Source organism: Coturnix japonica, chromosome 9 (assembly GCF_001577835.2).
Source record: "Coturnix japonica isolate 7356 chromosome 9, Coturnix japonica 2.1, whole genome shotgun sequence".
NCBI lineage: Eukaryota > Metazoa > Chordata > Aves > Galliformes > Phasianidae > Coturnix > Coturnix japonica.
In genome coordinates, this window is record NC_029524.1 from 20,572,411 (window position 1) to 20,716,255 (window position 143,845).

At 44.7% G+C, this 143,845-nt stretch overlaps 3 protein-coding genes across 4 annotated transcripts; 2 read left to right on the top strand and 1 right to left on the bottom strand.

Annotated features, from left to right (window-relative positions):
• Window positions 1-715: 715 nt before the first annotated feature.
• GPR149 (G protein-coupled receptor 149) lies at window positions 716-47,724 on the top strand. 2 transcript variants are annotated; one of them, XM_032446454.1, is made up of 5 exons: window positions 716-785; window positions 12,159-12,237; window positions 29,496-29,688; window positions 31,111-31,508; window positions 45,278-47,724. In XM_032446454.1, exons 3-5 carry the CDS (start codon window positions 29,502-29,504, stop codon window positions 45,848-45,850), a joined length of 1,158 nt encoding a protein of 385 aa, XP_032302345.1. In that variant the 5' UTR covers window positions 716-785; window positions 12,159-12,237; window positions 29,496-29,501; the 3' UTR covers window positions 45,851-47,724. The 2 variants fall into 2 exon arrangements, with proteins under 2 accessions (XP_032302345.1, XP_015727728.1); XM_015872242.2 differs by lacking the exons at window positions 716-785; window positions 12,159-12,237 and adding an exon at window positions 26,946-28,448.
• A 2,357-nt stretch (window positions 47,725-50,081) lies between these two features.
• DHX36 (DEAH-box helicase 36) lies at window positions 50,082-67,650 on the top strand. Its single transcript, XM_015872182.2, has 25 exons — window positions 50,082-50,350; window positions 50,446-50,567; window positions 51,351-51,561; window positions 52,198-52,236; window positions 52,669-52,839; window positions 53,606-53,685; window positions 54,518-54,592; window positions 54,721-54,887; window positions 55,272-55,353; window positions 55,874-56,014; window positions 56,742-56,844; window positions 57,727-57,814; window positions 58,387-58,442; window positions 58,554-58,618; window positions 59,093-59,236; window positions 59,852-59,969; window positions 60,589-60,687; window positions 61,543-61,716; window positions 62,016-62,102; window positions 62,740-62,823; window positions 62,929-63,028; window positions 63,115-63,205; window positions 63,813-63,933; window positions 64,497-64,649; window positions 65,622-67,650. Exons 1-25 carry the CDS (start codon window positions 50,126-50,128, stop codon window positions 65,805-65,807), a joined length of 2,982 nt encoding a protein of 993 aa, XP_015727668.1. The 5' UTR covers window positions 50,082-50,125; the 3' UTR covers window positions 65,808-67,650.
• On the bottom strand, window positions 66,241-110,730 carry ARHGEF26 (Rho guanine nucleotide exchange factor 26). The gene is made up of 14 exons (XM_015872184.2): window positions 99,231-110,730; window positions 97,840-97,879; window positions 96,154-96,299; window positions 93,252-93,308; window positions 90,359-90,519; window positions 80,503-80,655; window positions 79,895-80,024; window positions 79,354-79,428; window positions 78,114-78,203; window positions 76,125-76,279; window positions 72,863-73,072; window positions 69,920-69,987; window positions 69,361-69,465; window positions 66,241-68,991 (listed from the first exon to the last, which is right to left on the bottom strand). The coding sequence occupies exons 1-14, from the start codon at window positions 100,542-100,544 to the stop codon at window positions 68,849-68,851; spliced, it is 2,847 nt and encodes a 948-aa protein (XP_015727670.1). The 5' UTR covers window positions 100,545-110,730; the 3' UTR covers window positions 66,241-68,848.
• Between the last annotated feature and the right edge of the window lie 33,115 nt (window positions 110,731-143,845).

The window sequence follows — 143,845 nt, forward strand, 5'->3', positions numbered from 1 at the left end:
TGTAGGAATATCCAGATTTCTTCTTGAACAAAAACATGTTTAATTCTATTTACTGGTGTGAGAAGAAGTCCTCTCACTGATGGCAGTCTGAAATCTCCTCGAGCACAAAGGCTGCTCAGCAGGCAGAAGTGTAATGGCCAGCATGAACTACAGCTGGTGTTCATCAGTGAGCATATGGAGGTGAGGTGATTGTCAGCAGTTACTGTGTGCAGTCATGGAAAAGTTGGGAAAAGCTCTGCTCTCTTCAAGGTGATGTTGAGAGGCAGAATATTCCAACTACCCTTAAAGTTCACATGCAACCGTGTCTTAACTTTGTAGTCTGCAACTGACACTTTAGTTAGGAAGAATGTTAATGTGACAGCATGTCCCCTCTGGTGAGGAAAGGGAGGTGACTTCAGGCAAACAGCTGTTAAATATTTTGACAGCAGTCAAGTTGGTAGATCAAAAATCTCACACCTGACTCCATCATCAAGCAAAAATTCAAGGCCAGGCAAGCCAGAAATGGTCTGCTTTTAGGCAGCATTTCTTTGCTGTTATCATTATATGCTTGTATGGGAAATTGGTGATCACAGCCTGAACCTTTGCTTAATCAGCTGAGGCAAGTGTCGGGTCAGCTGTGGGAGCACAGGTGAGAGTAATTTAGCTGTGCTCCCAGAAGGGGTGAAGCTCGACTCCACCTCCTCTAGACCCCATTTAAGGGCTGACCACCACTAAGGCAGTAGCTCTTGGAGACTGGTCCATGATGGAGATTGTATCAGCATTTCCCAGTGAAGGCATCCATATTGGTAAGTTTTTCCCTATAACTAACATTCTGAATATTTGTTACCATCTTTGTATCATTCCACCTTACAGTGCTCGACATTTGTTACTTGCTGCCTCCAACAAGTCCAATGTAAAAAAGTTGAATGTTATAAGAGAAGGAACTGTGACTCCTATTCCATCCTGGGATAAACCCAATCAGTTGATTCTACCCTCAGAGGGGTTTCTTTATAGTCCACAACTGGGTGAAGGTGTGTGTAAAAGCTCTTATTCCCTATACTTGTCATTATCATGAGAAATTCAGCTCAGGCTTGTGCCTGTAGCATGGAAAGCTTCTTAAAAGAAAGAAAGAGAGAAAGGAAAGGAAAGGAAAGGAAAGGAAAGGAAAGGAAAGGAAAGGAAGAAGGAAAGAAAGAAAGAAAAGTAGCAGATGTTGTGCCATGAGTAGGAGGCTCCATCAGCCAGGGATCAGTATGTTGCTGAGGAAAGGCCCAGGAAATCATTTCTCCCATCTTCTCATAACAAAAGAATGAAAACACACAGAAACAAAAAACACAGAGGAAAAGTTTTTGAACAGATTTCTGATACTTTACAGCCTTTGGTTCAGTCCTTGTGTATGTCTGACTGTGCCACAGAACAGTGTCTCACCTGGGATCCCAGGATGAGGCTGTCCACCTAGAAATTCCTACAGCTGTGCTCTGGAACAGAGGCACAAGGAGATGTCCTGGAGAGGACTCTTGAGACCTGCTTTGAGGCATCTCAAATCTCCAGCAGAGCTCTAAAGGCGATGAGAAGCTGCTTTCCTTTGTTAGAGCCTTTGGGGAGATCTTTGACATTCTCATTAAACAAAAGGGAGTGTATTAAAACAAACAGCTTTTTGTATTGCTAAACAACTCCAAATGCCTTCAGAACTTGCACAATACAGACATCTCTGATTTGACAGAGATGATTTTTGAAGAACTGACTTCACATACTGGTTTTGTTCTGCTCTTGCTGTGGGGTGAGCAGTACAAATGCCACAATGAAACAAAAGAAAAAGCTTTCAGCCAAATTCTCCACTCACAGCCCTGCAAACCCTCCCAAGCCAACTCGATAGCGGTATCAGTACTGAGGAAAAATATCTGAACCCCTCAGATCCCTGAAGTTTCTGTACCATTGGTAGAATTAGGGGGACATGGAGTGGTTCACTGGTCTCAGTACAGAGGGGCCAAGCACCACAATGAGTCTCGCTGTGCTTCTGGACTTGCATGTTGTGACACAAACAAGAGTTAGTAGGTTCTCCAGCAGAGCAACACAGCACCATGCTGTGCAGCCATGGACAGAGCTGGTCTGATCTATAAATAAGGTAAAATAAAGAGTGTTTCTTGACTCAAGGTGTTTGTAATCTAGGTAAGTATGTCACACTAAGCTTCTATGAAGCAAAATAAGCTCTTCTAAGGGACGGGATAGGAAGTAATCCAGCCTTTTTTTTTTTTTTCATTTCCTTTGGTGAGCCAGAACCCAAATAAATGATCTGCTTATCTGTGCATGTAGAGAACAAGTTGAGAGTCATATTTTAACTGATGAAGTTACTGGAAGGAAGAATGTAGGCACTGCATCTTTTGGTTACCCATCCCTGTTACAGTGAAGTGAAACCATGGCTGCTGTTAAGATTCCTCAGCACCTAAAAAAGCCTTAGAGGTGGTCCCTAATCTTCCCACTCCGTGTTGAATGGTTTTGCTGCAGCCCAGCTTTGTGTAAGGAGGCTTAGAGGAAATAGGTCAGTTGCCACATACCAACCTTGTCTAAGGTTTGGTTTTGTTGCTTTGGAAACTGAAGTACAGGGGTGAGAGTTTGGTGTATTTCTGAATGTCATCAGCACATCAGTGCACATACTGCGTGCATGCTGTGGAGTGGGCCCTGACCTCAGGGGCAGCCCACAGCTGGAGCCAGGCCTTGGGCTGCAGGTGTCACAAAGAGTGCAGTTGTTCTGGCTTTTGCAATGCATCTCAATTATGTTTGGAGGTCACAGCAGCATCTTGCCGGGCAGGGGAACTGCACCCTTTTAAAACACCATTAATAAAGCAGCAGCTGACAGTCTTGCTGCAGTTTCATTGTGTCTGTTTTGTTTGTTGCGGTGTGCTGTGATGGAGACGTTTCATTGCTGCCTGTGGAAAAAAACTGATCCACCCTCAGCTTCCTGGACTTCCTGCTGTAATAGAGATGGAGGGGATGTGGGTTTAAGTATGTTTTGTGTGTGTGAGAAGGGAAAATGTGACACGGAAGTATAAGCTCAGATTCAGAAAATAATGAGGAAGGTGTAGTTTAATGTAGTGACCTATGAATAATTAGCCAATTTCTTTCTTGTTTTTTGTCACCATGTACTGTTTCTTGTAGCATCTGAGCACAGCAAGTATTAGAAGAATCTCTGCTTGACAGGGAAGGGCAGACAAGCACGTTACATTGCTCGCTGCTAAACTAAACTAGCAGAACGGAGACGAAAAGAACCTATTTTTGCCTTCCTAAACTCTTCAAAATCAGTGAAAGTCAACCTTGTGTTGGGCCTGCGGGTTAACGGCAGCTGGGCTGGACCCGGTGCAGCAGACAGTGTGACTGCAATTTATGCAAAGATGGTCCCGTTTTTGTTTCAGGGTTCGCCTTTGGGTAGTAGAGTATTAATATGTGAAAGTAGCTCCCTCTAGTGATGAGAAACGGTCATAATTTCCATCTCTTTAAAGCCAACGCAGTGAATAACGGTAACTTTTATGTTATGCTGTCCGTTGTACAGACATGCTTATAGCTCATTCAGAGATACAGTAACTTGTGTGGGTGTCTTGCTTACACAGCTTGCCGAACTGAAGAGCTCACACTGCGGTTGATCAGCACAACACTACAGTGCTTGTGTTATCTGAAGAATAGCTTAGAGTAGAACTTCGAATGTATTAGCATTAGGGTGAATGTCTTCATGCCTTTTGTGTGTTTTCTGATGTTTTTGTGATCCCCTTGTTTTAGTCCTTCTCACTGCAGAAAATCCCCTGCAGCATTTCACTACTTTGCTCCTTTGGTTTGTTGCTGAGGTGAAAACTGCCTATAATTCCCATTCCTCTTTTTCCATGGGGCGCAGAGCCTGGTCTGTACTCTGAGAACTGCAAAACCTTTGGGGACTTTATGCTGGAAGGTGCTGGGTGTTGTGCTTGGATCCAGCAAAGCAGCGTGATTTTGTGGTGTGCTTAACTCCATGCACATGAAGAGTGTGGTTGTGATTAACAGTAACAGTCATGGGACAGCGGCTGGATCTTTTATAAATCTCTTTCACCTTATGCAGAAGATGTAATTATCCTTGAAAGGCCATTAATGTTGACATTTAAGGGGCATTTGTAAAAAAAAACATCTTTGAAGCTTAAAAAGTAATTTGCATGATAAATTTTAACCCTGAGTTTTTCAAGACTTGTAAGGAATACATAAACTCATGCATGACTCTTCCAGTTTTTGTTACAGCTTTTTTTTTTTCTTTTTCTTTGCTATTTGCTTCACTTTCCCCCACTCTAATTCACTGTCAGTGATTGCTTTTTAATAGAAGTCATAGCACTTTACATTAAATAGTCAGCTTTTTGTTTTCCAAATGCACAGATACACAAATGATGGTATGATTTCATGATGAATACTTGCATGCTCTGTCTCTCATACACATGACTTCAGGCAGTTGTTTCAAGCTGTGTCATGGGAAGGGGTATTTTTAACTGGAGAGACGGGGCTGTGATCGGGACGTCAGGTGATGGGTCAGTTGGAAATCTGCACTTGGAAAATAAAAATGTGCCCCAACTAGGAATATTAAATATATATATATAATCCTTACTTTTGCTCTTTTGTATTTCCTTATTCAGTTAATTTAAAGGTTAAAAGCCATTGCCTCTCTCATGTTCTGTTACAGTTCAAGAAGCTCACAGTGTTCCTGAGAGGAGCCCTTTCTTTGGCTTCAGGTGTCTTGGCCCTCTGAAGTTTTTTAGCAGTGTTTTTTCTCTTGACAGGACACATTCTAATTGATTGCTCTGTGCATTAGTATTGCAAGATAGCAAGTCTGAAAGCCATTTTCTGGCATTAGTATGTGTCCCGAGAAGCTCTCTGTGGAGACTGGATTCCTTGATTCCTGTGGCTGAACTTTCGCTGCAGAAGCTGTTTTGATGCTCTCCCTCTGCTTTTAGGGATGTTACTGTATATTTAAGGAGGTAGAAATAGAGCGAAGCTGCTGAGGCTGTTCAAGAAAACTGAACTTGAGTTATCATGACTGAAGGAAGCAAAAGCGAAATAGAATGTGCCATTTGCTGTCCTTGTCACCCTGTTTTCAGTCTGAATTCAGTGCAGACCACTACAATACAGGGAGTGGTGTATCCTCATTTCGAAGCTGCTGCTTGTGCTGCTGTGGCTGATCTGCTCCATGGTTTTGCACTCTGAACACTGGGGGACGCTGCTTGCTCACCTCTTTGTAGCTGTACTTTGGAACATGCAGTGCATGTTGTTCCAGTCAAACTCAAGGGCTTGAATTTATGTCCTATTCCTTCAGATGGCCCTCAGCTTCTAATGCTGTATTCAGAAGATACAGAATTCTGCACAGTAGGATTTTGTAGCTTATTCTTGTTAACTGAATAAATGGGTTAAGTTGAGCTAAGTAATGTTGCAGCAATGCTGGGGAGAAGCTTGCACTTAGCTTCCTGTAAGAGACTCTACTGGGTTAATAGTTGTATATGTGGATGTATATCTAGGTCAAATGCAGGAAGATGAGGCAGTGTCTTGTACTTTATGGCCTGATTTTACAAGAAGAAAGGACGCTTTCATATCCCTGCACAGTCTGTGTGAGGGTGATGTGTGACTGTCAGGAAAGCTGGGATTTCACCCTGCAAGAAGTGGGCAGTGAATGTCCATCCTCTCACTTGTGAGGTCTCACCAAAAGCAAAAAGGCCAAAACCTGATCACACAATTTAATGCCCTTAGTTAATAATATTGTGTTCTGATATATTGATGTTGCTTTATTTCTCTTTACAATTTATTAGTGGAAATTCAATTAGTATGGATGAGATATTAATCTCAGTGCCTGCCAGGTGATCTGTGGCTGCATTACTCATTGGCTTGTATTGATTTTGGAACTGTTGTGTCTTTTCGTGCATTGTCTGTTGATGCTGATTTTATTGTTTCATTCCAGAACGAGGGAACAGTGGCATAAATATGACCAATAAAAATTCTAGAGGGGAGCAGCTGTTAACACTCAGCTGATGTAGGAAATTCTACCTTTTGTCTTACAGTCACAAACGTAATGCCAGTTCCACAGCTGTTTGGCTCCGCCTGCATAAAAGGAATGCTGTCCTACTAACACAGACACTCAAGGTGTGTGTTTTCAGGTTGGAGCTTGTACTCTTACTGCCTTAAATCTGGCTTAAGGCTCCGTAGCTGTGTTTTTCTCAGTGAGAATAACACTTGCCTGCTTCCAGAAGATGGCTTTTGGCTGCGAAGGCCTGAATTTTTCCATAATGCTTGGAACAATTATGTTCAGAACCAGCTGATGAACTGCTCGTGAACTTCTGAACTCTTAGCAGGTGAAAGCTAAGTGACAGATTGAGGCTGCTGTGCTTAGTTCTTTGTGTAGGCACTTACAAAATGTGAGCCTGCTTTGTGAGAAAGTGCTGTGGTTGTTTTCAGAGCGCCCTGTCCTCGTGCTGCAGAGCCTCAGCTCCCAGCCCTGCAGCAGTGCTCTTTCTGGGAAGTGCATTCCCAGGCACAGTCACACTGTGCTCCATATGCTGAGAGCAGTGAGGGTGGTTTACAGCGTGAGCAAAGTGTGGCAGGTCTGGGTGCAAATACAGTGAGGGACCCGAGGGGGGCTCTCAGCATTTCGCCTTCCCATTCATGCGTCACATTTCTCTTGTATTTGAGATATGCTGTGCTCTGTGGATCCCTCTCATACATCAGGGTCACTGCGGGAGCTTTCAGGACAGCCCCCCACTGGCAGAACGGTGGTGGTGTCAGCAGTCAGAGTAGAATCAAAAAGCACATGCAGTAATTTTGTCCCAGCCTTGCAAAGCTGTACCAATAGTAATAGTTTGTGGTTTGGTTCTCCCTCCCAATAACCAGCGCTCTGCAAAGCCCAGGATTTCAAAACCTTGGGAAACTCTCTTGAGTCGTGCTTTTCTGAATGGTGTTACTGCATTACTGGAGTATTTGGGTTAAGGAGCACCCCAAAAGAAACAGCTGAGTTTAGAGTCCTGATTCCTCCTTTCCTTTTGATTAAATAGACAGTGTATGTGAGCTGGGCTCCTCTTCAGAGAAGTGTTTTCCTGGGATTTTGATATTCTGCTCTTGAAAGGAGTTGCATTGCAAGGAGCTGGAAACACTGGAGTTCAGGAGTGTCCTAGTGACCTGTTACTAAAAATAATAGAACAGTGGGGACAAACTGCAGCAGAAGTAAAAGCGTCCCCTCCCCTGTTTGGTGTCTGGGTACATTTAGGGTGAGGCTGCAGTTCGCTGTCACAAAGCTTGTGAACAGGAAAGGAAAAGCTGTCCATTACAGTTATGGTGCTCGGTGCTTTTTATCCATCAGATAAAGATTGTAAATTTCTTTGGGGGTTTTTAAAACATGTTTTTTATAAAGGCATTCTGTACTTTTTCTTTCCTCGGAGGACAGTAAATAACTGAAACATCTTCTTCTAAATCGCTATTAGCATGGGAAGGAGCATTTGATGTTTCTGGTTTACTTTTTGCTGCGTAGTGAGCTGAAGGGAAGAAGCTGGCAGTATGGGAGGAGTGGCTGTGCAGCCGTATCCTCACAGTGTGCAGATCTTAAGGCAGCTGCTGCCAGGGGAGCTGTGAATTTCCCACTGATGTCAATCCGTTACACACGCACATGAAGCTGACGCAGACGTCTCTGATTAAATGGGCAGGGTGGGCCCTTGCTCTTCTAGCAGGCACAGTCTTCTCTTTTAGCCCTTAAGATGAAGACAAGCGTTCATTCATTTTTACTGTAGATGTGTTATGTACAGTTCTGTCTGTTGTTCTGTTTGTAACTTGTTTAGTAAATTCCAGCTGTTGAGAGTAAATATGCCATTTTCTCTGATTTGGAAGAGAAGTTGGCTCTTGTCCTTTCACGCTGTTTCATCACTTGTACTAGGTTTTTGTTTCTTGTTTTCCCACTTGAATGTCTTGCTACCCTTAAATGTCCTCACAATATTGATATGGACCAGTATTTATCATATGCCTGCGACTGCATTACAGCACCGATATGAAACAGCAGGCACACAGCACAGTGAGTCGCTGCTCTGATCAGAAAGCGAAGCTGAATGTTGGACAAGAAACTGCACTAATATTGCAGTAAAAGTTTCCTTTTCTTTTATACTGGCAAACTTGTTTTAAGGTAATACAAGCTTGTTGTCAGTAAGCTCAGAAAGTATCTGTAATGATGATAGGAATTTGTTTAGGCTACACTCAAAATTCTACTTCTCCCCACGAATGGCACAGACAAGAGAAGTATGGCAGAATTGTACCCCTATAATCCTGGCTGGGAATGTTTGGAGTAAAGGAGTGATGCAGGATTTCTGACCTTCATACTCTGCTGTTACCTTAGCAAAACAACAACAGGTAATGACTCTTGTGGAAAGTTTCTGGTTTTAGGGTTTATTTGTTGTCATTGTAATTATTGAGTTGAGTCAACCTTTTTGATACATCTGCAGAGAGCTGAAAGGTTAAGTGTTTTGCACACTGTCTTGATGAAACCTTTTCATTGCATGCAAAATGCAGAATTTCCACGTGTCTTTGGACAGAATCTCCATGTATTTACATCGTTTGAAAATGCGTCCTTGAAGCTGCTTCATCCTTGCTACCCTGACATCCTATTCATGGGAAGTGCCTGTTAAATCCTCCCGTTACTTCAGGCTGTTTTTGTCTGTCTGTAAAGCATTTATTTCATACAAATGAAAATAGTAACCTTCCCTATTATTGTTATTCTCTTCTAGAAGGATAATTACTGATTCACATCTTTCCAAGAATGATGTTAAAAGAAAAGCCACTTCACCTGCTTAAAACTGTGTAGTAATCCCGTTCAAACGATTTGTAGATGTAAGACCATTAAGAGTGATATAAATACGCTGTTACCATGGGATTGACTGCATGTCATCCGTGGCTCACCTCTCCCCATGAGACGACTTTCCTCTCATTTCCTGCCTCTTCTTTCCAGAACACAGGACAGCAGGGGCGGTAATGGTGATATCTGCAGCTGTTGTTGCCAGAGAGAGAGGGCTTCCCATGTGTGTGCATGTCCACATGTGCTGTGCTGAGCCTTGGGGTTGTTGGTTTTTCAAAGCTATTGGTTTGGGTATTTATACCGGAGCTTCTGATGTGCCTCTGATCTTTTGAGGGTTAATTTTGCATACACAAAAACAAAAGATGAGCTGGAATGAGATCTCCTGAGATGTAATTTCCCAAATAGGATATTTTACAGCCCTATACATTCCAATCAAAAATGCAGAAGAGCTGCATTATTGACAGAGGTGGCACAATCCCAGCCCTGATTATTTCTTGCCTCTCCTTTTGTTAGAGGTGCACCATTGACTTGTAATATCTTTGACCTGCTAAGAACCATTTTCAGTATGTTGAGGTGTCACCTTGCTTGTACCAGCTGATGTTTTTGGAGGCTTCATTCCAGTGTCCAAACCCCTCACCTCTCACCCAGCACTACAGACATAATCTTAACGAAGGTACTTGCAGAAAGTGCTTTTGCACATTTGTCTGGGAGTTGCGTATGCAGTAGTACCTATTGCATGTTCATTTCTTGTGTGCTCAGTTTTTGCATGCTTGTGATTTGATGAGTCTTCACTTATTGAAGAGAGCTCAGACCCCACCAGTATGATGTTCACACCAGCATCGGTTGGTTTGTTATGTGTTGTAAGGCTGATATACACATGGCTGATTCACAGGGATACTCTGTATTTACTGATTGCTAAGAATGAAGTCGTTTCCAGTGGTGGGCCTTGAAGCCAGACTGCTGCCTGACACCTTAATGTTCCTACAGGACAGTGCAGCTTGATTTTGACCTCTGTGGCCTTGAATTACTATATAAGTAGAAATATTAAATAATGGACATGGAGTACCTGTTGCAGTGTATTATTTTGGTATCCCCAGTGTATTTGATGACTCATAATGATTTCAGTGGAATTGAGAAAATAAGGTTTGCATGGGCAGTGAGCTGCAGCCTGTTCAGGCTCCAGTAGTGCACAGCTCAGCACTGAGATTAAAGGAGGTAAGAGAAGGATGCCAGTTACTTCAGGTTGGGAAAGGCTGTACATCACCCTCTGAGATGCTTTAATCATCATCTTTTCAAGTTTATCATGGATTTTTATGTCAGAAAATCAACCATGATTCCTAGAGATGCAATTATTTTGAGTAACCAGTGGGCAGCGTGAACTCCAGTGATAGGACTTGAGCTACTGTCATCCATTAATTTTGCACTTCATTAGATTGTTCTGCCAAAAAAGGGACCAGTCCTGCCACATGTACTTCTGGGCGCTGTCTTAGTACTTTGCTGCACTGCAGATAGGCCGGAGCGTAGGTGCATTTTGCAGTGGCACAAACCTGAAATAACTCCGGCAGATTCTCCATAGCAGTTCTGGGTACGTGCCTGGTGTAGAAACTAGCCCTGTATTGCTGCTTTGTTCTGGGAAGGCTGCTCGGAGGCTGTTCTCAGAAGGCCGCAGAAGTTACTGAGCCCTTGCTGAAAATTTAATTTAATCCTGAATTCTTTTGAGGTCTTCAGTCTGACTAAAGACCTCAGAATTAGTCCTGACTTGCAGACCATCAGCACTGTGCATGAGCTGCGCTTTCATTGTGTTCGTTGTGTTCTTTTATTAAAGAATGGGCTTTGTGAAGAACAAAGGCAGTAGCTGAAACAAAGCAGATACCTGTGTGTATTATGCAGTGTTCAATTCTTACTGTCTCCTGCTGCTGTCCGAGCTCAGGGCTAAGCTGGTTTCACTGAAATGTCACCATAGCTGATGGGCATTTTCCCCCTGTTGCTAGTGCTAGTGAACAGATCTCTTCAGCTCTCAGCACCGTCCTCTCGTCCTTGATTTTAATCTGCAGAGGAGAAGATCTGAGAATTAACAAAACGATTCACTTCTCTTGGCATTAATTTCTTTGACCCCAGCACCAGCTCTTCCTCATGGCTCATTCTCCATACATCTCTGTGCCTAGGAGGAACAGCCAGGCATGGCATGTGTAAGTGAACTTCCAGCATGCTGAGCACATTGCAATTCCCAGCTCTTGTCCATTCTCTTTCTCACATAACATGTTGCTGGAGAAACAGAAACATTTAATATAGCCAGGAAAGCTTCAGGATTGGATTTACTTTCTCGTCTATTTACCTGTGATTTATGTGCCCCAATAATGAAGTGATTTTGCTTTTTACTTCATCTGTTTTAATCTTGAAATTAAAACTTATGGCATCATTTTTCATATGGAAGCTGTCATTTCCAAGCAGCGTTCCATCTCAGCTATGCTGGATGAGAAGGGCCAGTAGCACGCTTGTTTGAGTAGATGGGTAAATTACTTCAAAGTGGTGTCTGGTCTGAAATTGGTTTGTAAGAAGCCATTTAATGCTGGCTCAGAATCTGGGGCAGTGCTTTTCAGATTAAACTCCATCAAACTCACAGATAATTTCCAAGTTGCCTACCTTTAGAAACAATGAGCTTCTAAAGATGTTTTGTCTGGGGAAAAAAGAAATGCAAACCTGTCTGTGTAACAAGATCATTTGTACAGTTCATCTGTAAGAAGAGCATGTTCCCGTTCCCATTTTTACAGCCAGTTTGCGCCTGGCAGGCAGCACAGCTGCTGTTGAAACACACTTTTTGATTCTTCTGTTCATCATTTGCTCACCACACTTGGTTCCTTGTTTTTGCTTTTATGAAATTGAGACCTTGCTTGGGTTTAGGTTTTGTTTAGTTATCCTGATTGAGATCACAAATTATCTATCGAATGAGTGAGTGTATGAGAAGCTGCTGGTCAGTTACTTGCAAGGGTACATGCAATTATTAAGTTTGCCAGTTTTAATGTTCACTGTGGAGACTGTAGTTAAGTGCTACTGAGGAAGGAAGTTCAAGTTCCGTGGCTCTAACCAAGCAGTATATGTGCTTCATGTACAAAGGGTATCTGTGGAAGATAAAGAGCGTTACAGGCATAAATAAAGATCTGCTATAAATGTGCAGCACACCAGTCTTTCAGAACAAGATGCTGCTAAACAGTGTGTCTGATACAGACCACTGTTTTAAGCATTCTCCTGATGGTAAATCATTTTACTGTAATGTCTGACTCTGGGTTACGTAATCGAGCCTTTTTCCTTTGCAGCCATGAATGTTGGAAATGACTTTTTTTTTTCCTTTTAATAGATAATTAGATTGGAGGGCAGCCAGCACAGCCCGTCATCTGGACATCATCAAACAATTGTAACCACAACTTCTTCCTTCGGTGAGTGAGCACCCAGATGACACGTGGCTGCAGACTGCAGGGGATGGCTGTGCAGGTCGAGGTGCTTTCAGGGCTGTGCCTGTTTCAGGACTTTCATGGAGTCTCTGTATTCCTAACACTGATATGCAAAGGGAAGTTAAGATGTCCATTTCACTGAGTACTCCCTATGTCTTGCCACAACTATAAGTAAAAAGTGCAGATGTTCACAGGGGATTCCAAGTATCTCTTGGTGGTGGTCAACAGTTTTCTGCAGGTGGCTGTGAAGCTTCAGAGTCTTGTGGCAAATGGTACTTGGTGTGCAAGGAGGAGCCCAGAGCCTGAGGTCTCAGGTAAGGTTGTAGACTAATATGTGGGACATCTTTTTGTTCTTTGGAGCCCAGGTCTCATCCTTGTTGCTGTATATTTAACATCTATAATCAGATATAAAGTAATTCTTATTACAGCAGCTCTTACCACTTCATTTTGAACTTGCTGTATATTTTGTATTCAGGTACAGGCAACACATTCCAGGAAAAATAATTGGATCCTTGAAAATGGGAGTACGTAAGAAGTACAGAGTAAATGCATTTACTTTTGGCAGACATTCTGGGCAGTGTAGTACTTGATCTAGGGGAGTAAGAAGGCTATTATCATCCATTATCTTTCTGTGCTTAAAGCCACATTTTCCTGAGTGCTTTTCCCCTGTGTGAGTGCTGATACTTTCAGCATAAGGAAGGATCTGAGGTTCCCTTACAGTGATTACACTGCATCACCTCATGTTCTCGAATGTAAGATGCACTGCCAGTCGCTCATGGACAGTGACTTTCAACAGGCAGAACTATTTGAAGATCAGAGGTTGCTAGAAATAAACAAAGAGTTTATAATGAACAGAAAAATGAATTCATTAAAAGAAAGTGCTACGTCTGAGAGTTCAGGAAGACCAGGGAGATGGGAGAATTGCAGGCGTCCAGTGGAGTCGGGTCTGGCAAAGGAAATTTAAAAAGTGCTGCAAAACTCCTTAGTCACGTAAATGAGTAATTTTACAACATACAAATGTATGATTTGCATTTAACTTTCCACACTGGTGAATTTTTTGCTAAAGTCAATACAACAAATTAAAATACTGCATATCAAATTGTGGTTCCTCCTAGTGAATATTGGCAAGGTACTGTTGCTTGCCATGCCAAGCAGTGAGGAGTCATAACTGCTCCAACAGAACCCTATGTCTGGTTTTAACATTTTTTGCTTTAATGTCACATTTTTATGTGGTTCAGAATGTCGGGAAAGCAGCATTACAAACAGTCTCAGCTTGGTTTAAAAAACATTGTTTGGTAACGTGCTCCTACTACAGCTTTATTAGTCTGTGCATATTTAAGTGGTATTAAACGTATGATTACTTCGTGATTTGATGCTGGAATACTGATGTCAGTTTGAGTTTGCTCGCACAACAAATGCAGGTTGCTGGTACTGGAAAGGAATTGATTATAATTTTTGTTTCATATGAAGACCTGCATGTGTGTCACAAAAGACTTCTGATCTCACCATTTCCATTGAATGAATTTGAATGAAGGAGTACTTTACAAGGAACATGAATATGGTGAATGGCATCCTGAGCAAATGTCCGAATTACTGCCTTTCAGAATGCTGGGTATTGGGTACATTCATAATGGACAGATTCCCTGCTGGTGATGGGCACTGTATGAGAAATAAGGAATAAATTGCCAATGGAAATTTGCTTTATATACCATGCTGATCTTGATACATATCCTTACTCGGGGATCCTCACTGCGTACTTAGCTGGCATACCAAATGACATCCTAGAGCAGGCTGATCCTGGCTGTCAGTAACGCATTTCTTTTTCCTCCTCATCACACCTGTCATCTCCTCCATTTGCATGCTAGCCCACTGCCTGTGTTATTTAATCATGATTATTGAAATGACGAATGAGGTTCTGCAGAAGAGCTGTTTGTAAATATCATCTGAGAGCGTGGGGAACGTATATCTTTGCTCTGGCTTTGTGGAAGCAGTACCACCCATAGTGAATGCCAAGCACCACAAGTTTAGAAGGGAAAACAAGGACTGAATCTGTGTTTTGCTGGAGATGAGCCGTTGTGTACTGTGACAGGCACTCAGACCACATTATCCTTGTAGATGTATGACTAACAGAGGAGCCTTGGGACTTGGCAGAGCTAATTATGCTGAGAACTCAGTGTCCACATGTGGATTTCTGCCAGGCAGAAAGGAACGGCCACGCACGCTCAGCAGATGGCCCTTAGAGAGCCCCGAGCTCAGCAGGGCTGGTGCTGCCTCACAGCTGTGCTGCGTGCTGGGCACCGTGTGCCGGGAGACTATGGGCAGCCTTGCTGTTATTCATGCAGTCCATTTTCATTTGGGAGTACTGAAAACTTTCCTGATGTGATTTCTTCACCAGCACAACTTGCAGTTGCCTGTGTGCTCTCATGATTTCAGCTAGGCTGCCTCTTCCCCACCTGTTGTGCTTCTTTGCTGGGCTGTTACAGACGTGATGCATCATGCAGGCCTAGCAATGGTAGTGCTGCAATTACTTCGTACACAAATGTGTTTTTAACATGCTGGGTGGCAAACAGCAAACTCTCCAAGAGCAGGTTGTTTCTGACAGAAGCCAGGTTAGTCCATAAAGCACTCATTGTTTAATCCAGATTCTTGCATCTTTCTCTTACTTAGCAGAGTTAGGATTGTTAGAATGTAGGCTAATTACTAATGAAAGGAATTTGTTCAATACAGCCGGTATAACTTGGAAGACTGTTGTTGTGATACTCTGCGTTGGAGCAGAGGGCGACTTATTCACAGGTGCTGAGCTGCAGCAGAACGTGCTGCTAACCTACAGCTTTGTCTGGTTGAATTCCTGAATGCTTGTGCGATGTGCTAAGATGCCATGTTTAAACAAAAGCATTTGCACCCTTACATTTACTCACTGTTACCCATGGGGCCTGCAGACAGAAGTGTGCAGACACAAGAACACATGGCTGGCAGTGCCCATGGCACATGTTTGTGTGTGCATGTCTGCAGGGGGCTTTGCAGGGCATGTGGAGCCATTTCATGTTTGTGTTCAAATACTTTAGAGCAGTTTATGCAAAAACAAGTCTGATTGAAGTACTGATGAGGTCTCTGGGTTCACTGTCAGCATCGTCACAGTGACCTTCGCTGACTTATTAACTTAAATCTAGCAGTACATAAAGGCCATAACAACTCTGAAGAGGCTGGGAGAACAAAAAGGCTCATAATCATTTCATGGAAAAGTGGTGAAATGGAAACACACAGTTTACTCTCATGAATTTTCAGTACACAGAATAGAAGTATCAGCTACCACTGGATTCTTGAAGGCATGTGTTCGTACTTTCATTGCTTGTGCCATCACAATTACTGCACTACTCCATTTTAATCATGTAGAGGCTGCAGTCATTTTACTTTATACGCACAGCTAGAGAGATGTGGGAAAAACCAGGTCCCAGGAAAGCCAGCCTTAAAGCTGAGGTTTTCTACTCTGTGCATGATGGAGCAGTTAACAGGAAAGCAGATTTCTTACACTATTTTCAGTGAGTGCAGTAACTGGCTTTGCACTCAATTAAGAAAGTTGTGGAAAGTCTTCTGTACTAGGAGGTAGCTGAAAAAGCCATTGGCCGCATTGGCAAGCACAGGTATATGGTGCTGACTTGGAGTGTCAGACTGGGATGGGCAGATGTTTTCTAGTGAAAAAGAGTGAGGTGATGGTTTATTTGGATGGACTGTTCTGAAAAGACTTGCTTTCATTGAGCAGGGCAATGTAACACCAAAGTGGCTGCCTGTGCTCCCAGGTGCCCACTGCAGAAGGGTGGAGGGGCTCAGTGAGCAGTACCGAGCTGCTGTCCAGAGATTTTTGTTTGAGGTGGGGGGGATGAAGGGAAGGTGGACAGAATGTCACAGAAATACAGACTTGAATGTTGTCTCCCTGAGTTATACTTGGTGTCATGACATACATAGCAGAGGATGGACTACCAGGGGCTCCAGGGCAAGTGATAACTTTAGCCCTAAAAGGCCTTAAGTGGCCTTGAGGCACTGATGTATGCTGCCTTAAAATCATACCAGAACTGCTTCAGAAAGCAGCTAGGTTTGAGAACACAATGCACCAAATAAGCTTTATTTTTTTCTAGGCTGTGAGCAAAAGGCACTAACAAATCTACCATATACGTAAATGTGAGGGAAAAAGTGCTATTTTTGCAAACACGAAGCTCTTCATACACAGTCTTAGTGCTGCTCCCTGTCTCCGTTTTGCTCATTCTTCATCTGTCCCATTGGCTTCATGCTCTCTGTGGCTGTTAGCTCCTGTTTACCTCTCCGGCTAATAACTGTAGGCTGAAGAAAGTTACTGTTTTCACACATGTAGCACTGAAGTTAAATATACGGAATCTTATGCTTATTTTTTAAGCAAGACTATAAGCGTACAAATCAGGCTGTTTTTTGAAGCTCAGTAAACATAAAGGAAGCAGCATTTTAATCAAAATGAAGAAGTGCATCCTAGTCACATTTCAGCACATGTATATTTCATAAGTACATTTTCTGCAAAGCAAATACAGGGTGAGATTGCTGTTACATTTTCCTTGGCTTTTTCATCCCAAAGTAGACTGCCACTGCATAAACTAATGGTAATGTGATCCATATTTTCTAATTTATGTGGAAAGCAGACTAGTAATATAAAGCATTTTATGTCTTTGGTATTCTTGTCCCTTGCCATTTTTCAACAACTAGACTGATTCTCTTGTGTTCAGTTTGGTTTTGTGCGTTTGACTTTGTACCTTTAGTTACTAAAAATGCTGATTCTGAGGATTCAGTGAGATGGCACAATGAGACAGACACGTGGAAGAGTAAGACACAAGGCTTTGAACCCCCTGTAGTACAGGATAGTTGGGTAATGAAGATGTGGGCTCTCTCCCTTGAGCTGCACAGGGGCTGTGTGCATTGAGCACAACACTGACCTGAAGCTGATGTTTGAAATGGACCAATGAGAATCTTCACAAGGGCAGAAAAAGGGGCAACTGTCAGAGATGTTATAAAATCTCTGGAAGGGCCCAGCCGTTAAATGAATCCAAATGAGAGGTTACGGTGAGTCCTGCCTCACAGTGTGATGGAGCACTGGAACAGGCTGCCAGGCGGTTGAGGAGTCTCCTCTGGAGATATTCAAGACCTGCCTGGACGCCGAGCTGTGCGACCTGGTGTAGGGAACCTGCTGTGGCAGCGGGGTTGGATTCAATGATCTCTGGAGGTCCCTTCCAACCCCTACAATTCTGTGGCTCTGTGAAAACCTCCCATTTCCTCATATGTAGGTTTGTTTGAGACAGACACAGCTTGGAGGATTTTACTTCCAGGCAGGCAAAGAGCAGCCACCTGAGCAGCATGAAGCACAGTGAGTGGCCTTGCAGCAAACCCCTCACATCTCTACTGTTTGTCTGCTCTTTGCAACAGAAACTCAGCTGTCGACATTTATTTCTGCCTGAAATCTTCTTCAGAAATCTGCTATGAGTGTGTGATTATTTAGTGTTTAAAACGAGAAGTAAAATATTTTTCTTCCACGTATTTTTAACACATCGGGTAAGGGTCTGCTCAAACCTTTCAAGAAGCCCACATCAGACCTATGGGAGTAACAGTGTGTACTTCCTTGAGGGCTAGTGCTTGCTAGTTAATGGCCTCTGCTCTCCTCTTCTGGTGCTCTCCTCCCAGGGTTCGTGTTGTCTTTGTTCTAGGAATGGATTTTTCTTTAGAGACTTCTCCTTTGTACAGACTTTATTTACCTGTGGGCAAGGTACTGATTTCTTACACAGAGACATCATGGCGTTGCTGCATGAAGAAGGAACTTTGAGACACAGGGAATAATGGACTGCTGAAGGGAACCTGCCCACAGAACAACATGGCAGGAATCTGAAGTATGAAATGCTCATGTTTGAAAGCAGGCACTGTCTGGGAGTTCTTTCATCTCACACAGCCTGTTCAGAGCCCTCAGTTTCAGTTCTTGCTCCAGCAGAGGTTGGGTCATTACAGTTGTTTTCCTCTCACCCACACTCAGGTAGTTTTCCTTGGAAGAGTTCTTCTTCCCTCTGTTTCCCGCACTGCTGACAGGTACTTCTCATTTTTGGACACCTTGTGAATGAAAAACACTTTCCATTTGATAACAGTTGGGAAACTCTAAATCTCAGGCAGTACTTTTGTTGTTGCTTTGCATTCCATTGATTTTTTAATGATATCTTATTTACTGTGATTAGGGAGGATTTCCCCCTCATTAATTTGGCTTTCTCACCAAAAAGACTTCTGGCTGATGTAGAGGAGTGCATGTGGTGTGCATATAGTGCTGCCCGAGGCTGGGAGCTGCACAGGGCCAGTAGGAACATAAATAGAGGAACAGCACGTCGGTCCTGTGGCTCCCTGCATTACACAGCAGGACACTGTGCTTGTTCCTGGGTTTTCATGGACAACTCCTGTGATGATTTTGTTTCATGTTCTGTATTTAAGCACTGTGATTATGTAAGACCATCTGCTGAAATGTTTCGAGTTTAACAGTGAGGTGTTTGTGTCCCTTTGCCAGTGTAGTGTCATAATAACACTGAATCAGGGAAGTGTCTGAGTGAACTTAAAATTTGCAGGTCTAAGTTTCTCCAATAAGCTTGGATTTTTCTGGTTGGTCCTCTTAAGTAAATGATGTTTTTATGAAGCCTCAGTAATTAGAATCTTTTTCTTCTTTATCTGTGTTAGAACCTTATGTCTGCTAATGTCAGACATGCGCCTTTTCTTACACTGCATGTGAGCAGGTGCAGGGATTAGGAAAAGTGATTTCTGTTTTGTGGAATGGTTTATTTCTAATATGTTTGTATGGTTTAATTTTACCACTAAAAGATAACTGCATTCCTCCTTCCCGTTGCATATATGCGAAAGATGGACTCAGCTCTGCGATCCGTGCTGAAATGAGTAATCTTGGTTTGTTTTTTTGTGAAGTCTTGGCTCTTTGGGGGGGGTGACAACATGGTTCCTGGATCCAGACTTGCAAAATACAGCTATCCCAATTTCTTCTTGTAGAATTGTGTCTGATACATGATGTTGGGTTGTAGTTTTGTGACATTTTGTTGTAGGTGGGTCTGGCTGGAGAGTAATGTTACCAGCTGCTGGCAGAAGGTGGACTGCAGGATGTCCTTGTGCAGATGAGCGTGTTCAAATTACGGTGAGGTTGTTCAGGGTCATGAAGTACAGGTTATGGTGAAGTGGAACATGGAAAGCAGGATGAGAGAAGAAAAATAATACAGAGAGGCAAGGGAAAAATATGACATAAGGAAAAGAAAAGGCAAGAAGGTAATTGGAAGCAAAGATTTCAAGAAAAGAAAAATAGGCAATTAGGTGTGTGGGAGAATGAAATGGAGGAGTGAGATCAAAAGTCATTCTGAAGTGAGCAATGGAAGATCTGTGAGACAACCTCTGTAACAAAGTGAAAGTAAAAGAGTAGAATGATGGTCTGTTGGTAGATAGAGTTGAGAACACGATTTTTTTTTCTTCTTTTTGTTTCCTTTTCTGTTTCATTCTAAAGCTTCCTCTTACTACAATGCAATGTCTTCTGTTCCTTTTCCTGTATCTCTCCTATGTTTTCTTTTCTAAGAACATCAGAGACGTGTTTGATCATGACATACAGCTGACTGCAGCTTTTTCACTGCACAGTTGAGCTGGAAAGCAGCTGATTTTAAACCTGCTTTATTCCAGTTTGAAGACTGCATGGATTCACATAACAAATAGAGCTAGTATTGTCTGTCAATTAAGTCATGAGTCAGTAGGATCCCCACTCTATCCTCTGGGATGAAATGTTGGTGCATATCTTACTCTTTATGCTGCCAACTTAGATCTAAAGCTGAAAATGTTTTCATTGGAAACCATTGTGTGAGGAACTGATACTGCCCAGTTTGTTTCTGTGGTAGATGCTATCGCTGCATTAGATGCTCTTATTAATCCCTCTGACTGCTTATATGAAGTTATAAATTATACTTCAGCAGAGACCGGCTCCAGTGCCTTCTGGAGCTGAAGGATCATGTGGATGTAAGCAAGGAGCTGTGTGACGGAGGGAAAGGCCTGGGGAAATTGTAGCACTGCTCTTATTTTGAGACTTGAAAGAAAAAAAGGGCTCAAGAACACTGGTTTTGTTCTCAGACCATCACACATACCCTGGGCAGCATTAGAAGTGCTGCCAACAGCTTGCAGACAGTGATCCCTCTGCTCAGCACTGATGAGGCCACACCAGTGCTGGTCCATATGCAAGGGATGTGGGCACTCTGGGGAGAGCTCAGCAAGGGGCTACTGAGATGCTGCAGTGCCTGGAGCATTGCTGTGGTGAGGAGAGGCTGAGATCAGGGGCTGCGGGGCCTGGAGGAACCTTGGGGGCCCCAGCCATGCCCATCAGTCCTGCAGGAGCTTCGAGGGCCAGGAGCCAGCTCTGCTCAGCACAGCCCTCCCCTCAGGCAGCACTGCTGGACTGGAGCTCTACAGGGAGAGGGGTGGGCTGGGAGCAGCTTGGAGGTTGGGGGACAGGGCTGGGCTGCAGGGTGCCCTGGCCCAGGACTCTGTGATTCTTGGGAACAAATGTGTCATCTGCTGAGGCTTTAAGGAACAGGTGTTTTATGTTTTACTGATAATTCAAATCAAAAATTAATTAAGAAGCAGATGATGAGCCTGACCTTGAATCAGTTCTCAATGATGGCGTATTTTCTTTCTGTCTCAATGTAAAAACTCTGTTGTACTTCCTGAAGAGGCATGCTTTGAGTGGGCAGTGAAAGTCCTTCTTTTCCCTTATTAGGTCTGAATCAGTCTTTGCACATTAGACAGCTGAACTGCAGAAATTTTTCAGTATTCCTTCAGTTTTGTTTTAGTGACCCAAAATTAGCAATAAAATACATATGAGGAAAGCAAGCTGCCATGAATATATGAGGAGATTTTAAGTGCTTTCTTGCATTGCATTAACCCTCAGGCTGTGATGTTTGTAATAAATCAACCAAACCTCAACATACAAGGCATAATTGACTGAAAATCAGTCTGAGCCAGTCTGCATGGCCCAAGGGGCTTCTGGATGGATATATCCCTTCTGAGCACTGTATATTCAGATGAGAGTTTCCCCAGGTTGCTACTACCTTCCTGTCAATATTATAAGTTTCTCTTGAGTATTTTTTTACTTATTAGGGAAACACTAATGTAATGCATTCTGGATAAATAATTGCATAAAAATGAGTATGATTTTGAACAGGCAGACTTTTTTCTTTCCCTTTTACTACAATTTGTAAATATTTGCATGGTTTTACTTCACATTTGATAACTGTTTTTACCTGATAGGGTTTATATAAAGTCCCTTGAGAATATCTCTGTATTCACTGAGTGTTGGAGTGTTACAGTAATGCTTTGCCGGTCTGTGATGTTACAGTATTTGTCATGTTGCAAATAGGCAGAGAAAAGATATGTTGTTTCCTTTGATCTCTCAAACTTGAGTATGGTTATAAAGTAGGCTGACTGCTGTGCAGCCCCAGACAAAGCAGCCACAAGAACTGAACTGCTCAGAACTTTAAAAATGATGCTAGGCCTTACGTGGTATCAAATAGGTGCCTTTTGGCATTGAAAAGAATCACCATGGTGCTGACAGACTGAAACAATCTGTATTTCCTTCTACACCAGATGCAGTGGTCCAATAGCTAAAAATGATAGACTTAAGGGGATACACAAATGCTGTCTGGAGCTTTAAGCTATTGTTAATATTTTTTCTACCTTACGATACTCAGAAGAGTCAAGAAGCACACCCTGCAAGTGCATATAACCCACATGTTTTTCCAGTGAACTGAAATCTGTGAGTAGCTTTTAATAGCCAAACCCCCATCTAAGTGAGTCATTCATCAAGAAACAGGTGTGGCTGTATAAATACACTGAGAGGGCACCAGGAATAGAGTGAGGTGATTTATTTACTAACAACATAGAAGTGAATTGGTCTCAGTCCCTCTACAAACTTCCTTGCATTCTCATCATCTTCTCAGGTAGCAGTAGGTAGCTTTGATGGCACTGTTAATGGTTCGTGGTTCATATAGCTGTGGAAGCTGGCCCCAGCATCGCCCCTGGCCTGCCAACTTTTGGTGCTGCATGGAAGTTTTCAGAAGTGCTTTAAAACCAAAAATCCAATTGCGGATAAGGGAAGTTTGTTTAGAAAAATGTGAAGCTAAAAGCTGTCCTAAGCTGAAGCAAAGCTTTTCTTTTGCAAGTATGTACCGTCTAGTGAAACATAGTGGGAAGGTGCAACTGATTGCTTCTGGAGTCTGCAGTATCCCTTCCTTGCTTCCTTCAGATTCTATGGACATATTGTCCTTTTGAAGAGCTCATGCTTCAACTAAATCTTTCCATTAAAAATATTAAAAGTTCTTCTGTAAGAAGAATGGTCCATGTTCTTTGGATATCATTTATGATAATGTTTGTGGTTTCAAGATAAAGCAACACTGTCCTCTGTGCAAAAATTGCATCACTTCAAGAAACCCCAGTGCTAGAACAGTGGTGATTTTGTTGGTGTAAGTAAAAAGCAGCCATAACCAGAAAACGCAGTTTCTTAGCTCTCTAGAGGCATAACTGTGTTCCAAGCATTCAGTCTTCATTCATTAGAACTGGGTTTGATCCTGACTCCTGAGGGTGAATTTCCTGGTCTGCTCATTCTGCCTTCCTTGAAGGTTAATGGGAGAGAAAACAGTGAGAAAGTAACTACGAGAAGAGAAATGAAAAGGGAAGACAACCCACTGCGAAGCTTTTGAGATTGTGAGCGGGCAGTGAAATGTGCAAACAGAATTACAAATGGCTCCTGTGGTCATTAATTTTATTACTATTGGAAAAAGTTCAACGTGTGCAGCTGATTTTCTTGCTGCTTCCGGGTGGGTTCATAGCTGGGTCACTCCTTGCTTTCTTCCATTTTTTTTTCATCCTGTCAGAAGGGGATAATTGTTTCTTTCCAGCTGTTTGGATTCTCCATTTAACTCTCTCAGTGCTGTTTTCCACTGTCTAGCTTCTGCTAAAAGAGAAACATTTCCTTTTCTCCAACATGAGGAATATGTTTAGCAGTGTCTGTTGTTACATATACTGGATATGTGTAGTGATTAGGTAGGCTTGCACTACTGCAGCTGTGATACGGGTGTTCTACAGCTAGGAGAGCTGTGCAGCAAAATTAAAAGCATTCATATCATGCTGTTCCATGAATTATATTTGTGGCCTGCTGTGCTCTCTATTAGAAAGCAAACAGTTACTGTGAGGAGGTGTACTGAAGAATAGCATCCCTGCTAGCTGTCTGTCTCCTCCTATCAGTTCATTGAGCCAGTAGCTGCTCAAAGAAAGTGACGTGGTGAAGTGTCTTGTCTCGGGAGAGCTGTTACACCACAGCTAGGAGAATGTCTTGCTCTCCACACTATCCAGAACTGAGCTTCTCTCCACTTTAATAGCTGCAGATTTGGCTACTATCTCTGTCTTGCTATCGACTAGAAGAATTGCACCTTCCTGAATGCAACTGTCCCCTTCTATTCCTTGTAAACACTGCAGATTGCCTCTTCCTTAATAGCTTTTCCTTTTCACTGTTGCCTTCTTGGAAACATTATTACCGTAGAACTGCTTGTTTCTTTTCTTCCCGCCTTGCACGTTTCCTGAAGGACAGTACATGGTTATCTCTGGTAGTGTGCGTGCAGTGTAACCCAGTTGGGTTCGTTCTCATCTCAGCCATCCTGTCTGTTGCTGGCCATCCTGTTTTGACTGTGTTTTCATTTTTCACTACCATGCTGTTTATAGGGAGAGATGTACACATGAACCTTATAACCCACCCAGTGGAAACACTGGGGCTTACTCACTTTTAGCTTCATTCTTCTCTTATTACTAACACCACAGCCCACCAAAAATGTTCAGTTCACTGCAGTCTCAATCTACTATCTGTGTTTACAGCACAGAAGGGATTTATAGAAGTGGGCACTTATTGGAATTAGCACATCTGCTCAGAGAGGGTGCTGCTGCTCACAGGGACAACTTGTGATGTGTTACTGCACGGAGCAGAAATACACTAGCTTCAAAATGAGCATCTGCGCAGCATGATTCTGTTTTGCTTGAGTTAGAGACATTGCAGTCCAGCCTACAATGAGTATGTAAGTTAAATCACATTTTTAGATGTAATGGAATTATTTCTGATTTACACTGCTCTAATTGCTCAAATTCAGTAAGCACCCTTTTCCTACAGTGCAGCAATACAGCTGCAGAGGAAATGAATTAAGTAGAAGAGTGTCTGCCTTCTATTAGAAGCCACCATTGATGGAGTTCATCTGGAGCAAGTAAGCAGATGCAATAAGAAGCTGCAGTCTAAACACCTTATGTCCAAAAATGATGACTGAATCCAGTAGACCAAAAAACAATCATTTAGTTTGACATTTTTTGAAAGCCTGTTAAAAAAGAAATCTAAAAACAAGTGCTTTTGAGGAATAAATTACAAAGATATCTGTGGGGTTATATATGTTTATGCCAGCTTTTGACACAGTTTGATAGTGACAGGATGAGGGGAATGGCTTTACTCTACAAGAGAAGAAGTTAGGTTGGGTGTTGGGAAGAAACATTTCACTAGGAGGGTGGTGAGGTGCTGGCACAGCTGCCCAGAGAGCTGTGGGTGCCCCATCCCTGCAGGCATTCAGGACCAGGTTGGACGGGGCCCTGGGCATTGATCTGATGTTGGCAGGGCTTGGAACTAGAGGATCTTTGAGGCCCCCTCCAGCCTGAGCCATCCTGTGATATGATTTGATTCTGTGAATTTCTGCTTGCAGGGTGTCTCCTAGGAGTCCTTTCATAGACTGTCAAACACTGCTGACTCTTAGAAGAGATGCTGTTGTTCAGTGCTGTTTGAAGTGAGGCCAAGAGAGGAGGTTTTCACGCTTTACGTATTTTCTCTTTGTGATTGTTCTTCAGCACAGAAAATACATACCAGGAAAAAGAATGTGTATTGCACAGGACAGTGTTGTATTGGGAACCTCCTGTCATCCAGGAGTTTAAATGCAGAGAGTAAGGGGAATAGGTGGTAAGGATCTACAAATCTGTTCTTTCTTTGACACACTCTCAACCAAGGACCCAGTGGCAGATAAATGTGTCTTTCTTTCTCTTGGTTTCTGCAAGGTCATTATCCATTGTGGTTTTGACACTGCTGTACTCCTCCACTCTAGCACTGTTTGTTTAGAAAACGTGGGAGCTGAGGGGGACTGTGATGACACTGTCGACCTCTCTGCTTGCCTACCTGTCTTGCCTCCTTCAGTCTAATTGATTCTGAAAAAATTCAGTGAAATTTGAGAGTGAAATCGAAATTAGAAAGATAGTGTGCCTTTAAGTTCTGAAACGGTGCAATATGAACATGTCCTTTAGAGGTGAACAGTGAATCAAGCACAGATTCTTTTGCTCCAGCCGTAAGAGAGGTTTCAGATTCAGACTGTACTGGACACACATGTCAGATAGCACAAGGCACAGCTGATAAATCACAGTCAGTGAAGAAGTGTGCAAAGAAGATCATAATAGGGGAATTTTCAGAACATTTTTGGTTGGTGTCTACAGTCACAGCTGTTATACATCCAGTGCAGGTTTAATGGCTTGAGATACGTAGAGGAGCAGAAATTTCCATAGTAGGTAAAATATATTTCCCAGGCATTAACAACATTGTTCTGAACACCTCATGGTTATGTGACTAGAGCAAATGAAGACAACATAGGCAGTGGAAACACAGAATTCAAGAATGAAAGTAATTGATTGTGTGTCAGGAAGCACTAAGATACACTAGAGTGATTTAAGCTGGTTTTCCACAGTTTAGCATCTGGGTTAATTGATAGATGGGAAGGCATAGATCCCAGCTGATACTTTCTTTTATTGGGTTGGCTCTATGTTCCCTTACTAATGAGCGGAACAGAATGGGATTGGGTCCTAACAGATTTCTAACCAGGTGGATTTGCAGTTTTACACACATTACAGTGTAGCTGGACCAGCCTTACCATGTAATCCTTATTCAGAAAATGTTCCTGCATCTCTGTCGTGTATTTGAATGCAGAGTAGTGCTCAAAAGAAAAGAGAGGTGGAGCTCTCCAAGAAGACTGCATTGAACTTACCTGCTCACTTACTGTCCAAGTGCTGTAAGTTTTGTCAGCTTATGAGCTCTACTATTTTCTAAGAGAAAATGTTTGTAACGTACCAAAATGCACGTGGCTGTAGTTCTGCCTGTGTGTGGTTAGAGCAGGCAGTGAACATTTCAATCTTAATTGCACAGGGAATGTAAGTTTTATAAACCCTAGACTGACTTGAGATACCACATAGACCACAGAGATAGGCAGCACCTTGCTGAGGTGCATGGCTGTTGCCTGTCATTAACAAAGGGCTGTCACTAAGTAACTACAGTTAGCATCCATATGGTGTGCACACACATACACACACGCTTGCAGTGGGAGTAGGAATACAAAAAGGCAAGGCAGGCACACCCTTCTGTTTCATCTTCATAAAAGGCTCCCGCGGCTCTTACCATGCTAACCCCGGAGCACAGAAGTGCAAAAGAATAAAAGCAGCTCTCCAGCTGCTGAGGCACAGCCATGAAGCAGCCACGGGCTTTACGGGAATGACATTTATGGCTGACATCAGATCTGAGTATTTGCATTGGATTTCAGTGTCAGCATCGGAGGTGGGGCTTAGCAGGGACACTGATCCAGCTAAGAGGCAGCTCTGTCTGGGAAGATACTCACTCCCCATTTCTCTGCTATCCTGCTTGCTTCTGACTCCTCCCTCCTGCAGCTCAGATCAGCACAGGGTGAATCCAACAGACTCCCATTTCTACTGTGTTTCTCCCTGAGCGAACATACCTGGTACTCTGCCTTCGTTTCAGCTGAACTCGTGAGTAAGGCACATTGCCTGATATATGTCAAAAGTGAATGGCTTGCTATTACCTGAAGAGACTGAATTAATTATCTTCCAGTACTGAAAGGGTTATGAAGAACTGTATTTTTTCCAGCACCTTTGGTACTTCTTTGTTGCCAGATTTTTCAAGAGCATGAGTTATTCTGGTTATCAAGGGAGCTTAAACTGGAATATTTCTTCACTGGATGCTACAAAAAAAGAAAGGAAAACAAACTTACGATGTGGAGCTAACAGTTATGGTTTCAGCTTGTGAAAACTTGCAGAGTCAGTGAGAAGGCGAGGAACAGCATTTGCCAAGGACAATGTCGGTAATGCCTAGTAATTTGTCACTCAATGGGACAAGCTTCCTCGCTGAAAATCATAGCATTATGGATAAACCTAATGAGCGGAGAACTTTGAATGTCTTTCTATTTTGCTTGACTTTTATCATTGCATTCACAGTGCTTCTGGGCAGCATTTATTCACTGGTTTCCCTGCTGAGAATGCAGAATAAATCCACAATTTCAATGATTGTGACCTCTTTGTCAATAGATGATTTGATCAGCATTGTGCCAGTGATTATTTTTATGCTCACGCAGTGGTCAAGTGATGCCCTTCCTCAGCCTCTGTGCACCACCTCAGCACTTATATATTTATTCCAGGGCATTTCTAGCAATCTGAAAGGGTCTCTTATAGTTTCCTACAACTTCTATAGCATCAACAAAACTGAGACAATGAACTACAGTGCTTTCAAACGACGAGTGAGCATGGTATGGGCAATTGTTAGCATTTGGATCGTCAGTTTGCTGATCTGCATTTTGCCTCTCTGTGGCTGGGGCAAATACATCCCCACCTCCTGGGGTTGCTTCACAGACCATGCAAGTTCCTACATCTTGTTCTTATTTATTGTCTACTCACTGTGCTTTTGCCTCCTCACAGTGCTGTCTGTCCCTCTGACTTACCAGCTGTTGTGCTCAGATGAGCAACAGCTATTACACGTCGATTACCAGGAAATCTCTCGAGGCTACATCACCCCTGGGACACCTGCAGGCTGCAGTACTGCCACCCCATGTCTGTCACCTGTGGACCCTGTGGATAAAACCCTGAAGCATTTCCAAAATGCATGTCTAAGCTCAAAGGCAGGTTTTAGGAAAGGTGTGGCTGAGAGCAGTGGACTCGAGCCCCGATGTATGAACAATGCAAAGAGCAGGAGCTTCACAGTGGGCTTTGCCCAGAAACGATTCTCACTGATTCTGGCATTGACAAAAGTCATTCTCTGGCTTCCAATGATGGTAAATTGTCAGACTGATTTACTTTTTGTGATGTTTACTTATGTTTAAGTGGGTCAGGAGTTGATGTGCCATGAATTGAAATAGATGAACAATAGCTGTTACAGTTGTTCCTTGTAGCATACACCGTGTCAGCAAAAGTCCTTTTGAATATGTCTGCACCACTTTACATGAATTTAACTGTTTTTCAGCAGGTTTGATAGAGACTGATTTGTCAGAATGTTACTCTTATCATCACATCATTTGTGTCACCTGAGCACTGAGATGAATAAGGTCGACCTTTTTGTGTTTCCAGTTGCCTGATATACATTTTTTCAGCATTATGGGGTCTGTGAATATTAGTATGCTGGCTTTTATGACCTTTCTCATAGCAGTGAGTCACATCCTTTGCTAAACTGACTGAAAAATAAGAGTTTTTTAGAAAAATGAGATTTGTATGCATCTTTTTAATCTCTACACAAAGAGTATATGAGGTAGGGCAGGCGGTTATTAATGTGCATGCACTGGTGTATTTGGGAACAGATATATTTATTAATAATTTGGAAGGAGGAAGTTGAGGCTATAGGATGTGGGTTTGGGCTTGGGCTATCTCTGAGGCTGAAGTATGTATAGACACAGCATCAAAGCCTCCCTCAGCTGAAAGAGAGCATCACAGAGCATCTGCTGCACAGTCCTGGGTGGCACAAAGTTCTGTTTCCCATCAGGAGGTGGAGTTCCTCAGTACCAGGCAGAAACTGAGCCAGCAGTCTTTTCTAAGGTGCTTGGACTGTGAGTTGCCTGTATTAATAGTATTTGGGCATCTGTATTTGAGGTTTAGCTTAAGTAAGAGGTTTGCAAGAAATTGAGAATGAAGAGGAGAATCTTTGACAGTATGATTTCTCAGCCGTGTTTTAGGAAAAAAAAAAAACAAACAAAAAACTTGTTAGGCTGAACATACAACATCTGTGAAAACCTGTAGGTTTTACTTGTATCACATTCATGTTCTCTTTATTCCTGGAAGTCTATCATGTGCTTAAAGCAATTTAAATTTCAAAATGTTCTGCCTTTCAGATACAAATGGTTGTCCAGCACATCACTGGCTATCAAAGCCTTTCATTTGAGACACTTAGCTTCCTGCTGACATTGCTAGCTGCCACCGTCACCCCAGTTTTTGTCCTGTCAGAGCACTGGATCCACCTGCCCTGTGGCTGCATCATAAACTGCCGGAGGAATTCATATGCTGTGTCTTCAGAGGAACTCAAAAGTAAGGCTGGGGGGCTGACATACAGCTGGAATGTGGTTAGAAAGTTAGTAACAGTTCTTGGTGTTCCTTGAAATCATTTACCTGAAGTACCTGAATTACATAAGCATTATTTGGAGAAGAATAAGCAATGCATGGCATTCTTTCAAGTTCGCTGGAGAAAAGTAAGTTGGCTGGTACTGATGGATGGTGAGGCATAGAAGCTTGGTGAGGTTCCCAATTTGCTGACAGAGCTTTCAGCAGAGCTAGCAGACTCTGCATCCTAGTTCCCTGCTCCTCTCCAAGATGCATCTGCCAGAATCTAACTTGTACTGGTGGAATACATGGACCGTGCTAAATGTGGCATGGGGAAAAAGCAACTTATTAATTGCAAGCAGATCATAAAGAGGAGAACAGCTACTGTTTCTACACCTGCCCTATAGCTAGCAAATAGAAATCATACTGACACAAGAAAGAAAACCACAAGGGACAAGGAGGGTCATAATCCCAGTACAATGAAAACAGTTCAAAGCTGAGGACATACTCCACAGCTTTGGCCTCAATATTTTCATGTTCATTGCGTGTTTATAAATATTACCTGAAGGTAAACGAGAGTAGCAGACCTTTACTTGATAACCTCTTTAGAATTTTCTGAAGGCCTGTTTTTCCCTGTGCCTCCAGGTAAAACCAGCTGCAGGAGAATGTGCTCTCTGTGCCACAGCCTGTCTCTCTACATACTGCATGACTTTTGTCCTTTTTGTAATGAACTTGATCATGTGGTAACACTCAGAGAAGCAGTAAACAGAGAAATGCAACTGTCACTCTGTGAACTTACCTCTAGTGAAAAACACCTTTAGGTTTCTGTAAATGTGGGTAACATTGTGATATTTATGGCTCAAATTCTGCATAATACTTTCCCATAAATTTCCTGCTCACAGTTATTTGTGAAATAAATCTCCGGTGTTCATGTGTCTGTGCAGAGGGGTCGTATTTTGAATTACAAATGAAAATACAACCTTTCGGGTAATCTTAGGGGACTATTTGCATTGAAGGTTGATTTTCAGTACTCAGAAACATTTCATCAATTTGTATAATTTTTCATCTTTAGGACAGTGTCTCAAACAGGCTGTGGGGGGGGGGGGGGGAAAGGTACTACAAAATTCAAATACGATTTTAGGTGTAGACCATAAAACATGACGCACTATGGAAATGGCAGGAAACCTAGTAGTTTCCTGGAATCCTTGAACTTTGAAATGCAGCATTTCTGAGTTCATTGAGAAGGAACTGCTGTCTGAGACATAGCTTTGTAACAATTCTTTCTTTTTATGCACAGCAGTGACTAAATTCGTATTCCATCTTTTAGAATGTAAGTTTCATTGCATATGCAATCTCATTTTAATTCTTGGCTTTGACTCCTTCCAATTCATTTCACCCTTTTTTATTCAGCCAAGCACAGAGGCTTCGAATTCAACCTTTCTTTCCAGCACGGTTATGGAATCTACCGAATATCCCCCGAGAGCCACCACCACGATGGCGATGGTAAATCCACGTCGTGCCACAACCTGCTGGTTTGCGAGAAACCCTGCGAGCCGCCGAGGGGAGGTGGCGGCGCCGCGGCGCGGGCGGAACTCAGCACCGCGGACAGCGCCCGGCCAGGCCCGGCGGGGTTCAGCACCACGGACAGCGCCCAGCCCGGCACCGCTGGGGTGCGCGGGGAGGCGGCTCCGGGCCTCGGCAGGAGCGTGGAGGGACCCGAGAGGAGACTGTCACACGAAGAGGGTCATAAACCAGAGCTCACAGACTGGGAGTGGTGCAGGAGTAAATCGGAGAGGACCCCTCGACAGGTAAGGTGGATATTTGCGCTTATTTTTTTTTTCTGTCAATAAGAGTTACTGCACTTTTGCTTACACTGAAGTTTCTGTTAGTTCTGTTGATTGCATGTTTATTTTTAGTAGAAAACTTACTCAGTGTTGTATATTTTAGTAACTTCACACCTATTGCAGATTCTGGTCATGCAGTGCTCCCTCATTCGTCTCCTTAATCGTAGATCTTGAACTATAACCTTGTACATACCTACGTAATCTGTATATGGAGAGAATTCAGTACAACTTATGTTAATTCATCTTAATGAATAGGTTTTTTTCTCTCCAAGTCATTCCAAAAGCTTATATTTTTAAGAGTATTTCCTGGTGACATTTCAGTCATGCTTATGTTTTGTGCATGTAAAAAGGGAGAAATGAAAAAACAAACCTGAGTGGTGGAACTACAGACTAATGCAGGCTTCAGTCAAACCACGAGGACTCCTAGTAATTTTTCATCCATTTCCTTAAGAATGTAGATAATTATCAGGAAGAAGAAATTCTGAGTAATCTTTTAGCTCTGTGAGAGAAGGGATTGAAGACGGAGTCCAAACATGTCAATACTTCAATGGTTTCTTAAGGATGCCTGTGGACACAGCTGTAGTTTTTTGCACAGGGGTCCTGATTCTGCTCCTTTGTATTTGCTGTCTGCTTATAGAATCTGAAAGAGCTTTGCATAGCTTGAGAGAAATATCAAAACCCATGGTTTTTAAGGACATAACATCTACAACTAATACAGAGCTCCTTGCTACATGACTCTCTTACCTATACATGTATCTCGTTGAATGTACCCCCATTACCACAGAAGCTGGGGTTTGCTCTTGGTGATCAGATTGCATAGCCACTATTTGTTCCAAGTGCAGAGTCCTCATTCAAGGAATCCTATCCTTGTCAGTGATGTCCCCTATCAGCAGCAGCAGGATCAGGGATTTCCTCAGGTTGGAGGCACTTTTGTTCTGCCATGACAGTCCTTGTTGTTACTGCCCATGCTGAGAGTCCCTGCTTCAACTTCTGAGTTGGATTTAACAGTGAAGAGATGAGTTGCCCAGAACTGCCATTTGTGGAATGACAGGCTGAAAATGGATCCAGCAAGAGGACAGCTATTATCTCATGTAAGAACACAGTCTTAGAGAAGAACTGCCAAGTTTTGTTTTATATAGTTAGTATTTGTTTAAAAGCAAAAATGTCACAACAGTTATTGCAGGCTGAATGCTGAAAGATATTTAAACTCTTAATTTGAAAAGATAAGGACTGTTTGCGGTTCCCTTGTCAACTGTCTTTTAGACTGGCAGTAAGTGTGAGGTTTTCTGTCTCCTAAAAATCTGATGTAACCAACCAAAGGCCAGACATTGGCATAAGGTGCCAAGTGAGCCTGCAGTCTGACATCTGTAGCTAAAATAGAAATGTGTATCAGCTGCTTGTCCCTGTGGAGTTTACATGCTGCTCTCTTCACATACTGGGCTCTAGAAAGCCTCTCACAGTTGTCTAAGGACTGTAAAAGCATAATGGTGTATTGTGTTATCTGCACCTGCTGTGAGTGCTTTCCATAGGCATTGGTGTTTATGCTCCAGTTCAAAATTTTGGTCTGCATTATAAATGTATGTACTGATCTTCTGGCAGCGTAGATGTATACCCATTCTCTCAATAAACCAGTTTAGTTTTGTGTGCATATAAGTGCGTAATTTTAATGTTAAAACATTATGTGACATAGACACAGTTTTGTACTGTTGCTGTAAATTGGCTAAGACACCTGAAGAGTCAGTTCTGACTTTGGAAGTTTCTCTTGGTGGAGTTTAAAAGGAATTAGGTTCAGCTTTCAATTCATAATGTGTGAGCAGCCTGAAAACACATGTCCAAGGGTGAAAATGGAGGATGTTAAAACATTTAAAAATATTTTATAACTATTATGCTTTAAGAGATCCATATCTTCTGGAGGCAGTGCTGATGAGCTGGGTGAAACTCATTATTTTGTTGCCTTTCCTGCAAAACTGGAGCTTCTAATAATCTTCCCAACATGTCAATTCCATGAACTCCACAGTGGGTGCAGTCTCTCCTTGTATATTTGACTTGTGTTACCTGTTGCTACCTCAAACCTTCCCCACTAAAGCAGAACAAGAGGCAGGAAACTAGAGGCCAAAGCCAGAAGCCAGAAAACAAAGCCAGGCTGCCCAGGCAGGTGTTAGGTAGCTCTGAGTGTTCTGCTGTGCTCTGTAACATTCTGTAGATGTTTGGCATTACACTCTATATGAAAAAGATTGGATCCTGCATGAAGCCCACAGGACAGGAGCTGCAGAAGGCTTTAAACTGGAAGGGGCCTCTGGAAGTCAATTAATCCATCTGCTGCTCCAAGCAGGGCAGACCTGAAAGCTAGATCAGATTGCTTAGACCCTTGGGCATCTGTAGATAAGATGTATAAGTTGTTTTTCACATCTAAATAGCAGAATCTTCTCTCCTGATAAACACAACTTTATAAATTTATAAATTGAGCCAAAGTAGGAGTTTGATACTTCAGATTCGATTGATAATCCCTTTCATGAAAAATCAAATGTTCACTCCCTTGCAGTGTGAAGTGATGAACTACTGTTTGTGGGCAAAAGTAAATGATGACTGAACCTGTTTTTAATCTACTAGTTCTTGCTACCCTGCTGTGTGCCATTATCTCCCTTTGACTCTCCTTGCTGTAGTTTCTAGACAGGTTTCCTTTTCCCGTCTCCCATGTCTGCCATTTCAAATTACTAGACCTGTGACTTTGCTTAGAACAGTTACAAGCATCTTGTTGGGAAGTAGTTGGCAACGACTGTGTGTGGCTGGCTGTATTTGCCCCAGGGCTTTACATGTCACTTTTGGACAGACTTCTTGAGTACCTGCATTACAAGGAGTCCTAATTCATACTTTTCTGACATTTTCCAAGTTATAACCCAGTGTACAATTGCCAAGCATTAAGGCTCCTATAGTATAAAAGTTCAAGGCTTCTAAATTAGAGATCTCTCTAATTCTGACATTGAGCACAAGCTTCCAGAGCGTCACAGTGCTGGCATTTGCTTTGCTGGTGAAAAAGGACAGTGTATGAAATTCCTGCAAGCCTTCTAAAAAGAGCTTTAATGCACTTCTCAGATATGTGTTGAGTGAAAGATTGGTTTGAACCAAACATTAAATTAGGCAGAAGCCTTCCCTTTTGTTTAGTCTGCCTGGTAGTCCCTAAGTATCTAAGAAAAGTCACTTTCTCCTTGTCTCACCATTATTCACTGTTGTCTTTCTCTGGCATTTATTGATCACGTACTTCTGCTTACTTTGCCAATTAAGCTTGCCAACTGGGGAGAAGATAGCGTATCTTACCAGGAAATGGATGATTATCCTAACAGGATGAAAGTCCCTCATCTTCTGTAGCTTCAGACTATAAAATGCTTGATGACAGAAATAAGTATAGATGTTCTTATTAGAGTACTTCCAGCTTTCTGTTCAATAAGCAGAACTTGTAATAACTTAGAGTAGGAGGAAGAATAGCAATTATAGATAAATTTTCTGTATAGCTGCAAGTGGTGTGGAAACTGTGTTCTTATATGCTGAATTTCCACATAGCAGAGGGTACAGATAGTCAGCTCGAGAACTTAGTGAGAAAAACATATAATCATATAATCATAAAATCATTTAAATTGGAAAGGAACCTTAAAGTTCATCTAGTTCAACTTCCCTGCAATGAACAAAGACACCAGCAGCTCAGTCAGGTGCTCAAAGCCCTGTACAGCCTGACTATGAGTATCCAAGATCAGAGTATCCACCACCACTCTGGGCAACCTGTGTCAGTGCCTCACCACCACTATTGTAAAAAAAACTTCTTGATATCCAATCTAAATGTCTCCTTCTTTATTTTGAAACCATTTCCCCTTGTCCTGTCACAGCAGACTCTTCTAAAGTGTCTGTTTGTCTTACAGCCCCTTTAGGTACTGACAGGCTGCTCTCTGGTCTCATCTCCAGGCTGCGCAGCCCATCCTCTTAGCAGAGGTGTTCCATCCCTGGGATTATTTATCTGACCCTCCTCTGGATGCACTCCAGCAGGTCTGTGTATCTCCTTTGCTGAGGACTCCACATCTGGATGCAGTAAACCATGTGAGGTTTCACAGCCCAGAGCAGAGGGGCAGGATCACCTCCATCATTCTGCTGGCCACACTTCTTGTGATGCAGCCCAGGATACATAACCTCGGTCCCCTTGCACTTACTTGTTGAAAAAGGACAGTGATTTGTCTTACAGGAAATTAGAATGCATTTTTCTCACACAAAAATTGTCATTTCTGTTCTACGACCTGGTTTGAAAGCCTTGAAAAATAGATCACAGTAAGTACCAGCAAATTTAACAGAATCTAGTGTAGTTGCAGGGAAAAATACATTCCTTATAGCACTGATGTGCTTTTAGTTGATAAACTCTCCTTTATTTCAGATTTGGTGAAGTGTTTATGTTAGGAGCTGCCAAACTCCTAACACAAATACTTGAGAATATAAATAACAGGTGGCTAGGAGGGAAGAGGAGGAAGCAGCCACTCACCTCTGCTACTCCAGAAAATCCACCTTGGAACTCCTTCTATAAAGGTTTTTATCCATAGTGCAATTGTAAAGAAATGCGGCAGTTTCCTAGGCTTGTGTTCGACCTTTCTTCCAGATTTCTTTTATTTTCGTTGCCAGGGGCTCTGCTGTAGAAGTACTGCTCTCTGAGCATGCAGCAGGACCTTCATTTCAACAGAACAAAACCCAAGGGCAGCTGGAGGGGGACATAAGAACATAGTTCCCTGCTACTGAGAAGCATGTGGAAGGAGCAGCATGGCATTATATATGTAAAGTGCTGGAATGGAATGGAATGGAATGGAATGGAATGGAATGGAATGGAATGGAATGGAACAGGTTCCTTGAGTTGGGAGGGATCTATAAAGACCATAACCTCCACCTGCAATGAGGACATGTTTCTGTAATGCTGACTTAAATATCAGGTGACTTTGGATGATAGGCATGTCTTCTTGCATGTCGATACTTGAAGAGTTTGAATGTCACCTATTTCCTTTTCTCACCTCTACCCTTAAGCTCTTCCTTGCTTTGTCATATCCATTTTTTTCTTCCTTTCTTTAAAACTCTTCTGTAAATTTACTCAGTCCTTTCACCTAAAAGATGTCAATTTGCCTTTGTAGCAACGTGGGAAAGGTGAGTACAAAAGGAAAGCCTCCATAAATCTTGTCTTGCTGCAGAACTAGCACATGGCAATGACTGTGCTGACAAAATGAAGGCAGAGGTGGGAATACTGCGTGCAGCACTGTGCAGTAAATCACAGTGTTTATAGGCAAAAAAAATCCTCTTGGGCTGCGTTGTCAGGGTAGGGACATAGCTGGGTTTTCCCCATTATCACTAATGGAAGTCAAGAGGCCGAACCACACACAGTGTTCCGGAGATGTATCCCCTTACTTTCCTGTCCTGCAGAGCCATCTTGTATGTTTCCTCCCAGCTCTGTGTCTATAGCAGGAGATTTTCAGAGGTGTTAGATGGTTGTTATCATCATATGATGATTATATGTGGTGTTCTTTGCGTTACTGAATAAATGTTAGTCCTTAAATTTCCTATTCCTCCTTCCCCAAAGTAGGCATTACGTACTGGGTGGATTAGAGCAGTTTACCGGCCACTGCTCAGAACTCCAAAAAGCTTTGCAGTGACAGATTTGCCAAAATCTTGCTGACCTCTGACATGATGTCCATCATATTTAAATGCACCTTGTGCTACCAGGTGTAGGTAAGGGCCCATGTAAGGAGGGCATCTCTACCCAAGAGTGAGCTGAGCACAAAGCTCGAGGTGCTGCTCCATCAGCTTGGTGCAGGTACAGATGCAGAGCGGCTTGTGGTGCAGCAGAACTGAACCATTCAGCTACACTGTGTTCAAGGATTAATGTGTGCAAACCTGTGTGCTTGGCTGAAACTTAATCAGCTACTGTAACTGATTACTAAAAAGTAATTAGTTTCAGCCAAGTGGGAATTGGCCAGTATTGGGGACTCTGTGGTTCAAAATAGCACAAGCAGTGAATCTTTGTGAGGGACTTTACAGATTTAAAGTAGTTGCCTGATTCCCACAGGGAGGTAAAAGCATGACGATTTTCTGGTTACGCCCATCCCTGCAGTACTGTGGTGCTCATCTCCAGCCCAGCTGGACAAGGGGTGGGAGGAGCAGGACCAGGGAACATTAACCCAGGCAGCAACCCTGCTTGGCTTTGGAAGTGGGGAAGTCAGAAGAAGGTATGGATTGGTCCTTTGATTATTCAAACATTATCAAAACGGACCAGAAAACAAACAAACAAACAAAACAACAACAACCAACACCAAAAACCTGGCACATTTTACCAAAGTTTTTAAGTAGAAGAGTTGGTTAACAGGGAGGGCTGATCCAAAGCACCCAAAGTGCAAGCATTACAGCTTAAAGTTTGGTAAATACTCCATTACAACCAGCAGGACTTTGACATAGTCTTCACAAAGCTGTGAGCACAAACGCTGCTGGTATTTCAGATGTCCAATGCCAACAGCCACTCCAGTACTTCATGGGAAAGTAACTCTTAATGGGGCTGAATATTTATTAGTGCTGGATGCAGGGAAAGACACAGCAGCTGGCCGGCATCACTCGCTTGCCTGAGATGATTTGGGGAAACAAGGGATGAGAAGTGTTGCACCTGCTGACCTTTTTTTTCAGTCTCTGAGCAGCAGGTACCTTGCAGAAGGCTGCTCATTTTAATTCATGGTTTGAAAGCAGAATTTTTTGTCCTGTTATTTTCAGACCATAAAGAAGCAGTGAGAAAAGGGTATTCATCACTTTGATTTAGATTTTTGGACAGTAAAGTGACAGAAAATACATGTGATGCCTTTGATTTTATGTTGAAGCTGTGTGCTGCTTAGAAGATACTGTAGCTGGTTGTCTGCTCACCTTCAGTTCTGGGAGTAAAGTTTGGCTCCATAAGTGATTTCTCTGGAAGGAAAATTGCATGAAAGGAGAAAGTGGCAGTGTTTTTTATTCAGAACCTGTATGGGCCAGCTGTAATTGAGAGGGAAGCAAAAAATGGTCCTTGTCATTTCTAACTCTCTCTTGGCTGCATTGTTGAAGGATACCTTTAACATCTCATAAAATAGCAGTGTATCCCCCATTCCTAAAGACACTGTCTATAAATATGCCATGTATGTTTTTGCCTCTAGTTAGGAGCCTTCAGGCAATAGAAATCTGTCAGGCTTGCAATCTTTTATAGGCTGATTTTTTTCTTCCTTTGACTTGATTACCTCATCTGTGGTTTGCCTCAAGCAAACTCTTTCAAAAGGCTCTATGTATAGCATGTATTTATGTTGCTTGCAAAGAGAATGGGGAAGTCTGTGTGCATAATTTCACTTAAGAGAAGTCAGTGCTGTGTCTCTTTATGTCTGGAGTTTGAAGTTGTTTTAGCAGTGATAAATATACAGGATCTGTCTTGCTCCAAGTAGGCTGTAAACATTCCAGTAAACAATGAATGGACTTGAAGATTATATTTGCTTCCCACCAGCCGTACAACTGTATCTATGCTAATTTATGGTGATGTTCTCATCCTGTCTCTTCAAGTAGTGGTTGGAATCAGTGTGGCATTTCTCCGTCTTATGACTGCTGCAAAAAGCTGCCACTGGCTGATACCAGTGCTCTCTTCTCAAGGGATCCTAATGCCACCTAATGGAGAAGGAGTAACGAAAGCTGTTCCAATAAAGCCAGTACATTCTAGGCGAGCATGTTCTCCATTTATTAAGGACTCATGCTTTTCTTCACCAAATTTGTAGATTACTGTATTTTCCTAGAAAGCATAAACACCATTTACTTCAGAGTGCCTGCTGCTCAGCAGAAGGGCTCTTAGGGTAGTGCTTGCAAATGACCTCAGAACTTTTTCTTAGGGTGGCAGTATATAAATGAAATAAACTTCACCACGAGTGGAGAAAAAGGCAGGGCTTGGCTTTGCAGCTGCTACAGAAATGAGAATTAATGTGAGTGGATCATCTCCCATACAAAGTGCAATATTGAAGGACTGTCTTGAGCTCATTTGCTTCAGGCACAGACAACTGAGTACAGCAGTTCTGATACCTCAGTGCTGGTATTCTTACCTTGGGTGCCGCTGTTGTGTTTGGGTCCAAGGCCTGTCCAGATGGGGCAGACCAAATACAAATCCAGGCTTTCAGGTCATCTGAGGTGACCTTGTCTATTCTTGACACACCCTGTGTTGGGTCTAAATTTACTGCAGGCGGCCTCTCAAAGGGCAAGTCATTGTAGTAATTAATTTTGGGAAGAGGAAGACTAAGCCTCTGTTTTGAAATAAACAGAAAACACATTGTCTCTGAAAGGAAATGATGGAATATTTACTGGAAATGTTCTGAAATTAAACTTTCTTAACTGGGATCCATATTCCATCGAAGTCCCTAGGAATGGAAATTAATTCCAGCTTTATTCATAGTACTGATATTTCTGTTTGAAAAGCAGTGTGGTCCCGTGGAAGTGGTGTTGGACCAAGATGCAGCAAAACGTGCCTCCTGCTCATGGCCCTGCACTGCACTGCTCAGCAGCCCTGGGGGACGTTTCCTGCTCTGTGAGCTCACTTCAAAGGTCTCTTGCCGTTCCCAGAGTCAGATGTGCACTGACATAAGCTCTGCCTCCCTCTAAAGCTCATGTTACATTTGTCTTAGTATTCTAGTACTAGTCCATTCTGTGACTCATGGAGTGATGAGGGAGTCTACCAACTAACTTGTGCTGGAGACTGAAGCAGCTGAGAGGCTGCAGCAGTGTACCAACTGCCTTGTGCTCCAATGGCTGCAGCTCTCCCTCCAGTCCTGTGTTACACTTGGTAGTTTTCTGAGGACATCTCAGATCCTCCAAAGCTCCTCAGGTAGCACTAGGCAGCCAGGCCCAGGCAGCTACAGCAGCTCGTGTGTGTCCTTTCTGAGGATGCATCCTCTTCTCATAGTCAGAGAGGAAAGCTCCTATCTTAGGTGCACTGGAGTATCCTCCAGATGTGCTGCTTCCCTTGGATCATGTTGGATTTTCAGGCTGCTAACACGCTCCCTTTCTTCCCCCAGTTAACCTTTTGTCTCCACTGGCCTTTACAGTATTGCAACAGCAATTTGTTGTTATTAAAATCAAACTAAGCTGTGGATGACTCAAGCCACCACTCAGGTCATGTAAGTTGCTGAACAGTTTTTTACTTTTGATTTGAGTTGCTAGCAGGTTTCCTAGCTATGAGCCCACCTCTGGAACAGAGTCAGCTTTGGTCACAGGAAACAAAATACTGACTGATAACTGTCTGGAGAATGGAGCTGGGATGCTTTCCTTTACCTGCTCTGCAGGGATTTGCTTCATGAAACAAATCTTACCAAGAAATCCTGGCAAGTGTACACTTAATCCAGGTCAAAAACTTACTTTCTCTTCAGGGAAGGCTGTGGTTTTTCTGGACTCTGTAACTGGCCCAGTAGGGCCACGTGAAAGCTGTAAGTCAGGTGACTCTTGTGAGCCCTTTCTCACTGCCCTGCTCGGGCCAGTGGCTGTAAGGTGTGCTTCTGTCCCCTACGCTTTTGTCAGGGTGTGCTCACCTGGACCTGCTGGAATCAGCCAGAATGGGGAGAGGAGAGCCCAGCCTGAAACTACAGCGATGCTGTTGAAGGTTTGCCTCATAGCAACAACTGTTTTCTCTCTTCTGTGAAATCTGGGAGGTGGATGGTTTAATTTAATAATGAAAGCATTTGCTTTATCAATTATGTAGAGATTTCTCTGTTCAGAATGCGTCAGCACTCCTTAAGGAACAAGTACATTTGTGATTTACTTCATTGTAATTTTCTGTCTCGGCTTGTTAAAAAATGCATGTGCTGGTACACGTAGTCCTCCAGTGAGAGCTCTGTCCCAGATTCCAGCAGACAGAGCAGACAGCGGCCACCTCCAGCATGAGCAGCACAGGAGTGTGCCCTGTGATGAGACACCGTGGAGTGAACTCTGCACACAGAGTAACACCAGGCAGGGCAGCTCCTGTTGGCCTGGAGCTCAGGGTGAGCATCACAGCCTCAGAGATCCTGCAGTGCTCCTGAGTGCTGAAATACATGGGAAATAAACAGCCTCACAAATTACCAACTTGATGTTTCTGTGATGCAGACCTGCAGAAAAAAATCCTCTGGGGGCAGAGCTGGGGTTGAGTGCTAGTTTGTTACTTTCATGAGACTGGGCAAATCTTAGGAGATTCAATTAAAGCCAGTTTCAGCAGAGAGATGGCAGATCTGGCTTACTGAATGTTTTGGTTGGGGAATGCCATGATTTTGTAAATTGAAACATTCGAGCATTTCCAACTTGGAACCCTTCAGAACTATCAGAATTGAAGACCTGAATTGTAAAAATATATGTATTTCTATACATGTGTATGTGGACAGTAAGTAAATACTTCTATGTACATATAACTATGTGCATGTAAAGAACAAGTATCCTTAAGTAAGGATATCCTTAAGTAAGAACCAGAATAGGCTTAATTTTCTGCATGCTTTTAATTGTAGAACGAGTTAAAGGTGCCTGTAATTGGCTAATATTTCTACTGGAATTTTCCTAGTTGAAAGTATGCAGTTTCTGGGCTTCCTGGTTGGTGACCAGGACATGGCACATAAGACCTGGTATGTCCACTTCACTTCAAAAAGAAAAATATCCATTTCTCAACAGAGGACAGACAGAGAAAGAGCCATTAAATCTACTGTCATTGGAAAACGTCTTACTCTCCAGAACTGGAGTGCTCACTGCAGCAAGTGGGGGGTGTTTGTTGTCCCCCAGGTCCCTCCATCAGATCCTCCATCTTGACATTCACTCTGACAAATCTGTAGTGTTTTATAAAGCAGAATGTAACCTTGCACCAAAGTAATCAGTTCTTATTTAATCTATTTTTTTCATATTCTTTCAATGTCTTTCTGCATAATGTAAGTGCTTTTTTAGACAGTTCTTCAGACTCTGAGCTTGATTAACTACCAGAAATGCAGATGCACTTAACTGACCCTGCAAGGAGTTCCAGTGTTGATTGCTGAGGCCAGGAGGGCTGGAAGCAGAGCTACAGTTCTTGTGCCCAGCAGTATCTCGGTATCCAAGGAAAGCACCATTTTAAACGTGTGTTACCAAATCATTATATCCAGGCTCGGTGTGTTGCACTATCTAAGAAACTGAACTTGCCCCTCCATGAGCACTGCTCAGGACACTTAGCAGGCTGTGCCCACTTGATCTTACCCAGATCTGAATTTGCTGCTCTGTCCTCTGGTGTCATTAGTAAAGTATCTGGGGTGGAAGATAAGTGGTCTAGAGCTTCCTTGAGAGAAGACAGAGAAGAAAATAGTTCTGCTCACATATTTCCTGGAGGAGTGATCCTGATTACTGCAGAAAATACAACTGTGCTTTTTAAAACAGTGCCCTATTCCTTGCTTTAAAACAGGGGCCGCTGGTGCCTGCCCCAACAGAGCTGCTCTCCAGGAGCCCCAGTACCCCACCAGCAACTGGGAGCTATCAGTGAGATGCTGGATCTGACAGTCATGTGTGGCTTCTTTGATACCTCTGTGCACAGCACAGCCACTGTCTCCATAACCACACATGGGAAGAATGCTTGAGGACCATTTCTCTCTGACAGATGTATTGAAGAGAGTAATACAACTTTGATTTCCTTCCAGCAGGGCGAACCAGCTGCTATCACTTTGTCAGCTAGATTCCTTTGATGAAGGACTGTGTTAAGTCACAGTCTGGCAAGATTTTTCTATGCAATGAAACCTATTTTCTTTCTCATGCTCTTTAGTGAAGGTGAGGTAACGTGTCACTTGACTGAGCTGTGTGGTTGTAAGTTCTGCCTTGTTCTGTGGATGTCTCATCACAGCATTGCCCTTAATAATGAGCAAGTAATTGCCTTTCCCAGCTCCCTAAGAAAAATTACACCTTTCCAGTACCTGAAATGTCTCTTTCTACTCACTTTCTCAGTATTACTGGAAACACTGAACAGGACTGGTTCAAGTGGAAAGGCTCTGTTCAGTGCTTCCAAGGCTGAGCTCAGTGTTTCCCTGTAACTTAATAAGGAAAAATTGTTCCTGTTTGAAGAGTTTCTGTGGGCTGTCTTCTGTTTGCAGGTAGGTCTGTGCCAGACAGAGAGACATCCCTGCTCCCCTGGGCAGCTGTCTGTCTCATCTCAGCCCTGCCTTACACTGTACAGGAAGAAATTCGAGTGCTAGCCAAACTCTTCAGAGCTTTAGACTTCCACATCCTGATAAATCAACCATTTGTCTTCCTCTGGTTGCTCCACCCATGTCATGCTTTGCCATTTTTTTTGCTTTATCACCTTGCTGGCTGGTAGCTTTTCGGTGCCCTCAGTGCACACTTCTGGGTGGGAGCAGAGCTGGGTTTTGCTGCTTCTCCCACTTTCAGCAGTCTCTCTCTTGTACATTTCCATCTGACCAGTGCCACCCTTCCATGTGATCTTCCCTGTCCCGGACCAGTGCTTCCTGAAAAGGAATATGCCTTTGGCAAAGCTGAGGTTTGTTTTAGTAGTATTCTTTTAGTGGATAAGAACTTGGTTTGGGATGCAAATCCCTGCACCTCTTAGTAAGCAGTCCAACTGTAGCAGAGTAGGTGAGAATGAGCCTGTACATTTGTTCTCTCCAACATGAGTCATGGAATGGCTGGCCTCCACTGTCAGAAACGACAGTCTGTAAGGTGAGGAAGAGAGGCAGGATCTGTCCTGCAGCACTGTGAAGGGGAATACTTAACAACTCGCCTCTGGGTGAGCAGCCATGGTCCACGCAGCAGCAGATTGCTTCTGTTCTCCATGATGGCACACACGGTGACTGCTTTGAGTAATGCCTTCATTTATTTGCGGCCACTTGAAACACTTCTTTCATTGAAACTGCTAAGAATTCTTCATTTGAGGATGACCTTTAGGACTACAGAGCTGGAACTGAATTTTATCTCTATGCCTTCAAGTGTATGATTTTTTTTTCTGCTGATAAATTCAGCTTTGTACTACAGGGAAATCCATATTGGTGTCTCGGACTTGTGTGAAACGAGGGAGCAAGGGAGTGAGTCCCTGGATGGGCTGTCTGACCACTGCCATGGTGGCATTGTAAACTCTTACTATAGATTTCCTACTGATACTATTATTTATTTTCATAAAGCTATATCAGTAATTCTGGAATGGTATCTGTAAAGCTGTTCCAGTAATTGTAGCTCAGTTGGTAGGTGGCACCCGATTTAGTTAAGTGCCCAAGGGAGACAGATGCTGTCAGCATGGAGTCCAGTCTTTGTGAAGTTCTCTGCTGTTTTTTCTCTCCTTTGTTGACTGAATGGAGCCTCAGGACATCAGTACCTCCATTGGAATTAAGCAGAAATTAAGTGAAGACACTTGCAGAGGTCACTGCTATTACTGGCTAGAGAGATGCCTGCTAATGCTAGTTGTCTCATTGTGGACTGCCTGCAATGAAATGTTAACAGCAGACTGTTACCATAAAGAGTCCATGAGCTGTAGCTGAGTCACGGTCACTTCAGAATTCACTTTTTATACTGAAGTGCACGGTTATGAACACTTTTTTATACTCTATAACAAGCCATATAGTTAATTTAAATACCAGCTTCCTAAAATAGTGCAAGGAAAAGCCTTCAACAGTAAAATAAGTGAACTGGTTATCTGTCATAGATTCTAGCCTCAGAAGTTAGCATTAGGTAATGGTAATTCTTTCTCTTTTCAGCGGTCTGGTGGGGCCTTAGCTATTCCTCTGTGTGCGTTTCAAGGAACTGTGTCTCTTCAGGCACCCACAGGAAAAACTCTCTCTTTGTCTACATACGAGGTAAGCACTGAAGGACAGAAAATAACACCCACGTCAAAGAAGATCGAAGTTTATCGATCCAAAAGTGTTGGTCACGACCCCAACCCAGAGGAGTGTCCTAATACATTTGCTGACACCAGTGTTAAAATTCATTTAGAGGTTCTTGAAATTTGTGACAATGAAGAGGCTCTGGATACTGTTTCCATCATCAGTAATATCAGCCAGTCCTCTACACAGGTAAGGTCTCCGTCCTTGCGCTACTCACGGAAGGAGAACAGATTTGTCTCATGTGATTTAGGGGAAACTGCTTCCTACTCGCTCTTCATTCCATCCAACAATCCTGACAGCGATATTAACATCACAATTCCAGACACTGTGGAAGCTCACCGGCAGAACAGTAAAAAGCAGCACCTGGAAAGAGGTGGTTATCAGGAAGAAATACAGATGTTGAACAAAGCATATAGAAAGCGGGAAGAAGATGGCAGCAGCAATTAAAAGACATTTAATTTAAACATTTAAACTGACTCAGTGGACGTTGCTCCCCTTGACTCAAGTTACCCTAACAAACACAGTGCCAGCTGGTTTGGTTTGTTTGGTTTTTTTTTCTCCTAGCACATAAATGATTTTTATTTGGATACACTGTTACATAGTTAACACACATGGGAAAACAAATGCTTCAGTGCTTCGCAGCTTTGAGTAATGAAATTCAAGTTTTTATGTATCTCTTTATTTGAGGACAACTTGCATCTGAAAGGAACCCTAAACAAAGTCCTAAAAGCCACCCTTGCTTGCTTGTTGGCATTGGGTGGTCTATGGGAGGCCAGAAAATGGGAGAACAAGTCCACACCCATGAAGATGTTAGGGGTTTCAATGACTGTTGCAATTCCTCTGCTGATGTGGCAGACTTGAAACCTTTACTGAAAATTTGTAGCACAAGCCTAAGACTAAGCCATTTGGTTTGGGATTATATGTTACCTACATGGTTTAATTTTCTACTGCTCTGTACGTGACTGATATGTAATGTCTCTGTGTCTGTTGTATTGACCGTTGAATGTGGGTGGCTGACATGTAAGCATGCACAGTTTGTAAGTCCAACATTGTGAAAATGTGCTCTCATGGCTTGACATTTCTTTCATCGAGTGTGTCAAATGTTGGTTGAATTTATGCTGGTTACTATAAAGTGTGCCGTTTTCTGCCTCCTAGATCTCTAAGGAGAGGGGACAAGGCTGTTCTAGGAGGCCAAACGTAGAGACCCAGCTTAGCTGTTGACCTCAGCTTGAGGCTGATTGCCCAGATCAGCTTCCTGCCCTGGAGCACCCTCTGGAGGAGCCTATCCTTATGCTGCCTTACAGGAAACCTAGAGCCAAGTCTGAAATCAAGCTGAAACCCATGAATGGACTGTTTGTCCATTTGATTCCAACAAACCAAGGCTAAAGCAGTGAATGAAGTCCTCAAGTCTAATGCTTTTTGTCTGAGAGCTCGTCTTCTGAGATTTTGTCATTCATTTCATCTAGACAGAAGTAGATTTCAGCAGGACTTTCAGAGGTTTGACTAAAAGTTACACCATTTCTTCAGTTAATAGATCTAATTTTCTGTGAGTGACAACATAATAATTTAGGTGTCTGCGGTCACCTTCTTATCCTTTCAGTGGGAACATGCATGGGAAAGTAAGCACAGCCCTATTTAGGATTCCTTTATGGATTCTGAACAAGTAGAGCAGAAGGGCCAACTAGCTCAGGCTGTGTTGAGTATGGAGGCATGGAAAGAACAGGTGATTTACCTTCTCACTTCACCAACATAAATCAGGCCTGCCACCGCGTTCAGAGGGGCTGTGCTGGTGTGACAGTGATGTAGAGCTGAGGAGAATCGGGGTCAGAGACTGCAGGCCACTGTGATGGAGATGGATCGCTCTGTGCAAGATGTACTTTTCACATTCTGCTCTTCCAAGGTGAAAACAAAGGTTCTCATAGGATTGCCTCAAGGCTCTTTGTACCCCTGCAATGCTGTGTTACATTTCAGATTTAACAAGAAACTACAGTAGATGGCGCAATCATTGGTAAGTCTATTGAACAGGTAATATCTTTGTGCATGCAGCAGGGGGACACGTTCTGCTGTCTCTTAATGTATTGCTTTGCTTTGTGTTTGTAGGATGAGCTCAGAAAGCTGCTTTATAGCAACAGATATTCTCAGTCCAGAAAAAGGCTGTGAGGGAGGATGCAGTGCATCACTGCCCCAGTTTGGTCATGTTCTCTGATGGGTGCATTTAGACTGTGTTCAGGTTTGGAGGCATTAAAATTCTGACCCTGAGCTTGACCTAACTGTAGAATGTTGTCTTGCTGGTGTAATAAAAATACATTTTCTTTAATGAATCTGTAGATTTGGTCATGTCTGAATGTCTGACTATTTTATATTTTATTTTAGTGACTCACATCATTAAACACTGTGAAGTGTCTGGAAGCCCAGGCTGTAATTACTCAGTAGATAACAGCTCCTTGCACAAAGTACTAGAAAACTTTTTCTAAGAGAAAGCCTCTGACTCCTGTACTTGGGAACTGTCAGAGTGTCTTCATTTATCGTTTTATGAAATGTATTTAATTTTAAAGTACTTATTTTGAAATGGTTTTTAAGGAAAAGAAGTCTCCCTGCTCTGTTGTTTATCTTGCCTGACCTTTTAATGTATTTCAGTGACAGCTTGACATTGAGGGCAAAGTGTTTGTCAAGGACTGTTTGAAGGTGACTTGAAAGAGACCCCATCTCTGCTCAGACACCATAGCAACTGACTCAGAAAGTCCCTCAGAAAATTTTGACCTGCATCAGCCCCTGCACTTCTCCTGCTTGTGGGAGCTGGGCTGTTGAATAATACAAAGGGTAGAAAACAAGAAACTCAAAAGAATTTCTGAGATAATCTTAGGTAAGCAGCATATCCAGTGTGTTGGATTTTCCCTTTGGTGGCACACGTGCAATGACAAGAATGTTAAGCTGATAGAGTTACGGGAAAAGTAGATATGTAATAGGCAGAGCCAGGCCTCCAATCCCAAATGCCAAATGAAGGATTGGGCTTCTTGAAATAGACGATATGGCCCAGTACTGAAATGTATGTTTCTTATTCTGTTCGAATGACAGCATCATGCTACTTCATAAAGAGTAATAATTAAATTTTACTTACACGTTGTTTTATCTTTATAGGTTTGAGGTTGATACATATATTCTGGAACATGATTCCACTTCCTGCTATGTATCGCTATAATGATTTCCAAGATGAACTCTGACTGCTAGGTTTCTTTTCTCTCATGAATATTGCAGATTTAGGTGTCTCAGGGCAGAATAAGTTCTGCTTTTCTAGTCTTAAGCAGCAGCTGTTTTATCCATACACTCCTGTATGCTGAACCTTCAGTCCTTCCAGACAAATCTTTTCTCATAGAGGCAGCTCTCCTGAGTGCAGCAGTGCTGCTGTGCAGCAGCAAGGTTACTGCCTGGGGTCGGAGAGTAGCATGGGATCACTGCGGTGTGCCTCACCTCGGTGCTCACCTGACAAGTTTTGTGCTCTCATTGGAAACTGGACCTCAGGGAATCATTAGGAATTTGACTCGGAGGAATCTCAGTTTGGATTTCTGAAAGGAGAGCACTGAGTTCTGCCCTCTCTAAGAACACGCTGCTGCATAAAGAAATTGTTACGTATTTTGCATCTTGATAGTGTGCTGCTGAAATGGATGAAAAGTGAATGTGAGCAGTGGAAAAAGGGATCTGAAAAGGCCCAGTAAGTGGTAAAATACTGGGAGCATTTTAAGAAATACATTTTGGCATATATGTCAGAAGATGGTCTTTAAATGAATAGATGGACGATCCTTCCAGCGTCTCGACCTACAGATCTATTGCAGGTATTGGGATCTGTGACGTTTCCTTTAGGATGTGTATTCTTTTATCTTAGTGTTCAGAAGACATGGCTGAAATAGTGGTTACATGCACACAGAAGGGAATTCTGCCTGGCACTGAAATCTCATTTATGCACATCCCACATGTGTGCACTGGTTCGGTGCCCAAATACACTTCAACAGAGTAAATCTGTTCATGTCCTGTAAGTGATGCTCCTGCAAAGTGATGAGAAAGAAGAGAATCAGTTATGATTCTTGCTTTTTAATTTGATGATAATGTCTTATCAGTTAAATGCAATGGCCTTATGCATTATCTGTGTTGTGCTGGAGACAGCCTGCAGTTCCACTCCATGACTGGGGTGCCCAGATCTCCTGACCCCGTTATCTGTTCTGAACCAAAGCAGGTCCCTGCAGTCTCGTCCTCATCCCACGCTGCTGTTAAAGAGCAGCAAAGGGAGGATGCTTCTTCCCAAGAGTCAGGGGAGGAGCAGCTGATGTGCTGCTGTGTCCCAGTGCCGGGTTTGGCCTCCGCAGCCTCCCTGTGCTTCAGCTCCAGCTCTCCGTGATGGTTTTATCCCGACACTACGCCATTAACCCGACATTACGAGCAGTAGAATAAGGCTGCACGGACGTTATTTGTCCAGTCGGGTCTGACCCAAAGGCCAAAGTTGTTTTTCCTGAGGGTTTTTCTGTCAGTTCCCAGTTCCCAAATTAAAGGTAACCCGAGAACGTTTCACAGCCGGGTTTGGCGGCACAGCCGGTTCTTATTTAGCGGCGTTACCGACGGGCGGGACCGGGACTCGAACTCGCGGTGCTGGTGGGGGCGGGGCCTGCGGGAGCCGGAAGTGACCTGTGTGAGGAGGCGGGCGGGCCGGGTGCGGTTGGTGCCGTTGGTGCCATGAGCTACGAGCAGCGCCGCGACTGGGGCCGGGGCCGGGGCCGCGGCGGCGATGGCGGCTCCTCCGCTGCGTCCTCGGGCGGAGGGGGACACGGGGGACATGGGGGACATGGGGGCCGCGGCGGAGGAAGGGGCCGCCACCCCAGCCACCTCAAGGGCCGCGAGATCGGGCTGTGGTACGCGCGGAAGCAGGGCCAGAAGAGCAAGGAGACGGACCGGCAGCAGGTGGGGCCGCGCCTTCCGACCGGGCTCTGGGGCCGCCGCTCGCGTGATGCGGTGCCGCCGGGTCGGGTCGGTGCTGACGGGCGCGTTTCTCGCAGCGGGCCGTGGTGCGGATGGACGAGCGGCGGGAGGAGCAGATCGTGCAGCTGCTGAACGCCGTGCAGCCCAGGGCCGAGAAGGAGCAGGAAGCCATGTCATGGTGGTCCGGGGACGAGGAGGGGTAAGGAGCCGGCCGGGCTGGGGGGCTTTCCATAATGCAAACACTTTGCCCGGCCTCAAAGCGGTAGCGGGGCGCTGCACGGGCCGCCCGGGTGGGAGAGGTGACTGAGGGACGTGGGTGAGGTTGGAGGGGCTCTCCCGTTGTGCCACGCGTTGAGCCGTCCTGAAGGAGCTGGCAGCAGCCATCGCTGTAAAGGCCTCCTTCAGATTGAATTAGAGTCTGCGGTGCTAGATTTGCTCTTAGAGCCACAAAGCCCTGCCGTTGAACTTGAGGACAGCAGATGGTTGGAGCTTCTGAGCTCTGGGCCTCGGGCTCTCTCTTAGGGTTGGCATCAGGTTCATAGTCTCAGTGAGGCGGGGTTCATTCTTAACACTTTGTCTTGAAGGACTTCAAATCACAGCAGTGACACGAGGGGCGGCGTGTTGTGCTCCACACGCTGGTGTGATGCAGGTGTGTCCCTGCCTGGCTGAAAGATGCAGTGGTTCCAACAGTGCTTTGAGCAGCAGCTCTCTGGAGATGTTCTGTGGCCTCATTAGCTTCCTCTAGAGGAAAAGAACACGTTACACCTTAGATGCTGTTGGAGAATTTTTGTGGGTTGGTGGTTTTCATACTTAACTGTTTTCACTTGCCGTGTTCTCTTCAAGTTAGGACTCAAAAAGCTTGTCGGTGTAATATCTCAGAAGCAGATGTAAGGTTTGCCTGGCACAGCTCCCTGCACTTTCCTCAGAGGCCAAACATGCATTGGATAATCATTGAGGTTTCTGTTCCCTGCACTCATTTCAGACATACTCCAGAACAACCTCCAAAGGTGAAGCCAGGAGCTGAAAAAGGTGAAAAAGCTCCTGTGAAACGGCAGCCGGGCTTGGAGAAAACGTTTCTTGATCAGGATGTGGAATACCTCTTTGAAAGGAATGATCAAGATGCGGATTTAGATGAGCAGCTTAAAGAAGACTTAAGAAAGAAGAAATCTGATCCTAGATATATTGAAATGCAGGTACTTTCCCAAGTGTTGAGGAGAAAGCTTGTGGTTCTATTATTATGTGCATTAAACTACTGGAAGTGTGAATTCTTGTGTTTTATTTATTGGGAAGTTGTCAGGATATTTCTTTGTCAAAAGAAGTCAGTCAGCACTTACTGGATGTGTCAGTAGGGCAGGCATTAAAACAGCAGTTTTAATTTCTGGGTGCTTAAAATCCAACTCTTGACCTGTACGTGTTGTTTAGTTGGGTGGGCGTTCTGGCTTTCTTTCTTAAAGATTTCATCTGTGCATTTATTTATAAAACTAAAAGTTGGGCAATGGGCTCTGAGGGGACACCTCAGTTTATTCTGATGGTCCTACGTAATGCTGCCCACTGGATCACTTTTAGCATCAATCAGATGGGAGGATGGTTCAGGGTCTTTCAGCTGTGTGTGCCTCTGTATGCTGATCTGTTCTACATTTTTACTGAATGCAGTGACGTTGAAAATGTGCATGGAATTAAGTTCATTTCTAGTGTCCCAGTTCAACCTAAGCTGGGTGGTTTGTGCAGTTGTTTTTGAGTTTAGTCTGGGTCATAGTTGGGGTCTGCTGTATTAATTCAGTGTTTAAATGGTATTTTAAAACGTGTCCTGTTACTTTCTCTTTTCACAGAGATTTCGAGAGAAGCTCCCTTCGTATGGGATGAGACAGGCAAGTGTGTATTTCGTTTGTAAGGAGAGGGATTTCTTGTGCGAATTTTGTATAACTGGGAGCAGTGTGAAGGGAAGCTCTGTTGCCTTTTATGATGATACCAAGGCCTCTGGAGTTTTGAGTTGAATTTTAGTTCTTTCCAGAATGCACCTTAGGTTCATTGCTTCATAATATGCAGAAATTTATTCAACCTTATCAGTAACGGTGGCATTATTCACATAAATGAGCGTGTATGGCCAGCCTTACGCATGAGAAGTGTACAAGAATTACTTTTTGTGTGTCTTAAAGTAAACTTTAATAAGTGTTTGTGTCTTTAGTTATCAGTATGTTTTCTTCTAAGGTTGCATTACAGTAGTAGGGACTTACAGAACACTTCAGGCCTCTGTTATGGATCACAATACTTGAGAATGTTTTGTCTCTTTTTGGAAACAGGAACTTGTAAACCTTATAAACAATAATCGAGTGACTGTAATAAGTGGTGAAACTGGCTGTGGGAAGACAACCCAAGTGACACAGTTCATCCTGGATGATTACATAGAGCGAGGGAAAGGCTCCACGTGCAGAATTGTTTGTACTCAGCCCAGGAGGATCAGCGCTATCTCAGTAAGTGCCATGAGGCGGGACTGTTATTGCTGCTTGTGTCTGACCTCCCTCTGTAATTCTGAGAGGAAAATTACTGTCTCGTTCTGTTTGAATGAAGATATTTAGTACAGGGTATGAGGAGCCCGTGTAAGTTAATTAGCTGAGTGTACAGTCTGCTAGACTAATTATAACAGATCTGAAAGAGCTGCAAACGACCAGATAGATACTGCACACCTCTTACAGAAACAAATCTACTTTTGATGTCATCATGCTAAACTTAAAGCTGAAGGTTGGCATTCAGCCACTTGGTATTGCTTTCTGTGTATTCATTAGTCCTGACTCTATTGCAGATCACAACTTTGCTAATACACACTGATTTGGTGTTTCATACGTTTTGGTAGTAGTTAGAGTACAGGCACTGCACATCTCCTTCCCTGAAGCTGACCATTATTTATGATGGTGGTTTTAAAGGACCTGGGCAGTGCAATTGTGAATTGAAATGAACAGTAGTGTTGTTTCAGGCCTCTTAGAAGTCTATGAATAAGAATATGACATTTGTAATTCTCTAACGTGTATTTTTCGTTGCAAGCCTGTTTCTGTGTTGCCGACAGAGAACAAACAGTTGGCTTTCAGAAACTGTTTTTCAGGTTTTTTGCTGTCTATGTTCTGTCTTGGTTTTAGGCGTTTCCCACTGATGAGAAGTTAAATTGTAGCTCTGCCTTTTGGGCTTTTTGTGCACATATATTTAATGTGTAATGAATGCATTTGTTTTGTTTTTTTTTTTAAGGTGGCTGAGAGAGTTGCTGCTGAAAGGGCAGAAGCGTGCGGTAATGGCAAGAGTACAGGATACCAGATTCGTCTGCAGAGGTAAAAGAGGCTCTCTTGGCAATTTTTATTCCTTCTTGTGAAGTGGTGTCAATTGTTATTTAAGCAAGAAATAAATGAGAATAAATTCTTGCTGGAGACAAGTGCTTTTACTCCCCTACTTTCTCCAAAGGGAGTTTCTCTGAACAGCTGATATAGGTTTGAGGTTGAAAGTCAGCAACGAGTGTGGTGATTTCTTTCTCTGTTGTGCGTAAATGAGTGGTTTGAGGTCAATTTGTGAAATCAGTTCTGAATGTCAAGCTGTGTAGCAATGGTTAGCAATTTAATTGATAATAATAAGAGGCTTATTAACAAGAGTCCACTGAACTAAAGTTATGTGTTTGGAGTCACTGGTAATATGAAAAAAATACATGGGACATTTCCAGCAAATGATGACACCTCACTTAACGTTGATGGAAATACTGCTGGAGGGATACAACAGCTCAGTCCTTGTAGTGTTTGAGCTCGAGGCACTCGTTCATAGAATCTCATTGACATTTGTCATTAGTGTTTGATCAGGAGCGACCCCGTGCTGTATAATTTGGTCTCTAGCTGTTGTCTGTGTTGAGTTGACATAACTGCAAGAATTTGGATCAGCAGATCAATGTAATAATAGTGCCTGGGAAGTCAGAGGTTCTGTCAGTAGTTATTCTCCATACAGAACGGTTGCATTGCTGGCATATTCCTTGTTCCTCCAGCTGAACTGTGAGCAGGTTCAAATGTGAGGTGTGCTTCACAATGTCTATAATGACTGTCTGCGTTTTGATTTTAAGCTTCTTATGTAATTTGTAAAATAAGGAAGAGAACTGAAGAACTCTTAATGCATCTCTTCCAGTCGGTTACCAAGGAAACAAGGTTCAATTCTGTACTGTACCACAGGAATTGTCCTTCAGTGGCTCCAGTCAGATAAGTAAGTTTTCCTGTTTAATAAGAAACTGAATACGATTATCTAATGATTTGACTCATGAGCTGCTGCTGTCCATCTCTGTTTTCTGTTAGTGCAAAAAGTAAATGTTGATTGTTGTTGTTCTGTTTCAGGCATCTGTCCAGTATTAGTCACGTAGTTCTTGATGAAATTCATGAAAGGAATCTTCAATCAGATGTTTTAATGAGCATTATAAAAGATCTTTTGAATGTTCGTTTGGATCTGAAAGTAATACTAATGAGCGCCACTTTAAACGCAGAGAAGTTTTCGGAGTACTTTGGTAGGTGAAATGCTTCCTGTGAATGTTCCTCTTAAGTAATTTAGACGTCTGTAATCCAGTTGTCTAATTATAAGATGGATTTTTATCAAAAGAATTAATGATTTCATTTCTCTCAGATAGCCACCAGCTGCTGGAGATTCTTATTTCCTCAGTTCTGTTTCATAACGAGCAGATGTTTCTTCTGTGTGTGCTACTCAGATGTATTGCAGGAATTCTCTGCACAGAGTATTCTCGCAGTATGTCAGAAGCCACAAGTGAGCAAGCAGAGAGAAGCCTTCATTTCTGCATATGTCAGTGTTTATTCTCTAGCTGGAAAGAGGTGAATGTGCAGGAGAGTGCAGTCCTGCACTTACACCTTAGTACAACTTCCACCTTTCTCAACAGATAACTGCCCAATGATTCACATTCCTGGGTTCACGTTTCCTGTGGTGGAGTATCTTCTTGAAGATGTCATTGAGAAATTGAGGTGAGTGTATTTTCTGGACAGCAGTGCAGTTCACAGATTGGTTGTTTTTGGCATTTGATCGATGCTTATTTTCAATTAATACCGCAGTATAAATAACCTGTCAAAAAATCAGCTGTTTTAAGAAGGAAAATTGCACTGGAAAGCAGGCATCGTGTGCAGAAAAGCTTTCAAGAGCTGTTCAGTTGCTTTTAGTGTAGCAATCTGGAAATACTGGCTTGAAGAAGAAAAAAAGCCTGTTCTTTCTTTTGACTTCCTTTGGTGTGGTGAATTTTCAGGCTGATAAGCCAGTCTCTGTTTTATTTGTTCATTTTCAGCTGTTCTCATGCTTACTGGAGATGGCACCTGTTATTTATTCAAGAAAAATACATGAGCCTTTTCAGGAAAAGTGTATCCAATGATTGTATTATGTGGTATAGCTGAAATACTGGGCACTGTCCTCAGTTTAGAAGAAACAGCAATGCAGCTGGATCAAATGGCTGCAGGTTCAAAATGTAATTACATGTGTTATTTAACTTTAAAGATATACTCCCGAAAACACAGACCGTCGGCCACGGTGGAAGAAAGGTTTCATGCAAGGACATGTAAGCAGGCCAGAAAAAGAAGAAAAAGAAGAAATCTACAGGGAACGATGGCCAGAATATTTAAGGCAGCTGCGGGGCAGGTTGTTCTCAAGTTACTGTTTTGCATTGTTTGTGGTTTTTCTGTTTCTCAGCTGAGAACTGGAATTTTGTGCCAAATTTTAATACTGTGCTTTCATTAATAATGTAGTGCTTAATACTGTGGAAGGCAAGAATGATGGAGGTGCCAGAGCAGTTGGCTGGTGACTGCTGGAGTAATGTAGTCAGCCACAGAGGTCTACCTTCCTTTGTGTGTGCCAGGTTTAAGAGAGCTTACAGCTGTCAGGTTCGCTTGCTGTTGATATCATTATTGCCCATCAGAGTCTGCAGCACAGTGTTGGGCTTCTTCCACTTCGTTCCTGATTTCTTTTCTTGCCAGCTTTGCTGTTTGTCAGTCTCTTTTTATTTTTCAGAGATAGATCTCATAGTATGGCAGTCTTTTAATCAATAGATGAGATGCTTCCTGTTCTCACTGAGAGGGAGGGATGCATTGAAGGGTGAGCTCGGGCTATGGATCCAAGGTAATCTATGAAGAGGAGAGAAATACAGATCAGTCACAACAGGATTCTTTAACTTACCTGACTAAACTGGCAACAGTTGTACTAAACTGAGTCTTGAGAGTATGTTGTCTGTTCAAGTATGGTACCTCCAGAGGAAGAAAAAAGAAATTGCACAATAGCAGTGTACGTGGATGAGTAATTGTGGAGCTTTATAATGGATATGAGTGCACGACTGTGGGTGTACCGATACACTTGTTTTTGATGCCTGTAGGTATTCAGCGGGTACTATAGATGCCTTGGAAATGATGGACGATGACAAGGTTGACCTTGACCTAATAGCAGCACTTATCAGACACATTGTTCTGGAGGAAGAGGTACAGTTCTGTTTCATAGCATTGTATTTTCAAGATACAACTGAATTGTGGCCAGTGGCTGTTAATAAATAACTACCAACTTGGTTCTTCTCATCTATTCCACAGATGTGTGGTTTTTTTGAATGCTTGTAAAGCAATCTAATATCTTTAAATACCTAATTACAGTATTTATTTCAATTCTAGCCTTCTCTCTATTGTTTGTGTTAGAGGAAGCGGATTTTGAAATATTAAGACATCAGATTCTGAGTCTGAAAATCCTAATTAGAGTCTCAGTAAAAAGGACTTCCAATAATACTGTTAGGTACGTTATTGTCAGAGTGCTTCTGTGCCTGAAGCGGTGGTAAACTGGAAGAAAGAGTAACTCCTGTTATCTTAGATAACGTACACAGGTTACATATAACATAACCTGGAGTTACATATTCATTTCTGTGTTCAAAAACATCCACGGAAGGGCTGGTACTTCAGCTGAGTTCTTGAAAAGAATTTTGATTATTAAGAACATCAAATCATTTGAAATTTCAACTGGTAGAGCACTGAAGCTGGATGATGGGGGTGACTGGCTGTTTCTTATTTTGCCCTTCCTTGGAAAATCAAACATAGTTTTTTCTGTGTTTCATTGCAGCTCAGATTCTTCAACTGTTTATATGGCAGCATTTAAAATGCTGCGGGGAAAACATGTCTAAAAATGAATTTGGATTTCTTAAGCTTAGATAGGTGTGCGGTGCGTTCTTTTGTAGAAAATAACCTCTAAGTGTGGCTCCAAATGTGGAGGTTTCAGATATCACTTAACCAAAAGACATACATCAGTGGATGTTTTGTTTTCTGCACAGTATGTAATGCATTCTAACGTGTTCCTTTTCCCATTCATTTCCTCACCTACAGGATGGTGCAATCCTGGTGTTCCTTCCAGGGTGGGACAACATCAGCACTCTGCACGATCTCTTGATGTCACAAGTCATGTTTAAGTCAGGTAAAAAGAAGAAAAGGGTTTTTTTGATGGTTAATGTTGCATAGCTTAGTTTTGTTTTTAGAGGTTAATGCAAACTGCTTCAGTAGAATAGTGGAATGATTTCTTTATTGTGGGTAAATATTTAGGTAGCTCACGGAGTTGCATGTTTTGAAGAGAATGCATTTCAGAATCGTCCCTTTGTTTAAACGAGCAGCACTGAATGTTTGTTGTGGGTGACAGACTTGGTAAAAGACAAATTGTAAGCATGATATCTTGCGCTTAAAACACAGTTATCGTCCTTACAAAAAGATTCTATTTCCCCCTCCCTCCCAGGCCCACATTTTATTGTAACTGGTGTTTTAATTTGTTAAATTTACATCACTATTAGGATTTGTCACCTGTATTTAATGTTGATGTCTTGAACTGCTAGCAAAAAGCACACGTATACATATGCCATTATTCAGAATGAGATCTAGGAGCAGTCATTCATTTGCAGTATGGTTTCTCTGTTCTGCATTCTTGATTCTATTTTCTTCCCTGTATAATGGAAGTTTCTGTGCTTACACTGCATCTTTTCCTACTTTGATTTTCAGATAGATTTATTATCATCCCTTTGCATTCATTGATGCCTACAGTCAACCAGACTCAGGTATGCATTTCTGCTGTTACACAGTGTGGTAGCATTTCACAGCAATGAAAAAGAATAATTGTGCGTATGTTTGGTTTTGCAAACATATAAATGGGCTGTGGATAATTACAGGTGTTTAAGAAGACCCCCCCAGGAGTAAGGAAAATTGTGATTGCTACCAACATTGCAGAGACCAGGTAAATAGCAGCTACGTACACAAGTAGTACCTGTAATTTTGATGTAATAAGTAAAAGTATATGCCTGATTAATATTTCACAAGGTATGCTTTAAAGATCCTTATCATTCATTTATTGAATTACAAATGTGTCTTAAGGTGAAGTCTGGGCTGGAATTTTCCTCTGAGAACTGTCTAAAAAACTCAAAATGTGGATGATGACATGACCTGCAGTTGTTGTATGTGGTACCTGTGAGTTGGCTGTCCTCTGCAGGCTTAAAAACTGCATGTGGTGACTCATACCAGACCTGTCAGAATAAATCAAGCTTTCTATTGAACTGTTTAATTACGTGCTTATTAATGACATGCTCAATACCTGAATTTTTATTTCCTACCCATGTTTTGGGAAGGGATAAAGAATGCCTAAATTGGTAAAATTGCAGGTTAAGCTTGTAAAGACAGAGAATCATTTATTTTCCTCTTTATTTTTAAACAGCATTACAATAGATGACGTGGTGTTCGTTATAGATGGTGGAAAAATCAAGGAAACTCACTTTGATACACAGAACAACATCAGCACAATGGCTGCAGAGTGGGTTAGCAAAGCCAATGCCAAGCAGAGGAAAGGTCGAGCAGGAAGGTAAGGATGAGGCTGGTTAGGAACGTGGTGATGTTAACTTTCAGTTGGCCTTGAAGCATGTGTGTGCTGGAGGTTCTACCTGGTCAGTCCCATTTTCAGAAGCAGGCAGTAGTGCTCTGTCACTGTTATGAAAGAGTTATTCCATTATTTTCCTATCCACTGATATAACTTCTGCTGTGTTTTGGTCACGGGTTTCCTTCCTTCTCATAGAATAATAAATCTTGTGTTCTATCATTTACTTATATTAGCAGCATTTGCCCTCACTTTTGAGGCAACAAATATAATAAAGCTAAAATGGCCTACAGATTAACATTGCTCAACTGTGTACCAAATTATTTGAAGCTTCTGTATGTCTCAGAATTCCTTCTGGAGTGTTTTCTGTTTGTTCACACACGTACAGTTTTTCTCTGTTCTCTTCATTGTTCCTTTTGCGCAGTTACGAGGTCTGTTTTCTGTAGCTTTGTTTCCCTGTTGATGGGTGTGCATATCTTGCAATAACTATTGCAACTGAAGATAACTCTGTTTTCAATTTTCAAGGTGTCTTGGAAAACTGCTTACAAGTAAATGCAATCATGACATAGCAAAGCCCATACTTTTCCTTTAAATATATTCCAGAGTGCAGCCAGGCCACTGTTACCATCTGTACAATGGGCTGCGTGCCAGCCTTCTGGATGATTATCAGTTGCCAGAGATCTTGAGGACGCCTTTGGAAGAGCTCTGCTTACAGATCAAGGTAGGCACATGCATCGTCAGGTGTTTGCTTTTCTATTGGAATAAAAGGTTGAAAGTTTAAATTATTGCAGTTCTGAGCTTAGAGTTGTCCTGAAGTCTAAACTCTGTTACACCATCGGCACAACGTGTGTAGCTAATAATTGGAGCAGTTCTGGCAATGCACCATCAAACCCAGTGAAGTGATTGCTTAGGATTAATAGAAGCTGAAGTGTTGATTTCAGCAAATTTCAACTCTGCTTTTTTTTTTTTTTTTTAAAAATCATTTAATCCGAGCTGCTTCCATGAAAATGCTGGTGAGTGAAGAGAGGAATCCTTAAGGACGGCTCTTTTAAAGTAGACCTGAGTTTCCTTTTCACAGGTTTACACTGAATTCCAGTGCATGTGTAGAGCTGCCATGTGTGCACGTTCTGAATGAAATAGTGTAGATGGGATGACAGTTTCAACCAGAACGTTTCTGGTTTTGTCCGTACTTCTTAATTAGCGAAATCCTAATTTCAAACTGATTTATTCACACCTTTTGTGGTCAGCATGGTCGCTGTGTGCTGGTTTTAGGTAGGTAACCACCTTTCTTCAATTGCTGCAGGTTTGCTGTTTTATTTGTTCCTTTTACTTCCTTCCAGATTCTAAAGCTTGGTGGAATTGCTTATTTTCTGAGTAAACTGATGGACCCGCCATCTCGTGATGCTGTCATGCTGGCCATTAATCATCTAATGGAGCTGGTAAAGTACTAATTAACATACTGTTTCATGTGTGCAAGGAAAACTGCTTGCAGTCAGGTTGTTACTTTTGGTGCTTGCTAGAAAGGTTATTCTGACTGCACAAGTCTCAGCATTTGAAACACTCTGTTATGCAGACCCTTTGTATCTTCAGGCCGTACAGTGTTCTGACACCTTGACTGAACAGAGAAGGCAGTTTCATGTAATACTGGAAGCTTATGAGCTGCATAAAGTAGTTCCTGAATTGCTGAAAACACTTGGCACAGCTTTTATTTAGATTCCCTACAGGTTGTTATCTGTAAGACCTTGCTTGTGTCTGATTAATCAAGAGTTCCAGCCAGTTCAGTGAAGAGCTGGAGATGTGTTTTCTGTGGGCAGATAAGAGAAAGGTCTCGTCTGTCAATGCGCGTTTGGAAGATGGGGAGGGAGAGATGAATGACACATGCATACTGCTGACTTCTTGCCCTGTCAAAGCTGCGTGGTAGCAAAGAGCAAAGGGGATAAAAACCAGGAGTGATATTGACAGGAAGATGCAGATCTGAAAAAAATGCTTGGCCAGAAGAACAGTAAAGACCTCAAATGTTAATTAGTCTTAGTGCTTTCGTACAGCAGGACACTGAGCCCAGTAAACCACTTGAAACACAATTAAAGGTGGTTGCTCTTTTATTGTACCTCTTGAACCTTTCTATTTCTGCGTAACTTGCACTGTTGTTTTCCTACCTCCACCCCCTTGTTGTTAATACCAGCTGCCTTTTTTAGATGACAGAATTCCCTTTGCTTTCTAAATTGTGTGATTATTGTTTCAAGAAAATCCTCTGATTCCAAATACCACAAATGTTTTCTTTTTCCTCCTGACAGAACGCTTTGGACAGACAAGAGGAACTGACTCCGCTCGGTGTACATCTAGCACGATTACCAGTTGAACCACATATTGGAAAAATGATCCTCTTTGGAGCTTTGTTCTGTTGCTTGGATCCAGTACTTACAATTGCAGCAAGCCTGAGCTTCAAAGACCCTTTTGTCATTCCCCTGGTAACGTTTCTAAAGCAAGAGTTACAAATAGGATTTTAAGAATCTCAAAAGAATTTTAGGATGCCACTGAGGTTGTAGTGTAAAGGCACATCAATCTCACTTCTATATTAATAGCATTTTTTATTAGTACTGACTGCCTACTTATACTGTGACATACTGTACACATATACCTACAGAATAGGATTAATTCTTGTGCATGCTGCATACAGAGTATTGCTTTATATGTGTTCATTAAGCTGGGAAAGAGAACTGGGTGGAGGAATGGACCAGTCAAAAATATTTTCTGAATTTAAATTTAGGGCAAAGAGAAAGTGGCAGATGCAAGAAGAAAGGAGCTGTCAAAGAATACTAAAAGTGATCATCTAACAGTGGTGAATGCTTTCACAGTAAGGATGTTTTAATGTTTGTCTTTCAGAAACTTTTATTTGGGTTTTATGCTTTATTCTAAGGAAAAATCCAATGTCAATGTGTGCTCTTGATTATTTCTTAATTTGATTTTGTTTCAGTAGAAATGAATTTTCACCCTCCTAGCCTTGTTTTCTGTCTCAGTAGCCAGATTTCTTATGGATGTGCTGTTGGAAACATAACTTCACGGTTATCTGGGTGCTTTCTAAACATGTTTGACTAGAGATGAACTCAGTAGGCTGTGGCAGCCTTTCACAAGTCACTGAGTCAGTGCTGCTTGTACTCTGTGGTAGGCTGGGCCTGACCTCAGAAGTGTTGGAGACTTCACTGTGTGCATTGGGCAAGAAGACCACTGAATAAATGGTGTGAAAAAATGGTTGCTACTTTTAATATCAACAAATGAATTTTTGGCAAATTTGAGCAAATAAGAATGATTCTTACCATTTAAAAAGCTGCTTTCCTGCCCAAATGCTGTGTGTGTTGAAGAGGGGTCTGCTTTCTCTCTCACAGAGGGGGAAAACAAGGAACTTTTTTGGCCTCCAGTTTTTTTGCTCTGTCATTATTCATTTAATTTTTGTTAGTGTATGTTCTCTTAAAAGTGGTGGTTTGAATTTCTAGGGATGGGAAGAGACTCGTCGTCGTGGGTTCCGAACTGAGAAGGACTATTGCTGGGAATATTTCCTGTCTCCAAATACTCTCCAGGTAACATTCTGGCTATCAGGGCTGGGGTGGAGGGGAGGAGAAACATGTTGGTGGGGACTGGGGACTTTTGCACAGCATCATTCTGGGACTGTTGTTGTTTCCTAGATGCTGCATAATATGAAAGGACAGTTTGCTGAGCATCTGCTTGCAGCTGGATTTGTGAACAGCAGAGACCCCAAGGATCCCAAGTCTAATACCAACTCAGGTAAATAATGAGGGGAACTGGAAGCTTTTGATCAGTCACATTCATGGTTTGCAGAGCCACGTTACTTACTTTGCTGTCTTCTACAGATAATGAGAAGCTGCTCAAAGCTGTCATCTGTGCTGGCTTATATCCAAAAGTTGCAAAGATCCGGCCAAGCTTTAGCAAAAAGAGGAAAATGTAAGGATTTGGTGTGGTCTTTATTTGCAGTAGAGGTGGTTTCTGGAGGGGCAAGGCAGAGCAATGGCTAAAATGCAAGGATGAATCTCTTGAATCAATCGTGGGTATGGGTTACCTCATTTAAGAGCGACAGATGTGAGCATGGGATTGTTGATCTTTACTTACTGGAACAGAGGCACTGTCTGACTGTTTGGATAGTGGCTGATATGTGAAATAATTGGTGTGACATTATCATATGATTTGTGATGTAAAGTATTTTAACATCACGGCTGCTGGAGGAGACGCTGTCATTTTTCCACAGTAGATATAAGTGTAGGTGGTCAGTGTTCTGCCCAACTTAGTTCTGCCTGCAGCTGGCACTTCTAGTCAATTACTTCCCCATTTTATAATGAGATGGGTGTGCTTAAAATTATCTTAAGAATGCACCCAGCAAAGCCCTTACAGATCTGATGGAAGTTACTGTGTCTTTGCGTCTTAGCCACATGGTGGAGCTAGGCATAAGCCAGCCGCAAGGAAGATCTACCGAACACAAGGTGTGTTACACTCACAGCTTTGCTGGACAGGCTGGTTTTGCAAAGTTGTCAGTATCTCTTCTTTTTCTTTGAAGGGTGAAAGTTTGCACCAAGACAGATGGAACAGTGAATATTCATCCGAAATCGGTTAATGTGGAAGAAACAGAGTTCCATTATAACTGGCTTGTGTACCACTTGAAGATGAGAACTAGCAGTGTACGTGGAGGTTTATGTTTGTTATTTAATTTTGTAGCTCTTTAATAAGGTCGGATTGAGGTGCGGGGGGCATTGGGGATGTGAACAGTGCTTCCTACTGTGGCCCAGAAGGTAAGGAGCAGCTTTGTTTGAAGCTGTCCTCTTTTGGGTGCTGTGTTCTATGTGCCCACGTAGTTTCTTCTGTGCTCCTGGTGGGGTTCCATAAGTAACTCAAGGCCGAGCTTTTGATAGGTGCTTCTGTTCCAAAAAAAGAGTATTTTTCATTTCCAACCAGTGCAACGCTTCTAAATATGTGAAGAACCCAAATGTGTTGTGAATTTTCTTCCTGTTTGATTGCCAAAGGGACAGCTTAGTTTGATTCTCCCCTTTGTGTGAATGACTGCATTTGGGACCATTTCTGCTCGTGTTTCATTTGGTGTAACTTTTCCAACCAAGTTGCTTCAGGTTTGTTTTGCAATGAAGGACAGAAAAGGTGGTCTCAATTCTGCTTTGGGTTTTGTGAGTGGCTGTGATGTCAGTTGAGATGCTTTCAAGAGTGACCGGTCAGTTGTGTCTTCCTGCAGATCTACCTGTATGACTGTACAGAAGTTTCCCCGTACTGCCTGCTGTTCTTTGGAGGAGATATATCCATCCAGAAGGATAAGGATCAGGACACCATTGCTGTGGATGAATGGATTGTTTTCCAGTCTCCGGCAAGAATAGCACACTTAGTTAAGGTGATTATGTTTAATAATCGTGTATATGAAAGTCTCAGTATAGCTTTAGCTCTTCTTAGACCTTATCTTTGTATCCCCTTACATATCGCTGTAGGGGTATAGCAAATCACTGTTTTTCATGTTATTCCCAGAAAATATTGTAGGTATGATAGGTAAACCAAATTCATCTTCTGAAGGTGAGTGTATGAATGAGGACCAAACAGGGCTTGGAGATTCATGATCCCTGAGGTCCCTTCCAACCTGGGCCAGTCTGTAAACGGTGGTAAAAGGAGCATTCAGAGGAGTCTGATTCATGTGGTAAACTGGGCAGAAGTAAGCAGTAACGAGTTCTGTAGTGCTTGGCCTTAGGAGCAGGCACTCTAATAGCTGCACCAATGGAGTGAGGGTTGTGCTGCTATTGCAGCAGTAGGAAAAGGTGTTCAGCTGTGCAGCCAAACAGTTTTGGGGGGTGCTGAAAAAGCGTGGAAGTTTCAGAGAATTGTAGCAGGGCAGATGGGGAGGGTTTGTGAACACAGCTTACAGGCAGAGAGTTGGTGGAGTGGGATTGCTGTAGCTTCCTGTAGCTTTATTGTACCCATGGAGTGACCAGGTGGATGTGGAAACCAGAGGAAGGGACTCTTCAGCTGGCAGTGATGCTTTCCATTGGGAAGAGGAGCTGAATGGAGCTGTATATTAGATCCTATAAATGGCCTCTGATTTTCTGTCTTTTTTCTTAACCTGAATACTTTTAGACCTGAAATAGTGAGCAAATGGGTGAGAAAACCAGCAACGATCGTGTGATTAAAGGCCAAACTGCTGCTTTTTGGGAAGCTGCTTTTTGATCCTAAAGACAGCAGTGTTGAAATGAAAGCAATGGGAGTAACAGGGGTGAGGATGAGAAGAGAGGGCAGAGGGCTGCGGGTTTACTGGGGCAGTGCTGTGGGCTTCCTCACCATGGCCTCTCTCTCCTTCCAACAACTTTTCTGTCTGCAGAATTTAAGACGTGAACTCGATGATCTCCTCCAAGAAAAAATAGAGAACCCCCACCCTGTGGACTGGAATGACACCAAATGCAGGGACACGGCCGTACTGACAGCCATTATAGACTTAATCACCACCCAGGAGAACGAAAGTGCCAGGAATTACGCTCCACGGTTTCAGGGCGAACGCTGCAGCTGATGCCCTGCGGCTGTTGGTTGAACCCGTATCCCGTTCGGTTTGTTGTGGGTGGCAGTTACTGAGCGGGAGGAAAGGCTGAGGGGCAGCTCCTGCAGCAGCCACGGCCGTGTCTGTCTGTCTGTCTGCATGTCTCGTGTGTCGCCTTTTAAGTAACAGAGCAGCAGTGTTAGCAGCATTAGTTGGTGTTCGTTTGCTTTTGTCCCCCTCGGAGCCCTGTGATGCTGCAGTGTTCTTTCCTCCTCTGCTAAAAGCTGCTTATCGCATTGCGCTCCCTCAGCGGCCGCTGATGGGTGCAGTCTCAATGCAGTTTGGGGCCGGGGAGGGAATGCTGCAGTGCAGCCCTCTTCTGCTGCTTCCCTTCCCCCCGTGGCGCTGAGGGCGCTCCGTTACTGATCGTGGTGGAATCCACCTGCAGCCTTCGTTGTGTTACATGTTTTTTTTTACTCATTCTGTGTCTGGGCGCAGTGTCACATTAAAGGACTTCTCCCCCAGCCGTGTCTCTCCTGCTCTCCGCACGCGGTGCCGCTCAGCGCTGCGGGGATTTAAACGGGGCCGGGGCTGCCTGCATGGCGGCTGTAACAGCGGCGATGAGGTAGGTGCCCTGGGGCACGAACCTTTTCATCAGCCTTCTTGTCCAGCTGGGCGCACTGCTGCCTCATGTCCATCAGCACAGCGCGGTCCCTTTCCATCAGGCAGCTTTCCAGCCGCTCCTCCCCAACCCTGTAGGATTGCCTGGCATTGTGACCGAAATGCAGGACCCGACGCTTGGCCCAATTGAAACCCACACAGTTTGCCCTGGCCTATTGATCCAGTCTATCCAGGTCCCTCTGAAGTGCGTTTCTCCCCTCAGGCAGATCAGCACTCCCTCCCAACTTGGTGTCATCTGCAAATTTACTGAGGGTGCACTCAATCCCCTCATCAAGATCTTTAATAAAGATGCTAAATAGAAGTGGTCCCAGTACCGAGCCCTGGGGGCACCACTGGTGACCAGCCACCAAATGTGTTTAACTGCATTGTCCACAGCTCTTTGGGCCCGGCCATCCAGCCAGTGCTTCACCCAGCTCAGCATACACCCATCCAAATCATGGGCAGCCAGCTTCTGCACGAGGATAGGGGGCTACAGTGTCAAAGGCATTAATGAAGTCCAGGTAAACTAGATCAACATCCTTACCTTCATCAGCTCCTGTATCTTTAAAATAACTGCCTTAAAGTATTGCTAGCCTTTTTGGGCTCCCATGTCTTCCAAAACTACCTCCCATGGCCCCCCCCAACCATGGTCCTAAAGAGGTTAAACTTTGCCATCCAGGAGTCCGAGATGGCAGGTCTGCTGACTCCTGTCTGTGGAGTTCCTTTGGGTAAGGAACTGGCTGGAGGGCCGTGCCCAGCAGGTAGTGGTTAATGGAGTTAAGTCTGGCTGGTGACCTGTTACAAGTGGTGTCCCCTGGGGGTTGGTACAGAGGCCCGTCTTGTTTAACATCTTCATTGATGACCTAATGAGGACATTGAGTTACAGGGCAGTGCTGGTTCAGACACATCCAACTTCTCTGACAATGGTGTTAATGACCTGCAGCTCAGTGCTCCCTGAAGACAAACAGGCTGTATTTTAGTAAGGATTTTAAAGGATTTTATTGATTGTAGTCCTATAAAATCATAAAAGTCTTTAATTCCTGTGTCTGAAAATAAGAAAAAATGCTTTTAAAAAACATTACAGCACTTCTGGAAAAAATAGGTATGAAAAATATATACAGTGTATTAAAAATCTGAATAAAATTAATGCCTGGATTTATACATTCAGTTACGTGTTAAACACCTGTCTGTGTACAATAAAGCCTTTGTTACAATATTAGCAGTCCTTCTACTGTGTTAAATAAGATTCTGCTCAGTGTGCGGTCCGAATCATCGCCACTTCATCAGTTCACCTTCCATCAATGAATCTCAAAGGCTGAAGGCTGCTGTCAGGCTGTCATGGGAAGTGCTCTTGTACGAATGCCCTCCTGCCAGCCTGCCCTTTGTTACAGAGGTACACGTTTATAAACAAAGCTATTCACAACTCAGCACAGTTGATGTGAAGCAGCGTCCAGAACCTTTCACAAACTGCGGGGAAGGTGACGGCGTGCCTGGCTGCCACACGTCTTTCTCTCACTTAACACACACTGAAACCCGCTCTGCCATCAGCCGGGCCACAAAGAGATGGAGGTGGTTGTAATACAAACTGTCACATCTATATACAGAAAAGAGGCGCTGAAATTAACTTGATTCTGAGTGCATTCTGTTCACACGACATTAAGTAGTTCTTTTTTTCAGTGAAATTCCAAAGCTAAACCACAGATGCAAAAACAGAGGCGTTGTGTGAAGTGCAACCGTGACAGATCTCCAAAGCCAAGAACAGCACCACCACACGAGGTGTGTCAGCTCTATAACTGAGACTGGCAATCTCACTGTGTCCTACAGAGCTGCTGCTGGACAGGCAGTCCTTCATCAGTTACATGCTGGTTCGTGTAGCTCAGGTTAAACAAAGATTTTGACGACACGGGGAAGTAACTTTCAATGTGTTTTCGGGTTCTGAGAATGTAATACTGCAGTTCTTAGGAGCTGAACTCCCCTCCCCCAGTGTTGTGCTCCTGCTCTCCTTCCAGCTCAATGTATGTATTTATTTGGTGAGCTGCTGGTATTCAGCCTGCTACAGGGAGGTCTGAATTTGAAAGAAAGTAAGTAAAAATGATCAAGGAAACAGATGGAGAAAGATATAAATGGGGATGGGAGAAGCACAGCTGAAAGGGAAATCTCATGTTGAAAAAAAGTATGGCTGATCTGCACTGCCCAGGAACCTCATTCTCATAGAAACTGCTGTTCCTCAAGCCAAGCATCAGTTCAGAGCTCTCAGAATGTGAATCAAAATCTGAAGTATCGGTGCCGTCACTGTATTCAATGCATCTGTGCCTCATGTCTGCCATGCAAGAGCTGTAGTGTGTGCAGCTGTGCCTCTGCTGGCAGCAGTTTAGTGCAAATCCTGCAGCACAGTACGAGGATGCAGAAACCATCTATACGTTTGTTTCAAGTCCAAGCAGACGTCCCATGCGCTCCATGTTCTTGTCAATTGTAGCACGACACGTGATCTCCTTTGCACACTCCATAGGAAACCACCCTCTTTCACCATCCCGCAGTCGTTCCCCTTCATACCAACCTGCAAGTGTGAAAAAAGAGTGAGAACCCTTCCCAAGTTCTTTTAAAGGCACCTTGGCAGAACTTGTCAGCAATGCACTTGTGTAGGGACACCCCAGGTACCTGAGGAGATGCTCACGCTCTATGTTTTTGGGCAATTCCATTTCAGTGTCTGTTGGTATTTCACACGTCAGAACCACTCAACACGTACCTTCCCCAACTCTGTATCTATGTGGGCTATGACAGCTGATGAGTTACTACAAGTGCTGCTTAACCAGAGGCTGCCCTTTGGAAATCTGAACCAAAATACTCAAGTTTTTCCTTGAAAGCCAGTGAGGAAACAAACTCTAATCTGCAGAGCTGACAGGTGGTTACCACCATCAGTACTCACCGTCATTTACTTTCTGATAAACCAAAACAACATCAGCAACTTGAAGAGACAGCTCGTCTGACTGCTTTGCTGTGTAAGTTCTGATGATCTCCACCTGTGTCAAAGCTGTAGAAGAAAGCAAGCTGAGTCACACAGTTCCTGTAGCCCATCTCCTATGACGATGTGCACTCCTTAACTTAGAACATTCTTCCAACTCCAGAAAAACCCCAAACCCCCAAACCCAAAGGCAGCAGCAAATGGCTTCCCCATCACACACAATTACATCCCATTGAGCTCTGATTAAACACATGGGAGGGGGCTGTGCTCTTTTGTTAAGAGATTGGAACAGCTCACCAACATTAATGAACACAAATGGAAATCACAGAGCAAAACAGAACTCCTCAAAGAAGCTCCTCTGGACAAGGAAGAGTTGGCAGCTCTGCATGTACTGAAGTAATAGGGCCCAGCAAAAGCAGGGGTCCGTACAGCATATACATGTATGTGCTCAAGGCACCACTAAGGGGCAGTGCATTTCCAGTCCCACATCACAGTGCTCAGCACTGCTGGTAGCTGTACTTACTGGTTCTGTCTGTGCTCTGCCTGTCTCTGTCTTGTCCAAGCACTGTAATCCAGCGAGCTCTTTCACTCCTGCAAAGAGAAAACCAAGATTATGACTGTATCATAGACGTAATCCTCCTAACGTCTGAAGCATCTGAGAAACATAATAAAGCCATTTTAATACGCAGTATCAACAGGTTGCTTCTGAGTAAGGCTTAGCAGCAGAAAATTCTTAAAATGAAAAGCAAGAGTCAGAAAAATAAGTTCTCTATGCACCCAGAGGGCACGTTTATATTTCCAGATGTGCTGATGTGGGAAAACTGAGAGCCAGCACAAATCAAGGCCTGGACACATCAATGGGCTTCAGGTTGTCCAGGGCTGAATTTTCCTCTTCTGAAGGTTTTTTGTTGCTCCACTGGTTTTTAACTCAAAATAATGAACTTCTGCCTTCCCTATGAAGCCTGATCTTTTCACAGAACATCTGAGGATGCACTGAAGTTGTTTCAACCCAAATGTGACGGAGTACACAGTACACAGCATTCTGCGTGTGCTTACTTTTGTTCTTAGCCTTAGAAGCATGTTACTTACAGATTCACATCTTAACACAAGAATTGCATTTCCTAACACACAGCTGACAAAAATGGGGTAATTCCAGACTGCCCTCCAGTCCGAATATCCCTTTCTTCATACATCTGAGCAGCATTTATTTGGTGAATATCCTCCCACTGGAGGGGAGTATTAAAGCGTACAAAAAATCCAGTCAAGAAAACACCTCTTCCATCTTTCAGCCTCTCTAGGAAAGCCTCTACTTTTACACATAATCTTCTGTAGACTTAAATGCATTTTTACAAGAGAATCAATGTTTCATGCATAAAAAGGCAATCTGGAAAATAAAACTATGAAAACAGATGCCAGCACCACTGGATAATCTCATGCTAAATGACCACTCAGCTACAAGGAATGTCTGCAGAAGCGCTTGTATCTGTTTGGGAGAAGTACCACAAGGATGGATGTAGAACACAGGGTCTGAGCCAGCCCTGGGCTTGGCCACACTGCTGTCAACACCCATCCTGCACAGCTCCTGCCCAGAGCTCGTCCTTCCCTACAGGAGCCTCCAGCAACTCCAAGTGGCAGCACAGGATCACACAGTGCTACAGATCGGAGTCGACATCAGTGTTTAACTCCAATGTGCAAAGCTGTGTTCAGTGAGCACTGCGCCCCCCCTCAGCTCAGCCTCCAGCTGCACATCGCCTCCCTGTCCTCTTACAGCCAGGGGAAGGTTACGTTTGTCTACAACCCATGTATGCAGCTCACAATTATCTGTAATCTATTAAAAGGTGGCTTTCAAATCAAGTAATTATTGTTAGAGTTCTTCCTCTTGATGACAATCTGCCAGACAGCTAATTATACCACAAAGCACGTATAGCAAAGCAGTAACAGATCTGTAGAACAAAATCTCTTTTAATAAAAAGACCAGACAACTAAAAATGTGCCTCATTTTTCCCCAATAAAAATGCATTTCCAAACAAGTCTGAATCATCTGCTTACTTTATAATGAGATCTTTAATAGATATAATTAATGATCTGTGGCTTCTTTCAGGGTTATTCTAAACTCCGAAGACAAACCCAAAATGGAGCCGTTTCCAGGCTGGGCTCTGTCTGGAGCACTCTGTGCTCTGTGCCTTCCGTCCTGCCTCCAGCTCCCACCAAACAGACCAGATCTTTCACTTTTGTGCAGGCTGTGTGAAAGTTAATGGCACCACAGAGGAATGAGCGCCTCTTGGGGACGTGCGCCCCAAAGAACAAGATGCTTCTTGTTGTTCCCTTGCAAAGCAGGACACCCTCCAGAACTGCTTCAGAACAAGGCCCGCCTCTATCCCAGCACAGCCCCACAGCTTCCCCAGGGGGTGCCAAACTCCTCCTCCTGCGCTGTTGTGCTGTTCCCACTCCGGCACCATCCAACCATTGTTACAGTGATGCACAAACCGCAGCTGCAGGACAGCAGCACGCAGCATTCATGCCCCATGGCTGCTTGCTACCACCACGCCTCAGCATGCAGCTGTGCTCACTGCTACTACTGCACCGTGTTATAAATGCCACGCTGCCCAGATAACTATTAGGATAAGATGGTTGGCAGAAACCAGTACAGAAGAAGTATCAGACAGAGCAATCCTAAAGTGACATTTTTCAAGGTTTTCCTGTCAAGAAGGGAAATCTCCCTGCCCAGCACACAGAAGGCAGAACTTCCCAGCCAGCCAGCTGCTGTGCTGGCAGTGCAGTGCTGCAGGGTGAGATGGGAGCAGCCCTGGAGAGGGCTGGGAACTCAGCCCACCGCTGCAGTGCTCCTCATAGCGCTGTCAGGAATGCACCCTGTTGTCATGCAGCCCTGAGTGCTGTCCTCAGCTACCTGCAGACAGCTGTGCATGCAGACAGGCTGCAGAAGGCACATCTGTGTAGTGCTTTCAACTGCAATGCGAGAGCTGCTGCTCTGGTTTCCTGTAGGCACTTGCCCTCTGGACATAACTGTTATCACAGAAAGGTTCTGTGTTCACAGGCAACTTCCAGCTCTCAGAAGAACATTTGTCAGAGAAATGTTTGAACAAATGTACTTATGCTACAACAAACAAGTGGGAACTTGGATACCTCAGCCACATTTGCAGTTCAAACAGAATCAGAATATCTCAAGCTGGAACCACAAAGATTGTGGATGCCAGCACCCAGATCCACACAGGACCACCCAACTCCAGACAGAGCGGTGTCCCAATACTCCTTGAGCTCCAGCAGCTCATGGCCATGCCCACTGCCCTATAATGACAAACCTGCGGTGGCTACAAGCCATCACGAGGCCTTCCCTAAGGTTAGACAGACAGGTCAGCAAGTGGAAAGCTACTGCAGAGAAGCTCAGAGAGGTATATGGCTTCCTCCAATATTTCAACATTTCATTTTGCTATTTGCTGTTGCTTACTGAGTGTCTGTTCCCAGGAGCAGCTCCACCTTCTCTCCTGCGTGGTTACTGAGGACAGACAGTCTGAAGAGGTGAACTGGGGAGCTCTGCCGTGAGTACAGCATGGCTGAAGTGTTCTTCATGGGAGAAGAGGTCAGGTCCTCGCTGTCACACTGCTGTACCACCAGCTGCTCCCTCAGGGAATAATCGGTGACGTTGTAACTCTCATCACTGCAGAACCATTAAAAACAAAAGCCACAAGTTCAGTGTTACGGAATCTGCTTTACCTACACTGTAATACACCATCACTGATGAGAAATGTCACTGTTATCTTAAGAATGCTGTCACATAAATGAAAACATGCTTTGCCTCAAACAGCAGCTTTCAGTTTGTCATCAGGAGAGTCACTGCTGCTCATCAAAGTTTGCTTGACAGCTAAAGACACAGGAGAGGGGGAGAGAGAGGAGGGCAAACACTTGGACAAGGCACTGCAGGTGTGACAGTGCTGTATGACGGCAGTCACAAGTTACTGGAACCATCCTATCAGTCCATTACAGTACAGTTAGGACCTGTGCTTCTAAAGCAATACTGAAAACATAGTTTTCAAGTGGAAATTAATTGCACGCTTCACAGTTTTCAAAGCAGTGAAACTAATTGCCTCAAAAACGTAAGAAGCTTGAGTGACATTACAAGATTCATACTCTTGTTTTGTAAAATGTCAGCTCAGTGCTTAAAACCTCTTCCACGTGGCTGGCAATCCCTGCCCAGCCAAGGGCAGACCCAGCACACCCAGCTGCGAATGCTGCCCGAGGCAGTCGGGAGTCTTGAACTGCAAACTAAAGAAACGGAGTCTATACATTTGTATAGTAAATAATGAATGCACTCCCAATTAATTAATCAACTGAGATAAACTTGCACAGATCCATCTTACCTCCATTCAATAAAACATCTGATGTTAAACTATTAAGGAACCTTTATCTTTTTACCTCCTGCACTCCCTGAGAGGCCCCCACACAAACTGCTCCCTTCCAGCAGGACTAATTCCTTTATCCTATCTATAAAAAAGTGGTGAATCTCCTTCAGCAACATTTAACCATTTTTAGCATTATTACTTTAGTGACAAAATAATTCCTGGCAGCTTGGAAAAAAACATGTTTTTTCAGGCAGCTGTGAACAGGTAACACTGCCAGGCAGAATTTAACCCTCGGGTGATTTCCAGTGCATGAAGTCCAGCTGCATTCCTCTGTCCAGATACACTCAGAAGCTGACAAGCCATCGAGTGCTGAAAATTCACTTTGATAGAAATGCATACAAACATGGAGGTATTATCAGTAAAGTAAATATCCTCTATCCCAGCAAGGCACTGACGTCATCATACTCTGAGAAACTTGGGGTAACTTCTTCACTAGCTCAGAGAAAGCCATTTCCAAGATAGGACACCGGTATGAAGAACCACACTGCAGCCATCTGCATCACGGGGCAGGCTGAAAGAACTCAAGATGTGAATTACATTGCCGGCTACTCGCTGTGTTGGAATATCACTTTCAAAATCCAATGTCAACACACTGATGGTTTAATGGACACTGTAGTGGGAGCTGTGGCCACAGCAGTGGCCATTTGCAGTTCAGCAATGAGCTTAAGGAGATAGAAGAAAAGCTGAGAGCGGAGCTGTATGGAAATGCAGGATTTTATTCTCTAGATCAATGTGGCAGGTACCACAGCACCGGCCACATGTCCCTTCCTGTGCTTTTCTCAATGGTACTGAGTATTTCTCATCTGCTGTTCAATTGACTTGGTCGAAGTGTGATGGAACAACTGCCTGTCCCTGTGCTTCTGCATATATGGCAAACTGCTCACACAGGACAGCTGAACTTTGGGGAAAGGATGCAGCAGCATGACTGCAGCACTAAGTAATTAGTATTTTTAGCACAGTAGAGTGATTTTGTTGTACAATGCTAAGAATCTTTCAAGAAAGCAACTGCTCCACTAAAAATACAAACATCTGAACTCGGCTAGCAACAAATATTTCTGTCCATTGCTGCTGTGTCCATGGTAACGCTGGGGTAGGAGAACAGCTCACCAGAGCTCAGATGTTATTAATGACCATGTTGACTTGTTAAGTGCCTACTTTGTGCCCAGAGAATCTGGGAAGTTCACACAAACCATCTTCAATTCTGGTTTGCTCAGGGGGTGTTATTCAAGTGACCAGACCAAGCTGATTGTTAAGTTTGCTTTAGTTTTGGTTTCTGGGCCCATTTAGGATGTTTCAATTCCATCAGCTGGAAGGTGTTATAAATCAAAAGCACCAAAGCTTTAATAAGATGCATTGCTATAATAATCTGCATTATAATCTGGACAAGAAGCCAATAAACACCACAGATAATTAAACTTGTCACTGTTTTCCTAACTCAGTCATTTACTCAGCTACCAACACAGCCATAGAACAGCAGCGGGCCCATGAGAAAAACACAGCTTAAGAAGTGAGAGGGCTGTGGTGTGAGGCCAGAGATGTAACAAGGGGCCTTTAAGGGAACGTTCCAGCAGGGACCTCCATTAACACTCAATCTCAGAATCGTGGTTGCAGCATTAAGAGCTGGGGACAACTCTATTAATTTTTCCCCTTGCCCATTAACAGTATTTTGACTTAAATGTACTTCCCTCCATCTTGGAATATTCTACCTCATTCCTCATTACTTCTCATTAAAGTTACGACTGAAGTTTCACAGAGGAGGGTCTCTTACAAATAGCTGGAATTTGGCCCACCTGGTCAATGCAAAGGCAAAATCCTCCTTCCAAACAGTTTTCAGCCTCAGGAAGGTTTATGTATCAAATATTATTTAACAGCAACATCAGAGGATGCAAATTCCTTTAGATTATTCTAAGTCTCCCCTCAAATCTAGTGATAAAGATTTAAGCGGGGACTCCTGGCAGCAGCTTCCCATAAATCTCTCTCCAGGTAATTCCTGTGACTGCAGAAACAGCTCCACAAATTTCGACTAATTAACACATGTTTAATCCACATTTCCTCCTGTGTTACACTGCAAACGTACCAGGCCCCTTCAAACCTCATTTTTCCTTCCAATTAGCAAACAGCTAGAAAATACACAGAAGTTCTGTGCATGTGATCAAGCTTGCCCTTCCCAAGGCAGGAAATGCTGGTTTCCATTTCCCTTGGGGGAGGCACACACAGCAGTCACAACAATTCACAGGACAACTACAGGCTGGATGGTCTCTCTGTGCTGCAAGAGCCAAACACACCGTTCTGTACTGGCGAAGCTCTTACCTCTTCTTCTTGGTAATAATGAGGACATCATTGAAGAGGAAGAAGTACACCTGCTGCTTGCAAGTCCTTTTGGAGAAAAGTCCCGTGTCTTCTACATACGCTGTTAACTCGCCCCTTTTCACCAACCACCGCGAAGAAGAAACCAAAGGAAATGGCTAAAAAACAAGAAAATAACATTTCAATCCTTTAAAAGTAGCTTATTTCCCCTCCTTTTTCAAGATCAGGTAACAGTCTTAAATATTTGGAAAAACAAAACCCACTTGAAAAAACTCAAAGCACAGAAATTAGGAGTTCTAAAGCATCTTTATCATCCACACAGTCCACAAGTAACAGCCTGCAAATACTTGAGAAGTCTCATATTCATGACCTAATTGCTCATCTAGGGTAAAAATGAGCAGATTTGACTGCTCGCACTTCAGGGTGGAACTGATGCCCTAAGAAGAGGAGAACTGCTTGTTCAGCACTGGCAGCAGCTCCTTCCCTCACACAGTGAACACGGACATGGACAGGACGCAATTATGGCTGGCTGTCCCTGCCTGCTGGGCTGCCCATGGCACTCAGCTCCTCACAGTGCAGAGGGCTCCTCCAGCAGCCCTCAGTTAGACCAGCAGTGCAGCAGTCCTTTGGAACCCTTACAAATCATTACAAATTAAAGAAGCCTTCAACTTCAGTCTTGCCTCAGGCTGATTTGTATCCTCAGCCATGTACAGAAGTGATGTGGGTTTTAGCAGCTTCTCTCGTACTCCTATGTAATGCTCTACAGTCACACCAAAGAAAGTGAGAATTACAAAATGCTTCATGAGAAAAGAACAGAAATAGTCCACCTGGTTTATAATGGTTATAGAACGGAATCATCATCATTGTTCTTCAGATAAAAGCTACTCTGAAGATTTCTAGAGTATGAACTAAAAAAGCCCTCTAATCTCTATTCCAAATGAGTTCATCAGATTTTCCTGGCTGACTGTATTCCAGAGGCATCCTGTGTTTACTTTAATATTAATTTTCCCTTAATTGCCAAAAGACTACAATGCATATTTCACCTCCTTTCTATGTAAAATAAGCCATCAGAACTTAAAATGTGCTGAAACTTGGCCAAAACAATCCGGCAAGCATTCCAGCTGGCACCTGCTCCAACAAAAGAAGTCTAAACCACTCAGTGGTTGCATTTAAGAGGCACGGAGGGAAAAAAAACTTGCATAAAGAATACAGAAAAAGAAGATAAAGTTCTGTTATTGTCATGAAATCAGCAAGAGCTGCCAGTCCCAGCAAGCACACTGCAAGGATCACACAGGGCCTATAGCTCCTGCAAGGTCAGATCCATATCCCAACCCCTGCCAGCAGAAAAACAATTTAAAGGCATTTAAAACCTGCCACGTTCTTCTGCAGGTCAGAAAACTGGGAAGGAATGTGGGAAGCCAATGACACAATGCAGTCAAACTATTTAAAACTCTATTTTCAGTTATGCAACTACCTGAGACTATTATCCACCAGTGTTAGCAGATGCTGTGGTGTCACTTAGGAGATGTTTCCTTTATTCTTGTTAAGTAAATGTTATTCTCATTTTTAGTATGTAAATACTTTGGACAACTTGAGAAATATCCTTCTGGAGACAGGACTTACCCAGAACAAGACTGACCACTTAAACACACTTCCATCCACAGAGCTAAACCCAGAGTCTGGGCATTCATTCTTCAGTAATTAATGCTACTTCATTATTTTAAAAAAGCATGTTCTCATACCCTATTTCCTTAAAAGTCTCACCTTGAAGCTTAACAGACCTCGCTAAAGGAGCAGCAGTCCTCAGTTACTCTTCAAGTTTCCAAAGCTTCAGCTACCTTAGAATATGAATTTGACTTCCCATTAACTGAGAAGTTGCATCAGGTTTACTTTGCCCCAGTTTACTTTGTGCTGGCAATGAAGCTATCATAAGAACATGCAGTCAAAGCTCCTCCTATGGTAAATGGTTTTTGTTCCTTGATTTAATCATACCTTGATTTTAAATTCCAGCTGGGAGTTAATTGTGTACAACATTTCTGTCCTTTCCATTTTTCGAGCACCTTCGTTGCACAAACGCACCAACTGAAAAACAAGACATTTACCGAGTGTATTTCACGTCCCCACCATGTGTGATACCAGTAACCCCTGTTCCTTCACACAGTGCACTTCCGTGAAGTGTTTACAAAGGATCTGACATTTTCACATTCAGGGATGGTCACAGTGCTTTCAGCACCAGGCTGAATGCACCACGGAGTGACCTGGTCAGAGCTGAGAGATGGTTCTGCTCTGGGGCTGGACTGGACGACCTCCCGATGCCCCTTTCAACCCACACTAATAATACTATAATTACTACTTCTCTTACTCACTGATCCAAATGAGTGCCCTGCCCCACAGAAGCCATCTTTCCAGCCTGACAATCGGTGCTGCACACACATGCAACTCTTTCATAGACGAAAGTCACAGTACAAATACTCCAGTGCCACCTTGTTAAACTCAGGCAAACTGGTCTAGGGATTGGCAACCCTGCCCACAGCAGAGGCACTGAAATCAGTTGATCCTTAAGGTCCTTTTCCACCCAAGCCATTCTCTGACTCTATGAAACTACCCCAGGGATGGTTTCATCGTGGCTGACATTTAGAACACAATCTCAAAGCACACACCATAGCCTTACTGAAGCCTGCACATGGGAGAAGAGTCATGTGTGCTCACAGGTGCAGTCAGAAGGGCATCAAATCACATTCCCTTCAACTCCATAAATATCATGCAGGTCTTCCCACAGTTAATAAGCCTTGTCTCCTTTTAAAATCAAACACTTCACAAACCATTTACTGTTCCTATGGAAAAAAATAATTGTGTTGGCAACAGCACAGTGTTCCCGAGTGCAGGATATCTTCTTAAGTAAGAAAAAGACAGTAATTTAGCCAAGAGAAAGGCCACTGTGGATTGATTTCAATTAAGACAGTTCAAAGTTTTTATATCCTTCACTGCTCTCCCTTACACAGCAACGTTCAGCGCCCACGGCCACATCCAGCCCTCACAGGGAGAGGAAGTTCCCTTTCAATTATTCTTAGTTTCTAATGATGCTCAATACATCACACTTAATAACAGTCTGTGATGTGTTATGCTTTCTCAAACTGAGATCTTGAAGGCAAAAAACTGACAACCCTGAGATTCCTCCTTTTCTTTTCATACCACAATGCTCTGCTTGAAAGTCTTGTATTTCCAGACATACCTTGCTTACTTCTTTCAGGGCCTGCTTGCAGTTCTCATATTTTGGTGAATCTTTAGGAGTTTTCTGACAAATTGTCTGAAAGAAAACATCCACTACTTCAGAGAACTAAAAAGCACCAACTGTAGCAAATAGAGACATTTGCATAGCAATTAATGGTAATCAAAGAGCTGAAGCACCACCAGGGAACTTATGGACAAATGTGCTAAATGAGAGAACACCATGGACATACGGATGCATGAAATGATACTAATTAATTAATTTTTATCCTAACAGCCTGTGAAACTTCTGTGCCAGGTTTCTTCTTGGTTTCAGAAGCAATTCTACTGCAGATCCTTTTTGATTGGACTTCAGTAAGTATTAAATAAGTATTTAATTTTCCACTGCACAACCAAATAAACGCTTCTGCGCTTCATGCTAAGCCGAGCTGTCAGTACTTACAGCCCCGTACCTGGTACAGGCAGTGGGATCACCCAGGAATCAAACACAATGGAGAGCTAACGTTAAAAGAACACATGAAGGAAAAATAGAACAACATTCTCACATCCATCAGTAATGGAAGTCGAGTAACTCTCTGCATAGGGAGAATGAGGAAGGAGATCATCGGTAAATTCCTGCAGTCTTCATGGGACTCAATGCGTGCCAACGCCTCCTTAAATGCTGGATTTGTAGCTCTGGTGGGAAAAAGGGAGGAGAACGTAACAGAATGTTTTAAACAAGAGCTGTGAAAATTGGCAGATTTCAGAAATAGGGGAAGTGTGGTTGGAAAGATTTGTATCACAGCTTTCAGTGATGTTTACTTAGATAGGCACAACCAGTACTGACATTTAGAGAGCTCGTTTTCTCCCACAGGTGAACATGAGTGCACACAGACTCATAGGTAGCAAAGAAGCAAAGCACAGCTTTGGTAAATATGCAGACCTGTACTTATCAGCAGAAAGGCAACATGCCACGTGGCCACAAGCAGGACTGCGTGATGCAGCCCAGCATGTTTCCACTCTCAGAGACTTCAAAGGCACTTCAGTGTGCAGGGACACCAAGCATGTAAAGACATGCTTTGCTGTGAGCCACAGGCCTTGCACCAAATGCCACGGCCTTTGCCTCCTACTAAATGGGGTGATTTTGCAATTGTATTTTGAACTTAGCTCTTACAGCAATTTCTGAAGTGTCCGCTGCTGATAGACTTCATTAGTGCAGTATTTTACATAAGGATCAAACGTTGAAGAAGTGTGCTTCTCCACAATATCGCTGATATCATCGATGAAGATGTTGTTCTGATGTCTTGCTTCAAGTTCTTTGAAGAACCTGTGAAAAAAGGAAAGAAATCACTCATTTTACAAAACAAAACAAAAAAACAAACAAAAAAAACCCAAAAAAAAAACCCCAAAAACAAACAGCAGACTTCCTTGCAGCATTTTACACTTCAACTGACAGAACCCGCTGCTCTCATAACCTAATGACGATCTGGATGCTTTGTGAAGGGGTGAAGTCATCCCTCCTTTTGGCAGAGCAGCGTGGGAAGCCTTTCAATGATGCCGTCGGGGCGGTGGGTGTCAGCTGGCACAGCTCCCCCAGAAACACTTCCCACACTGCTGCCAAAACCAGGGCGGCCCACACGGTCGGCTGGACGGGAATTTCCAGAAATGGGGTTGAAAAAGAAGTGGAACAACTTCAAGCACAGCATTAAATCACCATTTCCTCCTGTAATAAGGGAAGTACAATACCAGAATAAGTTCAAGTAAATAAAGCGTGAATGGTTAAGCTAATAACAAAGAGAGCTGAGCTGTACGTGACTACCTTGTCTCATTTGCTTCAGTCTACCACCAACCCCAAGCACAGGTTGGAAACAGAGAAAGAGGAAACAGAACCCCAAATCATCTTCCCTGCTGCTCATCCTCTGTTCCAAACAGGAGCCTCTTTGACTTCTGAATGCTTTTCACTCCTTCTTGCCACTCTTGTAATTTTATTGGAAAACAAATGCCTTCATTTCAACAATGCTCATTAGGAATGTTTTGACCCTTTGGTGTATAAGGGCTCCAATGAATTGGTATTAGAGCTAATGTGGGTCATTAGAGCCATGTGACACCAGCGCGATGCAAAAAACCATCTAAAATTTACTAAAAATCCCTCTGGTTCTTTTCCTGCCTGCAATTGTTACAACCAGGTAACGTGCCAGGGTAAACCAGTTAACTAAACAACTGGCACGGAGCACAGCAAAGTAACACAAATACTTGGAACACATGGCCTGGTATCAAGCTAAAGCACTGGGAAGTCTAGTTCTGTTTTGTTTTGGCCCATTATCCCACTTTCTCCGTGCTAACCACTGGCTTGTCAAAGCCTGTCACCCTGAGGCATCTCATTTTGGTGCCCCAGTGCTCTGCACAGCCTGTTTTACGGATTTAAGAATGAGAGAGGACAAAGAGAAGCTCGTTATACAGGTGTGTTAACAGAGGTCACTGAAATGAACACACCTTGCTGTCTGACTGATGGTGCCCAGCTGCAGCGAGCTCTGCCATTCAGCAGAACCACAGCAGGCAGCTCTCAGCTGCTGACCACAACTGCCCAGGACTGGAATTCATTTCCACCCTGTTCAGACACACTGATGGCTGGGAGAACTTCGCAGTGCCCTGCCAGCCTCATTTCACTCAGCCCTCCTCCCTGCTCCATGTTACAGCACGCTGACCACACATTTGATCATGATGGGCTGGAACTGACACTTCTAAAGCTTATTTCATGCTTCATCAGGGACACCAACAGTCACAATAATGTTAGGAGTCAGTATAAATGTTGCTTGGTAGGAGATACTTTAAAAACAAAACAAAAAAGGAAAAAAGGGACAGAAAAAGTACTCCCACGTCCCATCACCCTCAGACTGCACTGAAAGAAACGTTACTGCTGGAAATCACATGCTGAAGATGGACTCAAAGTCACCTTCCCAGCAGTCACAGTGCAGCCACCAAACCATCCCGAGTCACTTTTACTTGTCATGAGGATCAGTACTGACTGACTCACTGCCAGTTTCACCAGCTACAAATTAGTTGCACTCTGCTCTGTGACTGTTTTTTCTTAGCAGCAGGAGGACCTAATAAAGCATTTATTGCCAGACCTTTCCAGCTTAAAGTGAGTTCCACTGAAGTGAAAGTCAACAGCATCCTAACAGAGAAACTGCTTTCCTTTGCCCTGTGCTGTTTCAGAGGAACATCCCATCCGAAATACGCTGAAACTCTCCCTCTCCTAAAGGCTGTGTGCCAGACTCAGCAGTGCAGATGTCATTAATTTCCTGTTTGTTCCCTCTTCCATCTCGGGATGGAGAAGCACTGCACTACACAGCAGCACTGGGGCTGTCCTGGCCCTACGGCAAGTTTCCCCCTTCCAGTTTTGGAACCTTACCTGAAGAGTTCTTCCCCCTACATACACCATTAGTAACACATCCATCATCATGTGCAACAACATCCCAGGATTTGCTCAGGCCTTTTTCTTAAGCAAATTCTCCCTTTTAACTGGCATTGCTTCAATCCCTACCTGCTACACACAGCTTCCTGCAAAGCCTGGGCTAAGCCAGCTGAGCACAGCAGCGCCAGCACAACGTGTTACATTGCAGGACTCAGCAATGCCTCCCTTAGCAGCACCAAGTTCCCATCGAACCCAGCACAAGTGTTACTTAAAGGGATGCAATGAACAAATCAGCCAAGTCAAGGTACTAATATCAACTATTTTGCTTGGTCTTTCTTTTCAACATTTGCTCTCCCTTCACCCCTAAATAAAGATAATAAGTGAGTTGGACTTACATTGTTACCAGTGCTGTCTTATTACCTGGTTATATCAAGATTAGGCTGTGCTGGGCTAAAATTGTCATTGGCCACGAGCTTCTAACCAGGCAGCCATAGAAGAGTTAGAAAGCCGTTACCTGATATCAGAGCCACTACCCAGGAGCAAGAAGTATCCCCCGCCATCAAGGCCACTCTGAACGTGGAAATGAACTGCGACCTGCCCTGCTGGTTATTTATTTCAAGTTACTGTTATTGGTTAAATCTGTGCAGTCACAACAACCCGTATTTCTGGCACAAGGGTTAAAAAGCAGATTTAACTTCACAGTGCTTTTGGTGCTGCCCAGCCCCTATAATTGTGTGGCTCTGTCACCTCTTTGTGAAGCTGATCCTGTCTAACACCCTTGATTGGTTACATGCCCAAATGTGTGAGCACGTCAATCTAAGGCCTGGCAGCACAGAGGAGAGGGGCCAGGAGCTGGGCTGCCCTGCAGCAAGCAGTGCGGCGGGGGAAAGCCTGCCCTGCAGCCACAGCCCCACATTGGTGAGTTTATCCGCCTGCTAGGAAAGCTTCCATCTCAGGGATTCATCGCTGTGTGTAGCTTTAAAATCTCATTTTAAAATAGCACATTGACCCAAGGATACAGGAGAGGAGCCAAAGGAACACACACAGCTCCTCCTGCTCTGACAAGTGTGCTAAACACAACCATTTCCAGGCAACGAACAATGTGGAGCCTTCCCAAAGCTGTGTGCTCCCCCTGCACACAGAGGGGCTGGCAGCGCTCACTGCCCTCACCAGCAGCCTCTGCTCCGTCCCACCAGGACTGCCCTCTGCTGCCCTCCCTGCAGCCTCACCATAAGGAAAGCACAGATAAAGAAGTCTGAATAATTGCTTGCATGGGAACTGCTGAGTCCCAGCCTGGACCACTGATGGAACACCTGGGGACAGGACCCAGTCAGCCCTGGCAGCACAGGTGAAGGCAATCCAATAGTGTGGCTGGAAGGGGTGGAGCCCGGCTGCACCTCTCTTAGACCCCATGTAAGGGCTGACTGCCATTGCAGTAGGATCTCTTTCTGGAGATCTGTCCTCTGTGGAGCTTTCCCCTGCAAACCTGGAATCTTCTGATACAGGTGAGCAATCTTCCCTTCCTTTATAGCACCTTTCTGTCATGCTGGTCCTTCCATCATTACACACTTGTTGTGAGGCCTTTCCCATCATACTGATTTAATTACTACACTGCTGAGCATCCATCAGCTTTACTGTCAAAAATATGCAGATGAATCCAGATTGCCTCTTTTATGCTCCCTGCAGCAACAACAAAGCTGAAAAGTGGTGCAAGGGCTGTAACCAGAACAATCCCTGTGGGACCCAGCACGAAAGCAGAGGAGGGTCCATGCAGGTCAGAGCTTCAGCTGAACAGCACTGGAGGAGCAGCCACACAGCACCTCCTGCAAAGCATCTGTTGGCATTAAACTGCAAGCACCACTGCTCTGCACAGCAACTGTCCTTAAATACAGACACACACATAACTCCCTGCACAGCTCAGGCTGCAGAAGAAGAGCCAGAGGTTGCAGGAATTCAGGAATGCTGCTGCTGGCAGCACTTTGTTAAACTGACAATACATTCAAGCAATGTAGCAATGGGTTTCAGCACAAATGAGTATTACAACAGCTGGGAGCTCTATGGCACAGCTCTGGTGACACTGGCTGCTACAGCAAACACAAACCACCATCACCACCCAATGGAAACCCCAGTGCTGACCATGCCAGTCCCGAAGCACAGCCATGGCTGGAGGACTCCTTGGGCTGTGCTCGGTCACTGGGCCATCACCTGCAGCACACTTGAAATCCCGGCTACAATCAGTATTTCAGCACAGAATGAGGTATCTGTATTTGATGCCAAAACTGTCCTAACGCACTGGCAGAGGGAAGGTTTGGGTGTTTCTTTGTTTCTTTCAACAAAACAGAGCTGTGGTGTTTATGTTAACAGCCATCATTACCAGAGATGTAGGTAAAGAAAGAATGATTCTTGCGCTGAGAACCACAGCTGGGAAAAAAAGGAACTGTTATAATTTTATCTAAGTACATACATGTATATAAGTGCATACGTGTGTGCAAACATTTCTGCCCACCTAAAAAAGTATTCTGTCTGAAATTCTGTTTGTCACCATCTCAGCTGAGGGAAATACGATTCCGTTCAGAATCCGAACTCAGAAACGTGATTCCCTGAACAGTGAAGTCCCACCTCTCATTGCACCCCAAGCAAGGAAGCCAACTTCTCACAGAAGAACCACCCGCTCAGGAATCTGAGCTCCAAAAGGGGATTATTCTTCAGGTTATTGTCTCCCAGAGCTGCACATTGTCTGCAGACAAACACGGTCAGGTCGGCCCAGGGAGTTTTCTCAGCTGCTGAAAGAACTCTCCAAACAAACAACCCCTCCACATCAGAGCTGAAGAGTTCAGCAATTAGTGCTGATGTCCAAACAAACCGTGAAGGAGGAAAGCTGACGGAACACCAAAGTGAACTTGCTGCCCCAAGTCATCAGTGAGATACAAATACCTGAACGTGTTCTGTCAGCACCTAAAATTCAGAGAAAAGACTGGTATTTGGACTCACAGCTCTTCAGTGCACCCTATGGGCTCCCTGCAGGCTCCCAGCAATCAAAAGTGATCCCTTCAGCAATAAAGCATTAAAAAAAAAGGCAGAAATCAGAGCAAACTCAGCAGTGCTCCACACACTGAGAACTGGAGCCTCGCACTGAGCCCAGTGATCAGCAGCACCGGCTGTGGGTCAGTGCCTGCCCTGCACCCAGCTGCACACAGGTACCTCACAGCACACAATTCCTGGGGGAGGCTTTTAATTCCTTGTCTGCCTTTTTCTGTTCACTGCACACAGCATTACCACTCAGCCTTACTGAAAAGGGAGGCATTTACCCACCTGGAAGCCTCCAGCACAAGCAGCCTTCCTTACAGGAGCAGAAAATTGCTCCTCAGACACAGTGCAGTGTCACCGAGCCGCCTGGGAACCAATGCTCAGTGGAACCAGCTTCCTTCACAGCTGGCTGTGGCAAGAACTGTGATAAATGCTGGACTGAGGCTGTCAGGCTACACAGGAACAGAGAATGGTACTGACTGTTACACCACTCGTACAGGGAAATCTAACTGGTCAGCTGCAGCCTGTGAGCAGTTCACTGTCATTACAGCTCACCTGAATCACCTGGGGTCTTCTCACAGTCCTGCAATTGTTATTATTATTATTATAGTACTTGGCTTTTTGGTTTTGTTTTGTTTTTTTGCCCTCAGCCTCCCAGATGAATTAACAAATCTCTGCATTCTCTAGAAGTAGTGCTTCTAATGGCTGTTAACTGATCCAATACAGGCATGTCCTCAACAAGGACTGACACCAAGTTATCCCACAGAGAAAGATGAAGGTATGCCATACATAAGGATACTGGAAAAAGATGAAGCACTGATCTAATTTATAGGAGAAGCAACTATAATAAGCTGACCTGGACCCAAGCTCATACTTACACATTAGAATTTAATTGAGGTACTCAGAGAAGATGCTGAGCTACCTCACAACCCACATAGTTTTCTCTGCTGAAGTCAACATGCAGAGTCAACAGTCTGAATCTGTCCTTGTAAGCTCTGTCAGTGCCCTTCTGTGCTAATGCTAACCTCTGCGTACCCATAAGCCTTCTATTGCCCAAATGGCAGAGAGAGAAACACACCAAAGCTCTCCACCTGCTCTGACACTGTGGGTTTCACCTTCAGAGCAACTGCTGCTTGAGATGTTTCCCCCACTGCTCCCTGCAGCAGCTCTTTCCCAAGAGCCCCTTCCTGGGAACCTGACCTCCCTGCACCACATACTGAGGCTGGAGGAGTTCTGACTGCTAAGACTGATTGCACAGCATTCTCACCCTGCACAAGCTTTTAGTTCCAAATAAGCTGAGCCACGGCACACCCATCAGGTTACATCTCAGCGTAACAGCTCTCGCTGACCCTGGATGCAACCCGTGTGATTTTGTGTCCTGCCAGCCAGGAGCAATCACATTACATACACAGCAAATACACCATTAAGGAGTTAGGATGTTTTAACAAACAGACACCAAGTAAGCTGCATGCACAGCTCAGACCAGCTCTTCTTTGTTAGGAGCACCCCAGTGACCTCCCAAAAGCAGAGACCATCTTTACTGCCTGCATTCATCTTCCAACAAAGGCAGTGTTGTTCAGTTACAACAGCCTCGTCATGCACAGGGGCCTCTCCTGGCACTCTGGAGAGCTCCCACTAAGTGTGTTCCAAGTCTAAGTTTCTACATATAACTGCTAAGCAATCCTGACTGAAGATCCCACTCCTACCCATCTGCACTCCTCAGCCTCACTAAAGGTCTGTCCCTGCAAAGCAAAGCACTGATAGCTGCACCCAGGCACTCACAGTTCTTTGGTCTTTTTTCAGAAAAGTAAGGACAGCCTAAAGCAGAGCACATCCAGCACAGATGCCTGATTTCATTACTTTTCTATAACAAAAGGATGTTTTTTGCTCCTGTGGAAGACCTTGGGAACACAGAGTGGCAATGCGAAGGCACTGAGAAAGAGGCTTTTTAAAGCCCCTTTGCATTATTTACACGGATGAGGCTGCAGAAAGCGAGCACATTTTGTTATAGTTTAACACTATTGCGTAACTCAGGAAACAAAATACGCTTTCGTTTAAGTTTAAAAAGGGGTTATGAATTCTGATTTCACTCCAAGTAGCACTAAATCAAGTTCTCAAGCTGTTACACTTTCCAGACCAAAAAGAATAAGAATATAATTTTAGGACAGTGTGGGGTTTTCCATTCTTTTTCCCCCCTCCCACTTCCTCTGAGGACTACAAACTAAAAGGGTTTTAAAGAATTCCCCTCCATACACTGCAATCCCCACCTCTGCTTTAAACATTGTAACTGAGAAACTCAGAAGTGGATTTAATGGTTTTGAAGACCCAGGCACTGAGAACAGGAAAAACAATCACAGCTCAGCTTTACTGCTACGTTCCACTGCTTCTTACAGAACCAATTCAAAGCAGCAGCAAAGTCCCCAGACTCGTTAACCTCTGATTTCTATTAAGCTACCTAAAAAAAGGCAGCAGTTACCCCCTCACAGATGATGTTTCTGCAGACTCTAGCAGAAAATCAGCTCATGATACTCTACTTTTACAAGTCCCATTGCAGACAAGCAGAAGTCTTTAAAAGTACTATTCCTAGAAAATAAGGGCTTGGATAACCTGCAGCTCTGACAACAGTGCTGCCAGATGGCTCTCCTCCCTGCAGTGGCTGTGGGATCGAGTAACAGCCAGCTTCCACCAGCAGACCTGGACTGTAAGTAAAGGAGATGAGCAAAAAGCAACAGGGAGATGCTGGAATATAACGGAGTTAAGTTCAAATGCATGCCGATCACATGGCTCCTAGCACAGCTTTTCACCTGACACGAGACCCTCTAACATATACGCTCCATGGAATAAAATCCTATTACTGCATAAACTTCAGAAGACATGAATTCAAATCTCTGCACAACCCATTTAAAATTCCACAGCACGTGTGGCTTTGGAGAAATGGGAGCCAAGAAAGGCTGTCACCAGGGCTTAGGACATGGAACTTGAGAAGTTCTACAAAGAGAAACAGGCCTGGTGGAAAGGAATTCAGAACAACATGATTTCTGCAAGAAGGAAGCAAAGGGGACAAAAGGAAAGGGACTAAAAGAAAGGTGGGTTGTGAAAAGGCTGATTCCAGAAATACCCCTGCCTGGCAGGGCCCCCTCCCACCCACTGCCCACCTCAGAAGTGAGGCAGATATTCTGTGTTCCACAAGGAAAGCAGGGGCACCGACAGTGCAGGAGATCAAACAGCATCTTATCCTTCAGCTTCAATTCAAACTGGAAATAAGGTGCCAGAAAAGCAGCAGACACGTTTCTCTTTTTCATTTACACAGGCAATAGCAATTGAACGACTGTTGCTGCTGTCGATCACACTCAGACAGCAAACAGATCACCATTAAGCAAAACCTCACAAAACAAATTTCTGAAGAAGAATCTGAAGTATTCCTAATTCTGGAACACACTGTGAGTGCACATGTATGTGCATAGGCAATATTAAGTGACAGTAATTATCAGCAATAATAAAACAGGCTTGAAAGTATTTGCACCTCAGAAGACCTGGCAGCACTTCCTCCTGTCAGGCTGTGTGTGTGCTGCATCCATCTTTCCATTGCTGACTTTGTAGGGAAGAAATTTAAAAATAAACTCAAAAAAGGAAAGAAAAAAGCAGAGCAGATCTGAGCAGCCTCTGCTGCCAGGTGCTGTGGATGCACAACGCTGCTCCCCTTGCCTCTGCTGTTTACATAGCAGATAGCAGAGCCGCACAGCATGCTGCACATTGAGTACCAAGCCGAAAGTAAACAGATTCAACTAATCTAGGACAACATTGGCAAGAGTCAGCTCCTAAGGGCATAAACTCCTGCTTAACTCTGAACAGTTTAATAAGGGCAATCTAAGTTTAATTTGATAGACTGCACAACTAAGTATGGCTGCTCAATGTTTCAAGATCCAGCCTAGGAACCATTCAGAAATGAACCATGCTTATTCATTTCTAGTTCAGTCTGCCTACAAGCTCTCCTTACTGAACCAATACAGCCAGAAAAGTAAACAGGTGTTCAGCTTTAAGAACAGACAATTCCACCAAGAAAGGATTTGATTTTTCCAAACAAGAGCAAGCTGCCTCTCGGGACAAGAGGGGTAGGTAAGGCACAGCCTGCAAATGCTACCACGTAAAACAAACAGTACTGATCAAAGCTCTCCTACCCAAGGAGCTGCCTGCCAGGTACAGCAAGAAAATACAAACCAACTGAGCCTTGGTTATATCACAAAGGCAGAAATCTGTGGTTGTTAAAATCAAAACTGCAGCTTCTGTATTATGCTAAGGCAAATCCTTAGCACTGCAGACTACAGACATCCCAGTGCAGAGAGAACCAAAGCCCATTCTAATTCAATTCCTGCTTTACAACAAGTGCAACATCTGACTGCACATCCTTACACCCCAGGCCTAAACCTTCCACAAAAGCTTCACCCCTGTGGCTGTTGCTCCCTTTTGTGCTAACAGTGAAGACGCTATTTTGTATGCTATGTTTCATTTCTTGCTTGAAAGACATTTTGATTATAGGCAGTCACCCTCAGCTACAACCCAAAAACAGTTCTTGCATTTGTACACTTACTTTTTACTTGCTTCATAAACGTCTGTTATATTGGAGAAAAGGTGGTGGCTCTCCGTTTTGGTCATGGTGAGGCTCAGCTCTCGGGAGTTTTTAAACATCCGGATCAGAATCTCCAAGCTCAGCAAGTACGAATGCTCAGAAGATATCACTTCAAATATGGCCTGCAAGGTGGAGGGGTGAAAGAGAAGGGTTACCACTGAGGAGGCTGGGTCCCTTCTGTTTGTGGAGAGAAGCAAAGAGAAGGTACTGGATGCGAGCTAAAAGCACAAGTTTTCATTGCCATGAGCTCCATGCCATTTACCCTTGGAAATCAGTCATTTCACTCTAGGACAAAAAGCCATATTAAGACTTTTAAACTTCACAGCAGCGGTGATCACTCAGAGGACACAGCCATGTCCCCTCCCCCTGCTGGCTGCACCCACAGCAAACCTCCAGTGGACTCTTGGACTCTGAAATCCTCATTCCACAGGACACGTCCATCTCTGACAGGGAAACCTATCCAGCCTTTAGACATCTTTTACCCCTCCAGGCTTTACTGGCTGTTAGTCTACCACTGTTTTTATACACATACGTACTGTGGAAAAACCATGAAAACATTTCCAAGAACACTTCTGTCACAAGATGCACCAAATGGCATTTGTCACCAGTGTGGCCCCCCATATAAAGCTAGCATGGGATAATACTATCAGCAGAGCTAACATAATTTTGTGTTATAACTGGTGTTCACACTTGCGTATACCACTTCGTTAGCTATTTGCAATTAACATCTCCCTTAAATGACAGGGGAGAGCCTAACTTGAAATGCAGCACCTCAGACTCTAGTATTTAGAAAGGACAATGACCACAGCTCCATAAACACATAGAGGGAGAGAAAGGGAGAGAAAGAGGGAGAGAAAGAAGGGGAGAAAGAGAAGGGTCTATGAGTGACAGCCTACAGAAGGCACTCCCTTAGGTGGTCTGATGCTCTAGAGAGGCTCTGCTCTTCCATGATCAGATATAAAAGCAAGAAAGACTGCAGACATGCTGAAGGCAGCTCTGCTGAATAATCCCAGCCTGCAGCTGAGACAAACAATGCTGGGTAAGAACCAGAAAGAAAACTAAGAGATTCCGCTGGGGACATTCTCTCTTAAGTTTGTTACAGTTTAAGTCTAGAGAATCCTTCTGCTTGCTGAGGTAGGCCTCTGATCAAATACGGCTTCTCCTGGATAACGTGAGATTCAGTGTTCCACACTGTACCTTCAAAACGTTCCCTACCCTTCTGAAAGTCTTCTTCAGAAAAAGCAGCAGTTTTTCCTCAAGCCCTTAAGGTTGATCAGGTTGGACTTGAGCCTTTAAAATTCATTGGCTTCACAGAAAACCTACAGGGACACTGCCCACACAAGGAAGGAAGCCCAGCCAACACTGCTCGGCAGCATCACTCCATCCTCCTGCCTACCTCAATAGCTGCTGGAATGCAGTCAGGGATGCAGCAGCAGAGAGGTAACAGCTACAGCACCCTATGTTATTCATGAGAGCAAACACTACTGTGCAAGAATATATGCAAAGGTGATGCTTACAATAATGTGAAATTGCCCACCAAGCGCACTCGCCTCAGCACCCAGAACAAAGGTGTACAGCCACCCTGGCAGCACATGGACCTACTCCCAGGGCTGACCGTGGGCACAAAGGAGCCTGAGAAGGGCGCAAATAAAAACCCTCAAGCTGAAACTATTTTGGTAACATTTTAAGACTCCGTACTTAAAAGACAGCTGAAGAACGTGTTATCTTTGAGAGGATGCAAACATGGCTCCAGGACATATGGACCACAGGCTCCTGGAGGACATGGGGACCAAAATAAAGGCCCCGTAACTCTGAGCTTCCAAGCAGGAGGGGCAGAAGAGCAGAACGCAGAACCTCAACTGCTCACAGTCTTTAGCCCAAAAAAGCAAAAGGAGATTGCCAAGGAAATGCAGGATTATTAAAAACAAACAAAAACTCCACGGTCTACATCACGTGGATGCCACAGAAGACAGTTCTGTGTCAGTACATGAACACCACAGCTGCAGGTCAGTGCTGAAGCAGGGTGTGGGGCTGGCTGCACACACCTGTGCACATTGAGGAAAGCCCCATGCAGATCTCACCCTGCTCTGCTCACCAAGGTGTGTCCTGAAGTAAAATGAAGGTTTAGGAGCAAATGACCACAGCTGGTAATTCTGCAGTGCTGCTATTTCAAGAACAGAACAGCAACAAAAAAAACACCCCAAACCAAACCAAGACAGAACACTGTTTGTTTTTTTCTTTCTCTTGTAGGACATACCTCAAGAACTGCAGGGATATAATAGCTGGCTAGGTCAGGCTATTCCTTTCAACACCTCTCATTCTTTTTGACATAGCCCCTGTAAGCAAGGAGAGAGGGGAAAGCAGATAAAGAGAACAAAAAGAGCAAAAAAGGAGAGAGGCAGAGGGACAGAGACAGAAAGGGACAGAGAGAAAAGAGAACTGCATCAGTGACTGCTGCTGCTTCCTGTACTGCTGACAGCATGGATGCTCCCACATTATTTCAGTAAATAATATTTCAGGAATGCTGAGGCAAGACCTCCCATTCAGAACTGTTCATAAGGTGAAATGCAGCTGAAGGGCAATGCAAGAAGTTGCCCTGCGCACTGCCTCCCACCTCTGTGAACATAAGGTTAATGTTACGCATTAGTTGCTCCCAGTGATCAGCACCAAGCAGGTGCCCTGCTGCACAGAGCACACTGCATGCAGCACAGCTCTGATCCATGGAGCAGGCATCCCGCAGGGCAGGGAGCAGAGTGCTGGGCTCCTCTCCTTCAGAACCAACACAGGCATTAAACCAGACATGCAGTGCACCCGAGTTACCAACATAAAAGAACATTTTCCTTTAAAAGAGTACCTCTTGTCTCTTTCTTTCTTCCTGGCTGATTGTTTCTGACAATCCATTCTTTTTCACCTAAAAAAAAAACACAACCAATTAATTCATTAACATATTTTGTAGAAAAACTTATGAAGAAACAATGTAAGTACTGCACTAAAGATTCATACGTACTTAATTCTACTGGAGAAATGCAACCTTGAGCCTTCAAAATAAGCATATAAAGACAATGTGTAACATTTGATAGCTCCAAAGAATAAGAAGTAATTAAAAGCCAGCACAGCTCTCCCATGGAAGGACTCCAGCACAACTGCGCAGGCACGAGAACTCTTCTCCCCTCTCCAGGACAAAGAAAATAGAAATACTCTATTTGTGTATTTGAGTAACTGCTCTTCTGAATACACCATAAGCATACAGTTCAAGTGCCACGTAAGAACCAGTTATCTGACTTCCTACTGACATAACTCTCCATCAACAACCTGCAAGCTTAGGAGGGCTCACTAGGAAATAAAATGACTGTTTTTTGGATGTCACAGAGGGCTTTTCTAAAAATATGCTGACACAGGAAATACCTATGGAGATATCCAAGAGATTACCGTGCTTCCTGTTAATAGAGCAACTGTAAATTTCCAGCAAGGACAATGCAGCAATGCTAACCTCACGTTCCAGAAACATAAGCTGTGTTTTGTGATTGTTGTTCTGGCAAACATGGGTTTGCACACAGCAAAGAGCACATCTGAATCAGCTGTAGAAGCAAATGGTCCAATCTCCTAATTAATCAATGGCAAAGCTTCCATCCCATCCTCTTCCAAGAAAGAGGTGCAAATATGGACACCAATTTCGTCATGCTCTGTGAAAAAAAATACCGTTCTTCTCTTTGAGGTGCCCAAAATGTTTAGCTTAAAGACTCTAAAAACCATATTTGTGGTGCTATGCCATTCACAAGGACACAATATAGGCTAAGAAGAAGGTACCAAGAAAGCTACAAGGGATGCCATACTGTCAGCACCACTGTGCTGCAGAGCTTCCTGCCCACAGCTCAGCTGTGATGGAGCCCACCAGACAGAAGGAGGAATGGAGGAGAATGAGGGGTTAATCCCACACTTAGGTACAGGATGCTCCTCTAAAGAAACAGCTACACAAGGGAAAGAGCTCATGAAAAATTTCTTTGAGGAATGGTGGCTACACCATAAACCAAAATGAACACAAGCCTTCTGATTCTGAAAGGGGAGCAAAGACAGAGATCAGCCCTGAGGCAGGCAGCTGCTGCTTGACACCAGAGGGAAGAGGCAGCCATGGAAGTTCATGCTGGATCCTGCAGCTCCTTGCACACCCAGCACCACGTTGGTATCATCCAGCACAGCTGACCACTGTGTCTGTGGGCAGTCCTACCTTCCACACAACACAGCAGGTAGTAGCACTGCATACGACTGCTGTGAGTTTTTAAAAAAGAGGTTTAAAGATGCTTTTGGAATAGATTTTAGAAAAATTGTTTACCCTCTTCAAATTAAAACTTTAAATTCACAGAGGAAGGCTGCAGAGAACAGGGAGCAGACAGGCAGGCTCAAACTGCCTCGGGTACCTGACAAGCAAGAGGGCTCAAGGGAGGAGTTTGAAAGGAGTTGCATTTAAACACCATCCCACTTCAGGGACTTTAAAAGCTCTTTGAAAAGTCTCCCTTACTTCTACATGTGTAAATGCTGCAAGAATACAGAAGCACCTTTTTATTACAGTCTAAAGGCCTTAACAACTGAATACACAAAGGTTTTACCTCCAAAAGCAGACCAACATCAGGTGTGAGGGCTTCATGGCCAGAGACACCTCGCAGGGATGACGGATTTGCTCTGCGGTCTTTCCCCTCCTCTCCCAGCACAGTCACAGCTAACAAGGGCCAGACACCTCCTACACCCCTCCTTTCCTAATGCATGTTGAAATCCAACGCTTCAGCATTTCCCAGCTGACTTCCTGCTGCAGTTCAGCACTTACTCTTTTTAATACTAAACGACAGCACATGCTTTTTCCAGAGAGTTGTAAACAGAGACACTGTGAGACTCACAGGTTCCCACCCTTGATTTTCATAGAGCACCTCTTCCCTTCTACTTCCCACTTCAAGCCTTGTAAATCAAGTACAGTCAGAAAACAAGTCTGCCGTGTTAGAAATGGTGAAGAACAAGTTTGGTTTATGTAACTGTAAGCACAACACACCACTGGTATTTACTGAGACAATTCTACTTTGGTCTCAAGGCAAATTAGCATTTTTGCAATCATCATTACCAAGTACCATTCCTTCTGAAATACCTCAGCTGTCAAGCACTTAACTGCTAGTTTGCCTAGAAGGCAAAAGAAAACCAATTTGTCCTCATTAGAAACAATGTTTTTGCAGTATTAAGCAAAATGAACTACATTTTAAGTACTCAATCTGTTGAAAGAAAATTCAAAGCAGATCTTTTTAAAACCACCTTGTCTTGGCTTCTTTATAATTAACGACTCAGAGAGGTGTTCATATTTCAATACCTTGAACCACAAGGTCGCCTATAGGACAGCCCTTCTAAGAAGAAAACCTTACTCAGCAATACTGGTTATTGGGGTAAACACAGCTAGTGGGCCCAATGGTCAAACATCCTCCATCATGGTGTGGTATGATAATAATCTTTCTCTATGTCATATATAAAGGTGAGGTTCTAAAAGTCAGAAAAAGACCTTACATGAGACCCAAATAAAATCTAAATCTGCACAACCACAACCTGGACTGGTAACAAATTTGTAGATAGATGTACCCACAGAAACTCAATATATATTGTGGAAGGGAAAGGAAGATGATGATAAAGCTCAGCTGAAGACTCCGCAGCAAGCAGATCTGCTTCAGTGCGGTCTGAGCAGCTCAGATAGCCTTTGTCTGGCTTTGCAGTGATTAAATACTCACAACTGATAGCTGACTCCATGTTGATCTCAGGGGTTTATAGGGAAAAACAACCTTTTCATCTGATTTCTGCTCTCGGGGCTCCGTCTCCTCGTCAGAATCGATGTCCAGAGCTTTTTCTTTGTAGTTCTGATACAATACAGCATTTTCTATAAAAAAGTAACAATATGCCATTAATTACATGAAATCATTTAGTTGCTTTTCATAAAAAATAAGTCACACTTAAACAATGAAAGAAATGAAAACGTCAACGTGCTGTTCACAAACTCCAACAGACAAAGATTGCATCTTACTTCGGATGGACAATGGAGCAGTACAGTAACAATGGATCACTGTAACGCTACCAAAAAAGATCCACACTGACTGCATTAAAGCACAGATGTGTCCTTTGTCAAGAAAAAAACAGAAAACAATTTTTCTGCCCTCCCTTTGCTGTATGACGTTTCATAATTAACCAGCAATTAAAAAACAGAACGAGCTGTCAGCAGAGCAGTGCCGATTTGGAGGTCTAACTAATTTCATCAGAAAGGCTGCTGTACATCCAACACCCATTCCCTTTTACTCCATCAGCTTTAAATACCGCCTTCCCACCTCACTAAGAGAAAGGAATGACCCAGGCTTCAGAGATCTCAAGGCAGAACTATTCCAAACAGAAACTTCAAAGAGTGCCTGACTAAGAATAAAGCTTATGAATTGCAGGCCGGGGGGCACCTGCAGCAATCAGCTCCCACCCCATGGGGTCTGCTCTGCCCCTCAGCCGGGCACCACACCGGGCTCAGCCTTCTGTACCCGCTCCTTGGAATGCATCTATGTAATCTGTATACTCCAAAGACAGGAAATCCCTTACAATAACTGCATTCTGAGAGGCACCACAGCATCTAGGGAAGTAATTAGGAGACAATGCATGAGAAGATGAAAACAAGAAACAGACAGAGAGATGCAAACAGGACACAGCATAAAGTTTGGAAGACAGAATAAAGAGGAAAGGGAAGGTAAGGCAGCAGCTGAGATGTCCTCAGGAAGCATTAAGGGCCAAGGGAAGCAGCAGCCGTTGTGTGACAGCAGTTCCACTGTGACAGCCACAGATTTGCTGCCAGGCAAAAAGTTCTTTGTTGAGTACTGGGAAAAGCAGCAAAACTCTGAGCTAATGAGTAACATGAGAGGGCAGACACACAGGCAGGTTTTCTCTGACACTGAAATCTGAAGCCCAGGTGGAAAAGAAAGTAAAGGATTTGCAAAGTCAAGGGATTCATGGCAGTGGAAGCAGCATTCTGCTCATCGTGAAAAGGGGGGAAAGCTGCAAAGCACTGAGCTTTCAGAATAATAATCCAGGCATTTGTTGCAAGTGCTGACCCTGAGGCTGACCCCCAGGAGCTGTGTCTGCCTCACCTGCACCTCCTCTGCAGGTCTGCTAGTGCTGACACACATCAACCAGTTCATCTTTTAAGGGGAACAGGAGCTTAAGGTGAAAAGAAATTCTTCAACCAGAAGGCATTTGTAACCCATCATCCCATATTCATTAAAATAACTGTTAAAGTACGGCTAGTGCCACAGCTATGGCTCCATATTACAACGCAGTTACTGACAAAGAAGGTATTTGGTGTAATCAAGTAATAAGGAACTGTGCAAAATGATGTTTAAGTACATTTCACTTGTCATTAAGCACCTCGTAATGTACAGAAGGCTTACCTTCCCCATCAAATGTCCCTTGTCCTCTCAGCGTTTTCTTCTAATAATTTTAACAGGAAAGAGACATAAACACATTAGAAGAAAGGAAAATAACCACCAGTAACAAGAACTTCATACTTAAGCACTGACTTAGCAAGACCTGCTCCAGAAGCCTCTTCTCTACATGAATACAGCTGTTTCATCACAGAAAGCAAAAGGCTGCTCTGGACTTTCCTACCCTCGCACACTGTTTACATACAATTGTCCCAAATGTTTTATTTTTCTTACACGTTCAAAGCATTACATGCATCAGCACCACAAGAGCTCCGGGAGCTCATAACTCAGCTCAGAGTCTCAGGGCTTCCCCAGGAGACACAAGGCTCAGTCTGAGCCGCACGGAGCTCTTCACACTCTGCAAAGAGTTTCATAAACAAAAATGTTGAGAACCAAAACAAAGCTCCAAAACAGAATGGCTGCTGTGGTGCTGTACGGCCCAGGAAGGCAGCTCTGATAGAAAAACGCTACTGACAAGAAGTCAGTGTGTGAAGCCAGGGAGTCACAGCATCCCGCCTCAAACTCTGCTCAAACCACTGCTGCAAATCTCCAGCCAGCCCCTCCTGCAGGAGCAGCTCTCATCTATCACGGCTTCACCGCTGCTCACACCTTCACAGAAGCCTCCAGAACCATCATCTTTAATTTAGCAAGGACTGTCACAAAGCTGCTAAGCATTTCAGCAGCTCCAAACCAGCCCTCTGCATGGATCTGCTCACGATTCCACAGTGCTGCAGAAATCTACCACATCTACCACTATGTTAAAAAAAAGTAGCAGATGGTATTAAAAAATGAACTAGATGAGAACAGCATGACATTTAAGAACTATTTCCAATAAGGCTTAATAATATATTTTCATGCATTAACATTCTACAGAAATGCATCATTCCTGGGGCTCACCAAGAAGGCTGGGCACTCTGCTCCATTCAAAGTCACACTCTGATATTTTCCAATGCTTTTAAAGCGATGTCTCTGAGCAGGGTGGAAGTCTGTTTTCCTGTCAGCCTATTTGTTCCCTCAATCAGAACCCAACAAATCCAGTGGGCCTCTTTTCTCCTGTTTACTGCTCTCTGGATGCAGATTCTGAAGCATTGAACTGCAACACAGAACCTTTGGGGCCGGGGCAGCCCATTGGCACCAGGCTGGCAGCACACGCCGGAGCTGCCCAGGGAGTCCCTACTGCTGCTTTGGAAGCAGCACTTTAAGCCATCTGTGGGACTCACTCGTGACCACAAAGGGGCTTTAGCAGCAAAAAGGAAACTGGGAATAAATGAGCACTTATAGAAAACGTGGAGGTGACAAGTTGTGCCGGTACGTAACCTGCAGCACCCAAACCAGCGCACCTCACACAGCTCAATTACCTTCGTCGTCCCCAGGCTGGAAAACTTCTCCTTATCTTCAACAACAGCCTTCAGGATGGGCTGAGACATTCTGTTTTTCTTCTTGAAGTTGGCGGAGCCGTCGAGGTCGATGCCGCTCACCACGGCCCGGCGGTAGGAGGTGGAGCGCAGGCCGCGCCGCAGCACGCCCGGGCTGTCCGGCTCACCCTCGGTTTCCTCCTCGGCACCCAGCGGCACAGCGGGGCTCTCCACCATGCTGCGCACCTTCAGCACCCTCCTGCCGGCATCCGCGCCGCCCTTGTGGGTCGCTTTGCTGTCGGACGCCAGGCCGCGGGGGATGATCTGCTGCGTGCCCACCTTGAGCGCGGCGGGGCTGTGGGTGCTCAGCGTGACGGCGGACTGCTCGGGGAGCGGGGCCGGGGCGGCGACTCCTCGCTCCGGGGACATGGTCCTGGAGATGCCCTCGGTCCCCGCCGGTCCCCGCTCGGCTTCAACTCGAGCCCCTCGGGGCGGGGGGCTGCCCGGCGCCGGGAAAGCGCCGTTGGCGACGAAGCCGAGGGACGCGCTGGAGAGCAGCGCCAGCAGCCCGGCGGGCGGCTCCGAGCCCACGCGGGACGGGAGGCGCGGGGAACCCCCCCGGGGCGCGGCGCTGACGGTGGCCGCGGGCTGCGCGAGGGTGAAGGCGCACCTGTCCTCCACCGGGAAGTCGGTGACGAGCAGCCCGCCGGGGCTCTGGTAGGACTGCGGCCGGGGCTTGCCGTGCGGCCGCGCGGTGCCTCTCCTCTTCCCCAGCGCCCCGCCGACCGCGTCCATCGCCGCTTCCCCCGAGGCGGAAGCGCCGCGTCCCGCCCCGCGGATCGGCCCCGCGAGCGCCGCAACCCCGCGCCGGGACGGGGAAGGGGGGGAAGGAGGAGGAGGAGGAGGAGCCGCCCCGTCTCGCTCGCAGCTCGCGGTCTCACCTCCGCGCGGCGCCGCCGGGGCCCGAGCGCGGCCGCCTCCCGCCCCGCAGGACCCGCACGGCTCCAGCAAAGCGAGGTCGGGCTTCAGCGAGAAGCGAAGCAATTCGCCTCGACGTTGACGTGAGATCGCGTCCCCGCGGGCTGCCAGGTGACGGAACGCTCCGAGGGATCGTTCCTCGGCACAGCGCTGCCCCGCGCCCGCCCCGAGCGTCCCGCGGAGCGCAGCACGTGCACACGGTCCCGGCAGCGCCCCGGAGCGTGCGGGACTGCGCGGGATCCCCGCACCTTTCCGCCCCAGCTCCACGGCGCTGCCCGCAGCCGCGAGTCCCGTCCCTGCGCGTCGCACCTGCCGGGGGCGCAGCACGGAGCGGCCCATCGCCTGCGGACGCTCAGGGCCCGACCCGGGCTGCTCTGCACGCCCAGCGACACAAGGCAAGGCACCGTCCGCGCTGCCTCACCGACCCCGGCACTCTCACATCTAAGCGAGCTGCGGGAACCTGCGAGCAGCCCTGGGCAGCAGAGGCTCCGTCACGCTGAGCACCCCTCCCTCCCTGCCCCCACCTGCAACGCACAGCCCTGCTTTCTCCAGATTTCAGCCCCAAAAGCTTTGCAGTGCAGCCCTACGGCCACGCTGCCGCAGAGCAGCCAGCAGAGCGGCTCACAGCAGGGAGCTGCGGGGTGACGTGCGGCACAGGAGGCACCGCCGGCCCCGGGGTCAGCAGCGCACAGACGGGGCTGCTCCACTCTAAGTACATTTAACTGGAAGCAAAGCACACTGACGCTGCCCGATGCGATTCTCACTGCTGAGACAAAGCTGCGTTGGCACAGCACCTTTGCATAACGGAGCACACAATGCATAGCTCAGAATGCTCGTTTGTCACCAAGAACTCTAAGCTTTCCATACGGATTTGCCAATAGGACACAGCTGCAGCATATTACTTAACTCATAAATCCTAATTATTAATAATTGAGGTAACCACCTTTTACAAGATTACTGTGTTATACATACTTATTAAATATGATGCAGCTCCAAGGGTAATGCCTGTTCCTGAAGGGCCACCTCAGCACTTGGTTTCACACACAGAGCTAAAGAAATAGGCCCTTGCAATAAAATTAAAGCTGTAATGAAAGTAGAATCTACTATAATTTAAAGGAAGGAAATTGAAATGTAATTATGCTCTGCCATCTGCACTCGGCCCTGTGCTGCTGCATTAACTGGCAGCTAGCTAGGAAACATCAATAACGTTCTTTTTAGACTCTTTTCGTGACTTCGGGCAGCCTGTTTACAGTTAGTTGAAAACGAGCCAACTGTTCTCAGAAGGATCAGTGCAAGTCTCTATCATAATTAGCATGCATGAATGAATAGGGCTCTCACTGTCTCACAACAACAGCAGGGGCAGAGGACACCACAAGCACAAAGGACTGGATGCAGCCCGGCCACTCGTGAGATACTTCTGCTGCTGCTTTCCCTCCCCGGCAGGGATGTGAACCCAACCGAGGCAGCGGTGCTTCTTGCCCACGAGCAGGAGGGCTGTGCTGGAAAGGCTGCTCCAGCAGCACAGGCATCTGTGCCCACAGCCACCAGGACAGGACACAGCCTCCCTTCCTGCCCCTTCCTTTCAGCACAACTACAGCTCTTTTATTCCAAACAGTGCTCAGCTGAGTTGTAACCATAAATCAATCAGCAAAAGGTACATTCCTTGGTTCTTCCCACTTCCCTCTTAAGTCGTTTTTGCTGTTAAAATAATCAGCAAAAGTTAATGCTTTGTAGCATCAATTAAAAAGCTTTCAGGAGAGGAAAAAAAACAGATTGCATAGCAGGAAAAAAGATTCTGTTAATGCTGGCATTCTGACTGCCTTGGCTTTAGCCACTGTGGATGAAAGAAGTTTCTTTGCTAATATCTTCTCTCCCCCTGCCTCGCATCCAAGCATCTCCCTATAACAGCCAGTTGTGCACGCTGTCTAAAAGCAACAGACTGTGAGTCACTGCAATGCCATCAGTGTGCCTTGGGTCCTTCAGGTACAGCATCAGTGTAACCTCATGGGGCACAGCAGTAACTGGGGGTTATTTCTACAGAAGGTTATCAGACTTTCCAAAATTCACACCCACCTGTACGTTCTGTTCACATTAAGTGCAGTGAACCACAATCATGAAAGAGAGCCATGAAACTGAAGGTCCACCCTTCTCCTACTTATTTTTAAGTGGTATTTTTCCAGTTTTAAGATTCCATTTACATGTCTGAACGTGAATTTCATCTAATTACTGCTAACAATGCCCTTTCCATAGGAGAACAGTCCCAAAAATGCAGACACAAACTCCTTTAGCTGATGACAAATAGTTCAGATGTTGCTATTTAAAGAACCTAGCAGGAAGATAAGGTGCTTCAAAAGCTGCCAAACAAAAGGACCAAAGCACTGCTTGCCACAGCTGAAGACATTCTATATATATATTCTATGGTTGCTATTAGCAAAGACCAAAAGCTTGGGAGCCTGCGCTACCACATCTCGGGAGCTGAAGGATGCTATTTTCATCTTTTTTCCCTTCTTTGCTTGCACATTGCCCAGACAACGCCACAATAAGTGACAGGGAAGAGGCAGTCATTACTGCAGGCACGTTTCCAAGGAGCCAACACTTCTTCCTTGTTAAAAAAAAAAAAAAAAAAAAAAAAGTAGGAATGAACATTCTGTTCCTATCAAAAATAATAATACTGAGCAACTATCTGCAGAACCATTGTATCTTCTTCCATGACTGACAGTGATGGAGGGGCTCCCAGGAGCACACAGCTCCCTCCTGCCATGCACCAGGCAGACCACGCACCCAGCTCCGTGCAGCAGGACCCTGCCCTGAGCGAAGGCTGAGGTGGTGAAACCTGCATCTCTCTCAGGTTCAATACCTCAGCCCTATGTAATGACTTACCTACATTGGGCTGCTTGTCAGAAATGCTGGACCTGACCCAGGCACCCTGGGAGCTATTAACCCCAGAGTGACTTACCACGCTTTCCCTTTGCTGCACAAAAAATGCTGGAATTTTATGAGTGCCGTAGCAACAGAATCAGAAAACGAGGAGATGCAGAGCGTGAGGCATGGGAGCTTCTATCTGCTTTTCTCTAATGAGCTGCCATTGAAGCATGCCTCTCCTCCTTAAATTCAAGGTTGCAATTTGTACTCTACATTCAGACTCCATGCTTCGCTGAGCTTCTTGGCTGACGTTTCCTCAGTGGAAACTACACATCAACACGTGTAACGCGTGACCATGTCCTGGCCCCATGAAAGGCTGCAGGAGTTTTCTACTGACTTCAAGAGGGCCACGATTTTGGCTGCCCACAACTAACTGCACCCACCTAACTGTGAGTCCCACTGAATGACTGGAGGAGCTACATGAGAATCTGCCCCCTTTACATCTCCTCTTCAGTCCCTTTACATCTCTGCTTCTTGAAAGGTCCTTAAAAAGGAAAGGCGACATCCCAGATCCAACTCTTGTTAAACCCACCCATGTTCTCACCCACTACACCATCATTTTCAGAACTCATCATCTTTCTTCTCTAGTAAACCTTTTTGAAATTGTTCTCATTTGCTTCCCTAAGAGAACCTTATATTAATTAAGATAGGAGCCTATTAACAGTGAATGCAATTAAATATGCAATGCATGAGGATCTATATAGCTCTACCAAAATAATTTTGACCAACTACACACATTTTTACATGCACACACACGTATGTGTAACACAAGTACACCAAACCCCAAAGCACATCTCAGCACTCAGATGCAGCAATTCTCTGCTAAGAGCACAAGGATCACCAACACAACTCAACTGGTCAGGGAAGCACAGAATCCAGCCCCATTCTGCTGCACCACTGATTCAGCAGGAAAAAGAACTGGAAATGCCAGAGCTCTCTTCAGCTTACTCTCTCTCCTCTACAAAGCACTTCTCCATCTGTCCATGTAGAGCTCCTTTCTGAGGGCCTCAGATCATTGAATGCCATGGTAGAGGACCCAGGTTTCTTTTTTAACACCAAGTCAGTACTATGTCTCCTACACTAACACACCAGAGTGCTCCCTCCTGCAGCAGAGGGACGCATCTGAACCCCAGCACCCTGGCACAGTTGTGTGCCTGCACAGGGCTCAGTACTGTAAAGTGTTGCATAAGCACAGTTTACAAAGCACATTGGTTGCACAGTCTGCAAACAGAGGTTTTGGCAGCTGGAATTAAAGAACTGACAGTTGAAGGTGGGGGGAAGAACAAAAGGAGAATGGGTATGGAGAAGGTAGTATGGCAAGAAAGTAAAGAAACACCTTCATCTTAGACAAGCACGTCAGAAGCTGAGATGTGTGAGAACTCAGACAACACTTTAAACTGACTAATGAGAAAAAAAGATGAGGACAGAGAAACACTTCCCAAGCCAGGAGGTGAATCCCAAAAGAGAAAAAGCCTGGATTTAAAAAGGGGGAGGGGGGAAAAATACAGACAAAGTGGTGTTTTACCAAAGGTCTCTGTCTGAAGGAGAACAGGAGCCTTAGCTGTTCTCCTTCAGCCTAAGCAGCCTTCTAAGATTATTTTTATCTATGACACGAGTCCCCTTAGACAAAATATTACTACTGCTTTTCATTCGGCTTCAAAATTAGGCTGGTTTTACACAAAAATCAAACTAAAGGTGGCTGCGACCTTGAGGAGGGCATTCTTCCTGTGAAGTGATTCTGGTCCTAAAGCAGAAACTCTGCCCAGCAGAGCTGCTGTGGGGAACGAGGTGTCCTATGGACATCAGTAGTGAGTTTAAACAGTTTTCAAGTTAGTCAGGAAAAACGTGCTGAGGAGTCACAGGGCCATCCCTGCAGCAGGCCGAGGATCGTGTGCTGCAGAGTGCCCAGCACTGAGCGGATGGGTGGCTGCCAGCTCCTGCGCTGTACCAAGCTGGGAGCAGCCCTGCCCAGAAGGTTCCCCTGCCTTTGCAAAGGCCTTACAAGCACCTGAAGCTGGAGGTCAGCACAGCACTTCACTCAGTGACCATGGAGAAAAAGATGAGCTGTACGGAACATAGAGGAGCACAGCTGCTTCTCAGCTGGCTTCAGAGAGTGCTATTAAATATGCGCTTCTGGACTTGTGCGTGGTGTCAATGGGTTTATGTATCATTTACATCTTCATTCAAACCTTCCCAGGAGAGGAAATACAAAGCTGCTGAAATTGCAGTCTGAAAGCAAGAGAAGAAAAATTGAACGTCTCTGTCATTACATGGAAAATGTACAAAGAGAAATGCAAGCAGCTATTTGTGATTCCAGAAACTGCTTCCTGTTCTTACTTCTGTGTGTTCCTCCTCCCTCAACAGCCGGGACAAACAAAAAAAGGGAATACTGAGCAGGGCTGCCCATCCTGGCCCTGCAGGCTGCAGACCCAGCAGCACGACATGGTGCTCCCAGGCCCGGCTGTGGTACAGGGCGCTCTGGTGCCTTTGGTGACAAAAGCCAGAAGCTAGAAAGAAATATAGGGGACGCTTCCTCTGAGAGAAAACAGAAGAACAAGTGTTACAAACCAGATTAGCAAAGCTTGGTATCTGCCTGCTCTGTATAATAGCTGTGTTGGATTTTTTAAGTAGGAAAGCAACCAAAATAAATGATCTTCATCACCTCACTGTGGGTTATATGGGCATTCTGAAAAGAGCAGTTGTTTCTAAGCCCTAACCCAGGGATGTTAGATAGCAGACACAAATGCTTGCAGGCAATGGACTCTCACATGCTGAATGGAGAGGATGCTCCTTCCCACCCAGCAGCCTGCTCCCCTCCAGATGCTCTCTGTGGATTTAACTGTCTATCAGCTTGCAAGTGCCTTTATGGACTCTTGTGACTTGGCAGCAGTCATACAGTAAAGCTCACAGGAAAGGAATGTGGTCTTATATTACAGCCTGAGCCCCGGCACAACCCACACCTCCCTAGCAGCAATCCTTTATGATCCGTTCAGCTCAGTCTGTCCAAACTCCCTTCTAAATGCTCGTAAATGAGTTTAATGATTTAGAATTCATCTTTAAGCTCAACTGATACCTGCTGGGGTTTAAGCAGATTTAAGCACATCCAGTGGGGATACAACAAAACTGCTGTTCACACGCAGGACTGGGACTCAAAGGGGAGTTCTGCAGTTCCTTCCACACCAAACTTAAGCCATCCTGAGAAGCAGCACAGTGCAAACCAGCTGCTGTCTCCCACAACGCGTTGGGCAGCCCTGACTGCAGCATTTTTAGTGGAACAAAACCAACTTCTTAGAGGAACGAATGATCCTCAGAATATACCAAAGCACTGAATAATGGATGAAAAGTTTCTGCAGAACAAAGTCACTCATACCCTGTAACAAAACAGACATGTACTCTGCCTGTACCCTGATTGTTTTCTTTGCGTTGATGTTTAACTTTATCTCTATTAAAGATAACATCCAATGTAGAACCTCACGTTACAAGGACGCAGGGTCTGAAACAGCCAATGCCAGCATAGCTGCATGCCCTCAGCACCAGTATTCCCAAACACCCTGGGAATTCCAAGAGGAATAACTGAGCCAGGAGCAGGCAGCAGTAAGGACAGACAGCTACAGATGTTCTTATCCTTGTCAGTGAAAACCCAGAAATACTTGAAATACCCCAGATAGCTCCAGTTGGGCAGCCAGCACCACAGCCAGCGTCTGTCTTTGTTTTAAGTAAACCACTAACAGCAGAGTCCAATCACAAGGATAAAAAACACAGTAATGTTTTTGGACTAAACACACCCCAACCAGCCATCCAGAACTGCAGCACAGAACCCCAGTAGTTCCAGCACAGGGAAGAAGCGTGGAGACAGCACGATTCTCAGATGAACACTTGGAAATCTCTGAAACACAGGAGGACAGATTTATTAGAGGGACACTGCATTCCCACAGGGCTCTGCAAAACTTCAGCCTAAAAATAGCCTTTCTCACAGCCTTTCCTTGAATGAAAGCTGTATTTAAATGACAAGATAATTAGAAACCTTTCTTTGCCTTTTGTCTGCACGGTCTGATTCCTAATTACCCATTTGGTTTAATTCATGGCTATGATTTCCAAAAGAAGATATTTTTCAGCATTCCTTACCTGCTTTAATAAACTCCTGGCATTTCTGCACCTGGAAGGATTTTAAGTACAAATACATTCAGCATTCTAATTTTGTTTATATTTTGAATCAAACACTTGTGTGAAGACAGACAAGGAGAGGTTTACAACACTGTGTATACAGTTCAGACACAGGAAGGAAATCAAATCTTCAGTTAAAAGAGCTGCATTCGCATCAAGTTCTATGTAAATAGGAAATCAATATGGAAAGGGGAAAAGTAACAATAACAACGATAACAACGTTTCATTCCAGTTGCACGTATTGTAACCCTACAAGACCTCACTTCCATGAACCCCAATACAAACTGTTTTCTTTTCCATCACTTTCCAGCTAACGACACAACTCCCCAGGAAATCAGAGCAACCACAGGCAGCTGCTCAGCTCCCTGCACTGGAAGATCAAAAGACCAACCAGTGCCACCCAACTACCTCAAACCCCACCCGTCACCTTTTCAGCTTCTAGCAATACTCTGGCTGTTTTTCCTGGAAGGAGAGCACAACAGAAATAAGGACTCAATCCACTGACACCATCAGGTCAGGTTTTTCTGCTGTGAGCACTGGCTCTGTACCAGCTGCCTGCCTTTCCTAGACATGCATTCAGACAATGCTCCTCCTGCTCCAGTCAGAAGGCCGGGGCTCCAAGGAAAGCACAGGGCCAGGGACGGGCAAAAGGGTGGCTGTCACTGAGCCCTGCACAACACTGCCTGGGGTGCAAGGCAGCCCCACAGCCCTGGGAACAGGTACACACTGCTGGGAGGGCTGATGGCGCCTAGTGGGATGGGACCACGCAGCACCCTGATGACGGGGCAGTCCCTGGAGCGCTGCTGAAAAGCACTGCTGGCTCAGTGCCCAGGCAGCCTGGATTTCTGTATGAGACTGCAAAGAGAGGCACAAGGTAATGCCAAGCACGTTGCCTAGCAAGTTAATGTTGAAGCAAGTTCTTTTCATCAGTTATATGCCTATGAGCATTCATATGCATCTTTAAAATAATAGAGACTCTGTGATTATTTCTTCTGTTATTATTTTCAACCCATCGTTGCCAGGACCTGCAAGAAGATGCTGTGCATGCTTTACATACCTCCAAGCCTGCCGGATGGAGCAGCTGAGGTCAAGGAAGCTTAACAGACTGTCAGCACGTACATATAGGGCACGCTTGTTTGGGGAAACCCATATTCACAACTGACTTGCTGCTGACAATGAGCCCAAGGACTTCTCATCAAGAAGGGAACTATTTTCCATTCTCCCTATCCCTCTCAAAGGAAAAACGTATTCTGTCATTGAAGCAAGAGAAGGATAAGCAAACAATGAACTAACACATGGGTCACCCCTCCTAGACGGGCAGCAACGCTGCTCCAGTTTAAGCAGAGGTGCTGCCAGGACACAGGGCTGCCTTGCCTGCTTATAAAACTGAGGGCTGGAGAACAAGACAGCAAACGGAAGGCAGCCACTGCACATACATAAAAGCTCTCGTCAGGGCAGAAGAACAGCTCAGCATGGTTTTAGTTCTGTATTTGAAAACTACAGTATGGAAGGCTCTTCACAAAGCCAAACAGGCAGCTGAGCTAGCAGTTACAATAGACCCACATTAACAAGCAAGCAGGCAACTTCTGAATTCATTAATACAGAGATTTGTTCAAGAGGTTTTTTCCTTATCTTAAACGACCTCCTTTTCCCACTGGGCTGCACACCAGCAATTCACTTATACATGCTATGCGTTTTGGTCCCGCCTTGCTTTCTTTTGAGAAAGAGAAGTGAAAAGACTGTATTTTGAAAGACCTGCATGGGGCAGAATTAAGTGAGCATCTGTGATAAAGACTATTTAAAAGCATTCTTCAGTAAAAATCAAATTTAGCAGATAAGACTTTTTACACAATAGGAAAACATGTAAAGTTGAGTCAGCCATTATGATTGTTAAATGACTTTAGACTTATTTCATGCACACCAGTGCAACAGAGGTAAGACAAGATCCGCGAGTGTCCCTTCTTAGAGATCAGTTTCCCACACAAAGCAGCTGCTCAGCTGTAACTTCTATGGGCAAAGGGATGTACATGGAACAAAGCAGCACCAGCTATAATGTCTTCAACGTGGAAAAACAAGTGGAGGGCAGGCAGTTCCAAATCCTGTATTCACATGCCAAGAACACAATGAAAATGAGGACAATCATTTTAAGAATTAAGGCCTCAGTCCTGGCTTCAGGATTCAAGAAAAAGTTTGTGAGGCTTTTCCATTTGCCTTTGTACGGAGAGGAGGTCAGCAGGCACAGCAATACTGGCACAGGCACATCCATCCCAGCACAGGCGGATATGTCAGCCCATTTTCTGCAACTGACTGGAAAGGGATAATAAAAGACCAAAGGTACAGAAAATCTTGAGAGAAATCTGCTACTTTTCTTTGCCCGCTTGTTCAAGAAGCACAATCCCCACCCAAGGTGATGATTAAAGAATAGAGATATGGATCAATCTTTGTTTTCATTTACTGCTAATGCAAGTTCCCTGACCATTCTTTTCTAATCTGCATACAGCTTGGCAATAAGCAAACCCCACATCCTTGATCAGCCTGAATTACTGCTGACCCCAATCCCATTTAAATTCTGCCCACATAAAGCAGAGTTGCAGCCAAGACATCTAGCTGATGAACTCCAATGGTTGTTAACTAATGGCTATTTTCATTTACAGATCAGAACAATATCTTTGTAGCTTGACAATCCTATTACTCCAGAATTAACACCAGGTATTTGAGGAAGATAAATACAAACAACAGTTCAAACAGCGATTCACATGCAGTTGCAAACCAGCAATTAAATCCCTGGCAAAAATCAGTTTGCAGGAGAAACTGTTTTAAACAATCTCAACAAGCCACACGTGTTATCTGCAAACACAACACCCAGCACTGAGCTCCAGGCGCTGCTTTTTCTCCCTTTTCTGCACTCTGCCCTTATCTACTGCAGCCTTCCACCTCGCGGTGCTGCCCACTATTCCGTATCCTCATTCCTATTGCTGAGCAGACATGCAGAGCAGCCTTTTTCTGATCCTCACCATGCACATCACGGCCATTATCAACCACTCACTGCTTCTTCTGGTGCCCTATCGCAGACCCTTCTTGCAGAATGCATGCAGGTAGATCCCAACACAAAAGCAGCTGCTCCTGCAGATGTGTCCTTCAGCCAAATTCAGTCTGTGGTGCTAAGGCATTCTAGCCTGCTCTCTTCACTAGGCTGTTGTGAAGAGAGCAGCCAGCCTTAGGAGAGCGCTTGAAGTGTATGCCCCGCTAAGTGACAGTACTGCCAGATCAGGACATATTCAATACCAGAACTGAAGGAGCAAATGTATGGCAGACAGTTTGCACAGACCTTTGGAGAGCAACACTCCGGCATTTCTGCTTCAGACTGCACTCGGGGAGTAATTCCTTCGGAACTCACTGCAGTGCTCCCAGCTGTGGTGAACACATCTGGCAGTAATAAGAAATACAATGGAATTAAATAGGAGCCCCAGCGCTCTCAATTGTAACACATAAAGTAGAAAAAATGTTATTTGTAAGTACACTAAGTAATAAAGGGAGAATTCAAGAATCTGTAACAGAAATCTGCACAGTTTATCATTACAGCTCTAGTTTACTTAAGCCCTAAGGCAAAGATAAACAAACTGTGTAAAACACGGTGTGTGTTTGCAGGGATGGGCTCAGCATGGGCCTGCTGCCCACTCGGCTGCTCCTGCCTGCTCCACTGCACCTCCAGCACCACTGCCTGCCTCACAACTGCTTCTGCCTCCACAGGACCCATGCGTGTATTTGGGGTTTTACATACACAAACATATGTGAATACTACATGTATGTATGAGCACGTACAGACATCCTCACTGAGGAAATACGATCAGGGTAACATTACTATAGAAGAGTTTAGAGATATCTAATCGAGGAAAAGAAGTAACAGTATATGACTTAGATGATCAGACATACATTACGATATGATACATTTCTAATGAAAACAAAAACAAAAAAAAAAAAACAACCACCCAAAGCAGAAAGATTCGCGTAGAAATATCATTATAATGAAAAACATACATTATGGAGTTACGGCCTCAATACTGCATAAAAGACAAGCATGGAACAAATTCCTGTCTGCTGGAAAGCCCAATGGAGCAAGTCATATATAGGCTGGCAAGTTCTGTAACACGTGTCTCTGTCTGTGCTAGCTTCTGACAGAGATAAGGACAAAGGAAGAATATGAGGGAGTGACTGTTTCCATTTAATGTTAATACAGAAGTTGATGTTGTATCCTACTGACGTACACACTGCTATACAAAAAAGCAGGTAAAACAGCCATTTGGTCCAAAATGGAGCTGCAGAACCAGCAATAGAATATCAAAATAGCAAGCAGCTTCCAGCAAGACTGAGAAATGTGTTTGCAAGAGAAGCTGGCTGATGTACAGCTACTCTTAAAGAGAATAAAGGAGACAGATGGGAACGTTTTAACCGACATACTTGTTTCAAGTTTGCAGCACTTAACAAAATGTTGGCAAAGAAAAAACAATAGCATTATTTTTTCTCCCCTACATATTAGCTAGCTCTTATTGCTCCATCTTACATGCGTGTTTGTGGGAAACACCCTTCAGAGCAAATAGGAAGAACAGCATAAAACTACCAGAGAAAAGCTTCCCGTTCCCTGCTGCCTTCCCTGGGCCTGCTAATAAACGGAAGTTCTGGCATACGCTTTTCTTTGGAGCTTACTAAGACTCTTCATTTTGGGTCATCAACAGCCCTTGCTCTCCAGAGGCAGCTGAGAGACCCTTCTGCTGTGAATAAGGCCTGTGGGGGCACATCATCAAGGCTCCATGCCACCCTGCCCAGCTCAGCGTGCCCCGAGCCAGCATGCTGAACTTGCTGACATTCCTTGTGGCTGTAGAGTTCAACCCAGGGCTAAAAGAGAAATGGTCTCAAGTATTAAAACAGGAGAAGAAATAAAGAAGGCCAAAAAATCTCAAGAGAGCAGATCCTAGAAATCTTGAAGTGAGGAGTCTGAGAATGGGCAGGCAGCCCAGAAACAGTGCGTGGAGATGACACAGGGATTGCAGGGAATTGGCACGATGGGAGATGCCAAGAGAGAACATACAAGGAGACTGAAATGAGCCAGAACTTACAAAACACTTGTAAGAAAGAAAACTCAGCACAAAAGGAGGGAGATGTGATCCAGGACTTGCAGCTTAAAAAATGCTGAACAAAAATATCTGAAAAACCTAATTCACCAGATTCAACCCGAGAGAAAGGCAAACAATGTGAAGTGATGGAGTGCAGTGAGAAGCACTCACACAGAACTCAGGTAAAGCAATAGTGCAGAGACAGCAGCCGAATCAAAGTCCTGAATTCTTTCTGGGCAGGGCAGTCTGTAGACTGCAGGTTTCTATTATTGTTTCTCTCTCCTTATCTTCAGCCCCTGCTTATGCAAAAAGCATGTCGAGGCTGCAGGCGATGCTACTGCTGGCTGGAGGTGTTGCAAGGGAGGAGACAGATTTATCAAGAATGCATTCCATTTGTAAAATTCTGCTGGCTTCACTGCAGCTTTCAAACATGCAAGTTCAGACTTCACATTAAAGCTCTGCTGTACACGACTCTCAGCCAGCCAGTTTCACTTCAGTCTCTGCTCACCACGGGAATCAGAATTAAAGCCTGCCTACCCAGAAAAAGCAGAGTTCTTGTTTGAAGAGAGCTTTACAAATAGAAGCCCCATGTCATTTGCTTTGCAGCCTACAAAGCATCAGCTCCACAGCCAACCTCTGGCTGCAGCAGGCACCCTGCTGCTGTGTCCCTGAGCTTAGCACAGCACCTGACATCTCCAGCAGCCTCCAGCACAGCCTCCTCCACCTCTGGGCACTGACCTTCGATCCTTTGTATGCTGACATCATTACACAGCAACAACACACACAGTCTTCAACTTTCTCTACTATTTGTGCTTGCACATTTTCATTTACCACAATTAGTACAAGCAGCTCCAGTCTCAGATCTGGGCTGTACTATGCACAGATGTGCATGAACCTACGGAACAGAAATTCACAAATCAATTATGATTCTGATGATTTCACCTACTTCTCCCTTCACTTCAACTTTCCCTTTAGATAGAAAGGCTGTTTCTCCTGTTTGTTAAGTACTGTCAACATAGTAAAAAAGAAGTGTGCTTTGAAATGTTCTGACCAGATAGCAGCCAGCACTGAGGGGTGGGTGTGAGGCGGGGCTGTGGGCAGCCTCTGGGCTTCAGGAATCTCTTATCTTGGTGAGCACACAAGTGAGTGTGACAGAGCAAGAGCAAGAAAAGCAAGACCAAGCCGTGGGCGTCAGGCTGCTAAAGAGTCCAGAGACAGCACCTGCTAATTGCTAAGGATGGAGCAGAGCATCTGTGCAACATGCCCCACTCAGGTGTAGATCAGGGGCTGGCAACTAGTCCAAGTCAGCTCAGAGATTTCCTTAACTGGTCCTCAAGGTATGGAGCTCTCTGTGCTCACATCCAGAACACTGGGACCCGCTGGCCACCTGCAGACAGCCCTCTGACCTCAGTTCTCCAGCACTCTGATGCTCTCTGTGGAGGTCCTCCTGCAGCAGCTCTCATGCAGGAATGTGTCTCTACCCAGCAGGTAAGACCCTCAGCTGCCCTTCAACCCTGCCAGGAACTTACATGTGCCCCTTTAGAGTACAGCACTTCAGCAGAGGGGTGACAAGCTGATTTGCTCCCACTTCAAACAGCACTAAAATCACAATTCTAATGAAATTCTCTGGATAATGTTTTTACAACGCCACGTGAGTGACATCTTTCAGTGGTATTCTGGAGATGGGAAGTGATAGGGAACTTTACCATTGCTTCACAATTCCCCTCGTATTGCAGTGTGCTGGCTGATGGGCTGTCACCAAGGGCACACACCCACACTGCTCACTGCACTGCCTGCAGGTAACAGCCTCCAGCTGCAATCCCAGGTGACCTTTGCCCACCTCCTCCCAGCCTCAGTCTCCCTCCAGGCAGCACAGCCCTGCCCTGCCCTTGGCTCCTCTTCCACATGTCCTGAAGCTGCTGACAGCAGCCCTGGCCACCACCATCACTGCTGGATCCTACCAAGGGCACTTTCAAGTGACAAAAAACTGCCCATCCCACCACTATCCCTGCCTGGTGAGGCTCTGCCCAGCATCAGGTGAGGCTCACTGCCCACCGGGAAGGCCCAGGGCTTGTGCAGCCTGCAAGCTCAGTTGTCAGAACCACCTCAGAGAGCAGCACAGCACTGCGCAGTCCAGAGCTCCCCAGATCTGCTACTACAGCCCACAGTCTGCATGGCGAGCCTGGATATGGGGCCTTCACTCTGCCACAATGGGAAGGCAAAGTGCAGCACGTGAGTTATATCCAGGGTCAAAGCTGTGCATTGGGCTGGGGGACAATCTCTGAGAACTGGGAGAAAACTAATCACAGAACGGCCTCGTGTGTCTAACTCTGGTCTCTGCAGGACACGGAGCATTTACCACGTGGAAAAGCAAGCCAACATGCTTATAAACTCAGTTGATTCAACAAGTAAGGGCTGAATTCTGAACAACCTTCTGATGTAGTTATTGAAATTGCCACTAGACAGAGCTGTTTATCTTGTTTTTAACCCTCAGAAATATTTATGAGCATGCTAAGACATGAGCTGGGTTTGTTGCAGCCCCTCCAGACAGCAGCATGTGGTTCAACAGCTGCACAGACAGCCAGGGTGCATGCTCTGTATCACACTGCAAATATCACAGACTCAGAAAATCATTAGGTTGGAAAAGACCTCTATGATCATTAATCTGACCATCAACCCATCCTCACCATGCCCACCAAGCCACATCCCACATAGGAAAGCAATAGCAGGAGTCCCATGTGTGTGCCCAGCACATCAGACTCAAGAATTAAGACAGTTCGTCCCGTCAAATAATGTAGAAGTTAACCCTGAAATTAAATACTGGTTGGCAACCATGGAGCTATGCAACGTATCCAGTTAGGTGGCCTTTTTAAGATAAATTTAGAGTAAAACACATTGTCTTTAATGAGAAGCAAGCACTCATTTTGAGATGAAGCAGGCAGAGACCAGCATCAGCACTGGTTTTGGAGGGCTCACCCTGATTTATGTTGTGAGCAACCCAGAGCAGGAATTTCTGGAATTCCTGCAGCTGTAGCTACAGCATTGGTTTCATGTTGTGATGCCACAGCCAGCTCCTGTGGGACAGAGCTCTTGTAGAGGCCACATGGAGGATAAAGAAGGTTGGCGTCAACATTACCAGAAGTTCCAATTCATTACCCTGCTGGTGTTGGCTACAATGCTCCATGTTAGTGCCAGACACAGAAGTGTTTGGGCAGATAACTGACTGCAAGACCAGGGACTCTCTGAGGATGTGTAAAGGCTACAACAGGACTTAAAACTGTCTGCACACTGCACCTCAGGACCATACGTAACACATATGCTGCTTTACAACACACCAACAAATTAAACCTCTGGCTCTCTCCCATCCCTTCTCCCCTGCTTGCTCAACCCTTGTCCCCAGCACCGACACAAGGATCTCCTGTCAGCAGGAATCTCTGCCACTGGGACGACAGAGCGTGGCAATTAGAGACAGCTTCTTAATTCTTAGGACTTCAAAACTGTACTGCATTTTCAAAGCCACAGCTTAATATATTGTATCAGTATAATATACTAACATCAGATCACTTTATTCTATGAAGAACTAGTATAAAACTGTGCAGGGTTTTTGAGAGACCAAGTTTGTGATGACACTTCTATTTCTAATTCCAGTCAAACCCAGGCTTTATTTATCCTCCTACCATGCCAACATCCAGCTCAGCAATAACCACAGGTGAGATAAAGCAAAGTAAACAGTCTTGAGGTTCTTCCTGCTCTGAACAGAGCAGGCACAGAGTGCTCTGGTTTGCCCATGCCCTGCCCTCAGCATTCCCCCACTGCAGCACAGCAGGAGCCAGGAGGCCCAGGGCTGTACCAGGCTTGCTCCAAACTCCTGTTCTCTCCCCAGCAATAGAGGGGTCAACTCCATCTGTTGCCTGGGGCAAAGTGCACAGGCACGGCTGGGCTACCAGCATATAAACTAAGGCAAATTTTCCAGCAATAATCCTTCCACAAAACTTCTGAACTCGGTGGCATTTCTTGTACCTGGCTTGTGGTCCACAGTCTTGCAGAATTTTAGTTGAAAGTCTGAAGGGTTTGCTATGGTTTGTAAACAGGACGGTCACACTCAGGTGCTGAGCACAAACAAGGAAGTCAGGATTATTCTGTCAGCTTCTCTGATTATCTCTGGCCACCAGCAAAGGATGAGTCAGACCTGTAGGATGTGCAATGCGGGAAGAGGCGTCTGCAGAGAAACACTGCAAGAAAGACACAGGCAGAAGAATGGACAACCCATGTAGATCAGAAGGCAAAACTGGCAATACAGCCAAATAGAGGAGCGTAGAGCATCCTGCTCGGACAAGGGCAAACTGCCTGCAAGAAAGGAGCTTGCATAAAAGAGATCCCTGCATTACTTGGAGAACTTCAGCAAGTTCAGAAAATTCTTCTTCACAGAGTAACATGAACTTGTTTCTTGATTAGCAACAGCTATTACTTCCTAATATGAGTTTGAAAGCTAGAAACTACCTCTTTTCCATTCCACTTCTTCAGAACGTTTAGAACGTTACGCACACTATGCTGAGTTGTAGGGTTTTCTTGCATTACTATGATACGGGTATTTGAGGACATCAGTCATACCAACAAAATATCATTTGCAATATGAATGCCTTCTGTAACACTGGATTTAATGAAACTCTGCATCTGACCCTGGGTCTAGGTATGCCTAATGCATGATGGAGCACAGTACAGCAGTGAACACAAACATAAACCTCCTATTGAAGGTTTCCAGGAGTCAGAAAAACCTGAAGACTGGGGATTTTTCAGCTCCTGATGTGTTTGTGTGAATTTGCCAGAGTTAAGGACTGGGCTCACCTCTGTGCAGGGACGAGCATGGGCTCTCTTCAAATTCCATTCTCTTCTGCCTGCTCAGCTGCAGCGAGATAAAGTCAGTCACATCTACACCATAAAACCATTGGGAAACTCTTAATCTGTAACCACACAAAGTTCAGTCACTACTGCCTACAACTAACAGCCTCCTGCTTTGCCTCCAGTGCATGCATTTGCTCTCTCTGCATTTTTCAGTAGCTCCGGGTGTCTCAGTGCTCACCTACACAATGCAGCACCATGATCAGGAGAAGTTCCCAGCACCGAAACCAGCCCAATTTCTGATACTCCTGTCAAATGGGGAAGCATTCTCTCTAGATTTATCCATAGCCTCGGGCAAGCAATAAAATTAAATCATCACTTTGAACAACCTCAGTCCTTATGGCTGGGAATTGCTGTCCTTTGATGATTAATCTTGAGCACTTAATTCAAGATCAGCAATCAAGGAAGGCCCCAATTATGCCACTTCTCTTTGGCAATCCACTGCCAAATACCTGTACCTTCTACCTTCCTGTCATCTGTCACTTATCAGGAAAAAAGATTTCTTGCAATAGATTAGCATGAAAACAGGGAAATGTGTTGAACTTTTCCTACTGACATCTTGAATCTACCCAAAACAATATTTGAATGCCTTTGGGAGAAGAGAATGTAATGAAGTGAGGAACCACCCACATGACAATTGTTCTCAAAGTCAGATTTCATTTGAATAGGGAATGAAACACTGAAGGCAGAGTATTGCCACGAGAAAGGAAGAAAGTGAGCAAGCATCTGGGCATCCACTGTGTGGCTAATTAATGTGGGATAAAGTCAGTACCAATTAACTGAGAGGATCAAAGTTCAACGGTCACAAACAGCCAAGATACAGGCTTTTATGAAAGACATAACTGATTGGCACTAGGTGGTTTGATCAGATGTGAGATGCTCAACATTTCCCTAGCAACAGCTCAATGCTTCAAGCTCACAGCTTAGCTGGAGCCCAAGATGCAGCACTGCTCAACCTGCTGCTGCCCTCCCTCACCTCCACCCAGTTCTGCTCATCATTGCAAGGTCAGTATTCAGAAGCTGGTTCATTACTAGAATTTGAAGGGGAGGAAAAGGCCTTAAAATAAAGACCTTTAAATGTCATTCTTGTTCTGCATTTTTCTGAGAAATAAAGCTTATCAGCTTATTGTGGTAAAGTTAATGAAGAATAAGGATCTCAGGATCACCTGCTTCCCTTAGAACAGAGTAACAATTTCTTTGAGGCAGCAAAGCACAGCTCCTAAGCTGCCTACATGCCTTCCTCCACCTCCCACAGAGGCTAACTGAGCCAAACAGCCTCCTGTTAGCTGCTTCTGGGGTGAAGGCAAAGATTTCATGGTTTGCAGCTCCATGGTGGACGTTCTCAGCTGCTCACACCAGCAGGCAGACAAATGAAGAAATCTGAAGCCTGAATGTGCAAAGGACAAAGCAGCAAAGAACTAACTTGTTTTTACTGGCTCTTTGAAACCATTTGAACATGAGAAACTAACACAGGTCTCACCTCCCTTTCCTCCTCGACATCCTGTATCCTAAAATTACTGTTAAACAGCCTGACCCTTCAGAACAGCTTTTAAACAATTAACTGGATGGAACTTCAGACCAAAAATAAAAGCCATGGCAGTTACCACGGCCATGCTCCTGGCCACCAGATTCCTCCCTGCACTGTTTGCATTCAAGTGGCCCAGCTCTGCCAGTGCACAGGAGCCTGGGTGCTGTCCTGAGGCCCTGCCCAGGTGACCCGCATAGCTGGACCCACTGCAGTGCATCACCCTGACAGACCCATGGGATGTTCTTTCCATCATGCCCATATAAACTGTATTTGCTAAAGAAAGTGCCTCCTCTGCTCATCTGAAGCATCACATTTGGGAGCAATAGCTTGTGTGTGTTAGTTTTAATTGCCTTTGGGTAAGAATTAAATAAGGCAGCTGGGAAACGTGGTGAGGTGAAATCATCTTTAGTGTGCATTATGGCAACAGACTGGGGCACCTAGAAGTGCTGCTATGAACAGTTTTCATTTATGAAAATAAATGGGGAAAACTAATTGCGCTTAGTTTAGCTTGTGCTAACTGCACTTACAGCACTGGCCATAAATGGCAAACCACTTTAACACAGACAAATAATTCAAATATTGATTGCTGTTCTTTAGCACACCTTAATTTCCCTCATCGCATGCATGCCCAGCTGCCGCTTGCTCCTAGTTCCACCACCGAGTGGCACTACAACAATTAGCATTCATTTCAGGCAGATGAGAGCGATGGGCCGGTGACAGCCGCGCTGTGGTTTCTTCGCACTGAGTCACCACTAATTACCCTCCGCCCGTGCTGTAACAAACCCCGCAGGGCGCTCACTGCTCAGAACCCATCAGATGGGAGTTTCCATGCAGTCCTTACACTTTGTTGCAATACTTTCTGCTCAGCCCATTTTCCAACTCTACACTGATCTGAAACATTGAGAAGTAAAACGATACATTTGCTTTAGCAGAAATTGAGTCCATAAGAGTAACCAGTTACTGACCAGTCACTGGGAGAAATATCAGGGCAGAGTCCTTCCAAATCTAGTGTACTTTTCTGTGAAGACTTCATGCTTTGCACCCATCAAAACCCCTCACACTTGCAGCTCCTCTGACAAACTGGAAAGTAAGTTAATGGAATATTTTTCTTGGTGAACACTGCAGCAGCACAATCTTATCTACAGCAATGCTTGTGCTGTTATTCCCATCTATTCTTGTATGGGTTCTTCTCATGCAGGCAAAGCCTGAAATAGCTTACTGACTCATAACAATTACAACAAAGCAATGAGCTCAGAGCCAATATCACACTGCAAGAGCAGTGTTTGTGGCTTCACCCAGGTTCTGCTGGGTCTTGCTGATCCCTGTTGACGAACACACCTGCGAGGGACAATTCTGCCCACAACACATCTGCAAACGATGACCAACCAGCACGCAAACCTCTTCTGTGACCAAAGCAGAGCTCTTCCTGTGCTCCTCATGGCACATCAGAAGCCCCACTTTGGCAGACTGCTGAAAGATGAGTATGGCACACAGCAGTTACTCGCTGTGGCCAACTATACCTAACTATAATGATGTAACATGACAGAAAGTGCCACAGTGACAGCCTGTCAGCAAACCTCCAGGCTGCAGCAAGTGAGGATCTGCTCAAATGCTGCTGCTGCAGAAACAACAGCAAGAAGCTGCTTATCCTTGGAATGCCTCAGGTACACAGGAATCTTCACTGAGATCCCCTCGCTCTGCTGCCAACCCTGAAGTGAGGTCTGGGAAGAGGTGATCCTGGCTCCACCCCTTCCATCACTCAGGTACACTGCATGCACCTGAGCTCCCCTGGGTTGGCCCTGCCTTCCCACCAGGTGGTTCAAGCTGTGACTCAGCATTTCCAGGACACTAACCAATATCTAACACACCTGTCTGCTGTCCTCTGCACTCCAGTAGCTGCTGCACAGATATTTCAGAAACACCACAGCAATTCTGGGCTGGACAGCAGCTTATAAGCATGTCTGAACCCACTCTGGACCGGTATGGAAAGTGTCATAAAACCACCTGAGATACAGACAACAAGGGAACCAACCCAACCCAAAACCAAAAAGCAATGCATTTCATGCCAACATCACATTCTTCCAATGCTTCATGTTTTGATTCATCAGGGGCACAGCACTCTGAAATGACCAAAGCACTAACACAGAGGATGCTTTGTGTTGGAGCATCCTCCCATGCTGCAGTTGGATACAGACACAAAAATGGAGCAGCCCCATGAGTGAAATCCAAGTCTGAAAGCAGAAGGCCAATGTGCAGGGCAGGGAAAGCATTGCTGCTTATTCAACCTCATCACTGTCAGTGACTCCACACACCTGCAGTGTACAAAGGACCTCAGGATGCCCCCAGGCACCTGGTGTGGGATCAGCCACCTGCACCACAAGCCCAAGCTCTGCCTGGCCCAGGAGACATGTGCCACATGGAGAGATCTCATAGAGGCACGGTGGGTGGCAGTGGCTGTGTGTGGCAGTGCCAGGAGCTGCACACACCCAGCACTGTTCCATCCACAGAGTTCAGACCTAGTAGGGCTGTTCTAGCCTGATACACACAATGAAATGGATTCATTTGTCCCACTTCTATGCTTCCAATCCTGGCCGTTTCTGCTCTGCAGTACTCCAGAGGTGCTGTCTGGGGCTGGAGCTCAGTCTGTCCCCAGCAGTGCTCCCACTGCACAGGGTAGAGGCTCTGTTCACAAAAACGTTTCCCTTCCTGTCAACACCTTCCGTAAATCCATTACTAACCCAAAGCAAATCCCATTGAGGAAGCCCGAAGTGCTGAGAGCTGAGCAGGAGTCATCCCCAGTTCAACTCACTGACACCTTGAGGTGGGTTATGGACACCCCGAGGAGGATCCCTGGTACAGCACAGTTGGCTGCAGGGCTCAGTGCTCCAGTGTCATGCAGCCTCCTGCCCCTCAGATCACTGTGAGACCTACACAGATGCACATTATGGGATTTTCCATGTTTGAGGGGGAATAAAAAGGAACAGCAAATGCTTTCCAGCTGGCATATTTAAATGATCCTCGTCTTCACCCAAGCCATGTGCAGGTGAATTTTAGCTGATGACAGATCTCTCATCCAAATGTCACTCCAAATAATGTGAAGCTATCACACACAGCCTGCAGTGAACCTTACAAGGGAACATTAACACGACGTGTCTGTGTGAGTGCTGCTGTACCTTCAACACATTCATGTTAAGCACAGAACCAAGTCATGAGGTTCACACCTACACCTTTAAGCACCGACACAGAGGAGCTACTCAGAGCCAGCTGGTGCAGGAAGGCCATGCTGCTGCTGCAGCCAACACCAGATAGGCACCATATGGCATAATGTACACACAAAATGAATGCCCTGTGATTGACAGAGGCACCCCACACATCAAAAGGGAAACACAACCACCCACCTTTACTCCCATGATGTTCATCTCTTCCTAGGGGCTGAGGAGCTCCCTGCATGCAGCAGGCACAGCAGGGCACATGCTGCAGAGAGGGTCAGTGTAAGACATAGACAGAGCCATAGGAACAAAGGCACAGTTTGTAAATATGAACCTGAAAAATCTAAGACAATAAACCAAGGGATTCTACTATTTATGGGGGCTATTTTCAAAACTTGTAAACCCATCGTAAGCATTTTAAATGGAACTTTCAGAAACCAGAAGGGCTCCTGAGATGGCCCCCCTGGGACAGAGAGCACAGAGTGGAAATGAATTAGGTTTTAATCATTGTTTTCTCTAGAGAATGGAAAACAAACAAACAAACAAACAAACAAAACAAAAAACTTTGTCTTTAGCTCATTAGTTTTTACCTGTATAAAATAGGAGATATGAAAGCTTTTCATTGGTCAGGGCAGAATAAAGTTAGGGTGCAGCCAACATGTATGCCAAATGTAAATTGACTTCATAGCACATTTAGAGCTGGATTTAAAAAATAAAAAAAAAAGAGGAATTTTAAAACTCTTTTTTAAAATTTAAAAATAGGAATTTAAACTAAAAACTACTGAGTTTTTAATTTATTAAAAAATAAAAAAAAAAAAAATCTTCCATATTATCAAACATCCCCACCCTGATAACGGTTGGAAAGCACTAAGGAACACTGCTTGTTCAGAAGCTTTGTCAGTGACACGGAGGTGGCTCTACCTGCAGTCTCACAGCTGCTGCCCCTGGCCTTGGCTGAAGCACTCTGAACAGCACCAGCAATACATGTCCCTGTAGTCTCTTCACTAATGCTCCTGTTAATGTAATTCAAACATTTAAATGCTTCTAAAGCTCTGTAAGGCTCTTACAGTGTGTGCCACCTCCCTCAGTCACTACTGGGAGCAAAAAAAAAAAGGAAAAGCAAATGAAAATCACAAAGAGAGTCTGATCTTTTGGCTTCCAACCATTCTTATCAGTTCCTCTGGCAACTGTAATTGGTTGGTTTTCAGCAGACATCTTTGTAAATATTAAAACAGGAACAGATTTTCCTTTGAATTCCCATTTGCTTGCAGAGGGATTTGTGTTGAATGGATATTCCTGGACATTCAAATGAGCCATAAGAAATGATATCTCAAGTGTTTAGAAAGCACAATGTGCATTCCTTGGGATTCTTTGTCAGGGCAGACGAAACAACAGCCCTTCAGAAACGCAGGCAGCTGTTGTTCTGCACACTCCACATTTCCGAGTCTTAGGAAATTCATAAGGTCTTCAGTAGGATCTCTAACCTTCCAGCAGCCCTGCAGCTGCTCAGCTCAGAACTGCTGGCTCCCCATGAGATGGAGCAGTGACAGCAGTGGTGGCAGCCACCAGAACCCTGCCCCAGGGTCACACTGCTTCCAGCCCTTCCAGGCAGGCCCCTCACAGGCAGCTCATTGTGCTCTAAGCAGTGCCATTTTCTACACAGGCAGCACCAATTATCTGCTGATTTTATGATAAGAATCCCTTAATTGTCAACAGTAGCAGAGAAGCTCACTCAGTGCAACAACAGCGCATTCTCATAAATACATTCTGGCCACATGGCAGCTGCTTTCCCTCGCAGATGTGGGTTTGGTCAACAAGAGCCCTGAGCTGCCCTGGGTGTGGATCTGAATCCACTGAATCCACTGGCTGCTCCACACTGAGCCTCTCCAGGCACCACTGAACGCCCTGCTGCACTACAGAGGGCTGAGGGGGAACACTGAGACCCTGGCTCACCCTCCACTTTTGCTGTCTCACTTCACATGTACATATTGGTGATCTTATTTCACTTCTATTTACTGATAATCTGGAAAAATGCTGCATCACCTTACTCACATAGTCACTGATGGAGGGACTGAAGGGCCCCAGGAAAAAGGTCTGTTTCAAGTGCTGTACTCCGCAGCAGGTAGGCAGCACACCTCCAGCTTCTGTCCTGCATGCACTCTTTGAAAAGCCCTTCAGTTACCACCAGGGCTCCCTGATGAAAGCAAACCTTCTCTCTAAATGCAGTGTCCAAGCAATAATTGATCAAACAATGTAACCATTAACAACATTACCTCAGGACATGGCAATATAAGTCTACTTCGACAAGAACTGCATTTATTTTAGCGAGAAAACTTGCAGCTTGCATTAAATATCCTTGTTCTTCAAATTAGAGCTATTCTGCTTCGTGCATTAAGCACTGTCAGCACCAGCACACAAACACTGGAAGCACTAACTGAATCTGATAGACATAAGCACATAAATTAAGGAGATACAAAGGCAACACTGAGCTCAGCTAATGAGGTGGGCTGCTTTAAAAACTGCATTGAGTTGAAGCAGCCTTGGAATCACAGAGGCAGTGGGTTCTTCAGGAATCGAAAGGTGGACAACTCAAATGTCTTCCAGGAAACACTCTGATACGGGCAGGTGATGGAGGAATGCGTTGCCATGGGAAGTCACTGCAGCCAGGAATGGGCGCTCCTGAGAGAGGCTTTTGACAAAGAAAATGTTTCTGTGCCTACTGATACCTTGTTATCCTTCTTAGCAGTGACTTACTCTTAGGAAACAGTAACCCACTGTTCGGGGGATCAAATCCTTTTTTAAAGCAGCAGTTCCCAAGCTGCACAGAGGAACAACTCATGCAGCTGTGTACAACTATTAGTCTGAAAAACCTTGCTCTAAAAAGTCCCTGCAGAATGCTGGGACACTGCAGGGGCAGCACAGCTCAGACAGGGGAGGGTCGGGATCTGCTTTGCACAGATTGCCTGCTTGCCACAAGAAAATCCCAACAAAATAACAATTAAAGCCATTAAAAATACATAGATTCTATGCCTTAAAAAAAACAAAAAACCAGGATTTTTTAAATAAACCCATGGGTCTAGATAATAAATAGAAAAGATGCTGCTGTACTCAGTACACAACGACACAATGTTTGTCACTGAGTAGGCAGGTGCCTTCTGAAGCTCAGGGTGATTCTGTTAAGTCCAGGAGGAAAACCAAAACCCAACAGCAGCCCTACAGGACACAGAAGGAAGCACAGCCAGGAGCAGCCACCAGCTCTGCATGTACAGCACCTCACTCTGTGTTTGGGCTACACGTGGGGAGCAGGGACGTGCCAAGTAGTCAAAAGCCTCTGAAGTTTGCAGGGCTAATGCTTTATTTTTTTTCCCCACTGGGTTCCACTGTAAAAAGGTCATAATTAGAACTGTGACTGTGCAGAGCAGCACTGAAGCATTCTGAAAGCAGCCGGATGGGATGTGTGAGCCCTTGGGGAGACCTCAGAGATAAGGGACAGAGTTTTGCAGTGAGACCAGCAGTGGGGCACAGCCTGGCTGAGCTGTACCAGGCAGAGCCTGAGCGGTGGCTGAACCCTCACTGAGTCCTTCCCTAACTGCCAGACTGCAGAAAAGGAAGTGATGGTTCCTGTGCTTCCAAGAGAAGGAAGCTGGGAGAGGCTGCTATTACATGATGAAGAAAGAAGTGGAGAAATGGACAAAGAGAAGCAGTTGATGCTCATTCAAGGCCTGGGCTGGAGCACAGCACAGATGCACACTTTTCTGTCTGCCTGCTCCTGAGTTAGCCTGGGATGACTGCTGCCTGCAGAGGGATGAATGCTGCAGCAGCCTCCTGCCCTGCTGCACCATGGCTAGCTTGATTCTGTTGCAAGCTATCAGTAACAAGCCAAATAAAAAGGGAAAGCTTTCATTCTAAAAGTAAGAAAAATACTTGTAGGAATGTTTAAAATAATAAATGTATTCCAAACTGCTTCCATGCTTTAGAGCATGGGGAGCAGGGCTGGTCAGGTGACAGCAGACATTCTGTGTTCTGTTAGGAAGCTCAGTAACAAGCACCTCATCCCTGCTTTGCTAAATTACCCTTGTCCAGAAGAAATGTGTCAAAGAAAATTCAAGTCAAAGCCAGCTGTTCCTATTTCCAGCCTCATTATAACTTCTTGGGTTGCTGTTCTCTCAGTTTGTTCCATCTGGGAGAGATGAGGTCCACAGGCAGAGCTGTCCCAGTTTGCTGACTGGTCAGATTTGTTTTGGGGCAAAGCTCCACGAGGGCAGAGGCTGCAGAGAACAGACTCAGCAGCACCCAGCTGCCTTGAATCTACACACTTCAGTCACATCTCAGCCTTTCACTAATGGGAACATTAGACACAAAAATCTAGTCTCCAGAACTTGTTAACTTCACAAGTTAACAAGACAAGAAAGACCTCTCTAAACTTTACGTTCACTTGGAAAGCTCATCTGGAGAGTCAGCAATAAACTTTTTAAAACAACAAGACCTCTGCCATCAGGAAAAAAAGGTCTGAGAACTCCCACCAACTTCAGCACAGTCAGGAAGACAACCCTGTAACTGTATCTCAATACTTGGACTGCAAGCAATTCATTCAGAGAGGAGCAGGGCAGAGTTGGAAGTCTGCAGCAGGTGGCCAACCTGACAGCTCTGGGCTTTGCAGCCAAGAGAAGGGGAAAGGCAGCAGATGTGTGAGCAGAGCTGAAGAGCTCTGTGTGCAGTGCTGTAACATGCAACAGCCACCTGCAGGCTGAGATAAGAGCACAGCACTCAGATTTCAGCCAAACCGAAGTCATAATGGTCAAGGACAACAGGGTGCTGGGAAGGCCTCTCCTTCAAATACACCGGGACGCATCTGCAGACTGTGCTCCAGGCACAGAGCAGGAGAAGCCCGTGGGGTGGCCGCACAGAAATGTGATCCCTGCAGTCATCAGTACAGCCTAAAAGGAGAGCTGAAAGCCAAGTGGTGGAGCACACACAGCTCCAGGCAGGAAGAGCCCGTTCAGCATGCTCTGGCTGGCACTGTTTTGACTGCAATATAACAGATTAATATAATGGAGAGGTTACAAATTGAGCCTCTGAACAAATTAAAAATGCCAGTAATCAATGAGCACACAGCAAGCGGTGAGCCTTTCAGCCCATCTATTAGCAAAACAAGCACTAACAACATTAAGATGCTTCCACAGAAATTATCAGGGCCTAATGAAAACAGCCCACCACAACAGGCAGAGCAGCTGCAGCAGTTTGGAATGATGAGACTTTCTGCAAAGTGCTCCTGTTGACATGCATGGTATTACCAAGCATAGGCCTCAGGCTCCCCGCTGCCCAGGTGATCCCTCTCATCATAAATGGTCACGCCAGTGCCCACAAGCCTGTTCCAAACCAATATCAGCATCTTCTAAACTGCACTCAGGTAACTATTAACAGTACACTTATCAAAAAATGAAACCACAAAAATGATACCTGCATCTAATCAAGCAGCTTTGTTGCAGGTCCCAGTAGTTTCCTTACTGAGGGCCAAACCACAGTCTGTGTTTCAGATGGGAATGCACAGCCTGGGTCACACCTGGGTTGCTCCTGGCACAGCTGTGCTATGGGAAGGCTGCAGCACTGCGCTCACTTAGATGTGGTTTATCAGAACTCAGGTGGAAAGTCATTTATAAAGAACAAAAGGTACAGGCTGCATTCAAACCGAACTGAAGCTGAGTGCTAACATTAAAATGGGCAAAAAGAAACCCTCTAAATCAATTGGAGGAAGCAACACAGACATTATCATGGTCCCCCTCTGAGGGACAAAAGACAAACAGGGCAAAAAAAAGTTACTAACTGTAAGGCTCAGATACATATTTTAAATTACTTTTGAGATGGTAGATTATTATCTGCAGTGAGCAATGCTATCACACCAAATGTCAGAGGGCTTCCCAAAGAACATCCCTTCTCAGTTCCATTGCTGTCCACATTGATTACACAACACACTCATGGAGGAAAGAGCCCTTAGTAAAATGTTCCATAATATAACTGCGTGCTTATTTCATACTTTTAAGCCACGTTCTTTTAAGTGCTTTACAAACGTAAGCACAACTTGTTCTACCCTACAAAGGAAGGATAAATGTCATACATTCACAGACTTTGTTGGATGCTGCAACCCCCAAAACACCTTACCCCAGGAAGGCTGCACTGGGCTGGCCTCCAGAGCTCGCTGCTCAACAGCAGTTGCACACAGCAAGGGCAGCAGGAGGGCAGCTGGCAGCAGGACAGGCAGACTGACAGCACTGTCATAGTGCTGGCATCGCACCTGCAGCTGGGGGCTGGCAGCAAGCTTCCTTCTCCATAAGGACTGCACACGGAGCATGCTCCTGGCAGCACGCAGGGTCTGTTCTGGCAAAAACCACACTAAAACAGACCAAAAGCACCGTGTGTCTGATCACTGCACTCAAGTTTGGACAAGCCTATGGGGAACAAGGGAGCACTGAACAGCAGTCAAAAACTTCTGTCAGTTTTTAAAAGCTTCTGGAACTGCTCCAATTTACACCCGCTTAGAGGCTCCAAGCAAGCAGAGAAGAGCCAATGAGCCCTGGCTGACAGCGTGGTGATGGCTGCAGACACTCCCAGGTGGGCTGCAGCTCCCCAAGGCAGATTCTCTGGTAGCTGACTGCGGAGCTCACCTGGAGGCCAGGCTGCACAGGGCAGCCTCATCCAGGGCCAGATTCATCAGCTGGCGACCCTGCCCACAGCAGGATGTATCAAGTAGCTCTACAATTCACTGTTCCCTGCATTGTTTAACCTCGAAAATCCTTTCAGACATCAGCTCCTAACACAACATCAAGAAGTCAACAAAAGCAGCAGAATGTGGTCTCCGTGCAATCTCCACATTCTGCATGTATCAGCAGCAACCCTTGGGGGTCATTGTAGGTGTTTTGTATGAAGCGTGTAAACAGATTTGGTAAGGCAAGTGGTTCATTTTAAGATCTATTTGTTATTTTTAACTGCATCAGTAGCTGCCGTCAGTTTTAATGCTAACATGATTCACAGAGCAATGTGCTAAATTCAAGTTTGAAAAAATCCAGCACTGTGAGCACAGCAATGATATCAAATACAGCATGTTTTCCTGATGCTTTCCCAGATCAGCTCTGAAGGTTTTTGGAATGCCGTCCTCTTAGGTAGGCGATGAGGCAATGGAACCATTTCCCCGCTGTTCCATTTTGCCTGCAACAAGAAGCAGAAACCATTTCCTTTTCAGATAAAAGACCTAAACCAAACAAAATGAACCTTGCTACTTTAAAGCCAGCTTTCCCATGTTGCTTTCTCTTCCCAGCAGTGCCAAACCAGCCAGCACCAGCTGAGCCCCTGCTCTGCACAGCTGATGTGCTGCACACTGCAGGGCATTTCCTTCAGCTACCTCTGAGCCCAGGCAACCAACCCCAGCTCACATTTTTTCACACAGAATCATACTAATAGCACTATGCATGTTGTTGGCAGAATAAACACTCACTGCAGCTCTGTAATCTTCCTCCCTTCTCACCAGCAGGATGCACCAACAGAAGGGGCTCCTGAATCAGGCGTCCCCTTTCTACTGGAGGGCTTGGCCTGATGCTGCACACACACACACACACCCTCCCCCAACACACTTGTCCTTCAGAGCTCAGACAGGGAAGCGCCTGCAGGGACCTGAGATCAGTCTGCTGAACTCATCTATCTCTTCCACATAGTGCTGGGTATGGCTATATAGCTACTGCTACCTTCAGACTAAAACTAGGGTTGGCAATGTTCTTAAATTTCATTCTCATGGTCTGCCACTGGGGGGTGGTTCTCCATGGAAGCATCCACATTCTTGGAGAGCAGGCAGTCCCTATTCCCAGGGCACAACGCTCAGCTTACCAGACCACAGACTTGTCCTCATTTTCTGACTTATTCTGCAGCAGCAACAGTATATTACAAAACTTACAGATGTCAATCTCATATTTTTACCTCCCCCTCCAACGTATTTTAATGGCCATCAGATACAGAAACATATCAGTGACTTTCCACCTGAAGCCCCTGTCCAGCTGACCACCATCAGGCTGGGCACAGACACCAACAGCAACACCAGCAGCACAATCACCATCCGTGTGCCAAATTCACAAACCCAAGATGTGAGCAGATGACTCCTGAACATCCTGACTCACACTGTTTCTCCTGCTTGCCAGTTTCTGACAGTTATGAACAGCACCTTGAAAAAGTGCTAAAAATAAAACAGATTCAGGCCCTGGCTCAATTTTTTTTTCCCCCCTCCCATTTTACCCTTCATCATTTGCTTAGTCCTGCTAGTAATAAAGCTGCTATGACTCATTAAACTACCTTTAAAAAAAGTCTATTACCTACAAAAAGGCACAAATCCTAACACCTAGAATTCATTCCTGCATGACGTTTAGCTTAAATGATACACAGATCCCATCTAGCATATTCTGAGGTACACAAGCTATCAGTGCACTTAGGGCAATTTCTCCCCCAGATATAGGAACTGATGCATAATTCTAAGGAATTAGAGACTGGAAATTAGACACAGACCATAGCTGGAAACAGCCTACTGCCCTGTTAATGCCTTTTTAATGGCACACTGAGCACAGTACCTGGCCACTGAAGCAGACAGCCAAGGAAGCCAACCCTTGCCCTGTGCTGAGCTGCCTGCACAGTCAGCTTTCAGCTGCTGCCTTTCCAAGGCTCTGCAGTCAGCATCTGATGGCACACAGCAAGCTACCAGGCTGCCTGCAGGAGAAGCTGGGCTCTGTGTAGGTTTATCATTACTTCTGCACAAGTCTGCAAACAGGTAAACTCCACTGTACCTCATGAAGTCAATGGAAGGGTTTCAGCATTTGCTTCACCAACCAGCGCCTAAGGGCAATCTACAGAAGAGTTCTGGTGCCAGTACGCACAGAGGTTGGATGCAACTTCCAAGAGCAGCTGTGTGCCCCACTCCTCATAGTTCTCATGTGAGATGAAGGCCTGGTGCTCCAGCAGTCCCTCTGTAAATACTTCAGGTGGCAGCAACTGGTGCCATGGCACTGCTTCTGGCTCCCAGCATCTCCCATAGGGTCCCGGTGATGGATGAACCCATGCTGCCAGCCCTCTGCAGCTCTGACTGTTCTGCTACGGCTCCCTGCATCTGCACCACTACTACCAGCCCTGTAACAGCCCAACACCACGAGGGGCTGCTGGAGAGCAAAGCCAGGGCAGAGCACTGTATTACTGAGGGGATTCTGCACACTAATCCCAATTTGTCATTAAGTACACTTCAAAAGGCATACACTTATCACTTCTAATACACTAAGAGACTCATAAAAATTAATTAAACATCTGGTTCTGATCTAAAGACAATCTTTGCTTCGCCTAGCAACCACCATAAACTGTGAAAATGAAAGCATATTTACAATAAATGCAACATGAGAATTCATCAGTGCTTAGCTCCACATCTCAAATGCTGTTGCTATATCAGTATCTGTGCTTTTGTTCTGCAGACAATGGCAGAAAGGAGGCAGAGGGCAGTAAGAGTGGACACTGTGTGCGCACTGTGCCATAGCAGCCATGGGGCCGGTGTGGGTCAATGCTTTTGGGCAGGCAGTTGGAAATCAAGGGATACCATTCAGCCAAGCCAGAAGACATAACAGCCAGCTAGTATGGAAAACAGCCTATGTTATGTTAGACCTAAAGACCTTCATGAGAGAAAGATGATTTTGTTTAGGACCATATTCTATGCATTAAGCATCCAAACGGTGTAAGCAGAAATATTAACAGCCTTTTTGGACCCCACCACACAACTGAGATTCATTCAGCATGGGCTGCACAACCAACACAGACTTCTGCTGAAACTGTAACAGCTAAAATAAATGCAGGAGCAATTTTGCAGCTGTTATAAAGTCCAGTCCCATTGCAGAGGTGTCCCAGATGTGAGCCACACACTGCAGACACTGCTCTACTGGACACAACTCTTCTTCCTTGCTTCGCTTCTTCCTCTGAGCCCTGGGAATGACATCACTGCCCATTTCTCTTTTGTTAGGTATTCTGTGACCTACCCAGCCAGCCTTCAGGCAGCAGAGCGCACCCTGTGCCTCACAGTGGTACCAACGGCTGCCTTTGTGGCACACTTCTAAAAGGAAAGCTGTTTCCTCCACAACAGAGACACATTTCTTGTGAAGGAAGGCACAGTGTCAGTCTTTTCCTGAAAAGACAGGCATGTGCCTCACGAGCTGAGCCACACGGGATGGCCCCAAGGCAGCACAGCGGGAAGGGGCACCGCGCTGGCAGGAAGCGGGCTGTGCGAAGGGCTGTGCTGCAGGCATGTCTGCAAGGGCTGATAATGGGCTGGCTTCCTGAAATTCTTCTCCTGGGGCCATGTGAGAGGCAGGAAGCACGGGCAGGGAGAGGAAGAAAGTTACAGACAAGGAAAGAAAGCTACTCTCCCAGACTAGCTGGAATTTCGCATACATGGCACTGAAGGTCCCCTCAGTGCAGCCCCAGTGTCCCAAGAGCAGACACAGGGCAGGCAGGGGCACTCCTGTCACTGCAGCTCTTTGCCTCAGACCCAGAGAGCAGCCGCCCCCCTGTCCATCCCAGCAGGTGCCTTCTTCCACCTCCTCAGCCTCGTGCAGCAACACGCTGACAGGATGTGATACCAAAGCTGGCACAGCCAGCACAACACCAACACCTCCTCCTTCCTTCAGAGGAAACCCAGCATTTCTCCCAACTTCACAACCCATTTCATAGCTCTGGCAGAGCAAAGGAGTGCTGTGTGAGTGCAGAGCGGCCTGACTGCAGCCTGAGCCCCAGCACAGCCCTCCTGCTCACCTGCCTGCAGAAATGAAGCAGTCAGCAGGACAGTGCTGTAAGCACAGACAGGCTAACAGCAAGGAAAACAACCTGCAACTATCATGCAAATTCTGAATTGGCCTTTCCTTTTCAAACATCTTTTTTGGCATCTGCTGAAATTAGTTTTGCTCACAAAAATATTTGGAAAAAAGAATTTATGCAAATAGATGCATTTCTGAAAAAAGAAGATTTGCATGTAAATGAGAATATTTGTGCATCAATTAGTGAATTTGAGTCCTTCTTTGGTGCAAACACACATCCATTTATATGGCTGTGAGTGAGTCCATCCTCCTGGGCACACAACAGAAACCAGCCTGTCTGCTGCACAGAAGGGGAAACCACACACACAGCACTGCAGTTCCTGGCCAACATTTTATGCCCCCTTAGACACAAAAGAACAAAAGGCACTCTGAGAAACTGCTACCTGTGCTCTGCAGACACAGCAGTGGTAAGACTTCATGAGAGAGGGATCAAAGATGCAACTGAGACAGCCATGTGAACCCAGTGCAGAGAACACCGCTGCTAAGACCAACACCAACCCATGGGATCCCTGTCCTTTCCATTAGGAGTTACAATAGCCCAGGAAACCCAAGTGTAACAACGAGCTTTGGGATAAGTTCTATTAATTTCATTTTTAACTTCCATCTGAAGGGAGGCAGAACATTCTGTACAGCAGGCAATGAAGCACAGAGCCTGCAGGCCATCCCTGGGGACACAAGACAGCCTTGTGCTGCAGCTCACCGCCCAGCAATGGTGCCTGCATGCAGGTGCTGCTCAGCCCTGGTGCCGCTAACTGCCTGCTGCCTTGCTCCAAACACATCCCTGCAATGCAGGCAGGCTGGGATGAAGGGCTAGTAACCCAAGATCACATTGGATACAAGCCCCAGAAACAACTATATTGGACTAAATTCTGCTCTTTTCCTCAACTGTTACATGAAGATGACAAAGGACAACAGGAAAAGCAGATCTATAACCCATAAATATCATCAATTTAGCCTGTGCAGTAGTGAAAATTAATTGCGCCCAACTGGGTAGATCTGCAAAATTTGAAATTTTGGACACGTCCTTTCAAAGTTCTACCCCAGAACTTATTTTGTCACATAATTTTACATTCTGAAAGCATTGTTTCCTATGTCTCGCTCAATGAGCAAAGCAAGGAAAGTAAATACCATCAATAGCCCATTTAACTCCAGTCGCTCAGCCACAGACAGCATCCCATGGCTATCATAGCAGGGGAATCCTCTGCTAAGAGCACCACAGGGATTTGTGTGGATAAGCACTCTGAGCAGAGCCAAGCTTCTAATGAGAGCGATACAATTATCTGAGCCGATGGGCCGCTGGAAGCAGCGTGGAGCACAGCAAAGCTGTGTGAGCTGTCTGCCTCCCACCGCACACTCAGCCTGGCACAGAGCACAGTGCTGTGCAGAAGGTATGTGCCCTGCTGTCAGCAACCAGCTCTGCTGGGACTTTTAAGGATGGATGAGCCACAGAGATGCCTAAAGAAAAGCACTGCTGCAACATAGACACGCATGGAAACACTCTTACAGAAAGAAGTGTTTTCTTATGTTGCAACTGGAGGTGATAAATGTTTCTGCTGACTTCCCTGGAAGTTCTCTTCAGACAATGAACCTCTGCACCTGCAGCAACACAGGGAACCCCGGGTCTGGCTGCTGTACCTCTGTACTCCAGGCAATTACCTTGCCTACTGTCTCTTGCTAATTGAAGCATACATATCCCAAAATCCCCAGTAAGATGCAAATTTCACAAGCCCAAATGTTATTTATAGTTCTTATTTATCTGCTCTTTCTGGCTGCCTCTGCCTACAACAAGACACCTCTGGACTGAAGTTAGAGGGGAAGAGGTGGGAAGGAACTGGGTGCAGATGACTGCGGTCAGCCCAGGGCCAAATGTTCATGTACAATTTTAGCACACCCTGTTTTTCCACCTGCAGGTCCTACAACTGCACACTGATAATCCTTTACATTTATATTTGACCAATAATAAAGCACTTCTTTAATGCAATAAAACATCCTTGCTTTTACAGTGGTTTGCTTGTATACACTGCAATTAGATCGCAGCCAGCTGAACTGTTTCAGCACATACTCAGGTACTTCCTCATTACTCCATACATTGTCTGGGGAGGTTTCTTCCACTTAAAAAAAAAAAACCAAACAATTCTTCAGACAGTAATATAAAACACAGAGGGTATTCAAAAACCTGTAAGGAACAGCTCAGGCAATAATACTCTCATTTGATCTTAATAGTGATGTTTATGCAGCATATATAATTAAAAGCATTCTTAGAATCAGCTTAATTAATCTCAGAAGTTCAGTATTCAAAGAGCAGAGGAAATAAGCTTTTGCTACTCATTATATATCATACAATTATATAATGAAGACATCCAATCATAATGACGTGTCACAATAATAATCCCATGTCAGAAAGTTCCCTCAGTCTATAGGAAATAGACTCCACACACTGGGGGAAAAACAGAAGCTGAAGTTTTCTGTCACTTGGCTCCAGCCACAGCTGCAGCATTCCTGGTGACCTTCTGTGCCAAGGACGCACCATGGAGGGTGGCCACAGATCCCAGGAACTAACACAGAACACAAAAACAAATACAAAACCAAACCTATTCACATACTACACATGGAAACTTGATAGTAACACTGACATCTCATGCAAGGCAAACACATTCAGTTGGAAAACAGTTATTTCTCTGACCCTCATAGAAGAGAGCACTGAGGTAAATACAGAAGGCAGCCAAAGTTTTACTTTACTTATCAAAAACTGCATGGTTCTAAAATTATGTATGCAATAGATCTAGATGTGCTTGATTAATGCAGCCAAATGGGGTTCATACAGAAACAATACCTTTAATTTCTCACCTCCAGTCACAGTAGATCTGATCTGCAGTGATCCGAAGGAACTCCACTTTAGCTCTGAGATTCTGGCAGGGGTGACTCTCAGCAAAGCACCCTCATCGGGGCTGTAAGAGGCCCCCCCTACCCACAGCTGTGCCAGTAGTTCTTTAAATAAATTGTATTTCCATCATCAATACCAATATTGATCCATCTGAGACTACCAGTACTCCCAGAATGGTGCCAATATAATTCCTCCTCCTTTTAATACTTAAAATTAATTAAGAAGCTCAGAGATGAGGCTGTATTACTGAAGCTGAAAATATCTACCCCAATAACAGTTCAGAAGTGCAAGCACCATGAGAACATCTACAGGTGCCGCTTGGTTAAGCCTGAGATGCACAAGCAGCCCACAGCAGCAATCCCTGACTATTTTGGTACCTACCCTTCAAGACCCTCCTGCTCGGCCCAGCACTCCTCCCCAGCTCACAGCAGGAGAACATCAGTGACCCGGACCACCCTGCACACCTCACCCTCAGAAGAAGGAGCTGCCTTATTTCAGCATCACAGCAATTTTAGTGCTCCTCCATGGAAGCTATCTGCACACATCACATACATGGCTTTGATGCAGGATGCCTTCCAACACACAGCAGTGATGTGATATTTGGGCAGCCACCAACCAGATGCTCAATAACACAGACTCTCACCTCTTCTACTACTGGAAAGAGAAACCCCACCTACCTCACCTTTCAACACACTGATTTTTTGTTTTCATCTTTTACTGCAACAGTTCACACCCATGACACAATTAGGAACAGCTGAAATTAATGAATTAATCATCAAATGGATTAGCAGAATTTAAAGCAGTAAGAACACATCAAAATACAACATATTAACTAATGCTGACAACCACACTGCTTAATTATTTATCCCAGCCACTACAGCATACTGATCTACTGCAGCATATCTAGTGAACAAAGCCTTGAAAGACCACAACGTGCTCCAGCTTTTCCTATGTGATCCACACACCAGAAGGTGAGGAAGGGAGGTCAGCCATTGCATCAGGGCAGCCATCAAAAAGCATCAACAGAGAACCAAGACATGACGAAGTTCTGCTGTCAATCACCACTAAGAAAGTCCTGCAGAAGTCCTGCAATTACCCACACCATGATACCACTGCTGAGCAGTTTGCCTCCTGCCACCTATGAGCAGCGCAGTGCACCCCCTGCCTGCCAGCAGCACAACCTGCTAATACAAAGATGTTGACCAAGATGGTGATAAATTGTCAAAGGTTATTAGTAAAGAAAACTCACCAGAGTCGATGCCTTGACTGGATAGCTGAGGCAGTCTCCAAGAGATGCTGCCTCAGTGGTGGTCAGCCCTTAAATGAGGTCTCAGAGGAGGTGGAGTCAAAGTCCACCCCTTCCAGGAGCACAGCTAAACTACTCTCACCTGTGCTCCCGCAGCTGACCCCACACTTGCCTCAGCTGATTAATCAGTGGTTCAAGCTGTGATTTCCCATACAAGTACAGCTAAGAATAGTTAAGGGCACAGAAAAGATGGTAAATACATCAAATAAACAGTGATGTTTTTTTAAAAAAACAAGCAGGTACCAGACTGTGCTGAAAGGTCACAGAGGATGGAAGGTAAAACCCAATATCCAACCCCTCTTCATGTGCTGATATAACTGGAGTTACTCAGAAGAGGAACAGCAGATGACATTTCAGGAGCTGTACCAACTGCTGACAGTAGAAGAAGCAGAATGCATCCCACCTGCAAAACACAGCGTGGCAGTGACGTCTGCTAAAAGGAAGCCATGAAGAGCTCATAATCCACAGATTCTATGAATTTCTGCAGAGAATGTTTCTTCAGTCCCCACCCATCACTCTGCACTGCTTTACTAATCCCTACCAGCCCAAGTCCCTGCATGGCCAAGGGCTGACAGCAGGACAAGGAAATGGAGTCATTGAAACTCAGCTGCCCAGAGAAGCAGCCCATGTTGCCTATGATGCTAACTGCTGCTGTGAGCACAGTGTGCGTAAGGTACATTAGATCAATAAGATTCATTAACCTTGGTTTTGGGATTCCCAGCTCTCTGTGCACAGCATTTAGAAAAGCAGTTGCACATCAGCTCTTAGTCATTTTTAGCCCCCTACAGGGCCCACACCTAAAGCTGGACATTCCTTCTGCCCAAGATTGTGACAGCAACTCCATGTAAAGAAAAACTGAAAAAAAAAAAAAAGAAAAAGAAAAAAAAGAAAAAAAAAAGATTCACTTATTCACTTTTATCAGGCAAAGAAAGCATAGAAACCATCAGTGTCCACAGGCAGTCTCTAGGGCAATAACTGCTATTTCAGTGTGGCACTGCATGTACCGTACTGTGACGAGCTCAGCACTCCCACACACATTCCTAACACATTGATACCTGGAAGATTTTTCCAGTTACTAGGAACCCTTTTCTTTCTTACTATGAGATCTGGAAGTCTATTAATGGTTGAATAGAGACTTTACTCTCACTGGTCATACACAAGAACATTCCTGTACTTACACACTGAAACAAATGCAGAAGTGCATAGACTACAGACCAGCACTGCTGTAGCTCCAAGGCTGGCCTGTGCAGGCCCTTCTGAGGGCATTTAACCCCACAACACAGCCCTGCTGATAACTTCATTTAGCACTGCAGTACTTAACAGGGAACTTCCCAAAGCACTGCACCTCCTCAAGGGGAACAGTGCTATCCACCTGCAGGGCCATTGGCTGCACTGTAGTCTCTCTTTTCTTCTCTTAAAAAAATCTCCCCGAGCCTGCAGGAAGCCTACAGCAGCTCAAAGGGGAACGGCCCCATCTCAAAGAGCACAGTGACTGTACTTTAAGCACAATAGTTGTGAGACGCACACTATCTGCACTAGGGCACATTGCTGCTGGGTGTGGTTCTTTGTTCAGCAGGGCTGCCTTGTCCTCAAATGTTCTTTGTATTAAGTCTGGAAGGAGATGAAAGCACCCAAAAGCACAGCACATATACGCAGCAATAGGAGAGCACCCAGCACGCTACATGCTTTACCATACATGACTGCGCATATTCCTCCTTTACACACACGTTATTTCTTAAGTCCCATCAGAAACAGGTTATTGTTCCCAGGTCTCCCTGCTGTCATCAAACCCACTCACGCACCCACAGTAGGAGAATGGGGGAAGCCCACGATGCAGTGCCACCCAAGGCACTGCTGACATATGGCACATGGAGAAGCACAGAGTTCCTGCAGCTGCCAAGCCCAGCTGGCATCAAACACCTTTTTTTTTTGCTCAATAATTCCCTGCATTTACTAAAATTTTGGTCTACCCAAGCCTGCAGCCACCCGGAGTCCCAGGTATGGTCACAATCTCAGGCAACATAAGGGAACTTCTCCTCCTCCTGTGACATTGCCTCCCTGAGGGTAAGGCCAGGCCACGCTTCTGGCATTTTAAGAGAAACTTCACCCTCAGTCCCACCATCAGTTCCTTTTCTTTTTTAAAGGCAGAGCTCAGAGGCTCTGCCAGCACACGTGTGTTGGTGCTCCCCATTCGAAGGTCTAAAATAGCACCATGAGAATAGAAGGCTTTTTCTCCTCTCTTCTTTCTGCTTAATTTCTCTCTTCTAAATGTACTCTGTACATTGTTAGTTAGGCAGAATATGTGTGGGATTTATTATTGAGGTTGCCATGGTTTTTCATTTTTTAATAAGCCTTGAGACTTTATAAGCTAACCAAACATGTTCATAATTGCTACATCTCCTGTTCCTCCCTTCCCTCTACCCCAAAGCCCTTCGAACATTACTGGTGGTAAAAAGCAGTGATCTGAAAGACAGGAAGGCATTCCACTAAACGAGGTGGCAAACGGCAGCTTCAGAAAGCAGGGGGAGAAAATCACAGCCCTGAAAGTTGGGCAGAGATTCCACATGTTCCTAGCACTGAGGTCAGGCCGCTCCATCCCACCGAGTGCAGAACCCCCGGGCACACAGACTGAGCTGTGTGGCAGCAGAGCAGTGGGCACAGTAGAACAGCTGCCCAGTGCTACAGGCAGGAATGGGGATGGGGCATCTCCTACACTTTTTAATATTTAGGCCCTTAAAGGTAGGCCCTGTTTTTATTGTTATTGTTGACTGATTTGCCAAATCCAAGTAAGTAAAATCAAAGAGCTGGACACACTATTAATTCAAGAGGCAGGAAAACTAAGTATTTCCACCTTTAAGTGGCTTTGCTTCTACAGTACTGGGTGAAATGAACTGACACAAATAAGACTTCAATAAAGGTGCCTGCCAAATCTATCATGGAAGTGAAAAGAGCTCAGTGCTGAACCAGTCGGAAGAAAACACATCTCCCACCAGAGCGCCACATTGCCTTCAAGCCATCCACCACCCCTCACTGCTACCTACCTCCTGATGCTGCTGAAATAGCTCAGGGTGCAGAAATAACCCGGGCCCTGAATTTGCAAACAGCTCTTCACAGGCAAACCCATATCAACGTGACACTGCTCCTCTTCCCCAGTGCATAAGCAAAGAGATTTGTTGCTTACCGCCATGTAAGAATAACACAGCTAAGAATTCCACACCACTGTAAGTGACCCACACAGCACCCCACAGAACGCCCATACCACAGCTGGGCACCAGATCCCCTTCCAGCTTCTGGAGCCCCAGTTCCCACTGGTTGGGCTCAGTCCCTCCACCGGGAGCAGGAAGCACAGCAGAGAGATCCCAGGCAACGACAGGTGGCCGCAGCCCTGCCGTGATGCTGCAGGTTGGAGAGCCATAGCAGAGCTGTGGGAATTTGGCAGAAATCTACAAGAATTCTCAAACTTTTGAGGTATGAATCAACTGGAATTGACACAGTGAGATAACCTTCTGATGCCAGCTTCCTGCTTTAGCTATCTGAGGATTCAGACATACCAGTAGTTCTTTCTTTCAGACAAACCCTTCCAGAATGAAAGAAAACATCAATCTAAGAACTTCCATCCCACGCTCCACTGTGAATCAGAAGGAAAATCTCCAGGAAAGGTCATTAGCACATCGCTGTGAATCCCAGGACATGCAGCTGAGCAGTGGGCTATAGGGATGCAGTGCCACCCCACCAGCACACTGCAGGGCATCACTGCATGGCACCCTGCAGTACTGAACTGAGGCTTCTGCAACACTGCATCTTAACCACATCTGGGTGTTCTTCCATACACGAACAGCATGGTGCATCCTTGACTACAGGAACCTCCCAAAACAATGGAAAGCTCATGCTCTAAAGCACTAAAATGCCACAGTGTTGTCACAGTCAAGCATGCAAACATCGCATTAAGCAAAAAAAGAAGTCTCATCTAGAATCATACCATGTTAAAATAACTACTGCATTCTTTGGGTGATGGCATGTCAAAGAGTTGATACCTGAACTAAAGACAAGGCTGCCCATGTCACACTCACAGATGTTCTTCTCCCAAAAGCACTGAAATAAAATCTTGGGTAGGACTGTTTTATTACACTGCCCTTCAGATGGAGAGTTGGATACACTTTGCTATTCCCAAATCCAAGGACTCTCACATGTTCCCACCATAGCAGCAGGACAGCCTTCAAGAAGAGCAGGCAGTGCTGAAAGACTTAATGGTGCACTTTTCACAGTTAACAACATCAACATCACAGCTGCTGTTTGAATTCTGGATTAAACTGCTTCCATTTCTCCTTCCTATTCAAATTGCTTCTAGTTTAAAGTCAATCTGCTGAAGCTGATGTGAGCCAGGATCTTGCTGAAGCTACGCCGTGCAGTCTGAAGGCTCATCAGCAGTAACAGCAGTTCTGTCTTAAACCACTGCTCAGCTTCTTCTTCATCACTGATTTATGGCAATCCCATCATGTGAGCTGCAGCACCTCTTACTCTCTCACTTTACAATGCAATTTTCACAGGCAAATTCAATTTCAAAGTTGAATGACTGAAACTGTAGATATTTAAAATGCTTTTATGTGCAATTAATTATTGCTCTAGATTAGAACCTGCCAGATACCAGTAATGACAAAAAAGAAAACGCAGACTCTTAGAAACAAGCTAAAGCTTTGCAGGAAATTCAACAGTTGCAGCCTTGCCTCCAAATCCCTCCACAGAAGAAAATAATTTGTAGCTTGCTCTGCTGATTAAAACAACACACAAACAGCAAACGCTGCCAGAGCACCAGCGGTGCTGCAGTACTTACATACGTTCCCCAAACAGGCCATCCCCCACACTGCACACCACTCCCGAGAAAACAAACTGAAATGCAACATAGGGAAGTGCAGGTGAGAGAAAGCATGAATGAATCTGTGAAGACTGTCATTCACAGCTATTTAATGCAACTCAGATAAATACACTTCTGTGAGCACACCAACACCAACAGCAGCCAGCAGAGAGGTGCTGACTGGGAGGCCTGGAGCCAAGTCTCGTTTTTGTGTTGATGGAAGGGGATCTTCCATGTTTCTGTCATTCACACCAGGTTCCTCATTCATAAACCTACTGGAAAACCTCTCCAATCTCACTGCCTGCTTTCCCATAGACCTGGCCAAACTGCAGCTGACCCTCCCAGCAGCCAACTGCACCCCAGCACTACGGATTTCCTCCTCATTTCCGCAGGATGCTCACACCTTCCCATAACATCACACTGCCAAAGGAAGCGTCCCACAGCTTCCCTTACTCCACAGCCACCAAAAATAACACGGCCCCTCAAGGTTTCAGCTCTACCAACACTGGTAGATTCTTCAGTCATTTTCTACTGTACAACCACCACGTTCTGTTCACTTTCTGGCTTTTTAATGCAGCTCACAGTTAATATGGGAAGGCTGCAGTGTTCCTCCCTTCACACAGCCACGACAATAAGCACATGAAGCCCAGAAATCTCATCAGCCATCAGGATGGGCTCACACAGCGCTGGGAGCTTCACAGCAGGGATTCCCACCACTCCTGTCTCTTCAGATAAAGGTGAAATTTCTCATCTATAACCTACACAGCTTTATAAATCACATGTTACAGCAAAGTCATTCATGGTATTTCCAACTTAGAGAATAAAATAATTTGTTTGCCAAAGAGAGACAGAGTGGAACAGAAACTATTCCAGCACTTTTGAAGCCAGGAGAGAAGCATCCCTTCCCACCCAGCTGCAGCCCATCCATCAGCCCAGCTCTGCAATCACTCTGCACAGAGTTGCAAAATGGCATCCTGCAACACAGAGCTTCCATAGCACAGAGCTCTGCTGCACAGCAAAAGAGGGACTTCCTTGGGCTCAGAAGGGCAAGCTGAGGAATAAGCTTGTTAATGCACATCACCTGTCATCCCCTTCTCAGTAAAGCACATTGTGAAGCGTACAGCTCAACTTCTGCTGTTACCATTGAGACTGACTGTGCCTAAGTTACTTTGTCTTACACAAACCCACGCCTTTGAAGCTCCTCCTCAATGCTGAGGTGTGCAAAGAAGTACAAGTGCTCGATTGAACAGGCTGGAGAACTTCCCCAAACTTCACATTCCTTTCCAGCAGTACAGTCAGACACCTTAAAGCCCACAAAAATTAATAACAAATTATTTTCTCTGTCTTTGAGCTTGTTGCTTTTTACCCTTCCCCCACCTCACTCAGAGAATGTGCTCTCAACCCACAGATTCCATCACCCTTCTGCTTTTCAAGTTTCCTGCCTAGAAATCAGAAACTCCCCCCCAAATACACTGACATGGAAAAGCCATGTTGCTGGATAAACCACACCTCCTCAGCTCCTGGCTCATTTCTCCTACACACCCCACTAATGGTGGGACCCACATTGTGTAGGAAATACCAGCTTCAGACTATTTTAGATAAAAGAGCACTTCCAGTTTGCAAAAAGAGATCCCATATGTAAAACGCATTCTGGCTTCAGCTCTTGTTTTTAATGCAGAAATATTTCTTAGCTGTCTCCATAATTAAAACTGCAGCTAAACCCAGAAAGCCTTGAAGTCCACACTGCACCCCTCCCCCAGGAGCAGGGTGGGCAGGGAGCCCCGTGTGTCCCTCCTGCTCTCAGCTCCCCACCCCTCAGCCAGCTGCAGCAACCCCTCACCTGAGGAAGCAGCTGAACACAGCATGGCCAGCACTGCCCTGCACA

Excerpts from the sequence above, each read along its gene's own strand:
- ARHGEF26 (XM_015872184.2), bottom strand. The coding sequence starts at position 100,544 with ATGGGCCGCTCCGTGCTGCGCCCCCGGCAGGTGCGACGCGCAGGGACG. Across the intron at positions 80,656-90,358 it reads GTTTATGAAGCAAGTAAAAA|GTTCTTCAAAGAACTTGAAG; the intron begins GTAAGTGTACAA and ends CTTTTTTCACAG. Across the intron at positions 76,280-78,113 it reads AGCTGGAATTTAAAATCAAG|CCATTTCCTTTGGTTTCTTC; the intron begins GTATGATTAAAT and ends CTTGTTTTTTAG.
- DHX36 (XM_015872182.2), top strand. The coding sequence starts at position 50,126 with ATGAGCTACGAGCAGCGCCGCGACTGGGGCCGGGGCCGGGGCCGCGGC. Across the intron at positions 54,593-54,720 it reads CAGTGGCTCCAGTCAGATAA|GCATCTGTCCAGTATTAGTC; the intron begins GTAAGTTTTCCT and ends GTTCTGTTTCAG. Across the intron at positions 62,824-62,928 it reads TGTCTCCAAATACTCTCCAG|ATGCTGCATAATATGAAAGG; the intron begins GTAACATTCTGG and ends GTTGTTTCCTAG.
- GPR149 (XM_015872242.2), top strand. The coding sequence starts at position 27,480 with ATGTCGGTAATGCCTAGTAATTTGTCACTCAATGGGACAAGCTTCCTC. Across the intron at positions 29,689-31,110 it reads GTCTTCAGAGGAACTCAAAA|CCAAGCACAGAGGCTTCGAA; the intron begins GTAAGGCTGGGG and ends TTTTTTATTCAG. Across the intron at positions 31,509-45,277 it reads CGGAGAGGACCCCTCGACAG|CGGTCTGGTGGGGCCTTAGC; the intron begins GTAAGGTGGATA and ends TTCTCTTTTCAG.